Here is a 123,794-nt window from a genome sequence, read left to right on the forward strand (position 1 = left end):
AACGTGTTCACAGACAGTTCAGGTCTTGTTGGGAATTCTGCCTTACAGACTGGACACTGGCAGCGTGAACTGCTGTCCCAGTACTCTTTGAGACAGACCCTGCAGTAGTTGTGTCCACATGGAGTAGAGACTGGATCAGTGAACACATCCAGACAGATGGAGCACTGAAGCTGATCTTCAGACAGGAGACTGCTGGAGGAAGCCATGACTGACAGAGAAGAGACACATAGAGGTGATTAGAAACCACAAAAGATGTCCTGGACGTTGAAGGTCAACCCTTCTAACTTCACGTGTTGAGTGAAGAACAAAATATGAAAAGACGATGTGAAATGAAAATGTGATGAAAACCCTTTTTATGGTTTTGTATAACGGGAATGGGTTTGAGCAGGAAGACCGTGATGTTCTCATTAATCACCATCATTCATCTGGCTGATCAGCCTCACACTGTTCCTATTAACCGTGCTCTACATCCTCCTCTGTGTGGTGAGCGCTCTCTCTGTCTGCTCTGATTCTCTGTAGCTGAACAGTAACAGCTCCACATGTGAAAACACAGGTGACAGATTCCAGCTTTCTGAGCAGTTTAATAAAGTAAGCAGTAGTTAGAGGTAGAAATGTGCTGAAAAGCAGCTCTTAGAAATTACCAGTTTCTCTTTTTCTCTCTTGGCCTGATTTTCTGCTCCTTCAGTTCCTCAGCAGAGGCTTTAAGTCCTTTAAGGAGCTTTAAACTGAAGGTCGTGTCCTGCTGAAATGATCTGGATTCTATTTATAAAACAGTTTTGCTTAACTTTCGTTTCTCGCAGTGACGTCATGAGGCCAAGCCCATTTCGCCATGACGTTGGTTTGTTGCACTTCCAGGTTTTTGCCACCAGGCGGCGGAAATTCACCAACTGACTTACAGCATATTCACCTGTTTCTCAGTATTTTCCAAAGAAATAAATATTAAAACAAACGCTGTGAAAACCTTCATCAGTTCACACTGGAGCAGATTTATAAAAGGACGTTTTATCTTCAGTGTTGAAGGTCTTGGTGAAGATACACAGACTCATGTTCCAGTCTTTAAATCATGTAAATGAGGTCTTGATGAGAGACAGTCACAGTGACCAAGGCAGAGGACAGCAGGGAGACGTCCAGAACTACAGTAGAGCTCTTTATTGAGAAGATCAGCTTCTGTAAGTGTAAGAATCAATGTACCCAGACCTTCAAACACTGTGGTCAGAAACTGGATGAACACAAACAGTCAGAGTTTTTATTACCAATAAACAAAGAACAGGAAGATCTGCAGATTCAGGCAAACTAAACCCCAACGTGCAGTCAGTGAGTTACAGAAGGATGGAGTGCAGGTGGGCTAATCTGATCCAGAGGACAGAACAGAACCAAAGAAAAGAAAACAATATAACAAACTACTCTGGGCTGTGTTTTAAACATCGAGTCTAATGGGAATAAAAGAAAAGCCCACTTTTACACTGGATTAAACTACAACCCCGTTTCCAAAAGGGTTCATACGCAGTGCAATGATGTGCAGATCATTTAAACCCTATATTCAATTGTAAATAGTACAAAGACAACATATCACATATTAAACCCGATTTTTAATATATATATATATATATATATATATATATATATATATATATGTAACCTAGTCGAATTTCCCAATTATAGAATTCATTTATTTATTTTGTTCCATAGGACATTCTAGAAAAGCTCATTTTAATTTGTGCAGTAGTTGGTATGCGCTCACACACTTTTTCCCTTGAGATGTGTATATATACAGTATATATATATATATATATATGTGTGTGTGTGTGTGTGTGTGTGTGTGTGTGTGTGTGTGTGTGTGTTTGTGGTTGTGGTTGTGCTAGGTGATTGGTTCTGTCATCTGTCAATAAAAAAGTCTGATTTGTGGGCGGGACTAGGAGCTGCATGGAGAGCGGAAAGAGAGAGAGTGAGCTAAGCGAGTTCAACCACGCGGTAACGCAGTTAGTTCGGGTTTCAAAGGTGTCCCAAAATGTGGTGGACGGACAGTTCGACCACCTCGGAGACACTTTTAAGAACATTGGCTAAGGACCCGGAGAGCGTTACTGGAAAGCCCAATGAGCTGCACGGAACTGGAGCCGCTAAAGAGAGGGCTGTAAGCGGCTGCCTGGACGGTTCACCATTTGCACGACCCTCGCTCTCAGCCGGATCTGCTGTCGGCCTGTTCCTACGCCCACCTGCTCGCACCAGAGACCCCCAACTTTCGCTAGAGGTCGTGAATACTGTGCTTGTGTAACCCACTCAAAATATTAATCATCAAATAAGTTGTAATCCACTCTAAAAAAAAAAAATTAACCTCCTCAGAAAATGATAGTAAAGTACATTAATTAAAAAGAAAAGAAATAGATGAATAATAATAATAAATAAATAAGGGGAAAAGATTATTGGCGTAGTTTACGCTGCTGCGCATGCTCAGTGAGTCCGGGGTGAACCCAGCAGATTGGAGGGAGAGGAGAGAGCTCGTCAGCCAAAACACAGGTTTCATCCATATAACCTCACTAATACCCTGATTTTATGCTAGATGGGAGAGATCTTGCTCTGTGGGACTGCTCTGCTGTGCCCTATGATGCTGACCGACTGCTGATGCCATGCAAACGGACCCGTGAGGATTTGTTGCTGCTGTATTTTTTATAAGGATCCTAGTAAGAGCGCGCGCGTTTCACATTCTTACACATTTTTTTTCTTCAAGATTTTTTTTTACCTGCAGGTGAATTTTTTTTTTTTGAACAGAAAGGCCTAAAGACTATTTTTTTGTATTTCGGTACAAAAGGACTGCATTAAGGTGAACCCCACCCACATTGATGTTCAGTTCATTGCATTGGTACACTGACAGTAAAAACAAAAGTTCCTACCACGGTGTGCTTGGGCCTGATATTTCTTTATTCAGACTCTGTGGTAGTACATTGCTATCGGACCCACATAAAACAAGTTTCTCGTTAATCCCTTATTGTACATACAAGGTGGTTTAGACCTTGTGTACAAGGTTACACTTGCACCCCAGAAAGTTTTGTGTTGCTTACATTAAGTAAGTGAAGTGGTTATAAATGTTTTGAGCCTCAACGCGCTACGAGCTGCGATCCAGGCCTGCGGCGTTTTGTTTTCCTACATGTCTGAGTGAGTGTGAGTCCAATGATATCAGATAGGTAATATTGTCATTTATGGAGTAACTAGTTATGTGTATTGGATCAGAGCTGTGAATCTGATTTTGGGTTTCAGATAGTTGGTAATTAGTACCATGGATACATATATAACATTCTACCTTTTGAGGTTTGGACAATAATATTCATCTGAAGTATATTTCATTTTCTTTAAAACTGAAAATTCAGCTCTTCTAATTCATACTATTGTCACAGTACAAGTTGGCTACGACATAAAACTTATTGTTTTGGTTCTCTGTGTTCTCATCTGATCTAGCTTTTGTTTTAGATACAGCTATAGCACCACTAAATACAAAATCTCCCTTTAGTACTTTACTACTCCATTTTATATGTTGCGTTCATATAGGTCTTCAGACTAAGGAATATTATATGAAGCACTAAAAATTTATTGGGCTGGGAGAGAAAAGGGAGACATCCGGTGGCGTTTTGAGTTGAATTTCATTAGAGCCTACTAAGTCCATTTCATTTCGTTTACATCAAACAAATTGTAACATATCGTGTTCATCACCCCTAGTAAATGGGACCCAGGGCGCTGCCTTTATTTCACAGAGAGTTAGGCAGGGTGTTACATATATATGAACCGTATGGGTTAAGAATGGGATTCCACTCAAGTTCATATGTGTGTGATGGCAGACGAGGGAATACTTCTGGAAATATAGTGTACTTGTCAATGGTCTAAACTCTGAAAAGGTTGTCTTGATGTGTTATCAAAGTTATACACTATGAATTAAAAGAAGAAAAAGATAGGTTTTAGCTTATACACAACAATAAAATTAATAAACTAAGTAGTATTGCTTACAGATTATATAAATTTTGACAATGCATCAAGTTTCCCTGGGTTCTTCATAAGCACATGTCCTTACGGTGCTGCTGTGTTGTGCCTCATTCTCACCATTTGGGGTGATGTAGCTCCACATCTGAATTGTCAATAAAATCTAAGAAGGATAACTTTGTTATGGATTCTCATAACAACCTCGTTTTTGGTGTCTCCAGGTTTTTTGAAATGAACCCCTTTGAATGGTGGAAGTTCTGCATTGGTGCAAACTTTAGAAACCTGATTTCTTTTAATTCACAAGTTTAGTTAAAAGTTTGGTGAGGCCTGTAGCTGCATCCAGGCGAGGGTTTGTAGCTGCATCCAGGCGAGGGTTTGTAGCTGGATCCAGGCGAGGGTTTGTAGCTGCATCCAGGCGATGGTTTGTAGCTGCATCCAGGCGAGGGTTTGTAGCTGCATCCAGGCGAGGGTTTGTAGCTGCATCCAAACAAGGGTTTGTAGCTGCATCCAGGAAAGGGTTTGTAGCTGCATCCAGGCGAGGGTTTGTAGCTGCCTGGTATACCTTATGGAGCAAAGGGGATTTGCTAACTAATGCTCCCACAGTGTCTTTACTTTTGAAGAGCTTAATAACAATAAGTGATTGAATTTTAGAGCAGATGTTCCATATAAAGAACATGAAGAAATTAGGTGTGTGTTCTGTTTCTTTCTCTCTTAGGTCATTAATGAAGGCATGACACTATGATTTGAAAATGATTTATTATTATTATTATTATTATTACTATTATTATTATTATCATGGGCTCCATGTTCCCTGTGTTGTGTTGTTTTTTATAGGAGGTTTCCAATGAACTCTGTATTACTGTTTATTTGAATACAGACATTTCTAGCTTACAGCTCCACCAACCAGAATTATTACAGCCTTCCACCAACAGATGGCGCCAACGATTAACATCTACTGAGTCTTATATTTACTCTTAAAAAAGATGCTACTTCAAGGATTCTTTGACAATTTGTCAAACAATGACATGTGACATTCAGCGTTTGTCAAAAACGGCATGAATCCACAGATCCAGTCTGGCTTGTGGGAAGAGTTCAAGCTGGTGGAGGTGGGGTAATGGTTTATAGACACAATTGTATATAGCGTGTATATAGGTTGTGTATAGCGTAGTGGGTAGAACCTTCATGCTGTAGGCTGGGGGTCAATCCCCGCCTGTATATAGGTTGTGTAAAGCGTAGTGGGTAGAACCTTCATGCTGTAGGCTGGGGGTCAATCCCTGCCTAGGTAAACACCCTATACTATACTATAATATACTATACCAAGAGTCTTTGGGCAAGACTCCCAACACTGCCTTCACCTACCTAAGTCTGTTTATATTTAAAAAGAAAAACCAAAAGGATCAGAAATGAAGACGTCTTTACAGTCTGTTTTGCTCTGGTTTATTAAGGGGGCCAATATTTGAGGAGGGCACGGTACGGAGGAGCCTGCCGAGAAAGTTCTACTGTGCATAAATCCTCAGGAAAACTGCACTGACATCAAAACACTTGATGGAGCTTTGAGAAGTTCAGTAGATCTGTTTATTTCTTTTGTAGAGCTTAATTTGACATTTAATACAGCTTCATTGAAACTTGAGCGTTTCATGCTTTAAACAGACTGAAATAAAAACAGACAACATGAACACAGAGCTCATGCTAACACACACATTTCCTCGATTTGGTTATTGTAAGGACCGGCCGTTTTTGGTCCGTTTATGAAGAGGAACCAGAGAGTGGATCACCTGTCCAGTGGAGTCTCTCAGTAAAGCAAGGGCGCCCGGTGCAAGAAGACAGAACCACTCTTATAAGCAATCAAAGAGTTTATTGTCCTCTGCACACAAAAAAGAAGGGCACTCCTTCTTTTATACAAACACGTCCTGCCCTGTTGCGTACAAGCAAACAGGGTGGACCCAAATAAGTTGTCTAACAGTCATGAAATGCTAAGCTGACAGAAACACACTCACGGACCACCGGAACTGCCCAAGTGAGGGGGGCTTCTGCTCTGTGTACGATAATCTTACCTACAAAAGGGAACAAATGGTTCTGGACGGAATGTTGTCCCGATAAGAGGAGCAAGTTGTTTGTGCAAACTGCCAAGGACAGCAGCGATGCTTGCTGCAAAGTCTGCTTAGAGCAGAGTTGGAGCAGAGTTAACCCTTTCATTCCCCTCTTTTATGCCTCACCAACTGGTGGGGCATAACATGGCAAGTTACTGTGGTGCGTGAGAGCACACATACATATTGTTGGTGCTGGAGATGAGAGGCTGGTGTACGGGCCGTGGGGGTCGCATCGCAGAGGCCAGCGCGTAGACCCTTTCCATGAGGCATCTGAAAAAAACAAGGGCCCAAACACAACAAAAGCAAAACCATACAGATAAAGGGGACAGCCATGGCAAAATAAGGAGTAAGTAGTTAATAAGGAGTTAGTAAGGAGTTAGTAAGGACATATTTAAGAATGTACTGCAAACATGTAGCAAGATCTGTAGTGTCGTGAGTTTTAGAACAAAAATCCTGTGATAAAGAAAGAGAATAATTAATGTGAGGGTAATCATAATGAGTAACATTCAAGCAGTCAGGAGACAGACAGGTGTGTGCTACAGCCTGCAGAGTAGCAGAGAGATCCAGAGGGGCCGTGGCCATGGAGTGCTTGTTCACACAGGAAGGCATCAGGTGACACACATAGCAGGAGTCATTGGTGTACTGCTTGGCAGTCCAGTTAGCATACTGCCAGAAAACCTTATCCATGGGGGATCCGCCAGCACGTTCCACCAGGCACAGGATTAATATTAACAGCAATATACTTCTGTAACACAGGACAGGTTAGAGACAGGAAACAAAAATATTTAGACGTCTATCATGTACATCACTGCGGGGCTGACTGACATCTGGAGGCATGACTCCACTGTGGAAAACGATCGGTTAATACCCCCGTGCGTGTGACAGCGAGTACAGTAGTGGGTTCAGAGAAAGGGGAGTCTGAAAAACCCTTTCTCTCAAATTTCTTGACCAATACCTGATAGCCCGGCTTAAAAGCATGTGTTGGGACCTTGGGAGGGTCTGTGATAGTTTAGTTGACCCTTTCCCAGTATTCATTCAGAACAGTTAACAACCCTGCGGTGTACTCGCTGCGACGCACATCCAAGTCCGCCGTTCCCCCCAGAGCCGTTTTCTGACACCATGGGAGGGGGAATGGTCGTCCCATGACAATTTCCTATGGCGACAGACCACCCAGAGTGTCTGTGCGCGCCATCCGCAGTTTGGCCAAAACTACAGGTAAAACCTTCACCCAATTGTTAGTGTTCTGCGTCTGCATGGCTTTTCGTAACCGCCCTTTTATAGTCCGATTAACCCTTTCGACCATACCCGAGGATTGAGGGTGATAGGGGATGTGGAAAGCCCAGTCTATGCTCAGGTGCTTCGCGAGCATCTGTGTGACTTTGGAGGTGAACGGTGTGCCTTTGTCGGAGTCTATTCCTAAGGGGACAACGATGTAACGCGGTATGATTTCTTGGCATAGTTTTGTCACGACTGTATTTGCATTTTCTTTATTGCATGGGAAAGCCTCTGTCCAACGAAAAATGTATCTACTAAGACCAGTAAATATTTGTGAGGCCCTACAGTCGTCATGTGTGTGAAATCGATTTGCCATTCTTGGAAAGGTGTTTCCGGTTTAGGAAGAACTTGATGCTGTCCGGCTGGTTTTGGGTTATTCTGTGCACATGTAAGACAACGGTCTAATATGCGATCAACGGCAGAGTTCAAATTGTGAATGCAAAACAATTCGGACATGTCATGCTTTACCCCGCTTCGTTCCCGATGTGAAATACCATGAAAATCGGGAACGAGGAACGGAACACAATGTGTGGACAGGCACAGCCTGCCCCGGGCGTCGCGCAACGGTTTGACGGCTGGATCGTAGGCCATGACAGCCAATGCTTGATATCAGAGTCCGAGGCGGTGGCCTGAATACAGTCAAGATCAAGACCAGGAAGTAAGTCAACCGTGAGTGCAGCACAGGAGAAGGAAGCCGAGTTCATAAAAGGGCAAGTGGGGCCATGAAGAGCTCCGCGTTTCGCGGCAGAGTCGGCGGTATTGTTACCAACAGAGTCGGGGTCGCTACTATGCTGGTGAGCGCGAACTTTAAGAACGGCCAGTCGGGAGGGCAGGAAGCTAGCCCTGATCAGGTCCTCGATAAGCAACGCATGGGAAATGGGTTTGTTATCAGTAGTAACGAAACCGCGTTGATGCCAGATTCCCCCAAAATCATGAACTACAGCAAAAGCGTAACGGCTGTCCGTGTATATAGTGGATCCATCAACATAAAATGCAAGGCCAGAAGGCAACGGGGTGGAAGACACGTCAGGGCGAATAGAAGTTTCACCGGCCAGACGGGTCTCGCAGTCATGCACGTCTAGAGTGGGACTGGAGGCGTCGTGTGGTAACAGAAGTAAACGCATTAAAGCGGAAGAGACAGTATCTAGTGAGGAGTGCGGACGCACCGTGAGGTTTTCGGTGTTCAATCAATCAATCAATCAATCAACCTTTATTTTGACTCGGAAGTACATTGAGGGCAACCCTCATTTTCAGTGTAGCTGAGCATTTACAAAAACAGGGATTGACATGACACAGAAAATAATAACTACATTTAATCATTTTAAATTAAAAGAAAATTTAAAATAACAGTGAATAAAAGATAAAAGTAGATAAAAATAGAACTTGAGATTTTAAATGGTAAGAAATTAAGATCAAAAATAGATAAGAAATTACTAAAGTAATAATACAATATCACAAATAAAAAAAAAAAAGTAATCATAAAAACTTAAAATAAAATGAGAGGAAATAAATAAATAAATAAAAAGAGATAAAAAACTAAGGAGAACTAATACAAAAATAAAAGTTACGAATAAATATAATTAAGTAAAACAGGTACAGGCTGTCTGTAGGTGGTTTGATATTAAAAGTTTAAAATGACTGAGTGACACCAGTGACCTGAGTTTTAGTGTTTCCTGTAGTGAATTCCAGCTCACTGGTGCACTGTAACTAAAAGCAGATTTTCCCAGTTCCGTAAAAACTCTTGGTACCTGGCAGCTGATCCAATTACTAGAGCGAGTCTGATAATTACTGTTATTTGTAATCATCAATGAAGTGATGTATTCTGGCAAATGACCGGAAAGTGTCTTATAAATAAAAATCAACCAATGTCTTTCCCTTCGTACTGTTAAAGAGGGCCACCCAACTTTTCATACAGCTCACAGTGGTGAGTTCTGTACGCATCTCCAGTGATGAACCTCAGGGCAGAGTGATACACGGGGTCCAGTAATTTGAGAGAGCTGGAGGGAGCATATTTATAAATAACGTCACCATAGTCCAGCATTGATAGTAGAGTTGCTTCAACTAGTCTTTTTCTGGCGTGCATGCGGAAACAGGACTTGTGTCTATAAAAATAACCCAGCTTCTGTCTGCATTTACTGACTAGTTTATTAATGTGTGGTTTAAAACTGAGTTTATCATCCAGCCATATGCCAAGGTATTTATATTCCGTGACTCTCTCAATAGTGGATCCTGCCAGGGTAGTAATATTTACAGCACTTGTGGACGAAACCAGTCCTGCGTGTTCGTTGATGCAAAATAAATGAGACGAGTAGATCAGACTGAAGTGAAACAAACGGTTTTATTACAGAATTCTGGAGAGGTTACAAACAGAGAACATGCATCATGTATCTCCCAAGTAAGCTCTGACCCCTTCTCATCTGACTCCCTTTTTATAGTCGCATGACCGCTCTTTCCTTACCCCAGCCTCCAATGTGTGCGTTAGTCCATCTCACTAATCCACATCATAAAAGTTTAAGGATGCGCTCGAGACGTGAGCGCGTCTGCAAGGTCAGCTTAAGGTATTCCCTGTGTTTACCAACTCCCCCCGTTTTCCAGACAATGGCTCTGCTTATCTGACCAGATGAACCACATGTGTGGTGTGCTAATCCCAGTGTCTGCTACTATCAGCTTCGAGGTATTTCCTGTTATCTGATGTCCTTGTGTATTCCAACATTAGTCAGCACACAGCCTTATGTGCTGACTCTTAGCTCTTAGAATTGTACAATATAACCATTAAGCTTTCAATGCAAGACATAATACATCTTAAAAAGTAATATGAACAATACTAAGGCTAATAATTCCACACACTAAAATCAGTATTAAAACAGCATGAACTTAGTTTTCGTGGCATTTAAAACTAATTTGTGCTTATATAACACCACCTGCAGAGCATTAAATGAGCTCTGTAATTTTCTTGTTGCAGCATGAATAGAATCAGCTGAGCAATATAAAATTGTATCATCTGCATAAAGGTGAATTTTGCAGTCTGAGGTTGAAGCAGAGGTAGCAATATCATTTATGTAGATATTAAATAAGACTGGACCCAAAATTGAACCTTGTGGTACACCTTTAGATACAGATACCAACTCTGATTTATAATTATTCAATGCCATACATTGATTTCTGTCAGTGAGATAGTTTTGGGTCCAGTCCAGCGCAGTTGCATCAAAGCCAATCTTTTCTAAGTTCAGTAAAAGAAGAGTGTGATCAACTGTGTCGAATGCTTTTGTTAAGTCAATAAAAACAGCTGCACAATGTTTCCTCTTGTCTATGTCTGAATAAAGATTGTTTAAAACCAGTGTCGTAGCAGAGATAGTGCTGTGACCTTCTCTGAAACCAGACTGATATTTAGATAAAACAGAATTTTCATGAAGAAATTATTTCAATTGCTGGTTTACTAGATATTCTAACGTTTTTGCTAAACACGACAAGTTTTAAGATTGGCCTATAATTATTCAGATCTGTTGTCTCACCACCTTTATGCAGAGGAATTACATGAGCTGTTTTCCAGACCCTGGGAATTCTGCAAGATAAAACTGAAAGATTAAAAATGTATAAAATGTATTCTAAAATAATCGGGGCTGCGAGACGCAATAGAAAGGGGTCCAGCCCAACTTCTCCAGTGGCTTTTCGTGGATTAATTTTAGCCAGGGCATTAGCAACTAAATATGGAGAAAATGGCTAGAGTGAGAAAAGACCATGCGTTCTAGAAACAGTAGAGCTGAGATCAGTTTTATTCAATGGGTTTGTGCTATTCTTATCAAAGATGTGGCCGGCTGCAGCAAAATGTGAGTTAAAGGCTTGACATATTTCCTTCTGGGCAGAAATCAGCTGATCGTCAACTGAAATGTTTGTTGGAAAAGGAGGGGAATTATTTTTTAGGGAATTTACTATTTTCCAGAAGTTTTGAGGGTTTCTAGTGCTGGTGATTAAGCTAAAGTAATATTCTGATTTAGCTTTTCTAACAGCAGAAGTACATTTATTTCTCAGCTGTCTAAAGCTAAGCCAATGGTCTCTCTCCCCTGAGCGTCTAGCAGTTTACCAAGCTTTATTTCTGGCCATAAACAATGAGGAATCCTCACCCGTAAACCAGGGACTTGATCTGTCTCTGATTCTTGACTTTTTGAACGGGGCATGTTTGTTTACCACTGTTAGGAAAGTTTTACTGAAGTGGTTTAGTGCCCCATCAACATCGGAGATTTCTAGTGTAAGGTGGATTTCACTCATTGCTAAGTCAGAAAGGAAAGCTTGCTCATTAAAATGATTAAAATTTCTTCTAACCACCAACGAGAGCCTGTTTTGTTTGTGCAACTGTTTCTAATGCATCCGATGGGACAATGATCACTTATGCCAAGTTCAAAAACTCCTGAGGCAGTAATTTTGTCAGCTTTATTGGAAAGTATTAAATCTATGAGGGTTGACTTGGTGGGTTCTTTCAGATTTGGGCGAGTCGGTTCATTGATTAACTGTGTTAGGTTAAGATTGCCACATATTTCCTTTAAGTGATCGGATGCATTAGAAAGCCAGTTGAGGTTAAAATCACCAAGGACCAGCAATTCAGAAGCACTAAATTTGGATAAAAGATCCGCTAATTCCTCGACTGCAGAGTGTGGGGCAGAGGGAGGCCTGTATATCCCAATTAAAACAAAAGAGTTATTTTTTCAGAGTGAAACCTGGGGGGCTAAGAACTCATAACATTTTTCTTTAGATACTGCACATAAAACGTTAGCTTGTAAATTTACACGGGTATAAATAGCAACTCCCCCTGCCCTTGAAACTCTGTCTTTTCTATGGAGGATAAAATTATTTAAAGCTGTATCTTCATCAGTGGTACAGTGTCTAAGCCAGGTCTCTGTTAAAACGATTATATCAGGATCAGACTGTGCAGCCAGGATTTTAAGATGATCCATTCTATCTTTTTGTAGTAGGCTTCTAATATTCAGATGGATTATACCTACCTGCAGACTTTGCAGCAAGCATCGCTGCTGTCCTTGGCAGTTTGCACAAACAACTTTCTCCTCTTATCGGGACAACATTCCGTCCAGAACCATTTGTTCCCTTTTGTAGGTAAGATTATCGTACACAGAGCAGAAGCCCCCCTCACTTGGGCAGTTCCGGTGGTCCGTGAGTGTGTTTCTGTCAGCTTAGCATTTCATGACTGTTAGACAACTTATTTGGGTCCACCCTGTTTGCTTGTACGCAACAGGGCAGGACGTGTTTGTATAAAAGAAGGAGTGCCCTTCTTTTTTGTGTGCAGAGGACAATAAACTCTTTGATTGCTTATAAGAGTGGTTCTGTCTTCTTGCACCGGGCGCCCTTGCTTTACTGAGAGACTCCACTGGACAGGTGATCCACTCTCTGGTTCCTCTTCATAAACGGACCAAAAACGGCCGGTCCTTACAGTTATTGTTTCCAACTGAACTTAAAAGTCAGCTCAAGCTTATTTATTAAACACTTAGATTTGAGAGTTTAGATGTTTAAAATGTTATTTTATTGGGATTTGGAGTAAATTTATAATAACTTTAAGTATTTACACGAATCAAAAAGACGCAGAGCTTCATCTTCATATAAAAGACTGAGATTCCCACATCAAGTTCATCAAACTGAAGCTGATATTTTGAGCTTTATGATCATTTCAGTTCATTAACAGGAGATCTGTGATAAACAGTGTTATAACACTGTTCAACTGACTTACAGAGTTCTCCAAAATGAGTGAATCAAAAATCATCTATTAATTTATTAGCTTGTTAATTCATTAATTACATAATGTTATAAAGAGTTTAAAACTCTCTATTTATGCTCTCAAACATTTCAAATGACAGATTTGTTTCTGACAAAAATGTTTTCTTATAGAAATTCACCTGATTTCTGATGTTTAACAGGTGTGATGATCAGTGGTGCTGAGTTTTTACCTCTATTATCGAGAGAGGGACTAAAGTATGGATAGAGTTTCTCAGTGAAAGACTGACCAGTGAAAGAGTAGATATGAGACCTGGACTCAACATCATAGAAGGAGACCAGACCCTCCTCATAATCCACAAACACTCCCACCTTCTGGGGAGTCTGTTTCAGGGAGAGGCGAACAGAAGGAGAATCCACAGCTTCATATTCAGTCTCATTTCTTAGAAACACAGTCCAGTATCCTTTCTCAGGACAGGCCATAATCTGTCCTTTCCTGTCACTGGACTCTGTGGTCACTCCTAAATCCCAGTCAGTCTTCCCGCTGACCTGAACCTCATAGTAAAATCTCCCTGAGGAGAACCCCTCATTTCCCAGCACACAGACACAATAATCAAACCTCTCTAGTTTATCAGGGAGTTTCTGTCGTTTGTCTCCGTGTCTCACTTGTTTCCCGTCATCAGACAGGATGAGTTTAGGATGAGCTGAATCAGGATCCAGAGTCACGTCCACTGAGAGAGAAACACACAGTTTAACCCATTTTAACACTAACCATACTCACACTAATGCAGACTCATATATTTTACTCAATAATATTATGTATCAGTGAGAATCCACACACCTGCATATTGTTGAATTCTCTTCATTTCTGTGTTAGAAGAATAAAGGATGACATCATTTGTTATTAGAATCTATATTGAGCTAAATTAAATGCCTCATTAGTATCGACTACAAACCAGCATTTAATATTAACACTAAGTGACAGTGCAGTGATGTCATGGATGGGAATTTTAAAAGATTAAAACTTTAATAATTAAATATTTAAATGCTAGATTTACACAAACATTCATTTCTGGTATTTGTATTTTGATGAAATCCTGAATTTTTCTTCCTACCAATATTTTTTTTCTGCTGAACATCAAAATGTTTTAATAACCAGTAAATACTCACCATGCTCATCAACCTTCTTCATCTCCTTACTGAGGTCTTTCTGAAGCCGAGTCAGAGCTCTCCTCAGAGGCTCCACCCTCAGATGAGAGTTAATCCTGACCTCAGTCCAGTTCTTGGTGGGTGGAGGGCTGCAGAGGGACGGGTAAACCTACAGTCCAGCAGGAGTGAGGAGAAACCCCTCAGCATGGGCAGCGCTGTCCTGTGATGGACTGCATTACTATGGAGAAACAGAGGGACTCTGACCTGTAGGAGGTGGAGGTGGTCCTCAGTGTGGGAGAGCTGCTCCAGCTCAGTGTCTCTCCTCTTTAGCTCAGTGATTTCCTGCTCCAGCTCTTTAATGAACTCTTCAGCCTGCCTCTCTGCTGCTTTCTGCTTCTCCTCCATCACCTCAAGCAGCTCCGTCTGGCTTCTCTCAATGCAGTGCAGCAGAGCTCTGAAGACCTCCACACCGTCTGCTTTCTCCTTCTCTGAGCTTTTCTAACAGGGGACAATAGTAGTAACATTACTTTTGCAACTTTCATCCATTGAAATACAGCGTAAAGCGCTTAATGGAAACCAGATGACAGAACAGCAGAATAATGAAGGAAGTAAAACTCTGAACAAGTAAAAGAAAAAATATATTAAATTTTAACCAAACAAAACAATAAAACAAACAAATATATAAAGAAAAGGAAAAATAAACAAAACCATGTGCAATGATACTTTTGTGCAGTAGACCCAATGAGATGATTTTCAGTTTCATACCTGTTCATTTTCAGAACTGCTGCTTGTCTCATTTCTGATACCAGACAAACAGTAAACCAGCCCTGTCATATGCTGTCATATGAGGATGTAATTATCTTTTCATGATGACTTAACTAGACATGGATGACTTAACTGGGCAAATCACAATGTTATTATTACTATGTTTTCTTTTAACGACACAAACGGATGTATTTTGTTTGGTTTATATTCTGTTGGCTTTAGGTGGTGATTCTAAATGAGTTGTAAAGAAGGAGGGATGGAGAAGAACAAAGGTACAAAGTTTGATTATTTAGTGGTATGTTTTACAAAGGACAGTAGAAATGATAACATATTAATACTAATATTAAAAATGTGGATAATCAATGATAAGGACTGTAATTAAATATTATGAAATAGAAATTATTTTCATTTTTTCTTCTACTTTTTATTAATCTAATCTCAATTTTGACTCAGACTCAACTCTAGTGGTCTTGACTACAGCTCAGCCTGCACACTGTATATGTTAGATTTTTAGATTGAAATTTTTTTGATTTTTTTTTTGAAAAGATTTTTTGTTGAAAAACTCACTTTATTCACTTCTGCAGACTGTTTGATTTCCTCAATCTTCTTCAGTCGGTTTTGGATCATCTGCTGAACTTCTGCCTGTGTCTTCACCAGCTGAGTCTATGATGAAGAAATAAATTGTAAGCTCTCATTCAGTTAGACGATTTTTATGAAAAGGACTGAACAGGAGACAAAGTTACCAATTCTTTCTAAATGTCTCTCACCTTCTTCTCTCCACTCTCCTCCTCTATAGGAACAGTGCTGTGAGCCTTGTGGTCTGTCTCAGTGCAGAACTGACACACACTCATGTGGTCATCTCTACAGAACAACTCCAGGGGTCTCTCATGTTTCTGGCAGATGTAGTCTTCCAGGTTCTCCACAGGGTCCATCAGTTTGTGCTTCTTCAGTTTAGGTGTGGTTTTATGAAGCGCTAGATGAGTCTCACAGTAAGAGACTCCACAGTCCAGACAGGACTTTACAGCCTCCAGCTTCTCCTCACTGCAGGAGTCACACAGAACATTTGTAGGTTTGTAGGGTCGTTTCTCTGGAGCTCTGCTGGATTTGACCTGAACTGACGTCTTGAACTGAGCAGCCAGTCCAGAGATGAACGTGTTCACAGACAGTTCAGGTCTTGTTGGGAATTCTGCCTTACAGACTGGACACTGGCAGCATGAACTGCTGTCCCAGTACTCTTTGAGACAGACCCTGCAGTAGTTGTGTCCACATGGAGTAGAGACTGGATCAGTGAACACATCCAGACAGATGGAGCACTGGAGCTCATCTTCAGACAGGAGACTGCTGGAGGAAGCCATGACTGACAGAGAAGAGACACAGAGAGGTGATTAGAAACCACAAAAGTTGTCCTGGACGTTGAAGGTCCACCCTTCTATCTTCACGGGTTGAGTGAAGAACAAAATATGAAAAGACGATGTGAAATGAAAATGTGATGAAAACCCTTTTTATGGTTTTGTATAACTGGAATGTGTTTGAGCAGGAAGGCCGTTCTCATTAATCACCATCATTCATCTGGCTGATCAGCCTCACACTGTTCCTATTAACCGTGCTCTACATCCTCCTCTGTGTGGTGAGCGCTCTCTCTGTCTGCTCTGATTCTCTGTAGCTGAACAGTAACAGCTCCACATGTGAAAACACAGGTGACGGATTCCAGCTTTCTGAGCAGTTTAATAAAGTAAGCAGTAGTTAGAGGTAGAAATGTGCTGAAAAGCAGCTCTTAGAAATTACCAGGTTCTCTTTTTCTCTCTTGTCCTGGTTTTCTGCTCCTTCAGTTCCTCAGCAGAGGCTTTAAGTCCTTTAAGAAGCTTTAAACTGAAGGTCGTGTACTGCTGAAATGATCTTGATTCTATTTATAAAACAGTTTTGCTTAACTTTCATTTCTCGCAGTGACGTCATGAGGCCATGCCCACTTCACCATGACATTGGTCTGTTGCACTTCCAGTTTTGGCCACCAGGCGGCAGAAATTCACCAACTGACTTACAGCACATTCACCTGTTTCTCAGTATTTTCCAAAGAAATAAATATTAGAACAAAGAATATTTAATTCATCCATGTTCAGATTTATCTAGTTAACCAGGTACTAATGACTTTTAACAGGTTTACAGATTCATTAGGCTTTTGCAGCAGTGCTGGTTTTCCGAGTCTGAGATTTTGATCTGAAGACGTACAGAATGAGAGTCAATAACCAAAAACATCTTCAAAACGCTGTGAAACCCCTCATCAGTTCACACTGGAGCAGATTTATAAAAGGATGTTTTATCTTCAGTGTTGAAGGTCTTGGTGAAGATACACAGACTCATTTTCCAGTCTGTAAATCATGTAAATGAGGTCTTGATGAAAGACAGTCACAGTGACCAAGGCAGAGGACAGCAGGGAGATGTCCAGAACTACAGTAGAGCTCTTTATTAAGAAGATCAGCTTCTGTAATTGTAAGAATCAATGTAACACTGTGGTCAGCAAAACACCATCATCTCCCAGACTGCATTTATCTAGAACTACACAGCTGGAAGACTGGAAATATGGAGGACTTCTACATTCTTAGCGTCTTTCCCATAGAGTTCAATATAAAGTTGTCAGCATGTTAACATTTAACCTGTTTCTCTGCTCTTGTGAGAGGAGGAAGGCGGGTGAGAAGGCAGCGAGAGAGAAGGAAAGGCGGGAGTGTGGAGGTTAGAGTAGGGACTCTGAACATGGGGACAATGACTGGTAAAGGCAGAGAGCTTGCAGACATGATGGAGAGAAGGAAGGTGGATATTCTGTGTGTCCAGGAGACCAGATGGAAAGGAAGCTAGGCCAGAGTGTCAGACAGGATCATGAGCCTGAAAGAAAGAGGAATTTTGGAGTAAGATGGATGAAGTGGTAGATGGTGTCCCTAGAGAGGAGAGATTAGTGATTGGTGCAGACCTCAATGGACATGTTGGTGAAGGGAACAGAGGGGATGAAGAGGTGGTGGGTATGTATGGTGTGAAAGACAGAAATGCGGAAGGTCAGATGGTTGTAGATTTTGCAAAGAGAATGGAAATGGCTGTGGTGAACACGTATTTTCAGAAGAGGGAAGAACACAGGGTGACATACAAGAGTGGAGGGAGGTGCACACATGTGGATTATATCCTTAGCAGGAGATGCCACCTAAAGGAGATTGGAGATTGTAAAGTGCTGCCAGGGGAAAGTGTAGCAAGGCAGCATAGGGTGGTTGTCTGTAGAATGAGATTAGAAACAAAGAAGAAGAAGAGAGTGAAGACAGAGCCAAAGATTAGATGGTGGAAACTGAAGGAGGAGGATGGTTGCAGGCAGTTCAGGGAAAAATTGCAACAGGCCCTTGGGGGCAGTGAGGAGCTACCTGAGGACTGGGAAACTACAGCTAAGGTGGTGAGAGAAACTGGCAAGAATGTGTTGGGTGTTTCATCTGGTCAGAGGAAAGAAGATAAGGAAAGTTGGTGGTGGAATGAGGAAGTATAGGAGAGTATTCAAAAGAAGAAGGCAGCTAAGAAAAAGTGGGATAACCAGAGAGATGAAGGAAGTAGGCAGGAGTACTGTGAGGCTAGTCGCATAGCGACTATAGAGGCTAAACAGAGAGATAGAGCTGGAAAGGATGTACAGCAGGTTAGGCTGATAAAGGATAGAGAGGGAAATGTACTAGTGAGTGAACAGAGGGTGATGATTAGATGGAAGGAGTACTTTGAAGAACTAATGAATGAGGAAAACGAGAGAGAGAGGAGGACAACGGGGAGAGAGATAGTGGATCAGGAAGTGCAGAGAATTAGTAAGGTGGAAGTGAGGGCAGCTTTAAAAAGGATGAAGAATGGAAAGGCAGTTGGTCCAGATGACATACCTGTGGAGGTATGGAGATGTTTAGGAGAGAAGGCAGTGGACTTTTTAACCAAGTTGTTTAACAAAATCCTGGAGAGTGAGAGGATGCCTGATGAGTGGAGAAGCAGTGTACTGGTCCCCATTTTTAAGAACAAGGGTGATGTGCAGAGCTGCAGTAACTACAGAGGTATACAGTTGATGAGCCACACCATGAAGGTATGGGAAAGAGTTGTTGAAGCAAAGCTAAGGCGAGAGGTCCAGATCAGTGAGCATCAGTTTGGTTTCATGCCCAGAAAGAGTACCACAGATGCTATTTTTGCATTGAGAGTGTTGGTAGAGAAGTACAGAGAAGGTCAGAAGGAGCTACATTGTGGATCTAGAGAAGGCATATGATAGGGTGCCAAGAGAGGAACTGTGGTACTGTATGAGGAAGTCAGGTGTAGCTGAAAAGTATGTTAGGGTGGTGCAGGACATGTATGAGGATAGTGAGACAGTTGGTGTGCAGGTTGGAGTGACAAATGGTTTCAAGGTGAAGGTAGGGTTACATCAGGGATCAGCTTTGAGCCCCTTCTTGTTTGCAATGGTGATGGAAAGGTTGACAGATGAGGTTAGGCAGGAGGCTCCATGGACCATGATGTTTGCAGATGACATTGTAATCTGTGTTGAGAGTAGAGAGCAGGTGGAAGAATTCAGAAGGTTTCAGCTGGGGGAAGAGCTTTTTCTTATAAAGCCCCCAAACTCTGGAATGATCTTCCAGAACCTTTTCGGGACTCAGACACAGTCTCAATCTTTAAGACTAGGCTGAAAACTCACTTGTTCAGTTTAGCTTTTGGTAGCTAATGTTCCCCCTTAGATAAAGGCAGCAGATCTAGGGGTCCATGGACACAGGGAATTATAGTAAACTGAGACGCTGGTGCTGTCGTCCCACTGCTCGCACACGGTCACTCAGGATTGTGGACGGTGGAGCAGAGGGATGCCAAACTGTTTCAGAGTGCTGCCGTGTCTGTGTGTCCTTCTGGTTCTCTCCTTTTAGTTAAGCTGTCATAGTCAGATCTGCTGGAGTCGTTAGCCACACTCTGGAAATGTTTACATTCCCTGTTTTACATACAAATGGATAGAATAAAACTAATTCCATCTCCCTGCTTTTTTTCAGAGTATACAATCACCCATATGTCCGGCTGGACACTGAAGGACGACCGACTGCTAAGGACAGACTCCTAGTTATTCCTAATACCAATATTACTGCTATTAATATTAGTAATATAATCACTTGTAGGTAGTTTGACCAGAGGAGGATGGGTCCCCCCTGGTGAGCCTGGTTCCTCCCAAGGTTTCTTCCTCAGTTCTGAGGGAGTTTTTCCTTGCCACTGTTGCCCCTGGCTTGCCCACCAGGGGGTTTCTGTACATTCTTACAGTCCTGTTGAAACTTTGTCTGTTCCGAAATTCTGTAAAGCTGCTTTGTGACAACATCCGTTGTAAAAAGCTCTATACAAATAAATTTGATTTGATTTGATGAGAGAGAGAGATCTGGAGAGGTGGAGGTTTGCACTGGAGAGGAGAGGAATGAAAGTCAATAGAGACAAGATGGAATACATGTGTGTGAATGAGAGGGAGACAGGTGGAAAGGTGAAGATAAAGGAGATAAAGCCAGAGAGGCCAAGTTGAGATGGTTTGGACATGTGTTGAGGAGGAACAGTGGATATATTGGTCAAAGAATGTTGAAGATGGAGCTGCCGGGTAGAAGGAGATGAGGTAGACCTCAGAGAAGGTTTATGGATGTAGTGAAGGTGGACATGGAGATGGTTGGTGTAAAAGTAGAGGAGGCAGTGGATAGGGCAAGATGGAGGCAGATGATCTGCTGTGGCGACCCCTAAAGGGAGCAGCCGAAAGAAGAAGAAGAAGATCATTGATATGGATTTAGAACTGCAAGTAATATGGACAGAAAGCACACAGGACACTTTTCCACTTCGCCTCAGTCCATTTTAAACAAATTCAGGCCCAGAGAAGGTGGCACCGTTTCTGGATCCTGTTTATACGGTTTTTAGATGGTTTCTTCTTTGCATGGTAGAGTTTTAACTTGCATTTGTGGATGCTGCCACAACTGTATTCACAGACAGTGGTTTTTGAAAGTTTTCCTGATCTCTTGCAGTTCTCTAGAGAATTGTGTCTGTTTTTAATGCAGTGCTGCTTCAAGTCCTGAAGATCACAGCCAGCCAATATTAGTTTTCAGCCTTGTCCCTCGCATGCAGAGATTTCTCTGGATTCTCTGAATCTCTTAATGTTATTATGTACCACATATTATTAGGTCATGAAATCTTTTCAAGTTATTCTTGAATTGATGCACTATTTTCCAGCTCAGTCTTTCACAGAGCAGTTAATCCCTCCCCATCTTAACATCTGAAAGACTCAGCTTCTCTGAGATAACTATATGGATGGATTTACCTATTAAGTTCTCTGGCTGCAAATTGATGGAACCAGCTTACATTGGAGTTGGGGGCTGACTTCAGGAGGGGTTTGGACATGTGTTGAGGAGGAACAGTGGATATATTGGTCAAAGAATGTTGAAGATGGAGCTGCCAGGTAGAAGGAGATGAGGTAGACCTCAGAGAAGGTTTATGGATGTAGTGAAGGTGGACATGGAGATGGTTGGTGTAAAAGTAGAGGAGGCAGTGGATAGGGCAAGATGGAGGCAGATGATCTGCTGTGGCGACCCCTAAAGGGAGCAGCCGAAAGAAGAAGAAGAAGAAGAAGAAGATCATTGATATGGATTTAGAACTGCAAGTAATATGGACAGAAAGCACAAGACAGAGACTATAAAAAACTTTTATTGTTTAATAAAGAAGAGATTTGAGAAGCTGCTGCACAGACAAGCCACACCGCCTCATGTCTCATCTTTTCCACCCTGTTTACAGGTGTTTAATCTGTTTACACCGACCCTGGGCTCGGAGAGTGTAAGGAGCATATTTTACTCCAAAACCTGTATATATCATTCAGCACTATATGTTTATATATAGTGCCTTCACACGTGTGCAAGTCATGTATCCCTTGTGCACTAATGCATCACCATACCATCATGAATACTGGCTTTTGAACTGTGCACTGGTAACAATCTGGACGGACCCTCTCCTCTTCAGCCGAAGGACATGGCATCCATGATTTCCAAAAAGAATTTCAAGTTTTGATTCGTTGGACCACAGGACACTTTTCCACTTCGCCTCAGTCCATTTTAAACTAATTCAGGCCCAGAGAAGGTGGCAGCGTTTCTGGATCCTGTTTATACGGTTTTTAGATGGTTTCTTCTTTGCATGGTAGAGTTTTAACTTGCATTTGTGGATGCTGCCACAACTGTATTCACAGACAGTGGTTTTTGAAAGTTTTCCTGATCTCTTGCAGTTCTCTAGAGAATTGTGTCTGTTTTTAATGCAGTGCTGCTTCAAGTCCTGAAGATCACAGCCAGCCAATATTAGTTTTCAGCCTTGTCCCTTGCATGCAGAGATTTCTCTGGATTCTCTGAATCTCTTAATGTTATTATGTACCACATATTATTAGGTCATGAAATCTTTTCAAGTTATTCTTGAATTGATGCACTATTTTCCAGCTCAGTCTTTCACAGAGCAGTTAATCCCTCCCCATCTTAACATCTGAAAGACTCAGCTTCTCTGAGATAACTATATGGATGGATTTACCTATTAAGTACTCTGGCTGCAAATAGATGGAACCAGCTTACATTGGAGTTGGGGGGTGACTTCAGGAGGGGTCGTCTCAGAGCAGGCTTGATCGAAGGCATCTCGTCTAATACTTCTGACCTGTCTTTCTGACCAGAGTTTAACCCTTGTTACCTGATGCGTAACACATGTTAAAGAACACAGGCAGGAAAAGGAACAAAAGAAAGACATAGCCTGTAGCTGCGTCCAAGCAAAGATTTATAGCTGCCTGGTATTATGAAGCCTTATGGAGCTAACCTTGCTAACCTCCCACAGTGTCCAGACTCCCAAGGTAATGCCTGTTTTATGGCTTCTACCTCAGACTTTGTGGAACCAACGTTCTTACTTCGGGTCATGTGAAAGTTCTTCTAAATAGCAGTGCCTTTGGCTCAACCAGATAGTGGTGTTCACTACACTTTTCTGTACAAAATACATTCCTACTGTTTAACTTTGTGTACCTAGATTGTGGTGCTAGTACTTCAGCCAGTGATTGTGTTCAATAGTCAAAACCGCTCCAGAGCAGGTTAAACTCAGTGAAATCACTATTCACCCTGCAGTTAAATATAACAGTGAAACACAATAGTCTTTGACTACTTTGAAGAGCTTAATAAGAATAAGTGATTGCATTTGTAGAGCAGTGAACGGGTACATTTTGCTGAACAGGATGTTTTTCAGCACTAACACCTGGACACATTGCTACCTTCACTTTTTCTCCTTTGGCCTGGTTTTCTGGTCCTTCAGAGTTTATCTGTAGAGTTTACCTGACTGCAAAACCTTCACGAGGTCACTCCCATGATGGTTTGTTGCAATTTGCAAGTTTTCTGTTTGAATCACAGCATCCCAATAATTTTATTTTGTTCAATATACCAAACATAAAAACATGAATCCTTGTAAAAATACAGATAAGTATCTTTTACAGGAGATCAGGTCAAGTGTCTGGCCTAATCTCCTCTGTAAAGAGCCGGCATAGCAGCAGAAACACTCTTGATTCCACTTGTTTGAAGTCAGGTACAGTCCCAAGAGTTTCCTACTGCTCCAGACTGACCACTAGCTAGTACGCTGTAGAAGTGTTCATGTGGTCTCACCGACCATCGCGCTTATGTTCAGTGGCTGTTGTTCGACAAAGAGAAGTGAGCCAAGCATTTCTGGATGATTTATGGAAGGAAAAGCACTTCATTTAGGACGTTTAACAGGTGTGATGATTAGTGGTGCCGAGTTTGCACCTCCATGATTGAGGTAGGGACTGAAGTATGGATAGAGTTTCCCAGTGAAAGACTGACCAGTGAATGAGTAGATATGAGACTTGGCCTTAACATCATAGAAGGAGACCAGACCCTCCTCATAATCCACAAACACCCCCACCTTCTGGGGAGCCTTTTTCAAGGAGAGGTTGACCGAGGGAGAATCCTGAGCTTTATATTCAGTCCCGTTCCTCAGAAGCAGTCTCCAGAATCCATTCTTGGGCCGGGCTGTAATATTCCCCTTCCTGTTACTGGACTCTGTGGTCACCCCTAACGTCCAGTCAGTCTTCCCTCTGACCTGAACCTCATAGTAAAATCTCCCTGAGGGGAACCCCTCCTTTCCCAGCACACAGAAACAATAATCAAACCTCTCTGGGTTTTCGGGGAGATTCTGCTGTTTGTCTCCACATGTGACCTTTTTCCCGTCATCAGAGAGGATGAGTTGAGGATGAGCTGAATCAGGATCCAGAGTCACAGCCACTGAGAGAGAAACACAGTTTAACCTCATTTAATGTTAAATTTATACAGCAAGTAATACACAATACACATATTTAGACATGTGATCAGTAAGAGCCTTCACACCTGCATATTTCCGAATTCTCTTCATTTCTGTTTGGAAAAAACATCATAAACAATATCATTAGATTTTGCATTTAAATTCAGCTCAGTTAAGTTCTTAATGCACAACTAAGCAAACAAACATTGTTTATTGGGCTAGTTAACATGTGAATGCGAATGTATTCACCCCATTTGGCATTTTTCATGCTTTGCTATCTCACAACCTGGAATTAAAAGGGATTATTTGAGGGTTTGCATCATTTCATTTACAGGACATGCCTACAACTTGGACCATTTGATGTTGTTTTTGTTGTGAAGCAAACAACAAACAGGACAAAATAACAGAAAACTTCAGTGTGCATAATTATTCACTCCCCCTAAAGTCAGTACTTTGTAGTGCCGCCTTATACAATTACAGCTGCAAGTTGCTTTGGATAAGTCTTCATGAGCTTGCCACATCTTGCCACTGGGATTTTTGCCTATTCCTCAAGGCAAAACTGCTCCAGCTCCTTCAAGTTAGATGGTTTCCACTGGTGAACGGCAATCTTCAAGTCTGACCACAGATTCTGATTTGGATTATTTCACTTCAGACTATTTTGTGCAGTTGCATCACATACAATTCAGGTAAAAAAAAAAAACATTTAAGTACAGGTTGTAATGTAACAAAATAGGTTAAAAGCCAAGGGGGTGAATACTTTCGCAAGGCACTGTACATATCACACCTATAGGAGATTTTATGAATTCCATTCTAAATCCATAGGCTTTAATATTGAGTTGGTCTTCTTTCCAGCATTAACAGCTTCCACTCTTCTGGGAAGATTTCTACAATATTTTGGAGATTGTCTGTAGGAATTTCTGCCCATTCATCCAGAAGAGCATCTGTGACACTGATGTTGGACGAAAGGGTCTGGCTCGCAATCTCTATTCTAGTTAATCCCAAAATTGTTGGATGTGGTTGTGGTGATGGCCGGTCAAGCTTTTCCATACCAAACTCACCCAGACATGTACAAAGTTGGAGGTATACAATTGCCCAAATGTCTTGTTCTGCTGAAACATTAAGAGTTCCATTCACTGGAACTAAGGGTTCTAGGTCAACCCCTGAAACACAGCCATATCATTATCCCTCCTCCACCAAACTTTACAGCTGGCACAGTTCAGTCAGGCAGGTAACGTTCTCCTGGCATTCTTCAAACCCAGACTCATCCATCAGACTGACAAAGAAGTGTGATTCATCACTACACGTTTCCACTGCTCCAGAGTCCAGTGGTGTCGCTTTACACCCCTCCCTCCGATGCTTGGCATTGAGTATTTTGATCTTTTGCTTGTCTGCAGCTGCTCAGCCATGGAAACCATGATGCTCCTAATGTGCCGTTCTTTTGCTGACGTTGCTTCCAGAGGCAATTTGGAACTAAAGTGAATGATTTACACAGGATAGACACTGTGTGCTTCAGCTGTGAGTTTGTGTGGTACCACTTTGCAACGGAGGTGTTGTTGGTCTTAAACGCTTCTATTTCACAAAAACAGCAGTCACTGTTGACAGGGGCAGATCTAGTAGGGCAAAAATCTCACAAACTGACTTTTGGCAGAGGTAGCATCCTATGACAGAGCCGTGTTTAAAGTCACTGAGTTCTTCAGTACGACCCTCTATCAAATGTGTATTGAGACTACAAGGCTATGTGCTTAATTGTATTCAATTTTAGCAATAAGTGAAACACCTGAACACAGTAATTAGGAAGGGATGTACCACTATGTGTGTCTTCTTCTTCTTCTTTCGGCTGCTCCCTTTAGGGGTCGCCACAGCGGATCATCTGCCTCCATCTTGCCCTATCCATTGCCTCCTCTACTTTCACACCAACCATCTCCATGTCCACCTTTACTACATCCATAAACCTTCTCTGAGGTCTACCTCTTCTCCTTCTACCCGGCAGCTCCATCTCCAACATTCTTTGCCCAAACCATCCAACCTGGCCTCTCTGGCTTTATCTCTAAACTGCTCCACCTTCACTGTCCCTCTGATCTGCGCATTTCTAATCTTACCACTATGTCTGTCTAGAAAGGGTAAATTCTCTATGTCTACTAAATATCTAGATGACCTTCTGAAAAAAGATTTTCTGAAACATCACCTCTGCTTAACCTGGGAACTTCTTAATGATCAATAAATACTTACTGATCTCAGGAATCTTCTCCATCTCCTTACTGAGCTCTTCCTGAAGCCGAGTCAGAGCTCTCCTCAGAGGCTCTACCTTCAGATGAGTGTTAATCCTGGCCTCAGCCCAGTTCTTGGTGTGTGGAGGGCTGCAGAGGGACGGGTAAACCTAGAGTCCAGCAGGAGAGAGGAGAAACCCCTCAGCATGGGGAGTGCTGTCCTGTGATGGACTGCATTACCATGGAGAAACAGAAGGACTCTGACCTGTAGGAGGTGGAGGTGGTCCTCAGTGTGGGAGAGCTGCTCCAGTTCAATGTCTCTCCTCTTTAGCTCAGTGATTTCCTGCTCCAGCTCTTTAATGAACTCTTCAGCCTGCCTCTCTGCTGCTTTCTGCTTCTCCTCCATCACCTCAAGCAGCTCTGCCTGGCTTCTCTCAATGCAGCGCAGCAGAGCTCTGAAGACCTCTACACTGTCTGCTTTCTCCTTCTCTGTGCTTTTCTAACAGGGAATAAACCAGAAACCACTTAGTAAACATTTAGAACCTAAACATTAAGTGTAGGGTCTTTAAAACTTTAAAATGTTCTTCACACTCCAACATCTCTCATTCAGTCATGGTTCTTCACGGAAAGTAAAGCGGCTCTTCTATGGTTTCACCCTAAGAACCAAATGTTGCACCTTGTAGAGTTTGTCTTTATTGAGATTCAGTTAAGAGTTACTCACTCTACTGAGCTCTACAGAGTGTTTGATCTTCTCAATCTTCTTCAGTCGGTTCTGGACCTTCTGCTGAACTTCTCTCTGTGTCTTCACCAGCTGAGTCTATTACAAAGACACACATTATATCCACATTTCTCACATATGAGGAATTTTATTAAGCAAAAACAGGAGAAAGCAATAATAAATCTGTCTGATGTCTCTCACCTTCTTCTCTCCACTCTCCTCCTCTATAGGAACAGTGCTGTGAGTCTTGTGGTCTGTCTCAGTGCAGAACTGACACACACTTGTCTGGTCATCTCTACAAAACAGCTCCAGGGGTCTCTCATGTTTCTGGCAGATGTAGTCCTCCAGGTTCTCCACAGGGTCCATCAGTTTGTGTTTCTTCAGTTTAGGTGTGGTTTTATGAAGTGCTAGATGAGTCTCACAGTAAGAGACTCCACAGTCCAGACAGGATTTCAGAGCCTCCAGCTTTTTATCACTGCAGCAGTCACAGATCACCCTTTTACGTTTGGAGGTTCGTTTCTCTGGAGCTCTGCTGGATTTGACCTGAACTGACTTCTTGAACTGAGCAGCCAGTCCAGAGATGAAAGTGTTCACACGTAGATGAGGCCTTTTATGGAATCTCTCCATACAAATTGGACACTGGCAGCGTGAACTGCTGTCCCAGCACTCTTTGAGACAGACCCTGCAGAAGTTGTGTCCACATGGTGTAGAGACTGGATCAGTGAACACATCCAGACAGATGGAGCACTGGAGCTGATCTTCAGACAGGAGACTGCTGGAGGAAGCCATGACTGATGGAGGAGACGCAGAGACACAGTGACTGTGATGTTAGCCCCTAGAAACCATCACATATATAAATAAACCATCATGTAATATCATGTAGCGATAGGAGCATTTTAACCCAAATTTAAAAAGGGGCACCACCTCAGATTCGCAATAAAAGGACTATAATTAAATTCTTTACCTTTATTTTCAATCCTGGTCTGCATAACATAATAAATGAAGGACGCTGTGGACGTGCAATTTCTCAAAATCACACTAATGTTTGATTTATTTTCATATACTCTCGTGCAAGTGTGTTCTATTTCATTAAGGAAAACACTTTTCGTAACAATTAAGGTTACGAGAGATCAGTGAAAGGTAATCATGACTTAACACCCATAACATGGTACTAAGAAGGCAACTATTAAAACTGATAACTAGCCCTTAAGCTTCCGATACAATTTCTAATGGCTAACAAATGAATCACAGTGACCAGCACAGTGTCAAGCCTTTCAGCAGTTGATCCAGCAACAACGAGGTCATGAGAACCAGTTAGTTCATGAAATTTTCGGCATATGAAACTTCCCAATTTACTGGCTGGCTCTGCAGAATACTGAGCTAATGTTATTTCCGAAGAGCAGATTTGGTTTAAATTTTAGAGAATCCTGGTCGTGATGAGGCCCACTTAACAAAAGTGAAAACGTTTGGAGGTGTTTTACGACCCGGAAGTGTTTATTCAGGGTGAATAGGGGAGGAGGAATTTTAAAGGGGGCTGGCAGACAGCCCCTCTAAACAGCTTTGATGATTGATGTGGTGTCATCTTTAATCCTTTAATGGCTTTGGGGGGAGGGGGGGGTTATTCCACAAAGCACGGTAACTCAATAATCCTGACTAATTTTTATCAATTTCAGTTCCACCAAAGAATCAGAACCAGAATCAAGCTTTATTGGCCAGGTCTGCTACACATACAAGGAATGTGGTTCTGGTTACAGGAGCTCACGGAGCGCAGTATCAGACAGACATTCACCTGTAGGGAATAAGATCAAATAAATATAAAATAAAACCTGCATCCCTACCATCACACACACACACACACACACAACCCCCCACATACCCCCCCAACACACACACACACACACACACAACCCCCCACATACCCCCCCCCAACACACACACACACACACACACACACACAACCCCCCACATACCCCCCCCCAACACACACACACACACACACACACAGTCAGACCTGTAAACCTTACAATGTGCAAAGTATGGGTCTAAGGTTAAAGTGCTGCGTGGAGCAGCAGTTAAAGGGTGTATAGTGGCAGGGAAAGGGGTCAATGAGGTGACAGTCAGATATGTGGGGTAATATATAGAAGTTATGCTTAAGCAGCACTTAGTTACCATGACAACGTACAGCTGTTGCCGGAAGAAAGGAAGGAGAAGGACAAAACATACTTTACTTTCAATGTAAATTCAATGTAAGTCAATGGACCCAGACTTTGTTCCAAGTAATCTTGGGCCGTTTCTTTTGGTCCATTCATCGTGAAATTTACAAACAAGGTGAAGAGCAACAGGCATTTTTCAAATTATGTCAAAAACTGAAGAATGACAAAACTGGATACGAGGTTTTCTTCAGACAACAGCGAAATGCTTCCGAACAAACCTGCTCTGTACCAGACTAAAGCTGAGCCTTAGCAAGTCTTCTGGACGAGCCGTGTGACGTCACGGGATTAAAACAAAACTCTAGAACAACGTTCCTTCTCAATACTGTCCCATACACCGCTGCATACAGAGCGCATTATATTTAACACGTTATTATGAATATACTGTGAGGCCCTTTAACATTTACCATTAAACATGTATGTATTAATAAACTAATAAGGAGCATATATGAAAAGTCTTCAACTGCGTGAAGGTGGTATAAATCAGAGGTCTGTGCATATTAGAGCCTCAAAATATTAGTTACTATTACCTGTGTAAGTGTAATGTTTTCTCTCGTGTTTGTATTTCCTGGCCTACTGTGAGGAGTTAGCAGCACTTTTCTGCATACATCCATCCATTTTCTAAGCCGCTTCTCTTAATGACCCTTAATGGCCGTCTTCACTACAGGCATCACTGATCGTCCTCACATTTTACCAAACAAGGTGTGAAATACTGGGGGTCTTGGGGGTCTATACTTTCCTAATGAGCCTCTTGGACCCCTTGAATGTGTCTAAATCTAAATTCTGAGGGGTCCCTGAAAATAAATGGATGATGAAGTTATTCTGTCCCTCAGAGAAATCAAACACAAATTCAGGGAAAGTTCACTGTTTCGCTGCTTCACCCACAGCCAGCGAGCTTCCATCATTGGTCCTCTCAACTGACAAGAGCTGCAGCGCTGCTCTGCCTCAGGGTGGCGCTGTAGCAAACTGGTTCACTCAGTTGGTCCTTCATTACCTAGAAAGTGCAAATACGTCCGGAAACTTCTGGAAAACTTCACAATATGCCGTAACATATTTATGAATCTGAAAACTTTCCCAATTTCCCAAAAGACTGGAGGAAAGAGGGAACTTTGTGCTGGAAAAGAACTTTTAGAAAGCATTTAGATTGAAACTGTGGATGAAACCAGTCCTGCATGTTCGTTGATTGAGTAGATCAGACTGAAACAAACGGTTTTATTACAGAATTCTGGAGAGGTTACAAACAGAGAACATGCATCATGTATCTCCCAAGTAAGCTCTGACCCCTTCTCATCTGACTCCCTTTTTATAGTCGCATGACCGCTCCTCCCTTACCCAAGATGGCAGTAGATTCCATCAAGCCTCCAATGTGTGCATTAGCACATCTCACCAAACTATATCATGGAGGTATAAGTATGTGCTTGAGACGTCAGCGCTTCTGCAACGGTCAGCTCAAGGTGTTTCCTGTGTTTATCAACTCCTCCTGCTTTCAACCAAATGGCTCTGCTTATCTGATAGGATGAAACACATGTATGGTCCAGTGTCTGCTACTATCAGCCTCGAGCTGTTTCCTGTTATCTGACTTCCTTCTGCATTTCAGTTAGTCCCTTATGTGCTGACTCTTAGCTATTATCTATTCCAGCCTTATAGTTGGACAATATGACCATTAAGCTTTCAATGCTAAACATAAGCTTTCTTTAATACATCTCAAAAGAGTAATAAAAATAATAATAAGGCTAATAATTCCACAAAACCCAATGGTTTTGCTTTCTAATGGGAATCAACTCAATGATTTCCAAAACAGACGTCTAATTTCTTGCAGAACACGATAAGATCCCATTAGGAAACCATATAAATGCATTTAGAATCAGCCATTGGTCCCCTGTTAACCCATTAGGATGAAATCAATCCATCAAAAAAGCCAAAACCCTTTACAAAACCATCAGGAACCAACAGAACCACTTTATGGTTTCTGTTTTTTTCAGCAGGGCTGTAACTCATTTCGAGAAAACAAGAGATGTGCAAGACCTTCATACCTGTTTGAAAGACCTTCCACACTAAAATAGTTAATTTCCAAAATCAGATTTAATGAACCAAACGTTTTATTGCTAACGAAGCATCATTGAGTAGAGAGTGAGTGGGCAGCCAACATGGGACCCTCCAAGTACCAGGGGGCTTTTCACATAATGTTACAAACTAAGCGTGCCCTGAAACCTGCTGTTTGGCTTGAGGGCACCTTTAATCTTCTATAGGACTTACGAAGTGGTAAAAAGTTTAACACACAAACAGTTTCTCGATCATTTAGAACAGTTAAAAACAGCAGAAGGAGTTTTATCAGTAATTACCAGCATCAGTAGCTTCACTGTTCTCCTCACTCGGCCTGCTGTTCTGCTCCTTCACAGTTCAGATGCAGGAGATCAGCGCCTCCAAGAGAGACTTCAGACTGAAGACTGAGAGGAACGGGACTGGACTGTTTATGAAGAGGCTTTGCTCCTGCCTGATGTCATGAGGCCACTCCCACTGTTTCAGGACTGTTCTTTGTTGTATTTGCAGGTTTTATTTACCAGTAGATGGCTGACCTGAGTTACAGACCCCCAACATGCACCTTTTTCTCTGCAACACAAACGTGTGTGTGTGTGTGTATAAATATATATACAGTATATATAGACTGAAATGTAAAGTCTTAGGCACGCAAGACATATTTTCAAAATCTATTTATTTGTGTAGTTTGTGTTTGTTTGCTGAGAAAATGTAATATTTAAATAAACAAAATTTATAGAATATTAATTAATAATGATTATGATATATACAAAGATGTCAAGGAAAAATATGGACCCAAGAAATTCTTGTTACTTTTTATTGTTTGTATGTTGATTTGAATTATAAATATGACTTTATTCTAATGTATGTTGTGATAAACGCACTGCTGAGGTAGATTGATTAAAAATTTGCTTAGATGCCTAAAACGTTCATACAGTACTGTATATATGCATGTGTATATGGCTATTTATATGCAAAAATAAATACATTTACATTCACTGCATTTAGCAGACGCTCTTATCCAGAGTGACTTACCAGAAGTGCTTTGTCTGTCTAGAGTTACCAATAGATTAGAGAGAAAGATGGTCCTGAGCTCAGATACTGCTAGAAACAAAAAGTCACTGTTCATACCCAGAGAAAAAGGAACAATGGGCTGTCATGGGCTGGAGGTTAGGGAACCAGCCTCGTGACCGGAAGGTCGCCAGTTCGATCCCCAGAGCTGACAGCACATGACTGAGGTGTCCTTGCGCAAGACACCTAACCCCCAACTGCTCCCCGGGCGCTGTGGATTGGGCTGCCCACCGCTCCGGACAAGTGTGCTCACTGCCGCCTAGTGTGTCTGCACTAAATGTGTATGTGGTGTTTCACTTCACGGATGGGTTAAATGCGGAGGTGAAATTTCCCTGTTGTGGGACTAATAAGGGTCGTTAATTTAATAAACAATATATGGTGGGGGGTGGGGGTTGGGGAAGGGGGAGTACTGATTGTGGGTTGGTGGTCACAGTCACTGACCTATAGTCTAGCTACATGCTGAATTCAGCGCAGAGAAAACTCAGTTTTGCACTGCAGAAAAGTGACCCACGATTTTTGCCCCATCGCCATTCATGGGTTTAGTGCTCACCTGAAAACCAAAACAAAAGTATGCTGAGTAATAGTTGTAGTTTATGTTCCCTTAGTCATTATATAGTGTTCCCTTGAATATGAGTCATCAGATATGTCTGATTTGTTTAGGATGTTACATCATTCATGTGCGCACTCAGTTAGAGAAAGGATGTGGTTCTGTGACAAACACAGAAAAATAAGCCAGATTCTGATTCACCTTAAAGCAAACAGAGCTCAGTCACATCACAACAGCAGTTCCACACCAGACAAAACTAAGAACATGACAGCGTTAAGGTAGAACGCAACAACATTAAGACTAAACATGTAAAGAGAACATAAACACATTAAGGGAGAACCCAAAAACCAAAGGAAGAATGCAAACACATTAAGGGAGAACCCAAAAACCAAAGGAAGAATGCAGACACATTAAGGGAGAACCCAAAAACCAAAGGAAGAATGCAAACACATTAAGGGAGAACCCAAAAACCAAAGGAAGAATGCAAACACATTAAGGGAGAACCCAAAAACCAAAGGAAGAATGCAAACACATTAAGGGAGAACCCAAAAACAAAAGGAAGAATGCAAACACATTAAGGGAGAACCCAAAAACAAAAGGAAGAATGCAAACACAGTAAAGGGAGAACCCAAAAACAAAAGGAAGAATGCAAACACATTAAAGTAGAACCCAAAAAAAAAAGGAAGAATGCAAACACATTAAGGGAGAACCCAAAAACAAAAGGAAGAATGCAAACACATTAAGGGAGAACCCAAAAACAAAAGGAAGAATGCAAACACATTAAGGGAGAACCCAAGCGGGTGTTCGGTTGCGCAGTCTGTAGGGCTGTCACATAGGTGTGTTGGTGTCTCGGTTGCCCTGGCGACGATGGAGACGTGAGCGAAATATCGTACAATGTGATTTTTTAATCTCGAAATATCACAACTTTATTCTGAAAGTCTATTATGTTTACATTTTTAACAGTGGCTTTAAAACGGCGTCATGACAGAATAATATGAATATTTATTCGAAGAACAAATATCTATTTTACTAAAATGCTTTGATGACATTATTACATTAATGAGTTTCTTAATAAATTTGGAGCGTCAATCACAACCAAAGAATATGCTGTAGTTTTTAATGCTGCACCACAACAAACAGTACAGCTTCTTATGGGCTCAGTAAACGGTGATATGGATGTTGCAGGGGATGATCTTTTATTGGGGAAACTGATCTCCTTAAATATAAATCAAATCAAATCAAATCAAATTTATTTGAATAGCACTTTTTACAACGGATGTTGTCACAAAGCAGCTTTACAGGATTTCAGAAAAGACAAAGTTTCCACAGGACTGAAAGAATGTACAGAATGTACAGAAACCCCCCAGTGGGCAAGCCAGGGGCAACAGTGGCAAGGAAAACCTCCCTCAGAACTGAGGAAGAAACCTGGGGAGGAACCAGGCTCACCAGGGGGGACCCATCCTCCTCTGGTCAAACTACCTACAAATGATTATACTACTAATATTATCAGCAGTAATATTGATATTAGGAATATCTAGGAGTCTATGAGAACATCAGGGTCGGGTGGGCAGCTCATCCAAGGTGGTTGGTGGTAGCTGAGGCGTGGGCAGCTGGTCTGAAGTGGGTAGCAGGGGGGCTCGGCAGTCAGTCGTCCTTCAGTGTCCAGCCAGACATGTGGGCGGTTGTATACTCGGAAAAAAAGCAGGTAAATGGGATTAGATTTGTTCTATCCGTTTGTACATAAACAGGGAATGTAAACATTTACAGAGTGTGGCTAATGACCCCGGCAGATCTGACTATGACAGCTTAACTAAAAGGAGAGAACCAGAAGGACACACTGACACGGCAGCACTCTGAAACAGTTCGGCATCCCTCCACTCCACCGTCCACAAACTTGAGTGACCACGTGCGAGCAGCGGGACGACAGCACCAGCGTCTCAGTTTACTATAATTCCCTGTGTCCATGGACCCCTGGATCTGCTGCCTTTATCTAGGGGGGAACATTACCTACCAAAAGCTAAACTGAACAAGTGTGTTTTCAGCCTAGTCTTAAAGATTGAGACTGTGTCTGAGTCCCGAACAGTTTCTGGAAGATCATTCCAGAGTTTGGGGGCTTTATAAGAAAAAGCTCTTCCCCCAGATGAAACCTTCTGAATTCTAGGAACTATTAATAAGCCAGCGCTCTGGGATCTGAGTGGTCGTGATGGCTCATAATGAGAAATAAGGTCTTGCAGGTATTCAGGGGCAAGACCATGTAGGGCTTTATAAGTCAGTAAAATGATTTTATAATCAATACGGAATTTAATAGGTAGCCAATGAAGTGATGATAGCACTGGACTAATATGCTCAAATTTCTAGTTTTAGTGAGGACCCTAGCTAATCAGGCTTGGCTGATATGTACAGTTGAGTATCGTCTGCATAACAATGAAAGTTTACGCCATGATTACTTATAACTGTGCCTAACGGTAACATCCATCCATCCATCCATCCATCCATCCATTTTCTAAGCCGCTTCTCCGTCAGGGTCGCGGGGGGATGCTGGAGCCTATCCCAGCAGTCTTCGGGCGAAAGGCAGGATACACCCTGGACAGGTCGCCAGTCCATCGCAGGGCAGACAGACAGACACAGACAGTCACTCACACACTCACACTTAGGGGCAATTTAGCATGTCCAATTGGCCTGACTGCATGTCTTTGGACTGTGGGAGGAAACCGGAGAACCCGGAGGAAACCCACGCAGACACGGGGAGAACATGCAAACTCCACACAGAGAGGACCCTGGCCGCCCGGCCGGGGAATCGAACCCAGGCCCTCCTCGCTGTGAGGCGACAGCGCTACCCACCACGCCACCGTGCCGCCCTAACGGTAACATGTATAGTGTAAATAGTAATGGTCCTAATATAGACCCCTGCGGAATTCCAAATCTCACTTTTGAATAAGTGGAAGATAAATTGTTTACCCTAACGAATTGATAACGTTCTGATAGGTAAGATCTGAACCATGATAGGGCCGTCCCTGTGACTCCAACCATGTTTTCTAACCTTTCTAGGAGAATATTGTGGTCTATTGTATCAAAAGCCGCGCTAAGGTCAAGTAGCACTAAGAGAGATATGTAACCTTGATCAGAGGCAAGAAGAAGATCATTAGTTACCTTAACTAGAGCCGTCTCAGTGCTATGGTGTGGCCTGAATCCAGACTGAAATTTTTCATATATATGGTTCTTGTGTAGATATGAACTAAGTTGTTGGGCCACAGCTTTTTCTAAGATCTTAGATATAAACGGTAAGTTAGAAACAGGCCTGTAATTGGACAAAACGGTGACATCAAGATTTGGTTTCTTGATCAGAGGTTTGATAACAGCAAATTTAAAAGCTTTGGGTACATGGCCCAGACTAAGGGATGAGTTTACAATAGTTGAGATAGGGTTTATAATAACTGGCAGTACTTCTTTGAGTAATTTTGATGGAATTGCATCGAGTGTGCAGGTTGTGCAATTTGCAGAGGAGATAATCTTCTCTAGCTCCAGCTGTGGGAGGGGGTAAAAGGTTTCCAGACTCTTTTCTACAGCTGTGTTTTGTTCTATATCAGCCAAGTCAGATGGCAGCAAAGCTGGATTTGAATTTGATACTGTGGGTTGAATTTGTTGTCTAATATTATCAATTTTATTATTAAAGAAGTCCATAAAAACTTCACTGGTGAGAGTTGCTGGGATTTCTGGTTCATTACCTGCCTGATTTTGTGTGATTTGGGAAATCACATTAAACAGAACTTTAGGATTATACTTATTATTCTCGATCGGCGAGGCCAGATATGCTGAGCGAGCTTCAGTGAGAGCATTTCTATACTCTATAAGGCTGTCCTTCCAGGCAGTGTGGAACACTTCCAGTTTGGTATGACGCCATTTCCGCTCTAATTTCCGAGCTGTTTGTTTTAAGGTCCGGGTTTTATCGTTGTACCACGGGGCGAACTTTTTCTGCCTTATTCTTTTTATTTTAAGTGGGGCCACATTTTCTAAGGTGGATCGTAAGGTATTTTCTAAATAATCGGTTAGTAAATCTAGTTCAATTGGATCTGATGGAGTGGAGACTGGGGTTGATAACTTTGGGAGATTTTCTATAAATTGTAGGGCGGTAGATGGTTTTATTGTGCGCTTTGTTGAATAACGAGGGGACGTATATATGTTATGGCTAAATCGTAGCTCATATGAAATTAAGTAATGGTCGGAGATCGCTGTGGTTTGCGGTAAGATATTAAGCTTGTCTATGTTAAGACCTAGTGTCAAAACTAAATCTAATGTATGACTACAGTAGTGTGTCGGCCCTGTTACATTTTGGGTAAAACCAACAGAGTCTAGGATTGAGGTAAATGCCCTTTTTAATGGGTCGTCTACCTTCTCAAAGTGAATATTAAAATCTCCTACAATTATTACTTTATCATTACACACAGCCAGGTTTGCAGCGAAGTCACTAAATTCTTTTATAAATTCAGAGTATGACCCTGGTGGTCTGTAAATGTTAAATAATGAGAACGCCTTCTTTTTTGTGACCGGATTTGTGACGTGAATAGAGAGGACCTCAAAGGAAGTAAAAGTGTCGCATTGTTTCTGACTAATATCGAGAGTATTTTGGTATATTACACAGACTCCACCTCCCTTGACTGTTAGTCTTGGCCTATGTGCATAATTATAGCCTACAGGCGTGGCTTCATTTAAAGCTAAATATTCATCTGGTCTAACCCACGTTTCAGTAAGACAAAAAAAGTCAAATTTATGATCGCTTATAATTTCATTTATGACGACTGCTTTAGAATTTAATGATCTTATATTAAGTAGTCCAAGTTTTAGATTGAAAGTGTTAGTGCCATCATCAGAACATGGATATATGTTGATAAGGTTATTTAAGCGGACTGATTGAGTTTTTCTGTGATTAAATTTAGTTTTAATTCGGGGCAAAGACACAGTCTCAATAAGGTTAATCTTAGGTGACGCCTCAAGGCGGATCGCAGACGGTCGGTTTAGCCTGTCTGTCTGCGGCCTGGTCCCGGCTCTGGATTGTCAGCAGCGGTTTACACTACTCTGCCGACTAACTAAAAGACTATGTGCTATGCTGCACGAAAGTAAGGCAGCAACCTCCCGCGTGGGCTGGACACCATCCCTACCTATAAGACCAGGCTTGCCCTCAAATCGTAACCAATTATCTATAAAGCCCACTTGATTTTCGGAACACCACTTGGACATCCAGCGGTTTAACGCTGTAAGCCTGCTGTAGGCCTCAGCGCCGCGCCGTATCGGGATGGGGCCAGAGCAGATTACGGCATCAGACATCGTCTGGGCCTGTTTAACCACCTCTCTAATATTAGCCTTAGTTACCTCTGACTGCCGCAGACGGATATCATTGGCCCCTACATGAATGACTATCCTCGAATATCTCCTATCAGCTAATCTAAGGTTGCCACTAATGTCCGGCGCTCTGGCTCCCGATAAGCATCTAACTGTAACTGCTGGCGCCCCTAACGGAGTAGCTAACTTCACGTGTCGAACAATCGAGTCTCCTATGACCAGAGTGCTTTTAACAGGCTTCACAGTGGGTGCTTCACTGAGCGGGGCAAACCTGTTTGACACGTGAATGGGAGGAGCGTGGTGTTCCGGTGGGCTAGCTTTGGCCTCAGCGTTAGCATTAGCCTTAGCTTTCCGGCTAGACCGCCGAGTCGTCACCCATTCGCCCCGCTGTGAGGGCTCTGACGCCGGAGTCGAAGGGGTGCTAACTCTCCCTAGGGTACCGGGGGCTGCTAACGCTGCCTCTGGCTGCCTATCCCTTAATAATCCCCGGATACGCACTTCTAACTGGTCGACCTTCTCCACCAAACAGCTAACTAGCTGGCACTTAGTACAAACGCTATCGCTATCACTAGAGGCGGAAAAGGGCGTTAAGCTAAACATGCCACACTCTGCGCAGACGAAACAACCAGCAGAAGCCATGATATTTAGCCACTTACCGCTTCTTGTTGATTTAAATGCTGATAGCACAACAAACTTTACCGCAGTGACGCGCTCTCTGTCGCTCTCAGTCGCTCGCAGTGATGCGCTCTCTGTCTATAAATGTACAAATACAGATATTAAAATCACATCTAATGGCAGAATTTACAAACAACTGTATTGGTCTTTTGTATTTGGGAACATAAATTGGAATAAAGCATTAACAACTTGTCCATCCATCCATCCATCCATCCATCCATTATCTTCTGCTTCTCCGGGGTTCGGGTCGCAGGGGCAGCATCCTAAGCAATGAGGCCCAGACCTCCCTTTCCCCAGCCACTTCCACTAGCTCTCCAAGGGGGATTCCAAGGAGCTCCCAGGCCAGCTGGGCGATATAGTCCGCCTGAGAACCATGGTCTCGGATTTGGAGGTACTGATTCTCATCCCGGCCGCTTCACACTCGGCTGCAAACCGATCCAGCGAAAGCTGAAGTTCGCGGCCTGATGTCCCCAATAGGACCACATCATCTGCAAACAGCAGCGATGTGACCCTGAGGTCACCAAACCGGACACCCTCCATCCCCTGACTGCGCCTAGAAATTCTATCCATAAAAATTATGAATAGAATCGGTGACAAAGGGCAGCCCTGACGGAGTCCAACTCTCACTGGGAACGGGTCTGACTTACTGCCAGCCATGCGAACCAAACTCCTGCTTTGTTTGTACAGGGCCTGAATGGCTCGTAGCAAAGAGCCATGTACCCCGACTCCCGAAGCACCTCCCACAGAATACCCCGGGGAACACAGTCGAATGCCTTCTCCAGATCCACAAAGCACATGTGAACTGGTTGGGCAAACTCCCATGAACCCTCCTGAATCCTGGAGAGGGTGAAGAGTTGGTCCAGTGTTCCACGACCAGGACGGAACCCGCACTGCTCCTCCTGGATCCGAAGTTCAACTATAAGCCGGACTCTCTTCTCCAGTACCCCTGCATAGACCTTACCAGGGAGGCTGAGGAGTGTGATTCCCCTGTAGTTGGAACACACCCTCCGGTCCCCTTTTTTAAAAAGAGGCACCACCACCCCAGTCTGCCAATCCAGTGGCATAGCCCCCGATGTCCATGCAATGTTGAAAAGGCGTGTCAGCCAAGACAGCCCCACAACATCCAGAACCTTGAGGAACTCAGGACGGATCTCATCCACCCCTGGAGCCTTGCCACCAAGGAGCTTCTTAACTACCTTAGCGACTTCAGCCTCAGTAATGGACAAGCCTATTCGCATGTCCCCAGACTCAACTGAGAATGTGTTGGTGGGATTGAGAAGGTCCTCAATGTATTCCTTCCACCGCCCAATGAAGTCTTCAGTCGAAGTCAGCAGCACACCATCTCCACTATATACAGTGCTAGTGGCACACTGCTTTCCCCTTCTGAGTCTCTTGACGGTTTGCCAGAATCTTTTCGGAGCCGACTTAAAGTCACTTTCCAAGGCCTCACCAAATGCCTCCTATACACGGGTTTTTGCCTTGGCGATGACTGAAGCCGCAGATCGCTTGGCCTGTCGATACCTGCCAGCTGCCTCTGGTGTCCCACAGGCCAACCATGCCCGGTAGGACTCCTTCTTCAGCTTGACGGCATCTCTCACCTGGGGTGTCCACCACCGGGTTCGAGGATTGCCGCCCTGACAGGCACCGACTACCTTACGGCCACAGCTACAGTCAGCTGCTTCAACAATGGAGGAACGGAACATGGCCCATTCTGAGTCAATGTCCCCCACCTCCCCCGATATCTGGTCAAAGTTCTGACGGAGGTGTGAGTTGAAGATCAATCTGACAGGTTCTTCTGCCAGACATTCCCAGCAAACCCTCACTATACGTTTGGGCTTGCCTGGTCCGACCGGCATCTTCCCCCACCACCTCATCCAACTCACCACCAGGTGGTGATCAGTTGACAGCTCAGCTCCTCTCTTTACCCGAGTGTCCAAAACACATGGCCGCAAGTCCGATGACACGACTACAAAGTCAATCATTGAACATTGGTGCCATGTGCACTTATGGACATCCTTGTGTTCAAACATGGTGTTCGTGATGGACAAACTGTGGTTTGCACAGAAATCCAAAAACTGAACACCACTCGGGTTCAGATCAGAGAGGCCATTCCTCCCAATCACACCCCTCCAGGTCTCACTGTCATTGCCCACGTGAGCGTTGAAGTCCCCCAGTAGGACAATAGAGTCTCCAGGAGGAGCACTTTCAAGCACCCTTTCCAAGGACTCTAAGAAGGGAACTGCTGTTCGGTGCATAAGCACAGACAGCAGTCAAGACCCGTTCCCCAACCCGAAGGCGTAGGGAAGCTACCCTCTCGTCCACCGGGGAAAACCCCAACATACAGGCGCCGAGTCGAGGGGCTATGAGAAAGCCCACACCTGCCCGCCGCCTCTCACCATGGGCAACTCCAGAAAAGAATAAAGTCCAGCCCCTCTCAAGGAGATTGGACCCAGAGCCCTATATCTAGCCGGTATCTCTCAACCTCGCGCACCAACTCAGGCTCCTTCCCCGCCAGTGAGGTAACGTTCCAAGTTCCAAAAGCCAGTTTCAGCAACCGAGGATCAGAACGCCTGAACAACTTGTGATAAATATAAAAAACATTTAATGCAATATTTTATATTTGAACAACTTGTGATAAATATAAAATATTGCATTAAATAATTTTACACATTCACCCTGTTAAAGGTGTTTTTGAGATTTACAATGATTAGGTAATATTTCTGTATCTTTTATTGTTTAGAAAAGAAACAAGTATCCGTATGTTATTATACATATATCTATAAAATATCTTAAGATTGGTTGGAAATAAGGGTTTTCAAAAGACGTGTTAAACTAATACATAATGGGAAACAAAAGGTGATTCAGGGACATATAAAAAAGGGCGGGGTGAAGAGCTCACCCCGAAATGGGATATAAAGAAGGATGCTTTGTGATGATCTTTGAATTGTGGCTGTCCGGAAACCACCTTGCCACCTGAAGCTCAATAAATGAAGAGAGGACCCTTTGAAAAAAGAACTCGTCGACTGACGTTGGGGGCAGTCGTGGGCTGGAGGTTAGGGATCCCCTTGGCTGACAGTCCATGACTGAGATGTCCTTGAGCAAGACACCTGACCCCCAAGTGCTCCCCGGGTGCCGTGGATAGGGCTGCCCACCGCTCCGGGCAAGTGTGCTCACTGCCCCTAGGGTGCATGCATGAATGTACTTGGGTGTTTCACTGCACGGAGGTCTGATTTCACAGAGACAAACGGTTGTTAATTCAATTCTAAACTTCGTTTGTCTTTTGCTGAATGCTTTTTTAAATTGTATACCCTTTTTGCATAAGAGAGCAGAATAATAGAACAAAAACTTAGAATAATTAGTGGTAATATAACATATGTCTGTACTTGGGGCGGAGGCCCATCACGTTATATCAGCGAGCCGCTCAATGCAGCCACTGATACAACAGGACTGACTGAAATGTGTAACAAATCTTTGATTGATTTCAGTATTTCAGCCACATTCAGTAACACAGTTCAGTTTTATGTATATATATATTTTTTTTAATCTACCAAAATAACGACAGAGCACCTCAAATATTTTCCACCTGCCGAAGTACCTCTTCCCCTGCCGAGTCCAACCAAAATCTGCCCAATCTGCCTGGTCAAAATACTGCAATTTCCCTCTGGGATCAATAAAGTATTACAATTCTGGTTCTGATTCTGAGTACAAGCTCTGTACAGGTGCTCTAAATTAGTCACATGACTTTGGATGACTTAGTGATTCACAAATGTCACAATACAAAACAACATGTCACAAGAAATCAACCACATATACACCAATAAAAAACAATCTGATGATACCAGCGTCAAATTTCTAAGATTACAAGGTTAACATCTACAAAGTAAACACTAGAGGGCGCCAATCTCAACATGTGGGTCTATAGAAATGGGCTAAAATCAAGACCTTTATTTAATCCAAGAGAAAAGAACCTTTTAATTTATAGATGTAAAAAGTTTGGTTAGGTGTCTGTTCTCTGCTCTCGTTCCTACGTTTATATCTGGAATATAAGAAAATAAAGCAAAAGCTTTCATGCTTTAAACATAGAGAAATTGGAAAACATGAACTTTCTTTTTGAAAATGATGCCCTGTTTCATTTACCGTCTTAATCAGTTTCAGTTTACCTACAACTGACTTAATATCATTGATCCATTTGACTGTATAATTACATTTATTTAAATTTGATTGACGTCTGCAGTAAAATCGCAGACGTGCATCACAAACAAAAAAAAAAACTATTTTATACAATAAAATATTTACATGCAAGGAAGGCAAATAAAAAAGAGCTGCACTTCAACTTCATTCCTTTTTCATGTCTTTAAGGTGTAAGTTGTATAACTGACACAGCGAGCTCAGTGCCTCATGTGTTCATTTGAATATAGGCAGGATCTAACCTCATTTATCATGTTTAATAGATGTGATGATCATGTGAATGAAATGAACTTCATGGTTTTTTACAGATTTTTAATGTATATATAAAAGGCCGGGATTCCTACATGGTTTATCTACTGAATGAAAGCAGATACTCCGCACTTTAACTTCAACACTGCTGACCTGCTCAGCTTCAGGGAATCAAGCATTTATTTATTCATTTATCACTTTTTTTGTGCCATTATTAGAGTAAATAATGGCATGAAAAAAGTGATAAATGAATAAATAAATGCTTGATAGATGGTATTTCAAATTAAAGAGTGCAAGTTTTTCCCCCACCATAAAAGTTTGATGAGGGAGAAATGAACTAAATGTCTGAAGTGGAGTCGGTCAGTGGAGTCGGTCAGTTTCTTGATCTGTTGATGATCAACTTTTTGTGCAGCAGCGACCACAGCCTCCCAGACCCTGTTCAGAGAGGTGTACTGTTTTACTTCACTGTAAATCTCCCGTTTAAGAACTGCCCACAGGTTCTCAATTGGGTTCATGTCAGGTGAGGACGGGGGCCACGTCATAAGTTTTTCATCTTTAATGCCTTTACTGGCGAGCCATGCAGAGGAGTACTTGGATGCATGTGATGGAGCATGTCCTGCATAAAAATCATCGTCTTTTTGAAAGATGCAGATTCTTCCTGTACCACTGCTTAAAGAAAGTGTCTTCTAAACACTGGCAGTAGGCTTGGGAGATGATTTTGAGCTCATCTTCAACCCGAAAAGGTCCAACCAGCTCATCTTTAATAATACCAGCCCATACCAGTACCCCACCTCCACCTTGCTGGCGTCTGAGTCGAAGTGGAGCTCTGTCCCGTTACTGATCCAGCCACGGGCTCATCCATCTGGTGGATTTTTCATTTCATCAGTCCATAAAACCGTTGAAAAATATGTCTTCAGATTCTTCTTGGACCAGTCTAGACACTTCAGCTTATGTGTCTTGTTCAGTGGTGGTCGGGTTTCAACCTTCCTTACCTTGGCCACGTCTCTGAGCACTGAGTACATCTTGTACTTCTTGATACTCCAGCTAGGTTGCAGTTCTGGAATATGACAGAACTGGAAAGTAATGGGTTCCTGGTAGCTTCACGCTTGATTCTTCTCAAATCCTTGGCAGTTATTTTGCGTCTTTTTCTCTCAGCACGTTTCTTGCGACCCTGTTGACTATTTCCAACAAAACGTTTGATGGCTCTGTGATCACGCCCCAATATCTTAGCAATTTCAAGAGTGCTGCATCCCTCTGAGAGACTTTTGGTCATTTTTAACTTTTCAGAGTCAGTTCAATCTCTTTTTTGGCCCATTTTGCCTAAAGAAAAAAGCTGCCTAATAATTATGCACACCTTGATATAGGGTGTTGACCTCCTTAGGCCACACCCTCCCTCATTACACAGATACACATCACCTGCTAGGCTTAAATCCATTAAGCATTCAAGTTTATCCAGCTTGGAGTTAGAAAATAGGCCTAAAAATGAAAATATGGTCAAAATGCTCACTTGCCTAATAATTGTGCACACAGTGTATTTCCGTATTTTCGTGATATAATTAGAGAAAGTTTTGTGACATCCACTGAGAAATATCTGACACCCAGCTGGTCAGTCTGTCTACAGAGTCTTGATCATCTGAAGGAATATAAATGTATAACTGGGTGTCGCCAGCACAGCAATGGAAATGTATATTATGTTTCCTAATGACGTCACCTAGAGATAATATACATTACTGCCTGTTGAAACCACAGAACCACTAAAGAAGTGGTTCTCAGCCATGGTCCTAGAGAACCCCCTGACCTTCACATTATAGTGCTCCCTCTGCTCCAACATGTTAAGCAGTCCTTCCTGAGTAAGAAAGGGTGTTTTAGAGCTCTAAAATGAGCAGGGGGTATTCCAGAACCAGGGATGGGAACCAGAACGATTAAAGGAACCACAGAAAAACCTAAAGGAACCACAAAACCACTAAATGAACCTCAGAACCAAGCTGGTTTTCATGGCTGAATATCTCGTATGGGTTTTAAATTCCAGAATAATTCAGGATGACTGTGTTTTAGTCAGTGCCTCATGACGTATCTGCAATAAGTGAATCATCTCTACGTTTTTTTCTTGTATAAATTGTTGTAGAACTTACTATTAAAACACTTATGATATTTTCATGTGTGCTTTAAGCGACAATGCTTTAATGAGATGATAGAGATCGATCAGAGAATTTCTTTGTTTATTTGAAACAATTTTACCACATAATTACATTAAAATTTTTTTACATTTTACAGGCGTATTACAAACTAATATAAAAAGCTCTTTGAGTGTGAAGTGAGGTTTAGGAATCAATCCGTTAGTTTTCTTTGCTGTACTGTTTTTATGAGAGTTTTGCACTGAATTCTGTGTTACTGTTTATCTGAATAGAGACGTTTCTTGTTTACAGCTCCAAACGAATATTTACATTCAGCATATTGTCGCTGTCCAAAGAAAACCATGCATGTCCATTTTTGTCGATTTTCAGTTTTCTACATCATTTCAATACACCAGCTGTCCTTTATGTTGTGCGAAAATTTCATGATGAACGGACCAATCAAAAAGCTCCAAATCACTCAGAACTAAACATATTTTACATTAAATTGTGTGTTTTTGCCCTCTGCTGTAAAGCTGCTATTTTGGAGACTATTCTGTTTTACGTTGAACAGTGAAGATATACAAAAAAAAATCATTAAAATGATTTTTTTATAAGACCCTAAATTCCTTTTTCATTTCATTAAAAGGAGATCTGTGATAAAAAGGCTATTCTCAGTACCACAGCACACATTTTTCTGTCATAATAAAATGAGTTTATAGGTCAAATCAAACTAATTTCTAATGCATAACAGGGCAGATGATCAGTGGTGCTGAGCTTTAATCTCTATTATTGTCAGAGGGACTGATGTATGGATAGGGTTACCAGTGAAAGACTGACCAGTGAAAGATTAGATACAAGAACAGGCCTAAGCATCACAGAAGGAGATCAGACCCTTAATGATGCTTCACAATTACCTCTAATAATGGCTGTGTATATATGACTTAGTACTTTACTAACATGTATGCTTCATTATATCCTGACTTGTTAAGAATTAGTCTATCCACTAATTCATTTTGATTAAGGCATTAGTTAAATATTCATGTTTGCTTATTTGTTGACCAGTATTGTAAAGTGTTACCAACAATTACATTTAAAAAAAACATCTTTACACTCATTTACTTGTTTGTACAAAGATTCCAGACACATTTCCCAGGTTATGTTGATTTTTAACACAATAAGGTGAAGGTCTGCACTGAATAGAAAACCCATAAAATTGGGGTTTTGGGAATTGGGAAGCTGGGGTACAGTGTGAGGTAGTGATGTGGTGGGTTTTAGCTCTGAGCTGAGGAGTCAGAGAAGTCAAAGCACAAACCACATCTGAACACCTGTAACTTCACACAGACACGATTAAAGATGCAGAACTGAGTGAAACACTTTTCTAAACACTGTAAATGTCCTCATGTTTATCTGTCCGACTCTCAGCAGCTTCACTGCACTGATAAGAAGTGCATTAGTGTATTTGATTTCCCGTTCCAAACCACAGAACTGTTCAAAGAACCAAAGAACCGCTAAAAGAAACCCAAAGGAACTTCAAACCCACTAAAGGAACCACAGAACCAGGCTGAAACTCAGAGTTCAAGATATGGGTTTTAATATTCAAAAAATGTGTGTACAGGTTTTTATCCACAGTCCAAAACTAGACACTGTGTCCAACAGCTGGAGGAAACACCATCATCTCCCAGTCTCAGAAGCTTTAAGTAGAACTGCACAGCTGAAGACTGGAAACATGGAGGAGACTCCAGAGAAAGTTCTAGTCTAACAGAATCAGCAGAACTTCTCAGGATGACTGTGTTTAACTCAGAGCTTCGTGATGTAACTGTGAGCAGTAAATAATTCAACATTTTCAAACTTAATTAGTCATATCTGATGATTTATTGATCTTGATGCTTTAATCTGTTACAAATTAGGTTTTGACAAGGAAATGATTTCCTTGTTCTTTGAAGATCAAGGCAGTGTGAAAAGCAGTTCAAGACATTTAATTAAATGTAAAAAAAATATTTCAGCAATTTTAGTGAGTTTTTGCCATTTAGGGTACATTTCTGAAATGTTTGCTGGAAAAGAATTTCCTTTACTTCGTCTTTACTCAGGCTTTGGTATATGATACTTCAAATGTCAGAGTGCAAGTTTTTCTCAAATAAAAAGGTTTTAATGAAGAAAAAGAACCTCATTTATGATGTTCAACAGGTGTGATGATCAGCGGTGCTGAGTTTTTACCTCTTTCGTTGAGGCAAGGACAGAATAACGGATAGAGTTTCTCAGTAAAAGACTGACCAGTGAAAGAGTAGATATGAGACCTGGACTCAACATCATAGAAGGAGACCAGACCCTCCTCATAATCCACAAACACCCCCACCTTCTGGGGAGCCTGTTTCAAGGAGAAGGAGACAGGGAGAGACTCTGCTGCTGTATATTCAGTCTGATTTCTCAGCCACACAGCCCAGTATCCATTTTCAGGTCTCAGTAAAATCTGTCCCTTCCTGTAACAGGACTCTGTGACCACTCCTAAATCCCACTTAGTCTTCTCTCTAACCTGAACCTCATAGCAAAACCTCCCTGAGGAGAACCCCTCCTTTCCCAGCACACAGGGACAACGATCAAACCTCTCTGGTTTATTAGGGAGGTTCTGTCGTTTGTCTCCAACTCTCACTTGTTTTCTATCATCAGACAGGATGAGGAAGGGATGAGCTGAATCAGGATCCAGAGTCACGTCCACTGAGAGAGAAATAACAACATTTAAGGCAACAGAATCCTACATGTTTACTCTTATACACAGTCATGTGCAAAAGTTTGGCTGTAAATAAGTTAACATATTCTCTATAGGGAACACACTTCTGCACATTTTAATACACAATTACAGAACTGTGCAACTCAACACACTGAAAAAAATAAAACACGGCACATTTTGTCTTTTATTTTTTCCCCCGAAATATTAAGCTCAACAAAAAATAGAAAATGTACACTAATATTAGCAGAAAATGCCATATCAATCTGTTCTCTGTAGAAGACGTGTTCACTTATTTTCACTTAGAAAATCAACAAAACACAATCATTCTATATTAATTTTACTAAAACTGTTTGTACTGGACTGTATCATGTGATCAGTGAGCACTCACCTGCATACTGTTCAATTCTGTTCAGTTCTGTTTGGAAGAGAACAATCGACAATAACGTTTAGCGTTATGATTCAAACCTTACTTAATTAAATACCCAATAAGTATGACCAGCATTTCAATATGATGACCAAGTCACAAAGTGTAGGAATATATATGGATGGGTGTATTAATAGATAAAACATTATAATTCAGTGTCTAAAGACTTCATTTACTAAACATTCCTTTTCAGATCAGGACCTTAATGACATCCTAAACTCTCTTTTTCATTGAACATCAAAATGACTTACTGATCAGTAAAATACTCACCACTCTCATGAATCTTCTCCATCTCCTTACTGAGGTCTTCCTGAAGCTGAGACAGAGCTCTCCTCAGAGGCTCCACCTTCAGATGAGAGTTAATCCTGACCTCAGTCCAGTTCTTGGTGGGTGGAGGGCTGCAGAGGGACGGGTAAACCTACAGTCCAGCAGGAGAGAGGAGAAACCCCTCAGCATGGGCAGCGCTGTCCTGTGATGGACTGCATTACTATGGAGAAACAGAGGGACTCTGACCTGTAGGAGGTGGAGGTGGTCCTCAGTGTGGGAGAGCTGCTCCAGCTCAGTGTCTCTCCTCTTTAGCTCAGTGATCTCCTGCTCCAGCTCTTTAATGAACTCTTCAGCCTGCCTCTCTGCTGCTTTCTGCTTCTCCTCCATCACCTCAAGCAGCTCCGCCTGGCTTCTCTCAATGCAGCACAGCAGAGCTCTGAAGACCTCCACACTGTCTGCTTTCTCCTTCTCTGTGCTTTTCTAACAGGAGACAATAATAGTAATAACACTATTAATAAAGAAGTGCTCAAAAAGTTTTACAGAGAAAGAATATACATTTCATCCTAAAAGAACAACAGAGAATAATAAAGGAAGCAAAACTTAAAGTAATAAAATTAAAACCAGGAATTTTAATCCACAAGTACCTAAATAAAACATGACAGTGAAAAAATATTAAATGGTAGTGCAAATTTAAAAAGTTTTAAGCTTCAGTGGTGCTTGAAAGTTTGTGAAACCTTTAGAATTTTCTATATTTCTGCCTAAATTTGACCTAAACCTTAATTTTCACGCAAGTCCTAAAAACAGACAAAGAGAACCAAACTAAGCAAATGAGACAAAAATATTAGACTTGGTCATTTATTTATTATCCAATATTATGTGTCTGTGAGTGGAAAAGGTATGTGAACCTTTGCGTTCAGTATCTGGTTGGACCCTCTTGTGTAGCAATAACAGCAACTAAACATTTCCGGCAACTGTTGATTAGTTCTGCACATCAGCTTCCTATTTTATAATTTGCTACTATAATTCAGAGTTCATTGTTCTTTCAATGATGGTAAGCTGTCCTGGCCCAGATGCAGCAAAACAGGCCTAAACCATGATACTACCACCACCATGTTTCACAGATGGGATAAGGTTTTTGCTGGAATTCAGTGCTTTTACACAAGTTTTTTCCCTTCTCCATACTTTACGCTTCTCATTTAAACCAAAAAGATCTAATTGGACATTCTGAATTGCCCCTGTGTGTGTGTTTGAATGTGTCTGTCTGTATTCAGTGCAATGGACTGGTGACCTGTCAAAGATTTTGCCTGCCTTCTTCCTAATGACTGCTGGGAATGGCTCCTGCTCCCCATGTAACCATGACAAATACATGTCTTATATAGTGTGTGTTTAATTTGGCTCTCTTTATCTACTGTTAGGACTTGTGTAAAAATCTGATGAAGCTTTAGGTCAAATTTATGCAGAAATACAGAAAATACCAAAGGATTCACAAACTTTCACACACCTTTGTACACTTTTTTATAGTAACAATGGATACTTGACGAATGTCTTGTGGGAGGGAATTCCACAGTTTTGAAGTAGACAGTTAAACATTTTGACATATTACAAAGTCATTCATTCAACTTATTATACTAGATAACCAGTAACCAGCTGATCAACAGGTGCAATAGAAATATCATCAACAAAGCCATGGAGTTGACTCCATATTCACTCATAATATAGTTGAATAGAAGCATGTAAAAGGAAAATAAAAGTGGCACCAGAATAAAGCCCTGAGGCACTCCACAAAAAATTGTCACACATTCCATTTGTTAAATTTGTCAAGAGAACCAAAACACTGTCAGGTTTATCTGTGTAAAAGCACTTCAGAACATTTTTAAAAAATCCAGTCTAGCATGGAGCAATATGAACTATATGGATTTACACTGTCATTTGCAGCACGTTTAAGAGAACAAGCACTGATACTGTGTTCTCATCAATATTCATACATCACTGGCAACTTTCACCAAAACTGTTTCTGTGTTACGACCAGACTAAAAAAAAAAACCTGTCTGAGTCTGAGAAAGACGTTGTTAAAACTCAGGTAAGACTCACTTTATTGAGCTCTACAAACTGTTTGATTTCCTCAATCTTCTTCAGTCGGTCCTGGATCATCTGCTGAACTTCAGCCTGTGTCTTTCCCAGCTGAGTCTATAAAAAAGGACAAAATATAACAAAATCACTCATTCATTTAAACCCAAACACAACAGAACAGAGGGAACTTTTCTCTAAATGTTCCTCACCTTCTTCTCTCCACTCTCCTCCTCTATGGGAACAGTGCTGTGAGTCTTGTGGTCTCCTTCAGTGCAGAACTGACACACACACGTGTGGTCGTCTCTACAGAACAGCTCCAGGGGTCTCTCATGTTTCTGGCAGATGTAGTTCTCCAGGTTCTCCACAGGGTCTATCAGTTTGTGCTTCCTGAATGAAGCGATTCTCTCATGAGGATCCAGATGAGTCTTGCAGTAGGAGGCCATGCAGATCAGGCAGGACTTCATAGCTGCACTTTTCCTTTCAAAGCAGACATCGCAGAGCAACTGAGATTTGTCAGGTTTCTCTAGAGCTCTGCTGGATTTGAGCTGAACTGACTTCTTGAACTGAGCAGCCAGTCCAGAGATGAAGGTGTTCACGCGCAGCTCAGGCCTTTTGGAGAATTCCTCTTTACAGACTGGACACTGGCAGCGTGAACTGCTGTCCTAGTACTCTTTGAGACAGACCCTGCAGAAGTTGTGTCCACATGAAGTGGTGACCGGATCAGTGAACACATCCAGACAGATGGAGCACTGGAGCTCATCTTCAGACAGGAGACTACTGGAGGAAGCCATGACTGACAGAGGAGACACAGAGACACCATGAGGGAGATTTGAGTCCAAAGAAAAAATGCATATAAACTGTTTTTTTAATGTTTCTCTATGTAAACATAAAGGACGTTTTAGGAAATGTACTCATCTTAAATCAGTCACATTCATCTGACTGATGAGCTTCACATCCTACCTGTCAATCATGAATCTGTAGCTGAACAAACGATCACAGCTTCTGCTGTAAAACACGGACCAAACTGACAAACCCTGACCGACAGTGACGGACAGAAATGATCTGAACAGCTGGATGTGTTTTCAGTAACAGACCGTAAGAAACTTAGACTCATTACCACTTTCACTTTCTCTCCTTTGGTCTGCTTTTCTGCTTCTTCTGAGTTTATCTGTAGAGTTTCACTGAGTTCCTGCCTGGAGAACTTTCAAGCTGGAACCTGTGTCCTGCTGGAAGAACTGACTTCTGTTTATGAAGCTCCCCTTACTTTCGTTTCTCCTGAGTGACATCATGAAGCCACTCCCATGTATGCATGGCGATGGTTTGTTGTACTTGCAGGTTTTGGCCAGTAGGTGGCGGATATTCACCAATTGAATTACAGCATCTCAATATGCAGCTTTTGCTCAACACATCAAACAGTTGTGTAGTAAGTTGTGCAGCTGGTCAGCTGGAATAAAAGAATAACTGATGACCCCATTAAAGGCTATTAAAGTTCACTTCTTTACAGACACAGACAAGAAACGTCTATCAGTGTTTAATCATTTAAACACAGAGCCGAGTTCAGTTAAACCTGCTCTACAAACTTTCCTTCACTCATAATCACAAACTGTCATTAGTCATATATAACAACACAGCTGTACAGATGTTCCACATAAAGACCATCAAGATGAATCAGACTGGTGTTTTTGTAAAGATCAGTGACATTTCAGCTTGTCAAACACCTCACACAAATACATTATTATTATTATTATTATTATTATTATTATTATTATTGTGTGCAGTCATGCTGATTCTGACTCCTGATGATCATTTGGGTCTTCATGCATTCCTGATTCCTCTGCTTGTATCCATCCATACTGTTGCTCACAGTTCTCTTCCCTCCATCATCTTCATCTTTTCCCAGCATATCCATCCTTTCCAATGACCTGTTTCTTCTCCAAAATAAATATTATATCCAAAATAGGAGATCATCAGTGTGGCATCTGGGCTTTGAGTGAGAAGTGAAGCTGTATTTGGTTGAGAATCACTGGTTTGTTTTCTTCGCTGGACAGTTTTTCCAGTGGACTTGAGGTATTTCGCCATCGTGTCCATTGCCTCCTGTTGTGTGATTGTGTGTGTGCTGAGAACAGTGTCTAAAGAGGAAAAGCAAACAGCAGGTTAGTTTATAGTCAAATACTGTACATCCTGTGTACAGTGCCAACAATTTTTTTAAAAACTGTACACTGTTATTCCATTAGGATCTTTTTTTAGATCATAAGTTGCACGTCACAAGTTTCTCAAACCAGAAAATGACTTTAGTTCTCTGCTCATCTTTTAATATCACGCTGGAGTCATATTCTGGCACCGGGTGCAACCTGTGCCTTTTACGTGAATTAAGAAGGGCTGGAAGATTAAAAGGAAGCCGGCAGCTATGAGGCTAACTTCATACCCCTGGCGCGCTGTCCATGGGGCCGAACGTATACATACATACATAAATGCACTCACAATTTCAGTGTTTAAAAATATCTGTTTAATAAATAAACACATTCCTCACGATACAAATTATAATTTAAGTGACTTGAAAGATAAAAATATAATTGTTCTGTGGTGCTTTAAGCTGCACGCTCCTCTCTGTTATGTGCGCAGTAAATAATAAATTATCTTCACAACACCTTGCCAGGATAGCTAACCAGCTAACATTACTGGGCTAACATGTGTAATTAATAAAATTATGCCCCTCAGGTAACTGACTTGCCTTCAAATTAACTCTCCCGACATGCTCCATTCACTCTGTACAGTCTGACGAGATTCTCACCGCCGGGTCTGGTGAAATAGAAAAAATGCCTTGATATTAATAGATGATATACTGCACATATATGCACGAAGAAAAATTCAAAAGGACATACATATACATTTATATTTCACGCCCAAACTATGAAGCAAAAGCACAATAACTTCACACACAAAACAGCAGCACTTACCAGTTTAACTCATTTCAGTCAACTGAACAAATGTAATCGGCAAATAACCACTCGTTTTCAATTCATGTACCATCTAGTTGTCCAGCCTCAGTGCCATCCATCCCATAGACATATACAAATAGACGCCTCATGGACCGACACTGCCTATTGGCCATAAAATATTTGCATACACCTCAGAAAGTATGTAGCTGCACTCCTGTACATACATACATACATACATACATACACACACACACACACACATACATATATATATATATATATATATATATATATATATATATATATATATATATATACACACACACACACTCCAGGGTAGTTAATTCGGCGATGTGGTGCTGCCTATTATAAATGGTAAAATAACCGACATTACTGTTCAGTATTCTTGTGAAAGGTAATCCCACGCGATCTGCTTTCCACACTGCGCAGATTATAGTAACCGTAAACATTATTGCTCTCTGAGTTGGTCTGGTGGAGCCTTCAGTGAGGAGACCCATCCAATAACGCAGCGACGCTGCGCTCCAGCCCGGAATGAGGCGTCTATGTCTACATGTCTCTGATCTGTCCCCTCTCTGCACACGCAGGGCCACGGATTTAAAACACGCCGCCTCGGCTATAATACCACCATTACATGCTCTGTAATTCTACACACATGAACTACAAAAGAACATGAAAAAAACAGTTTAGTGGTCCACTTTGGCTTCCTATGAGAAACTACATTAGCAGCCAAACCTAAAACACAACGTTACTGACGTCAGCGCTACAGGTCAGTGTCCAGGGACGCATTAGCAGCTAAAGCTAGCTTAAACTAAATCTCACATAAACTGGCCTCATAACACACTAGTAGCGTTAAATGAGAAGCACACACTCAGGAAACCGCAGTAGCGACCGCAAAAAGGCAAACGAACATCTAAACCTGTAAAAATATCGAATTTTCATCCACGCGTTTCTCATTTTTGCTCATGCTAGCTAGTCAGGCGTCCTCACAACACCTAGCCAGGATAGCTAACCAGCTAGCGTGACTGGGGCCGCCTGTTTAATAACTCTGTGTGTTATTAATAATATTATCTCCTCGGGTTTTGACTAAACTCTGACTCTGCTCACCTTAGCTAAACTTTAAAAGATGCCAAGTGAGCGAAACAGCCGAACTCTCCCAGCGACGTCACACCAACGGTTATAAAACGGCGCCAAGCAGCGGGGCGTCACTGTATAAAGTCTCGCGAGATTATCTCTCCGCCGGGTCTGGTGGAACAGAAAAACGCCTTGATATTAATATATGATGCGCTATAATACCGCGAAAATTATGTAGGAAGAAAAATAAAAAGGGACAAACATAAACCTTTACATTTCACGCCCTCCGCCGGCATCACTGACGACTCCCAGAATCCCTCGAGTGATCACATGACGCTATGCCTGATTTCACTCCTGCTCTATTTAAACTTCTTCATTTGTCATTGCGACGTTTTGTTTCTGCCTTAAAACCTTCCGAGCGGTTTCATTGCCTGATGTTATCTCCCTGGTTAGTACCTGCCTGTTTTTGACGACGTTTTGGACGAATGAATGAATTATTAATAATCCATCCATCCATCCATTTTCTAAGCCGCTTCTCCGTCAGGGCCGCGGGGGGATGCTGGAGCCTATCCCAGCAGTCTTCGGGCGGAAGGCAGGATACACCCTGGTCGCCAGTCCATCGCAGGGCATTATTAATAATAATAATAATAATAATAATAATAATAATAATAATAATAATAATAAATACCTCTTTCAAAATCCAACGCCAAAGAGTTGTTTGTACATTTTTCATCCTTGCATCCAGCCGTTTTTTAAACTTGAAATGGCAATACATAGGCAGGTTGAAGACATTATGTTGATTCAACATTAATAGTTCAACGTTTGCACAATCGTTTAACATTAAATGTTGTTTTAACATTGTTTCAGCGTTGAAACAATAACAGACATTATTTCAACCACATTGAAAAGGTCGGTCGTGTGCCAGCTGGATATGAGACCTGGACTCAACATCATAGAAGGAGACCAGACCCTCATAATCCACAAACACCCCCACCTTCTGGGGAGCCTGTTTCAGGGAGGACTCTGTGGTCACTCCTAATGTCCACTCAGTCTTCCCTCTGACCTGAACCTCATAGTAAAATCTCCCCTTCTTTGACAGAACACAGACACAGCGATCAAACCTCTCTGGGTTTTTAGGGCGATTCTGTTGTTTGTCTCCACATGTGACCTGTTTCCCGTCATCAGACAGGACGAGTTTAGGATGAGCTGAATCAGGATCCAGAGTCACATCCACTGAGAGAGAAACACACAATTTAAAGCCATTTAGCCAAAAAGGGTTCTTTTATTGTTACAAGCTTTACATTATAACAATAGCAGAACCCTTTTCGGTGCTGTATAGAACCCTTTTCAAAAAAGAACCATCTACAGCACTTTCTCCATCAATCTTAAGAACCCTTTTATGATGCACAGAACCATTTAATCATGCAAAGGTTTCTTTCAGTGTTCAAGGTTTTTTATGGAATCATTTTCTTTACTGAAGAACCTCAAATAACAATCTTTTCTTTAAGAACATAGTTCCTTTACTTAATTACAAGTTCTCTCATTTTGATTCATGCACTTTAAACATTTGATGATGAGCTGTGATGAAATTAGCCACGACCAAGTGAGAGCCCCTCTAAAACCCGTCGTAGATTTTTCTAGTCTCTTTTATCATCCTGAGCGCAATCCATGACACAAGCTAGACAGCAAAATGTGACTGTTAGCTCACATTCGTTCCTCAAAATGAAACATCCGAAACATCCTTGCGTGTAGTTTAGTCAGAGATGCGCTCGATGCACAAAATCTATTCAGTGAAACGTCGTCAAGTCCTTGAACCTCAAGACATTAACTCCGGAGCAGTCAGATGATCTGGAGGGCTTTCCAGCAGGCCATTCCAACCTTGTATTTGGAGGACCAGAAATGAGACGTATAAGATGAGAAGTCGTCATGCATAATTAACATTACTGTTGTTTGCTTCAGGTAATGAGGTCCTTTTTAAACACGTTTAGGGGCTTTTAGGGGCTTTTCATCCATGCTACCTTACACTACATCCATGGGTTAACTACAGGCTTATTGTCGGTCAGGCAGTGTTGATGAGAGCTCCTCAACTCTGCCTTCAACTATGAGCTTCAATCTTCATGGACTGGTTTAGGAATTTCACTCTCAGCTTGTTCCCACCCTAATAAATCTACATTCTCACTCTCACTCAGCCTGAAAAAAGGCTCAGTGTCAGTCTCATGGTACCGGATCTGTGATTCCTCTGTTGGAATGTGTTTTATTTTCTTCTGTTTTGTTCTTTGATCGACACGAAGATTCCCGACACCACAATAAACATATTAGCAGAGCTGACTAGCCTGTGGATGCCCATATCTACCAGATCAGGCAAAATAAAGGAAAGCAGGTTGGAAAAAAGGACTTTATTCCACTATTCACACACAGTCAGACTCTGACCAGACCTGCTGAAGTGATGCTCTGTCTCCAGTGTGACACCATCACATAGACGAAGGAAGGCTTTGATTGGCTTTGCTGCACTGTCTGGGTCCGTGTAGCTTCTGTTCATTTGGTTTTTATTTCAAAATCCAGTTTTGGGACAAAAATAAAATCTCGTTTTTCATTCTGTTATTGTTATCCAAAAAACAAGAAACAGCTTCATTATACAGTTTCACAGACTGATGGTAAAATCAATCAAACAGCAATGGAATAAAGGGTTGATTTTAACTGGGTGCAGAGTGCACCCACTGCAGGAGCTCAGAAATCAGGCTGTCGCGGTTAAAATGATCGAGCGTGAGCGTTGAGAAGGTCAGTCTAGATCTGGCATTATGGAGGCTATATAACGTTTTCTATGTGTTTGTTGATGTTCTATTAGTGGAGAGAGTGGAGATGACTTTCGTCGCTAACTGGCTGCCCTGTATGAGCCTTTTCTGCAGGTGTCAGTAAAGAGCGCTTCTCTAGCAGAACGACAGGCTCTCCTGAGTCTCCCTCACCACCAGAATACAGTGCTGGTCATTATGACTGAAAGACAATGTAATCTAGTGTCCATCTGCCTGTGTGATGCGCGCACACATAGGGGAGTCCGGCACAACACCGACAGAAAACTCCGTGAACTTGGGCACGTCAGCCGCTGATCTTAGGAGCACGAAGTCCCCGTCAAATGGGGGCAGTTCAGTTTCGTCCCTATATTGTTTCTCTCACATATAGGTTGTACGGGCTTATGGAGCCCTGATGTCGGCATCCTGTATAAATCAAAATAACGTGTGGCACCTTATTAACGCGTGGGAATGAGATCTTAATGCATGGCCACGACTTAGTCAAGCTCTTCAGATTATGCTTCTTTATGATTTATTCTGTATGAAGATTCCAGACACATTTCCAAGGTATTAATAATTTCTTAAGGTCTGCACTGAATAGAAAATTATAAAAAATAACATGGCATTATTTCATTTGATATACAGAAGAACTATTTGTTGTACATTAAGATCTGAATGAATGTGATTTAGAGCAGCTGGGGTACAGTGTGAGGTAGTGATGTCATGGGTTTTAGCTCTGAGCTGAGGAGTCAGAGAAGTCAAAGCACAAACCACATCTGAACACCTGTAACTTCACACAGACACGATTAAAGCTGCAGAACTGAGCGAAACACTTTTCTAAACACTGTAAACGTCCTCATTTTTATCTGTCCGACTCTCAGGAGCTTCACTGCACTGATAAAAAGGGCATTAGTGTCTTTGATTTCCCGTTCCAAACCATAGAACTGTACAGAGAACCACAAAGGAACTTCAAACCAACAAAAGGAACCACAGAACCAGGCTGAAACTCAGAGTTCAAGATATGGGTTTTAATATTCAAAAAATGTGTGTACAGGTTTTTATCCACAGTGCAAAACAAGACACTGTGTCCAACAGCTGGAGGAAACACCATCATCTCCCAGTCTCAGAAGCTTTAAGTAGAACTGCACAGCTGAAGACTGGAAACATGGAGGAGACTCCAGAGAAAGTTCTAGTCTGACAGAATCAGCAGAACTTCTCAGGATGACTGTGTTTAACTCAGAGCTTCATGATGTAACTGTGAGCAGGAAATGATTCAAAATTTTCAAACTTAATTAGTCATATCTGATGATTTATTGATCTTGATGCTTTAATCTGTTACAAATTAGGTTTTGACAAGGAAATGATTTCCTTGTTCTTTGAAGATCAAGGCAGTGTGAAAAGCAGTTCAAGACATTTAATTAAATGTAAAAAAATATGTCAGCAATTCTTAGTGAATTTTTGCCATTTAGGGTACATTTCTGAAATGTTTGCTGGAAAAGAATTTCCTTTACTTCGTCTTTACTCAGGCTTTGGTATATGATACTTCAAATGTCAGAGTGCAAGTTTTTCTCAAATAAAAAGGTTTTAATGAAGAAAAAGAACCTGTTTAACTCAGAGCCTCATGATGGACCTGAAAGTAATGAATAATTTCATATTTTCAAACTTCTTAAGACGTGTTTTCTGATGATTTAATGGAAACTTCACACACTTATGCTTCAAACAGTTCGAAATGAATATGAACTACATGTACAGACTGCTTGTGCTGAGGAAAACGTCTTCTTCTGTCTCAAAACCAGTTTAAGTTTGCTAATTAATTATTTACATGATTAATTTTATTATTTTTTCTTGTATTTAGAGCACATTTCTGAAATATATTGCTTTGAAATATGACATCTCAAAGGTCAGAGTGCGAACTTCATTTCTAGTGTTCAACAGGTGTGATGATCAGCGGTGCTGAGTTTTTACCTTCATCATTAATACAGGGGTTAAAGTACGGATAGAGTTTCTCAGTGAAAGACTGACCAGTGAAAGAGTAGATATGAGACCTGGACTCAACATCATAGAAGGAGACTAGACCCTCCTCATAATCCACAAACACCCCCACCTTCTGGGGGGCCTGTTTCAGGGAGAGGGAGACAGGGAGAGTCTCTGCTGCTGTATATTCAGTCTGATTTCTCAGCTTCACAGTCCAGTATCCATTTTCAGGACTGGCTGTAATCTCCCCCTTCCTTTTACAGGACTCTCTGGCCACTCCTAACGTCCACTTAGTCTTCTCTCTGACCTGAACCTCATAGTAAAATCTCCCTGAGGAGAACCCCTCCTTTCCCAGCACACTGACACCATAATCAAACCTCTCTAGTTTATCAGGGAGATTCTGTCGTTTGTCTCCGTGTCTCACTTGTTTCCCGTCATCAGACAGGATGAGTTTAGGATGAGCTGAATCAGGATCCAGAGTCACGTCCACTGAGAGAGAAATAGCAACATTTAAGGCAACAGAATCCTACATGTTTACTCTTATACACAGTCATGTGCAAAAGTTTGGCTGTAAATAAGTTAACATATTCTCTATAGGGAACACACTTCTGCACATTTTAATACACAATTACAGAACTGTGCAACTCAACACACTGAAAAAAATAAAACACGGCACATTTTGTCCTTTATTTTTTTTTCCGAAATATTAAGCTCAACAAAAAATAGAAAATGTACACTAATATTAGCAGAAAATGCCATATCAATCTGTTCTCTGTAGAAGACGTGTTCACTTATTTTCACTTAAAAAATCAACAAAACACAATCATTCTAGATTAATTTTACTAAAACTGTTTGTAATGGACTGTATCATGTGATCAGTTAGCACTCACCTGCATACTGTTCAATTCTGTTCAGTTCTGTTTGGAAGAGAACAATCGACAATAACGTTTAGCGTTATGATTCAAACCTTACTTAATTAAATACCCAGTAAGTATGACCAGCATTTCAATATGATGACCAAGTCACAAAGTGTAGTAATATATATGGATGGGTGTATTAATAGATAAAACATTATAATTCAGTGTCTAAAGACTTCATTTACTAAACATTCCTTTTCAGATCAGGACCTTAATGACATCCTAAACTCTCTTTTTCATTGAACATCAAAATGACTTACTGATCAGTAAAATACTCACCACTCTCATGAATCTTCTCCATCTCCTTACTGAGGTCTTCCTGAAGCTGAGACAGAGCTCTCCTCAGAGGCTCCACCTTCAGAGGAGTGTTAATCCTGACCTCAGCCGAGTTCTTGGTGGGTGGAGGGCTGCAGAGGGACAGGTAAACCTACAGTCCAGCAGGAGAGAGGAGAAACCCCTCAGCATGGGCAGCACTGTCCTGTGATGGACTGCATTACTATGGAGAAACAGAGGGACTCTGACCTGTAGGAGGTGGAGGTGGTCCTCAGTGTGGGAGAGCTGCTCCAGCTCAGTGTCTCTCCTCTTTAGCTCAGTGATTTCCTGCTCCAGCTCTTTAATGAACTCTTCAGCCTGCCTCTCTGCTGCTTTCTGCTTCTCCTCCATCACCTCAAGCAGCTCTGCCTGGCTTCTCTCAATGCAGCACAGCAGAGCTCTGAAGACCTCCACACTGTCTGCTTTCTCCTTCTCTGTGCTTTTCTAACAGGAGACAACAATAGTAATAACACTATTAATAAAGAAGTGCTCAAAATGCTTTACAGAGAAAGAATATACATTTTATCATAAAAGAACAACAGAGAATAATAAAGGAAGCAAAACTTTTATAACAGTAATAAAATTAATGAGTAAAACCAGGAATTTTAATCCACAAGTACCTAAATAAAACATGACAGTGAAAAAATATTAAATGGTAGTGCAAATTTAAAAAGTACAGCAGTAGTTTTAAGCTTCAGTGGTGCTTGAAAGTTTGTGAACCCTTTAGAATTTTCTATATTTCTGCCTAAATTTGACCTAAACCTTAATTTTCACGCAAGTCCTAAAAACAGACAAAGAGAACCAAACTAAGCAAATGAGACAAAAATATTAGACTTGGTCATTTATTTATTATCCAATATTATGTGCCTGTGAGTGGAAAAGGTATGTGAACCTTTGCGTTCAGTATCTGGTTGGACCCTCTTGTGTAGCAATAGCAGCAACTAAACGTTTCCGGTAACTGTTGATTAGTTCTGCACATCAGCTTCCTATTTTATAATTTGCGATTATAATTCAGAGTTCATTGTTCTATCAATGATGGTAAGCTGTCCTGGCCCAGATGCAGCAAAACAGGCCTAAACCATGACACTACCACCACCATGTTTCACAGATGGGATAAGGTTTTTGCTGGAATTCAGTGCTTTTACACAAGTTTTTTCCCTTCTCCATACTTTACGCTTCTCATTTAAACCAAAAAGATGTAATTGGACATTCTGAATTGCCCCTGTGTGTGTGTTTTAATGTGTCTGTCTGTCTGCAGTGGAATGGACTGGTGACCTGTCAAAGGTTTTGCCTGCCTTCTTCCAAATGACTGCTGGGAATGGCTCCTGCTTCCCATGTAACAATGACAAATACATGTCTTATATAGTGTGTGTTTAATTTGGCTCTCTTTATCTACTGTTAGGACTTGTGTAAGAATCTGATGCAGCTTTAGGTCAAATTTATGCAGAAATACAGAAAATACCAAAGGATTCACAAACTTTCACACACCATTGTACACTTTTATATAGTAACAATGGATACTTGACAAATGTCTTGTGGGAGGGAATTCCACAGTTTTGAAGTAGACAGTTAAACATTTTGACATATTAGAAAGTCATTCATTCAACTTATTATACTAGCTAACCAGAAACCAGTTGATCAACAGGTGCAATTGAAATATCATCAACAAAGCCATGGAGTTGACTCCATATTCACTCATAATATAGTTGAATAGAAGCATGTAAAAGGAAAATAAAAGTGGCACCAGAATAAAACCCTGAGGCACTCCACAAAAAAATGTCACACATTCCATTTGTTAAATTTGTCAAGAGAACCAAAACACTGTCTGTCAGGTTTATCTGTGTAAAAGCACTTCAGAACATTTTTAAAAAATCCAGTCTAGCATGGAGCAATATGAACTATATGGATTTACACTGTCATTTGCAGCACGTTTAAGAGAACAAGCACTGATACTGTGTTCTCATCAATATTCATACATCACTGGCAACTTTCACCAAAACTGTTTCTGTGTTACGACCAGACTAAAAAAAAAAACCTGTCTGAGTCTGAGAAAGACGTTGTTAAAACTCAGGTAAGACTCACTTTATTGAGCTCTACAGACTGTTTGATTTCCTCAATCTTCTTCAGTCGGTCCTGGATCATCTGCTGAACTTCAGCCTGTGTCTTTCCCAGCTGAGTCTATAAAAAAGGACAAAATATAACAAAATCACTCATTCATTTAAACCCAAACACAACAGAACAGAGGGAACTTTTCTCTAAATGTTCCTCACCTTCTTCTCTCCACTCTCCTCCTCTATGGGAACAGTGCTGTGAGTCTTGTGGTCTCCTTCAGTGCAGAACTGACACACACACGTGTGGTCGTCTCTACAGAACAGCTCCAGGGGTCTCTCATGTTTCTGGCAGATGTAGTTCTCCAGGTTCTCCACAGGGTCCATCAGTTTGTGTTTCCTGAATGAAGCGATTCTCTCATGAGGATCCAGATGAGTCTTGCAGTAGGAGGCCATGCAGATCAGGCAGGACTTCAGAGCTGCACTTCTCTTTTCACAGCAGAAATCGCAAAGCACCTGAGGTTTGGCAGCTTTCTCTGGAGCTCTGCTCGATTTGACCTGAACTGACTTCTTGAACTGAGCAGCCAGTCCAGAGATGAAGGTGTTCACACGCAGCTCAGGCCTTTTGGAGAATTCCTCTTTACAGACTGGACACTGGCAGCGTGAACTGCTGTCCCAGCACTCTTTGAGACAGACCCTGCAGAAGTTGTGCCCACATGGAGTAGAGACTGGATCAGTGAACACATCCAGACAGATGGAGCACTGGAGCTGATCTTCAGACAGGAGACTGCTGGAGGAAGCCATGACTGACAGAGGAAACACAGAAACACCATGAGGGGGATCTGAGTCCAAAGAAAGAAAAAATGCATATAAACTATGTTTTTTGATGTTTCTGTATGTAAACATAAAGGACGTTTTAGGAAATGTACTCATCTTAAATCAGTCACATTCATCTGACTGATGAGCTTCACATTCTACCTGTCAATCATGAATCTGTAGCTGAACAAACGATCACAGCTTCTGCTGTAAAACACGGACCAAACTGACAAACCCTGACCGACAGTGACGGACAGAAATGATCTGAACAGCTGGATGTGTTTTCAGTAACAGACAGTAAGAAACTTAGACTCATTACCACTTTCACTTTCTCTCCTTTGGTCTGCTTTTCTGCTTCTTCTGAGTTTATCTGTAGAGTTTCACTGAGTTTCCTGGCTGGAGAACCTTCAAGCTGGAAACTGTGTCCTGCTGGAAGAACTGACTTCTGTTTATGAAGCTCCCTTTACTTTCGTTTCTCCTGAACTGACGTCATGAAGCCACTCCCATGTATGCATGGCGATGGTTTGTTGTACTTGCAGGTTTTGGCCAGTAGGCGGCGGATATTCACCAATTGAATTACAGCATCTCAATATGCAGCTTTTGCTCAACACATCAAACAGTTGTGTAGTAAGTTGTGCAGCTGGTCAGCTGGAATAAAAGCATAACTGATGACCCCATTAAAGGCTATTAAAGTTCACTTCTTTACAGACACAGACAAGAAACAACTATCAGTGTTTAATCATTTAAACACAGAGCTGAGTTCAGTTAAACCTGCTCTACAAACTTTCCTTCACTCATAATCACAAACTGTCATTAGTCATATATAACTCAACACAGCTGTACAGATGTTCCACATAAAGACCATCAAGATGAATCAGGCTGGTGTTTCTGTAAAGATCAGGGACATTTCAGCCCGTCAAACACCTCACACAAATACATTATTATTATTATTATTATTATCATTATTGTGTGCAGTCATGCTGATTCTGACTCCTGATGATCATTTGGGTCTTCATGCATTCCTGTTTCCTCTGCTTGTATCCATCCATACTGTTGCTCACAGTTCTCTTCCCTCCATCATCTTCATCTTTTCCCAGCATATACATCCTTTCCAATGACCTGTTTCTTCTCCAAAATAAATATTATATCCAAAATAGGAGATCATCAGTGTGGCATCTGGGCTTTGAGTGAGAAGTGAAGCTGTATTTGGTTGAGAATCACTGGTTTGTTTTCTTTGCTGGACAGTTTTTCCACTGGACTCTTCTTGCTTACAGCCCCACTAAACACTGAGTTATTGCAGCCTTATCCACCAGCAGAGGGCGCCATACACTAACATCTAATGATTCCAATGTGATCAAACTCCTTCTGACATTCTGCACTTTAATGTCATCAATGTTTAATTTTATTAAAATATGTGTAATAAACACTATTATAACAATGTATTGCCAACTTACAACACCCTTGTCCAAGTTTAGTGAAAGTTTCATTGTTTTTTTAAATAATGTTACTTTAGTTATTTATTTAATGAAAAACTTGTTTTTATGCACATTCTGAAATGATTTTGTGACATAAAAAGGTTTTATTAGAGAAAATCACCTCATTTCTGATGTTTAACAGGTGTGATGATCAGCGGCGCTGAGTTATTATCTCCAACATTGTCAGAGGGGCTGAAATATGGATAGAGTTTCTCAGTGAAAGACTGACCAGTGAAAGAGTAGATACCCAGCTGGCATTTTAACGTTGAATCGACGTTGAATCAACGTCAAATGTTATGGTAGAATCAACGTTGGATTTTGAAAAGTGAATCAACGTTGATATGCCAACGTTGTTTCAACGTCATACATTCAACCTTGAACAAAACCACAAAAGTCACGTTCATGATGCTCAAAATTGCATGGGAGAGAGGAAAAAAACAACTGTATGCCACAATGAAAAAAAGAACAATTTTATTTTTTTTATTCTCTCTGTAAATTTCTTCTCTGAGAACATGGAACAGCAGGACTACAAACAAAATGTCCAGCAATTACAGGGTATCGAAGAACTTGCATCAGGCTGAGTATAAAGAATGTCAAAGATAAATCTTACTTCTTGCGGCCACCACCACCCCAACCTCTCCGGTGCATACTTGAGGTATTTAGCCATCGTGTCCATTGCCTCCTGTTGTGTGATTGTGTGTGTGCTGAGAACAGTGTCTAAAGAGGAAAAGCAAACAGCAGGTTAGTTTATAGTCAAATACTGTACATCCTGTGTACAGTGCCAACAATTTTTTTAAAAACTGTACACTGTTATTCCATTAGGATCTTTTTTTAGATCATAAGTTGCACGTCACAAGTTTCTCAAACCAGAAAATGACTTTAGTTCTCTGCTCATCTTTTAATATCACGCTGGAGTCATATTCTGGCACCGGGTGCAACCTGTGCCTTTTACGTGAATTAAGAAGGGCTGGAAGATTAAAAGGAAGCCGGCAGCTATGAGGCTAACTTCATACCCCTGGCGCGCTGTCCATGGTGCGGAACCTATACATACATAAATGCACTCACAGCTTCAGTGTTTAAAAATATCTGTTTAATAAATAAACACATTCCTCACGATACAAATTATAATTTAAGTGACTTGAAAGATAAAAATATAATTGTTCTGTGGTGCTTTAAGCTGCACGCTCCTCTCTGTTATGTGCGCAGTAAATAATAAATTATCTTCACAACACCTTGCCAGGATAGCTAACCAGCTAACATTACTGGGCTAACATGTGTAATTAATAAAATTATGCCCCTCAGGTAACTGACTTACCTTCAAATTAACTCTCCCGACATGCTCCATTCACTCTGTACAGTCTGGCGAGATTCTCACCGCCGGGTCTGGTGAAATAGAAAAAATGCCTTGATATTAATAGATGATATACTGCACATATATGCACGAAGAAAAATTCAAAAGGACATACATATACATTTATATTTCACGCCCAAACTATGAAGCAAAAGCACAATAACTTCACACACAAAACAGCAGCACTTACCAGTTTAACTCATTTCAGTCAACTGAACAAATGTAATCAGCAAATAACCACTCGTTTTCAATTCATGTACCATCTAGTTGTCCAGCCTCAGTGCCATCCATCCCATAGACATATACAAATAGACGCCTCATGGACCGACACCGCCTATTGGCCATAAAATATTTGCATACACCTCAGAAAGTATGTAGCTGCACTCCTGTACATACATACATACACACACACACACACACACACACACACACACATATATATATATACACACACTCCAGGGTAGTTAATTCTGCGATGTGGTGCTGCCTATTATAAATGGTAAAATAACCGACATTACTGTTCAGTATTCTTGTGAAAGGTAATCCCACGCGATCTGCTTTCGACACTGCGCAGATTATAGTAACCGTAAACATTATTGCTCTCTGAGTTGGTCTGGTGGAGCCTTCAGTGAGGAGACCCATCCAATAACGCAGCGACGCTGCGCTCCAGCCCGGAATGAGGCGTCTATGTCTACATGTCTCTGATCTGTCCCCTCTCTGCACACGCAGGGCCACGGATTTAAAACACGGCGCCTCGGCTATAATACCACCATTATGCTCTGTAATTCTACACACATGAACTACAAAAGAACATGAAAAAAACAGTTTAGTGGTCCACTTTGGCTTCCTATGAGAAACTACATTAGCAGCCAAACCTAAAACACAACGTTACTGACGTCAGCGCTACAGGTCAGTGTCCAGGGACGCATTAGCAGCTAAAGCTAGCTTAAACTAAATCTCACATAAACTGGCCTCATAACACACTAGTAGCGTTAAATGAGAAGCACACACTCAGGAAACCGCAGTAGCGACCGCAAAAAGGCAAACGAACATCTAAACCTGTAAAAATATCGAATTTTCATCCACGCGTTTCTCATTTTTGCTCATGCTAGCTAGTCAGGCGTCCTCACAACACCTAGCCAGGATAGCTAACCAGCTAGCGTGACTGGGGCCGCCTGTTTAATAACTCTGTGTGTTATTAATAATATTATCTCCTCGGGTTTTGACTAAACTCTGACTCTGCTCACCTTAGCTAAACTTTAAAAGATGCCAAGTGAGCGAAAAAGCCGAACTCTCCCAGCGACGTCACACCAACGGTTATAAAACGGCGCCAAGCAGCGGGGCGTCACTGTATAAAGTCTCGCGAGATTATCTCTCCGCCGGGTCTGGTGGAACAGAAAAACGCCTTGATATTAATATATGATGCGCTATAATACCGCGAATATTATGTAGGAAGAAAAATAAAAAGGGACAAACATAAACCTTTACATTTCACGCCCTCCGCCGGCATCACTGACGACTCCCAGAATCCCTCGAGTGATCACATGACGTTATGCCTGATTTCACTCCTGCTCTATTTAAACTTCTTCATTTGTCATTGCGAAGTTTTGTTTCTGCCTTAAAACCTTCCGAGCGGTTTCATTGCCTGATGTTATCTCCCTGGTTAGTACCTGCCTGTTTTTGACGACGTTATGGACGAATGAATTAATAATAATAATAATAATAATAATAATAATAATAAAAAAATAATAATAATAATAAATACCTCTTTCAAAATCCAACACCAAGGAGTTGTTTGTACATTTTTCATCCTTGCATCCAGCCGTTTTTTTCATTGTTTTTTTTAACTTGAAATGGCAATACATAGGCAGGTTGAAGATATTATGTTGATTCAATGTTAATAGTTCAACGTTTGCACAATCATTTAACATTAAATGTTGTTTTAACATTGTTCCAGCGTTGAAGCAATAACAGACATTATTTCAACCATATTTCAACCACATTTCAACGTTGAAGGTCGGTCGTGTCCCAGCTGGGTATGAGACCTGGACTCAACATCATAGAAGGAGACCAGACCCTCATAATCCACAAACACCCCCACCTTCTGGGGAGCCTGTTTCAGGGAGAGGGGAACACAAGGAGAGTCCAGAGCCTCATATTCAGTCTCATTTCTCAGCCACACAGTCCAGTATCCGTCCTCAGGACTCAGTGTAATCTGTCCCTTCCTGTTACTGGACTCTGTTACTGGACTCACTCCTAATGTCCACTCAGTCTTCCCTCTGACCTGAACCTCATAGTAAAATCTCCCCTTCTTTGACAGAACACAGACACAGCGATCAAACCTCTCTGGGTTTTTAGGGCGATTCTGTTGTTTGTCTCCACATGTGACCTGTTTCCCGTCATCAGACAGGAGGAGTTTAGGATGAGCTGAATCAGGATCCAGAGTCACATCCACTGAGAGAGAAACACACAATTTAAAGCCATTTAGCCAAAAAGGGTTCTTTTATTGTTACAAGCTTTATATTATAACAATAGCAGAACCCTTTTCGGTGCTGTATAGAACCCTTTTCAAAAAAGAACCATCTACAGCACTTTCTCCATCAATCTGAAGAACCCTTTTATGATGCACAGAACCATTTAATCAGGCAAAGGTTTCTTTCAGTGTTCAAGGTTTTTTAGAGAATCATTTTCTTTACTGAAGAACCTCAAATAACAATATTTTCTTTAAGAACTTGGTTCCTTTACTTAATTACAAGTTCTCTCATTTTGATTCATGCACTTTAAACTTTTGATGATGAGCTGTGATGAAATTAGCCACGACCAAGTGAGAGCCCCTCTAAAACCCGTCGTAGATTTTTCTAGTCTCTTTTACCATCCTGAGCGCAATCCATGACACAAGCTAGACAGCAAAATGTGACTGTTAGCTCACATTCGTTCCTCAAAATGAAACATCCGAAACATCCTTGCGTGTAGTTTAGTCAGAGATGCGCTCGATGCACAAAATCTATTCAGTGGAACTTCGTCAAGTCCTTGAACCTCAAGACATTAACTCAGGAGCAGTCAGATGATCTGGAGGGCTTTCCAGTAGGCCAGTCCAACCTTGTATTTGGAGCACCGGAAACGAGACGTATGAGATGAGAAGACGTCATGCATAATTAACATTACTGTTGTTCGCTTCAGTTAATGAGGTCCTTTTTACACACGTTTAGGGGCTTTTAGGGGCTTTTCATTCATGCTACCTTACACTACATCCATGGGTTAACTACAGGCTTATTGTCGGTCAGGCAATTTTGATGAGAGTTCCTCAACTCTGCCTTCAACTATGAGCTTCAATCTTCATGGCCTGGTTTAGGAATTTCACTCTCGGCTTGTTCCCACCCTAATAAATCCTGAGCCTGAAAAAAGGCTCAGTGTCAGTCTCATGGTACCGGATCTGTAATTCCTCTGTTGGAATGAGTTTTATTTTCTTCTGTTTTGTTCTTTGATTGACACGAAGATTCCCGACAACACAATAAACATATTAGCAGAGCTGACTAGCCTGTGGATGCCCATATCTACCAGATCAGGCAAAATAAAGGAAAGCAGGTTGGAAAAAAGGACTTTACTGCACTATTCGGACACAGTCAGACTCTGACCAGACCTGCTGAAGTGATGCTCTTTCTCCAGTGTGATACCATCACATAGACGAAGGAAGGCTTTGATTGGCTTTGCTGCACTGTCTGGGTCCGTGTAGCTTCTGTTCATTTGGTTTTTATTTCAAAATCCAGTTTTGGGACAAAAATAAAATCTCGTTTTTCATTCTGTTATTGTTATCCGAAAAACAAGAAACCGCTTCATTATACAGTTTCACAGACTGATGGTAAAATCAATCAAACAGCAATGGAATCAAGGGTTGATTTTAACTGGGTGCAGAGTGCACCCCCTGCAGGAGCTCAGAAATCAGGCTGTCGCGGTTAAAATGAGAAGGTCAGTCTAGATCTGGCATTATGGAGGCTATATAACGTTTTCTATGTGTTTGTTGATGTTCTATTAGTGGAGAGAGTGGAGATGACTTTCGTCGCTAACTGGCTGCCCTGTATGAGCCTTTTCTGCAGGTGTCAGTAAAGAGCGCTTCTCTAGCAGAACGACAGGCTCTCCTGAGTCTCCCTCACCACCAGAATACAGTGCTGGTCATTATGACTGAAAGACAGAATGTAATCTAGTGTCCATCCGCCTGTGTGATGCGCGCACACATAGGGGAGTCCGGCACAACACCGACAGAAACTCTGTGAACTTGGGCACGTCAGCCGCTGATCTTAGGAGCACGGAGTCCCTGTCAAATGGGGGCAGTTCAGTTTCGTCCCTATATTGTTTCTGAAACTCAGAGTTCAAGATTTGGGTTTTAATATTCAAAAAATGTGTGTACAGGTTTTTATCCACAGTCCAAAACCAGAGACTGTGTCCAACAGCTGGAGGAAACACCATCATCTCCCAGTCTCAGAAGCTTTAAGTAGAACTGCACAGCTGAAGACTGGAAACATGGAGGAGACTCCAGAGAAAGTTCTAGTCTGACAGAATCAGCAGAACTTCTCAGGATGACTGTGTTTAACTCAGAGCTTCGTGATGTAACTGTGAGCAGTAAATAATTCAAAACTTTCAAACTTAATTAGTCACATCTGATGATTTATTGATCTTGAGGCTTTAATCTGTTACAAATTAGGTTTTGACAAGAAAATGATTTCCTTGTTCTTTGAAGATCAAGACAGTGTGAAAATCAGTTCAAGACATTTAATTAAATGTAAAAAAAATATTTCAGCAATTTTAGTGAATTTTTGCCATTTAGGGTACATTTCTGAAATGTTTGCTGGAAAAGAATTTCCTTTACTTCGTCTTTACTCAGGCTTTGGTATATGATACTTCAAATGTCAGAGTGCAAGTTTTTCTCAAATAAAAAGGTTTTAATGAAGAAAAAGAACCTCATTTATGATGTTCAACAGGTGTGATGATCAGCGGTGCTGAGTTTTTACCTCTTTCGTTGAGGCAAGGACAGAATAATGGATAGAGTTTCTCAGTGAAAGACTGACCAGTGAAAGAGTAGATATGAGATCTGGACTCAACATCATAGAAGGAGACCAGACCCTCCTCATAATCCACAAACACCCCCACCTTCTGGGGAGCCTGTTTCAAGGAGAGGGAGACAGGGAGAGACTCTGCTGCTGTATATTCAGTCTGATTTCTCAGCTTCACAGTCCAGTATCCATTTTCAGGACTGGCTGTAATCTTCCCCTTCCTTTTACAGGACTCCCTGGCCACTCCTAAATCCCACTTAGTCTTCCCTCTGACCTGAACCTCATAGTAAAAGCTCCCTGAGGAGAACCCCTCCTTTCCCAGCACAAAAACACAGAGATCAAACCTCTCTGGTTTATCAGGGAGTTTCTGTCGTTTGTCTCCATCTCTCACTTGTTTCCCATCATCAGACAGGATGAGGAAGGGATTTGCTGTATCAGGATCCAGAGTCACGTCCACTGAGAGAGAAACACACAGTTTAACCCATTTAACACTAAACATCACACAATCAAGCAGATTCATGTACTTTTAGTCAATAATATTATGTATCAGTGAGAATCCACACACCTGCATATTGTTGAAGTCTCGTCATTTCTGTATTAGAAGAATAAAAGATGACATCATTTGTTATTAGAATCTATAAAAAAATCTATAATCAAATTTATAAATGCTCCACGTCCCAAACTTCCAAAACTTCCACATCCCAAACTTTCATTTTGAGTATCAGAATCTTAATGACGTCTTGGGTTATTCTACCTACAAATTCATGTCTGCTGACCATTTCCGTAATTCTGTAAATACGTAACGCTAAAGTGCCGGCCCCTTTATGTACCGAAAGAGCTCTCTACTGTCTTTATCCTCAGAGTTCAGATCTATGGTACAGTCAGCACAGCTCATTCTCCCCAAATTTTCCCAACATATTTCCTTCCCAACAACACGAGAGAATACAAAGGGAGCATAAACCTCCACATCAGACTCTCAGATCACAACAATGTGATGCTGTTCCCTGTTTACTAACAAAGAGAAACCAGTCACAAAGCCGTAAAAGTGTGGACAGAGCAGTTTCTGCACTACAGGACTGATTCAGATGCACTGACTGGATGTCTAAGAATACTGCTACATGGAGGGATCTCACAGACTTTGATGAACAAGCATCGTCTGTCGCTGGCTATTTAACCAAGTGTGTGGACGATGTAGTGATCAGAAGAACTGCCACCAAAACTACCAAACCAGAAGCCCTGGCTGAACACTGAGGTCTGTTTCCTGCTCAAGTCCTGTGATGGGGCATTCATATGAGGTAACAGAGCAACACTCAGGGCAGCTACAAAGAGCCTCACTGCTGGCATCAAGAGAGCCAAGGCATGTGCTCTAAAAAAAATACAGGAGCACTTCATAACCACTGACCCATGATGTGATGTGACAGAGCATTTAAATTACGATTGACTACAAAGGGAAGAATCAACTCGCCTGCACTAATGACTCTGCCCTCCCGGGTGCTTTAAACAGCTTCTACGCTCATTTAGAAGTGTCCAACACTGAGGCAGCAGTGAGGATCTTGCCTACCCCAATGACCATGTGTTGTCTGTGAATGAGGAGATCCCTGCTGAGGGTGAACCGGCGGAAAAAAAAGTGGCACTACAGTTGTGGGGCTTATCTCCAACAATGGTGAGACAGCATACAGAGAGGAAGTGAGGCAGCTGGAGCGCTGGTGCTCTCTGAATTTGACCAAGACAAAAAAAGATGACTGTAGACCTCAGAAGGACATAGATGCCTCATAGGGTGGGCCTGCCAAGACCCATCCTCAACTGCTTCTACAAAAGCTTCAAAGAGAGCATCATGACCTGCAGCAACACTGCCTGGTATAGAAACAGACTGGAAAGCATTGCCCAGTCCATCACTGGGTCAAGCTTATCTCCCATTAAGGACATCTGCAATAAATGGCGTAAAAGGAAAGCATGCAGCATGAAGGAGGATCCCTCTCATCCACCACACAGTCTGTATATATCACTCCCATCTGGAAGAAGACTGCGGAGCATCAGGGCAACAGTGCTCAGCCCCCTGCTGTACTCCCTGTGTACACATGACTGTGTAAACAAACACACGTCTAGCATCATCTTCAAGTTTGCTGATGACACCACCATCCTGGGCCTCATCATTGATGGTGATGAAGCAGCCTATAGAGATGAGGTCAGCGTTCTGTCAGAGTGGTGCCATGACAACAATCTCTGTCTCAACATAAGTAAAACGAAGGAGATGATCGTGGACTACAGGAAACAGCAGAGGGGTGGTCACTCTCCCCTATTCATCAATGGAGCTGAAGTGGAGAGAGTCAGCAGTGTGAAGTTCCTCAGCGTACACCTCACTGATGACCTCACCTGGTCCCTCCACACCAACACTGTTGTGAGATCTGCCTGTCAGTGTCTCTTCTTCCTGGGTAGGCTCAGGAAGTTTGGTCTGCCTCCTCAGATCCTCACCAACTTCTACAGGTGCACCATAAAGAGCTTTCTCACAGGCTGCATCACTGTCTGGTACAGCAGCTGCACTGCCTGTGACCGCAATGCCCTTAGAGGAGCGGTGAGGACGGCAGAAGCCATCATAGGCAACAAACTACCAGCCTTACAGGACGTCTACCAGTCCTGCTGCCTCAGGAAGATCAAAAAGATCTGGTCAGACAGCTTCACCCAGCATTCTGCCTGTACCACCATCCTGTCATCAGGCAGGAGATTCCACAGCATCCAGGCTAGAAACACCCGGCTAATGAACAGGTTCTACCCACAGGCTGTCAGGCTTCTGAACAAGCTGTGAAGCTGTGGGTCCGTCCCCAATCACCATTTCACTCGGTCACTCTGTCAGTATTATTACTGTAGCATTTTGTGTCGCGGGTCCAAAGCTGTGGAATGGTCTTCCTGATGAACTGCGAGCTTGTTCATATGTTGATGTTTTTAAATCCCGACTCAAAACTTCATCTTTTTAAACTAGCATATGGTTTATTTTATGTGTTTATGTTTATGGTTATGTATGTGTCTATGTATGTATGTACATGATTATTTTTATAAATATAAAATTACTTTTTATCTACCTTTTTTCTTCTTTTATTATCTATTGTACAGTGTCCTTGGGTCTCTTGAAAGGTGCTTTTAAATAAATGTATTATTATTATTATTATCATCTCTGCTATGGACAATAACACCTTAACACTAAGCCACTTTAAGGAACAACAACACAGTCACTCAAGTCACTTTAAATGTATACTGTGTCTATGTCTTGTGTATATTATGTCTATATTTTGTGTATATTTCACTATATTCTGTGTATCATTTTATAACTTCTCTAGATTTTGTGTATATTTAATTTTTAATTTATATATATATATATATATATATATATATATATATATATATATATATATATATATATATATATATAATTTATATTACTAACTAACTTTTTCTGCTGCACTTTAACTTCCGCACTCAGCCACTCCACTGTGAAACTTTAACCTCACTGATTTTATAAGCACAGCCACTTTAATCTGTACCACGCCAGCAGTTTTATTAATCTTTGTGACTGCTAAATTACCAATAAACAAATAAAACACACAGCTCTGTCATTGCTGCTGTGGACCAACCTATGGTCTGCTTCATCTCTTGTCTTGAGCTCAACGATTGTACAGTTGCAGTTATTGAAAATTCAGGGGAATATTCATTTATAATCATTGTATAGTTTGTATTTACTGTTTTCTGCTGCTATTCTGTGTTAAATGTAGCACCATGTCCTGGAGAAACTACATTTTGTTTCTCTCTCAGCGCATCTACCATGAGAAGATATGATAATAAAGCTCACGTTGACTTTGACTTGAACATCAAAATGTCTTACTGATCATTAAAGACTTACCAATCTCATCTATCTTCTTCATCTCCTTACTGAACTCATCCTGAAGCTGAGTCAGAGCTCTCCTCAGAGTCTCCATCCTCAGAGGAGTGTTAATCCTGACCTCAGTCCAGTTCTTGGTGTGTGGAGGGCTGCAGAGGGACGGGTAAACCTACAGTCCAGCAGGAGAGAGGAGAAACCCCTCAGCATGGGCAGTGCTGTCCTGTGATGGACTGCATTACTATGGAGAAACAGAGGGACTCTGACCTGTAGGAGGTGGAGGTGGTCCTCAGTGTGGGAGAGCTGCTCCAGCTCAGTGTCTCTCCTCTTTAGCTCAGTGATTTCCTGCTCCAGCTCTTTAATGAACTCTTCAGCCTGCCTCTCTGCTGCTTTCTGCTTCTCCTCCATCACCTCAAGCAGCTCCGCCTGGCTTCTCTCAATGCATCGCAGCAGAGCTCTGAAGACCTCCACACTGTCTGCTTTCTCCTTCTCTGAGCTTTTCTAACAAGAGACAATAATGACATTGTTAATACAGATCTTCTTTAGTACAGAACAATAATTTGAACAAAATAAAAGAAAAGCAAAAGTCAGTGTTTTAGCATCCCGCAGGGTGAGAAATGTTTATATATTTTTACGAATGCTGTCAATATTCAATCTAGAATGGAGGTAGTGTGAAGAATAGAAACACTAACTTGTAAAACAAACTATCAATTACAAGATATCATTTGTTCATTAGTTTGCTGTGGAATTCAACACCCTGGACTTTTTTTTTTAACTGTGCTATTGAGTGTCCCATATTCATCAAACTACAGCATGTAGCAGCATGTCCAAAGACAATAAAAAAGTGGCCCCAGTACAGACACTTGATGAACTCTATAAAACTCTATATCACACTTTCCAGATACAACTTAAACAAGAGCAACAAAATACTGTTTAATATTCGTAAAACCACTTCAGTTATCAAGTACATTTAATGCACCATAATGTCCAAATGGAGAAAAAAATTATATTTTGTTATATTAATATTCTGGAATTTTTAATAGATTTCACAGTTCAAATTGATTGTAAAGATTGTGCAGTTTGATGATTTGATTTTCATTGTGTTTATTATGAGCATTCAGAAATGCCTGCAGAGTAAATAAGCAATAGGATTCAGCTCAGACTCACTTGATTGAGCTCTACAGACTGTTTGATTTCCTCAATCTTCTTCAGTCGATCCTGGATCATCTGCTGAACTTCTGCCTGTGTCTTTCCCATTTGAATCTGTGATAAATAAACAAATTTGAACAATATCGTTTGAGAATTTCTTTTAATGGAAAAGCAAATAAGGTTAATAATTCTTTCTAAATGTTCCTCACCTTCTTCTCTCCACTCTCCTCCTCTACGGGGACAGTGCTGTGAGTCTTGTGGTCTCCTTCAGTGCAGAACTGACACACACACATCTGGTCATCTCTACAGAACAGCTCCAGGGGTCTCTCATGTTTCTGGCAGATGTAGTCCTCCAGGTTCTCCACAGGGTCCATCAGTTTGTGTTTCTTCAGTTTAGCTGCAGTTTTATGAGGCATCAGATGAGTCTCACAGTAAGAGACTCCACAGTCCAGACAGGACTTTACAGCCTCCAGCTTCTCCTCACTGCAGGACTCACACAGAACCTTTGTAGGTTCAGAGGGACGTTTCTCTGGAGCTCTGCTGGATTTGACCTGAACTGACTTCTTGAACTGAGCAGCCAGTCCAGAGATGAACGTGTTCACAGACAGTTCAGGTCTTGTTGGGAATTCTGTCTTACAGACTGGACACTGGCAGCGTGAACTGCTGTCCCAGCACTCTTTGAGACAGACCCTGCAGAAGTTGTGTCCACATGAAGTGGTGACCGGATCAGTGAACACATCCAGACAGATGGAGCACTGGAGCTGATCTTCAGACAGGAGACTGCTGGAGGAAGCCATGACTGACAGAGGAGACACAGAGACACCGTGAGGGAGATTTGAGACGAAAGAAAACTTAAAACATCTTTCATGACGATTTTTATTCAAAATAACAATGTAAAGAAGAAAAAATAAAGAGATGTGCTCATGACATATGTATTCTAATCAATCACATTAGTCTGACTGATGAGCTTCACGTTCTACCTGTTAATCATGAATCAGTAGCTGAACAAACGATCACAGCTTCTGCTGTAAAACACGGACCAAACTGACAAACCCTGACCGACAGTGACGGACAGAAATGATCTGAACAGCTGGATGTGTTTTCAGTAACAGACAGTAAGAAACTTAGACTCATTACCACTTTCACTTTCTCTCCTTTGGTCTGCTTTTCTGCTTCTTCAGAGTTTATCTGTAGAGTTTCACTGAGTTCCTGGCTGGAGAACCTTCAGACTGGAAACTGTCCTGCTGGAAGAAATGGATTCTGTTTATGAAGTTCCCTTTACTTTCGTTTCTTCTGAGTGACATCACGAGGCCACTCCCGTGCACGCATGGTGATAGTTTGTTGTACTTGCAGGTTTTGGCCAGCAGGTGGCGGATATTCACCAACTCAGTTACAACATCTCAATATGCAGCTTTTGCTCAACACGTCAAACATTTGTGTAGTTAGTTGTTCTGCTGGTCAGCTGGAATAAAAGCATGACTGATGACCCCATTAAAGGCTATTAAAGTTATGTTGTTTGTCTGAGGGTCTTATTTTGATCTAAAATGGACTGAAAGTTAATAGTAAGAGGTTTCAGTAAAACACTGAGAAGCCTTTATCAGTGCGTCCTTGAGCTCTTTAATAAGAAGATATTTTATTTACAGTTTTGAAGAGTCTCATTGTAAAGAACGGCTCATCAGTTCAGCCTACAAATTTACTTCATGTGGAAACGAGCAATTGAACTGTTTTCACTGAAATAAACACTTTGAAGAAGATGCTGCAGTTTTGAAGCTGAATGTTCAGTTCATCTTTTCTTCAGTACTTTTTGAGAAAAAAAAAATCCCAAATCCAGGATTTGGTCCTGCCCCCTCATTCTGTTCTGAGTGAAGCTAAATATATAAAAGAAAAGTTTTCTAACTCTTCATTTTGCTGACGCTCTTATCCAGAGCAACTTACAATTTGATTATTTTACACACGTAGGCCTGTGGAGGTGGTGTTAGGAGTCTTACCCAAGGACTCTCATTGGTATGGTGTAGGGGGCTTACCCAGGTGGGGGATTGAACCTCAGTCTACAGCACAGAAGGCACACTATCCCCACCTTGTCTACAAGGTGTCTACAGTTCTCACTCAGTCAGGATGTGTTAATGAGCCTTTACAGCTCTGCTCAGCTCCACATGCTGAACTGGATCATTCCAGACTGCTTCATCCACCATCTGCTCAGCTCTAACAGCTCTGTTCAGTCCTGTGGGGGCTCTGATGTGTAGGAATAAAGGTACGCAGCTCTGTACAAACACTGGGAGCTTTTCTTTTAGCTCCCATTCAGAGAAAAACAACATTAAACAGAATCTATTCGAACATTACTGAGCTAAAAGCAGCAGCTCCTCGATTCAGCTGTTCACTTCTTTACAGACACAGACAAGAAACGTCTATCAGTGTTTAATCATTTAAACACAGAGCTGAGTTCAGTTAAACCTGCTCTACAAACTTTCCTTCACTCATAATCACAAACTGTCATTAGTCATGTATAACTAAGCACAGCTGTACAGATGTTCCACATAAAGACCATCAAGATGAATCAGGCTGGTGTTTCTGTAAAGATCACTGACATTTCAGCCTGTCAAACACCTCACACAAATACATTATTATTATTATTATTATTATTATTGAGTGCAGTCATGCTGATGATCATTTGGGTCCTCCTCTGGTCAAACTACCTACAAATGATTATATGACTAATATTAAGAGCAGTAGTATTATTAGTAGTAATAGCTAGGAGTCCAAGAGAAACTTCAATGTAGGGTGGGCAGCTAGTCCAAGGCAGGTGGCAGTAGCTGAGGCATGGGCAGATGGTCTGAAGTGCGTAGCAGGAGAGCTCAACCATCAGTGTCTGGCCAGACAGGTGGGTGGTCATTTACTTGGAAAAAGGCAGGGAGATGGAATTAGTTTTGTTCTGTTTGGGTGTGTATAAAACAGGGAATGTGAACATTTCCAGAGTGTGGCTAATGACTCTGGCAGATCTGACTATGACAGCCTAACTAAAAGCGAGAACCAGAAGGAGACACAGACGTGAGAGCACTCTGAAACAGTTTGGCATCCCTCCGCTCCACCGTCCACAAACCTGAGTGAGCGCGTGCGAGCAGCGGGACGACAGCACCAGCGTCTCAGTTTACTATAATTCCCTGTGTCCATGGACCCCTGGATCTGCTGCCTTTATCTAAGGTGGAACAATTAACTACCAAAAGCTAAACTGAACAAGAGAGTTTTCAGCCTAGTCTTAAAGATTGAGACTGTGTCTGAGTCCCGAACAGTTTCTGGAAAATCATTCCAGAGTTGAGGGGCTTTATAAGAAAAAGCTCTTCCCCCAGCTGCAGCTTTATGAATTCTAGGAACTATTAATAAGCCAGCACTCTGTGATCTGAGTAGTCATGATGGCTTGTAATAGGAAATAAGGTCTTGCAGGTACTCAGATGCGAGCCCATGTAGGGCTTTATACGTCAATAAAAGAATTTTATAATCAATACAGAGTTTAACAGGCAGCCAATGAAGTGATGATAGAACTGGTCTGATTTGATCAAATTTTCTAGTTTTAGTGAGGACCCTAGCTGCGGCATTTTGAACTTGTTGAAGTTTGCTTAAATTCCTGCTAGTGCATCCTGGCAGCACTGTGTTATTCTTATCATGGGCAACGTGAGATCGCTGGCTAATAAAATGGACAAGCTAACATCATTAGCCAGGAGTCAGAGGACGTACCAGGAGTGTAGTTTAATGTGCTTTTCAGAGACATGGCTACACCAGGACATTCCAGATGACAACGTTTCCACTGATGGCTTTCAGACTATTCTGGCCGACCGGGGCTGCACAGAGAGCAATAAGTGTAAAGGAGGAGGGCTTGTGGTGCTAGTTTATAACCGCTGGTGTAACCCTGGTCACATTACCATCAAGGAACAAGCCTGTTGCCTGGACATTGAGCTGTTGGCTGTTGGACTCAGGTCATATTATTTAGAGAGGAAGTTCTCACATGTTATTATCATGGCTGTTTATGTCCCCTCCCTCTCCCAACCTGACGCTGGTGTGTGATGTCATTGATTCAACTATAGCGTGTCTCTAAACTCAACACCCGAGTGCCTTTATCACCATATGGGGGGACTTTAACCATGTCGCTACAGCCAAGGCACTACCAAACTTCACTCAGTATGTGGACTGTCCCATCAGAGAGGAAAGAATACTTGACCTGCTGTCCAGTACAGCTGCACCACCCTCCCCCCTCTGGGTAGGTCAGTCCACAACTTGGTGAACCTCGGTCCCTGATGTGTGCAGCTGGTGCAGAGTTAGCCTGTGACCACAGTGGAAACTTACGAGGCACTGCAGGATTGCTTTGGGGCTACTGATTGGCAGGCACTCTGTGAGCCTCATGGAGCGGACATCGATGGGCTCACAGAGTGCATCACGGACTACATTAACTTCTGTGTGGACTCCACTGTCCCAACCAGGAATAATAATGTTACCCAAACAACAAGCCGTGGGTAACAAAGGACATTAAGGCTTTCCTTAACAACAAGAAGAGTTTCTGCACCAACAATCAGTACACTGTGTGCACAATTATTAGGCAAGTCTTACTTTTGAGGATTATTTTTATTAATGACCAGCTACAGTGCTCTCGGTTAATCCAAAATGTTAATAAACCTCAAACATGAATGTTTAAGAAAAATAAAGTGAAGTTTTGGCTTTCTTAGGAGAATATCTATATGTGCACATTTATTGGGCAACTATAATGGTGCAGAATTATTACGCAGCTAAATGAAAAACATTTTCCCATCTCACTTTTTATTTTCATCTGTTTAAGTGAGAATTATAAACAAACAACTCCAAGCTTTCCAATGAACATTTCTGAGAAATAAAAAAAAATTAGTGACCAGTATAGCCACCCTTCTCTTCAATAACAGTGATAAGCCTTCCATTCATGGAGTCGGTCAATTTCTTGATCTGTTGATGATCAACTTTTGGTGCAGCAGCAACCACAGCCTCCCAGACCCTGTTCAGAGAGGTGTCCTGTTTTCCTTCACTGTAAATCTCTCGTTTAAGAATTGCCCACAAGTTCTCAGTTGGGTTCAGGTCAGGTGAGGAAGGGGGCCACGTCATAAGTTTTTCATCTTTAATGCCTTTACTGGCGAGCCATGCAGAGGAGTACTTGGATGCATGTGATGGAGCATGTCCTGCATAAAAATCATTGTCTTTTTGAAAGATGCAGATTCTTCCTGGACCACTGCTTAAAGAAAGTGTCTTCTAAAAACTGGCAGTAGGCTTGGGAGTTGATTTTGAGCCCATATTCAACCCGAAAAGGTCCAACCAGCTCATCTTTAATAATACCAGCCCATACCAGTACCCCACCTCCACCTTGCTGGCGTCTGAGTCGAAGTGGAGCTCTGTCCCGTTACTGATCCAGCCACGGGCCCATCCATCTGGTCCGTCAAGAGTCACTCTCATTTCATCAGTCCATAAAACCTTTGAAAAATCTGTCTTCAGATTCTTCTTGGACCAGTCTAGTCACTTCAGCTTATGTCTTGTTCAGTGGTGGTCGGGTTTCAGCCTCTCTGAGCGCTGAACATCTTGTACTTCTTGATACTCCAGCTAGGTTGCAGTTCTGGAATATGACAGAACTGGAAGGTAATGGGTTCCTGGTAGCTTCACGCTTGATTCTTCTCAAATCCTTGGCAGTTATTTTGCGTCTTTTTTTCTCAGCACGTTTCTTGCGACCCTGTTGACTATTTCCAACAAAACGTTTGATGGCTCTGTGATCACGCCCCAATATCTTAGCAATTTCAAGAGTGCTGCATCCCTCTGAGAGACTTTTGGTCATTTTTAACTTTTCAGAGTCAGTTCAATCTCTTTTTTGGCCCATTTTGCCTAAAGAAAAAAGCTGCCTAATAATTATGCACACCTTGATATAGGGTGTTGACCTCCTTAGGCCACACCCTCCCTCATTACACAGATACACATCACCTGCTATGCTTAAATCCATTAAGCATTCAAGTTTATCCAGCTTGGAGTTAGAAAATAGGCCTAAAAATGATAATATGGTCAAAATGCTCACTTGCCTAATAATTGTGCACACAGTGTATTTCCGTATTTTCGTAATATAATTAGAGAAAGTTTTGCGACATCCACTGAGAAATATCTGACACCCAGCTGGTCAGTCTGTCTACAGAGTCTTGATCATCTGAAGGAATATAAATGTATAACTGGGTGTCGCCAGCACAGCAATGGAAATTTATATTATGTTTCCTAATGACGTCACCTAGAGATAATATACATTACTGCCTGTTCAAACCACAGAACTACTAAAGAAGTGGTTCTCAGCCATGGTCCTAGAGAACCCCCTGACCTTCACATTATAGTGTTCCCTCTGCTCCAACATGTTAAGCAGTCCTTCCTGAGTAAGAAAGGGTGTTTTAGAGCTCTAAAATGAGCAGGGGGTATTCCAGAACCAGGGATGGGAACCAGAACGATTAAAGGAACCACAGAAAAACCTAAAGGAACCACAAAACCACTAAATGAACCTCAGAACCAAGCTGGTTTTCATGGCTGAATATCTCGTATGGGTTTTAAATTCCAGAATAATTCAGGATGCCTGTGTTTTAGTCAGTGCCTCATGACGTATCTGCAATAAGTGAATCATCTCTACGTTTTTTTCTTGTATAAATTGTTGTAGAACTTACTATTAAAACACTTATGATATTTTCATGTGTGCTTTAAGCGACAATGCTTTAATGAGATGATAGAGATCGATCAGAGAATTTCTTTGTTTATTTGAAACAATTTTACCACATAATTACATAAACATTTTTTTACATTTTACAGGCGTATTACAAACTAATATAAAAAGCTCTTTGAGTGTGAAGTGAGGTTTAGGAATCAATCCGTTAGTTTTCTTTGCTGTACTGTTTTTATGAGAGTTTTGCACTGAATTCTGTGTTACTGTTTATCTGAATAGAGACGTTTCTTGTTTACAGCTCCAAACGAATATTTACATTCAGCATATTGTCGCTGTCCAAAGAAAACCATGCATGTCCATTTTTGTCGATTTTCAGTTTTCTACATCATTTCAATACACCAGCTGTCCTTTATGTTGTGCGAAAATTTCATGATGAACGGACCAATCAAAAAGCTCCAAATCACTCAGAACTAAACATATTTTACATTAAATTGTGTGTTTTTGCCCTCTGCTGTAAAGCTGCTATTTTGGAGACTATTCTGTTTTACGTTGAACAGTGAAGATATACAAAAAAAAATCATTAAAATGATTTTTTTATAAGACCCTAAATTCCTTTTTCATTTCATTAAAAGGAGATCTGTGATAAAAAGGCCAAGTCCTACTTTAGCTATTCTCAGTACCACAGCACACATTTTTCTGTCATAATAAAATGAGTTTATAGGTCAAATAAACTAATTTCTAATGCATAACAGGGCAGATGATCAGTGGTGCTGAGCTTTAATCTCTATTATTGTCAGAGGGACTGATGTATGGATAGGGTTACCAGTGAAAGACTGACCAGTGAAAGATTAGATACAAGAACAGGCCTAAGCATCACAGAAGGAGATCAGACCCTTAATGATGCTTCACAATTACCTCTAATAATGGCTGTGTATATATGACTTAGTCCTTTACTAACATGTATGCTTCATTATATCCTGACTTGTTAAGAATTTGTCTATCCACTAATTCATTTTGATTAAGGCATTAGTTAAATATTCATGTTTGCTTATTTGTTGACCAGTATTGTAAAGTGTTACCAACAATTACATTTAAAAAAAAACATCTTTACACTCATTTACTTGTTTGTACAAAGATTCCAGACACATTTCCCAGGTTATGTTGATTTTTAACACAATAAGGGGAAGGTCTGCACTGAATAGAAAACCCATATAATTGGGGTTTTGGGAATTGGGCAGCTGGGGTACAGTGTGAGGTAGTGATGTCATGGGTTTTAGCTCTGAGCTGAGGAGTCAGAGAAGTCAAAGCACAAACCACATCTGAACACCTGTAACTTCACACAGACACGATTAAAGCTGCAGAACTGAGTGAAACACTTTTCTAAACACTGTAAACGTCCTCATGTTTATCTGTCCGACTCTCAGCAGCTTCACTGCACTGATAAGAAGTGCATTAGTGTATTTGATTTCCCGTTCCAAACCACAGAACTGTTCAAAGAACCAAAGAACCGCTAAAAGAAACCCAAAGGAACTTCAAACCCACTAAAGGAACCACAGAACCAGGCTGAAACTCAGAGTTCAAGATATGGGTTTTAATATTCAAAAAATGTGTGTACAGGTTTTTATCCACAGTCCAAAACTAGACACTGTGTCCAACAGCTGGAGGAAACACCATCATCTCCCAGTCTCAGAACCTTTAAGTAGAACTGCACAGCTGAAGACTGGAAACATGGAGGAGACTCCAGAGAAAGTTCTAGTCTAACAGAATCAGCAGAACTTCTCAGGATGACTGTTTTTAACTCAGAGCTTCGTGATGTAACTGTGAGCAGTAAATAATTCAACATTTTCAAACTTAATTAGTCATATCTGATGATTTATTGATCTTGATGCTTTAATCTGTTACAAAGTAGGTTTTGACAAGAAAATGATTTCCTTGTTCTTTGAAGATCAAGACCGTGTGAAAATCAGTTCAAGACATTTAATTAAATGTAAAAAAAATATTTCAGCAATTTTAGTGAGTTTTTGCCATTTAGGGTACATTTCTGAAATGTTTGCTGGAAAAGAATTTCCTTTACTTCGTCTTTACTCAGGCTTTGGTATATGATACTTCAAATGTCAGAGTGCAAGTTTTTCTCAAATAAAAAGGTTTTAATGAAGAAAAAGAACCTCATTTATGATGTTCAACAGGTGTGATGATCAGCGGTGCTGAGTTTTTACCTCTTTCGTTGAGGCAAGGACAGAATAACGGATAGAGTTTCTCAGTAAAAGACTGACCAGTGAAAGAGTAGATATGAGACCTGGACTCAACATCATAGAAGGAGACCAGACCCTCCTCATAATCCACAAACACCCCCACCTTCTGGGGAGCCTGTTTCAAGGAGAGGGAGACAGGGAGAGACTCTGCTGCTGTATATTCAGTCTGATTTCTCAGCCACACAGCCCAGTATCCATTTTCAGGTCTCAGTAAAATCTGTCCCTTCCTGTAACAGGACTCTGTGACCACTCCTAAATCCCACTTAGTCTTCTCTCTAACCTGAACCTCATAGTAAAACCTCCCTGAGGAGAACCCCTCCTTTCCCAGCACACAGGGACAACGATCAAACCTCTCTGGTTTATTAGGGAGATTCTGTCGTTTGTCTCCAACTCTCACTTGTTTTCTATCATCAGACAGGATGAGGAAGGGATGAGCTGAATCAGGATCCAGAGTCACGTCCACTGAGAGAGAAATAACAACATTTAAGGCAACAGAATCCTACATGTTTACTCTTATACACAGTCATGTGCAAAAGTTTGGCTGTAAATAAGTTAACATATTCTCTATAGGGAACACACTTCTGCACATTTTAATACACAATTACAGAACTGTGCAACTCAACACACTGAAAAAAATAAAACACGGCACATTTTGTCTTTTATTTTTTTTCCCGAAATATTAAGCTCAAAAAAAAATAGAAAATGTACACTAATATTAGCAGAAAATGCCATATCAATCTGTTCTCTGTAGAAGACGTGTTCACTTATTTTCACTTAGAAAATCAACAAAACACAATCATTCTATATTAATTTTACTAGAACTGTTTGTACTGGACTGTATCATGTGATCAGTGAGCACTCACCTGCATACTGTTCAATTCTGTTCAGTTCTGTTTGGAAGAGAACAATCGACAATAACGTTTAGCGTTATGATTCAAACCTTACTTAATTAAATACCAGCATTTCAATATGATGACCAAGTAACAAAGTGTAGTAATATATATGGATGGGTGTATTAATAGATAAAACATTATAATTCAGTGTCTAAAGACTTCATTTACTAAACATTCCTTTTCAGATCAGGACCTTAATGACATCCTAAACTCTCTTTTTCATTGAACATCAAAATGATTTACTGATCAGTAAAATACTCACCACTCTCATGAATCTTCTCCATCTCCTTACTGAGCTCTTCCTGAAGCTGAGTCAGAGCTCTCCTCAGAGGCTCCACCTTCAGATGAGAGTTAATCCTGACCTCAGTCCAGTTCTTGGTGGGTGGAGGGCTGCAGAGGGACGGGTAAACCTACAGTCCAGCAGGAGAGAGGAGAAACCCCTCAGCATGGGCAGCGCTGTCCTGTGATGGACTGCATTACTATGGAGAAACAGAGGAACTCTGACCTGTAGGAGGTGGAGGTGGTCCTCAGTGTGGGAGAGCTGCTCCAGCTCAGTGTCTCTCCTCTTTAGGTCACTGACCTCCTGCTCCAGCTCTTTAATGAACTCTTCAGCCTGCATGTCTGCTGCTTTCTGCTTCTCCTCCATCACCTCAAGCAGCTCCGCCTGGCTTCTCTCAATGCAGCGCAGCAGAGCTCTGAAGACCTCCACACTGTCTGCTTTCTCCTTCTCTGTGCTTTTCTAACAGGAGACAATAATAGTAATAACACTATTAATAAAGAAGTGCTCAAAAAGTTTTACAGAGAAAGAATATACATTTTATCATAAAGGAACAACAGAGAATAATAAAGGAAGCAAAACTTTTATACAAGTAATAAAATTAAAACCAGGAATTTTAATCCACAAGTACCTAAATAAAACATGACAGTGAAAAAATATTAAATGGTAGTGCAAATTTAAAAACTTTTAAGCTTCAGTGGTGCTTGAAAGTTTGTGAAACCTTTAGAATTTTCTATATTTCTGCCTAAATTTGACCTAAACCTTAATTTTCACGCTCCTAAAAACAGACAAAGAGAACCAAACTAAGCAAATGAGACAAAAATATTAGACTTGGTCATTTATTTATTATCCAATATTATGTGTCTGTGAGTGAAAAAGGTATGTGAACCTTTGCGTTCTGTATCTGGTTGGACCCTCTTGTGTAGCAATAACAGCAACTAAACGTTTCAGGTAACTGTTGATTAGTTCTGCACATCAGCTTCCTATTTTATAATTTGCTACTATAATTCAGAGTTCATTGTTCTTTCAATGATGGTAAGCTGTCCTGGCCCAGATGCAGCAAAACAGGCCTAAACCATGATACTACCACCACCATGTTTCACAGATGGGATAAGGTTTTTGCTGGAATTCCGTGCTTTTACACAAGTTTTTTTCCGTTCTCCATACTTTATGCTTCTTATTTAAACCAAAAAGATCTAATTGGACATTCTGAATTGCCCCTGTGTGTGTGTTTGAATGTGTCTGTCTGTATTCAGTGCAATGGACTGGTGACCTGTCAAAGATTTTGCCTGCCTTCTTCCTAATGACTGCTGGGAATGGCTCCTGCTCCCCATGTAACCATGACAAATACATGTCTTATATAGTGTGTGTTTAATTTGGCTCTCTTTATCTACTGTTAGGACTTGTGTAACAATGGATACTTGACGAATGTCTTGTGGGAGGGAATTCCACTGTTTTGAAGTAGACAGTTAAACATTTTGACATATTACAAAGTCATTCATTCAACTTATTATACTAGCTAACCAGTAACCAGCTGATCAACAGGTGCAATAGAAATATCATCAACAAAGCCATGGAGTTGACTCCATATTCACTCATAATATAGTTGAATAGAAGCATGTAAAAGGAAAATAAAAGTGGCACCAGAATAAAGCCCTGAGGCACTCCACAAAAAATTGTCACACATTCCATTTGTTAAATTTGTCAAGAGAACCAAAACACTGTCAGTTTTATCTGTGTAAAAGCACTTCAGAACATTTTTAAAAAATCCAGTCTAGCATGGAGCAATATGAACTATATGGATTTACACTGTCATTTGCAGCATGTTTAAGAGAACAAGCACTGATACTGTGTTCTCATCAATATTCATACATCACTGGCAACTTTCACCAAAACTGTTTCTGTGTTACGACCAGACTAAAAAAAAAAACCTGTCTGAGTCTGAGAAAGACGTTGTTAAAACTCAGGTAAGACTCACTTTATTGAGCTCTACAGACTGTTTGATTTCCTCAATCTTCTTCAGTCGGTCCTGGATCATCTGCTGAACTTCAGCCTGTGTCTTTCCCAGCTGAGTCTATAAAAAAGGACAAAATATAACAAAACCACTCATTCATTTAAACCCAAACACAACAGAACAGAGGGAACATTTCTCTAAATGTTCCTCACCTTCTTCTCTCCACTCTCCTCCTCTATGGGAACAGTGCTGTGAGTCTTGTGGTCTCCTTCAGTGCAGAACTGACACACACACGTGTGGTCGTCTCTACAGAACAACTCCAGGGGTCTCTCATGTTTCTGGCAGATGTAGTTCTCCAGGTTCTCCACAGGGTCTATCAGTTTGTGCTTCCTGAATGAAGCGATTCTCTCATGAGGATCCAGATGAGTCTTGCAGTAGGAGGCCATGCAGATCAGGCAGGACTTCATAGCTGCACTTTTCCTTTCAAAGCAGACATCGCAGAGCAACTGAGATTTGTCAGGTTTCTCTAGAGCTCTGCTGGATTTGAGCTGAACTGACTTCTTGAACTGAGCAGCCAGTCCAGAGATGAAGGTGTTCACGCGCAGCTCAGGCCTTTTGGAGAATTCCTCTTTACAGACTGGACACTGGCAGCGTGAACTGCTGTCCCAGTACTCTTTGAGACAGACCCTGCAGAAGTTGTGTCCACATGAAGTGGTGACCGGATCAGTGAACACATCCAGACAGATGGAGCACTGGAGCTCATCTTCAGACAGGAGACTACTGGAGGAAGCCATGACTGACAGAGGAGACACAGAGACACCATGAGGGAGATTTGAGTCCAAAGAAAAAATGCATATAAACTGTTTTTTTAATGTTTCTCTATGTAAACATAAAGGACGTTTTAGGAAATGTACTCATCTTAAATCAGTCACATTCATCTGACTGATGAGCTTCACATCCTACCTGTCAATCATGAATCTGTAGCTGAACAAACGATCACAGCTTCTGCTGTAAAACACGGACCAAACTGACAAACCCTGACCGACAGTGACGGACAGAAATGATCTGAACAGCTGGATGTGTTTTCAGTAACAGACAGTAAGAAACTTAGACTCATTACCACTTTCACTTTCTCTCCTTTGGTCTGCTTTTCTGCTTCTTCAGAGTTTATCTGTAGAGGTTCACTGAGTTCCTGGCTGGAGAACTTTCAAGCTGGAACCTGTGTCCTGCTGGAAGAACTGACTTCTGTTTATGAAGCTCCCCTTACTTTCGTTTCTCCTGAGTGACATCATGAAGCCACTCCCATGTATGCATGGTGATGGTTTGTTGTACTTGCAGGTTTTGGCCAGTAGGTGGCGGATATTCACCAATTGAATTACAGCATCTCAATATGCAGCTTTTGCTCAACACATCAAACAGTTGTGTAGTAAGTTGTGCAGCTGGTCAGCTGGAATAAAAGCATAACTGATGACCCCATTAAAGGCTATTAAAGTTCACTTCTTTACAGACACAGACAAGAAACGTCTATCAGTGTTTAATCATTTAAACACAGAGCTGAGTTCAGTTAAACCTGCTCTACAAACTTTCCTTCACTCATAATCACAAACTGTCATTAGTCATATATAACAACACAGCTGTACAGATGTTCCACATAAAGACCATCAAGATGAATCAGGCTGGTGTTTCTGTAAAGATCAGGGACATTTCAGCCCGTCAAACACCTCACACAAATACATTATTATTATTATTATTATTATTATTGTGTGCAGTCATGCTGATTCTGACTCCTGATGATCATTTGGGTCTTCATGCATTCCTGTTTCCTCTGCTTGTATCCATCCATACTGTTGCTCACAGTTCTCTTCCCTCCATCATCTTCATCTTTTCCCAGCATATCCATCCTTTCCAATGACCTGTTTCTTCTCCAAAATAAATATTATATCCAAAATAGGAGATCATCAGTGTGGCATCTGGGCTTTGAGTGAGAAGTGAAGCTGTATTTGGTTGAGAATCACTGGTTTGTTTTCTTTGCTGGACAGTTTTTCCACTGGACTCTTCTTGCTTACAGCCCCACTAAACACTGAGTTATTGCAGCCTTATCCACCAGCAGAGGGCGCCATACACTAACATCTAATGATTCCAATGTGATCAAACTCCTTCTGACATTCTGCACTTTAATGTCATCAATGTTTAATTTTATTAAAATATGTGTAATAAACACTATTATAACAATGTATTGCCAACTTACAACACCCTTGTCCAAGTTTAGTGAAGCTGAGTTTCATTGTTTTTTTAAATAATGTTACTTTAGTTATTTATTTAATGAAAAACTTGTTTTTATGCACAGTTTGAAATGATTTTGTGACATAAAAAGGTTTTATTAGAGAAAATCACCTCATTTCTGATGTTTAACAGGTGTGATGATCAGCGGCGCTGAGTTATTATCTCCAACATTGTCAGAGGGGCTGAAATATTGATAGAGTTTCTCAGTGAAAGACTGACCAGTGAAAGAGTAGATACCCAGCTGGCATTTTAACGTTGAATCGACGTCGAATCAACATCAAATGTTATGGTTGAATCAACGTTGGATTTGGTGTTGATTTTGAAAAGTGAATCAACGTTGATATGCCAACGTTGTTTCAACGTCATACATTCAACCTTGAACAAAACCACAAAAGTCACGTTCATGATGCTCAAAATTGCATGGGAGAGAGGAAAAAACAACTGTATGCCACAATGAAAAAAGAACAATTTCATTATTTTTATTCTCTCTGTAAATTTCTTCTCTGAGAACATGGAACAGCAGGACTACAAACAAAATGTCCAGCAATTACAGGGTATCGAAGAACTTGCATCAGGCTGAGTATAAAGAATGTCAAAGATAAATCTTACTTCTTGCGGCCACCACCACCCCAACCTCTCCGGTGCATACTTGAGATATTTAGCCATCGTGTCCATTGCCTCCTGTTGTGTGATTGTGTGTGTGCTGAGAACAGTGTCTAAAGAGGAAAAGCAAACAGCAGGTTAGTTTATAGTCAAATACTGTACATCCTGTGTACAGTGCTAACATTTTTTTAAAAACTGTACATTGTTATTCCATTAGGATCTTTTTTTAGATCATAAGTTGCACGTCAAAAGTTTCTCAAACCAGAAAATGACTTTAGTTCTCTGCTCATCTTTTAATATCACGCTGGAGTCATATTCTGGCACCGGGTGCAACCTGTGCCTTTTACATGACTTAAGAAGGGCTGGAAGATTAAAAGGAAGCCGGCAGCTATGAGGCTAACTTCATACCCCTGGCGCGCTGTCCATGGTGCGGAACCTATACATACATAAATGCACTCACAGCTTCAGTGTTTAAAAATATCTGTTTAATAAATAAATACATTCCTCACGATACAAATGAAAATTTAAGTGACTTGAAAGATAAAAATATAATTGTTCTGTGGTGCTTTAAGCTGCACGCTCCTCTCTGTTATGTGTGCAGTAAATAATAAATTATCTTCACAACACCTGGCCAGGATAGCTAACCAGCTAACATTACTGGGCTAACATGTGTAATTAATAAAATTATGCCCCTCAGGTAACTGACTTACCTTAAAATTAACTCTCCCGACATGCTCCATTCACTCTGTACAGTCTGGCGAGATTCTCACCGCCGGGTCTGGTGAAATAGAAAAAATGCCTTGATATTAATAGATGATATACTGCACATATATGCACGAAGAAAAATTCAAAAGGACATACATATACATTTATATTTCACGCCCAAACTATGAAGCAAAAGCACAATAACTTCACACACAAAACAGCAGCACTTACCAGTTTAACTCATTTCAGTCAACTGAACAAATGTAATCAGCAAATAACCACTCGTTTTCAATTCATGTACCATCTTGTTGTCCAGCCTCAGTGCCATCCATCCCACAGACATATACAAATAGACGCCTCATGGACCGACACCGCCTATTGGCCATAAAATATTTGCATACACCTCAGAAAGTATGTAGCTGCACTCCTGTACACACACACACACACACACACACACACACACACACATATATATATATATATATATATATATATACTCCAGGGTAGTTGATTCTGCGATGTGGTGCAGCCTATTATAAATGGTAAAATAACCGATATTATTGTTCAGTCTTCTTGTGAAAGGTAATCCCACGCGATCTGCTTTCGACACTGCGCAGATTATAGTAACCGTAAACATTATTGCTCTCTGAGTTGGTCTGGTGGAGCCTTCAGTGAGGAGACCCATCCGATATGGGGCGACACTGCGCTCCAGCCCGGAATGAGGCGTCTATGTCTACATGTCTATGATCTGTCCCCTCTCTGCACACGCAGGGCCACGGATTTAAAACACGGCGCCTCGGCTATAATACCACCATTACATGCTCTGTAATTCTACACACATGGACTACAAAAAAACATGAAAAAACAGTTTAGTGGTCCACTTTGGCTTCCTATGAGAAACTACATTAGCAACCACACCTAAAACACAACGTTACTGAAGTCAGCGCTACATCTAAACCTGTAAAAATATCGAATTTTCATCCACGCGTTTCTCATTTTTGCTCATGCTAGCTAGTCAGGCGTCCTCACAACACCTAGCCAGGATAGCTAACCAGCTAGCGTGACTGGGGTCGCCTGTTTAATAACTCTGTGTGTTATTAATAATATTATGCTCCTCGGGTTTTGACTAAACTCTGACTCTGCTCACCTTAGCTAAACTTTAAAAGATGCCAAGTGAGCGAAACAGCCGAACTCTCCCAGCGACGTCACACCAACGGCTATAAAACGGCGCCAAGCAGCCCGGGCGTCACTGTATAAAGTCTCGCGAGATTATCTCTCCGCCGGGTCTGGTGGAACAGAAAAACGCCTTGATATTAATATATGATGCGCTATAATACCGCGAATATTATGTAGGAAGAAAAATAAAAAGGGACAAACATAAACCTTTACATTTCACGCCCTCCGCCGGCATCACTGACGACTCCCAGAATCCCTCGAGTGATCACATGACGCTATGCCTGATTTCACTCCTGCTCTATTTAAACTTCTTCATTTGTCATTGCGACGTTTTGTTTCTGCCTCAAAACCTTCCGAGCGGTTTCATTGCCTGATGTTATCTCCCTGGTTAGTACCTGCCTGTTTTTGACGACGTTTTGGACGAATGAATGAATTAATAATAATAATAGTAATAATAATAATAATAATAATACAAATAAATACCTCTTTCAAAATCCATTGCCAAAGAGTTGTTTGTACATTTTTCATCCTTGCATCCAGCCGTTTTTTTCAATGTGTTTTTTTTAACTTGAAATGGCAATACAAAGGCAGGTTGAAGATATTATGTTGATTCAACGTTAATAGTTCAACGTTTGCATAATCATTTAACATTAAATGTTGTTTTAATATTGTTTCAGCGTTGAAGCAATAACAGACATTATTTCAACCACATTTCAACGTTGAAGGTCGGTCGTGTGCCAGCTGGGTATGAGACCTGGACTCAACATCATAGAAGGAGACCAGACCCTCCTCATAATCCACAAACACCCCCACCTTCTGGGGAGCCTGTTTCAGGGACAGGGGAACACGAGGAGAGTCCAGAGCTTTATATTCAGTCTCATTTCTCAGCCACACAGTCCAGTATCCATCCTCAGGACTCAGTGTAATCTGTCCCTTCCTGTTACTGGACTCTGTGGTCAGTCCTAATGTCCACTCAGTCTTCCCTCTGACCTGAGCCTCATAGTAAAATCTCCCCTTCTTTGACAGAACACAGACACAGCGATGAAACCTCTCTGGGTTTTTAGGGCGATTCTGTTGTTTGTCTCCACATGTGACCTGTTTCCCGTCATCAGACAGGACGAGTTTAGGATGAGCTGAATCAGGATCCAGAGTCACATCCACTGAGAGAGAAACACACAATTTAAAGCCATTTAGCCAAAAAGGGTTCTTTTATTGTTACAAGCTTTACATTATAACAATAGCAGAACCCTTTTCGGTGCTGTATAGAACCCTTTTCAAAAAAGAACCATCTACAGCACTTTCTCCATCAATCTGAAGAACCCTTTTATGAGGCACAGAACCATTTAATCAGGCAAAGGTTTCTTTCAGTGTTCAAGGTTTTTTAGAGAATCATTTTCTTTACTGAAGAACCTCAAATAACAATCTTTTCTTTAAGAACGTAGTTCCTTTACTTAATTACAAGTTCTCTCATTTTGATTCATGCACTTTAAACTTTTGATGATTAGCTGTGATGAAATTAGCCACGACCAAGTGAGAGCCCCTCTAAAACCTGTCGTAGATTTTTCTAGTCTCTTTTATCATCCTGAGCGTAATCCATGACACAAGCTAGACAGCAAAATGTGACTGTTAGCTCACATTCGTTCCTCAAAATGAAACATCCGAAACATCCTTGCGTGTAGTTTAGTCAGAGATGCGCTCGATGCACAAAATCTATTCAGTGAAACCTCGTCAAGTCCTTGAACCTCAAGACATTAACTCAGGAGCAGTCAGATGATCTGGAGGGCTTTCCAGCAGGCCAGTCCAACCTTGTATTTGGAGCACCAGAAACGAGACGTATGAGACGAGAAGTCGTCATGCATAATTAACATTACTGTTGTTTGCTTCAGTTAATGAGGTCCTTTTTAAACACGTTTAGGGGCTTTTAGGGGCTTTTCATCCATGCTACCTTACACTACATCCATGGGTTAACTACAGACTTATTGTCGGTCAGGCAATGTTGATGAGAGCTCCTCAACTCTGCCTTCAACTATGAGCTTCAATCTTCATGGACGGGTTTAGGAATTTCACTCTCAGCTTGTTCCCACCCTAATAAATCTACATTCCCACTCTCACTCAGCCTGAAAAAAGGCTCAGTGTCAGTCTCATGGTACCGGATCTGTGATTCCTCTGTTGGAATGTGTTTTATTTTCTTCTGTTTTGTTCTTTGATCGACACGAAGATTCCCGACACCACAATAAACATATTAACAGAGCTGACTAGCCTGTGGATGCCCATATCTACCAGATCAGGCAAAATAAAGGAAAGCAGGTTGGAATAAAGAACTTTATTCCACTGTCCACTATCCAGAGTCAGACTCTGACCAGACCTGCTGAAGTGATGCTCTTTCTCCAGTGTGACACCATCACATAGACGAAGGAAGGCTTTGATTGGCTTTGCTGCACTGTCTGGGTCCGTGTAGCTTCTGTTCATTTGGTTTTTATTTCAAAATCCAGTTTTGGGACAAAAATGAAATCTCGTTTTTCATTCTGTTATTGTTATCCGAAAAACAAGAAACAGCTTCATTATACAGCTTCACAGACTGATGGTAAAATCAAACAAACAGCAATGGAATCAAGGGTTGATTTTAACTGGGTGCAGAGTGCAGAGTGCAGGAGCTCAGAAATCAGGCTGTCGCGGTTAAAATGATCGAGCGTGAGCGTTGAGAAGGTCAGTCTAGATCTGGCATTATGGAGGCTATATAACGTTTTCTATGTGTTTGTTGATGTTCTATTAGTGGAGAGAGTGGAGGTGACTTTCGTCGCTAACTGGCTGCCCTGTATGAGCCTTTTCTGCAGGTGTCAGTAAAGAGCGCTTCTCTAGCAGAACGACAGGCTCTCCTGAGTCTCCCTCACCACCAGAATACAGTGCTGGTCATTATGACTGAAAGACAGAATGTAATCTAGTGTCCATCTGCCTGTGTGATGCGCGCACACATAGGGGAGTCCGGCACAACACCGACAGAAAACTCTGTGAACTTGGGCACGTCAGCCGCTGATCTTAGGAGCACGAAGTCCCCGTCAAATGGGGGCAGTTCAGTTTCGTCCCTATATTGTTTCTGAAGCTCAGAGTTTAAGATTTGGTTTTTAATATTAAAAAAATGTGTGTACAGTGTTTTTATCCACAGTCCAAAACTAGACACTGTGTCCAACAGCTGGAGGAAACACCATCATCTCCCAGTCTCAGAAGCTTTAAGTAGAACTGCACAGCTGAAGACTGGAAACATGGAGGAGACTCCAGAGAAAGTTCTAGTCGGACAGAATCAGCAGAACTTCTCATGATGACTGTGTTTAACTCAGAGCTTCTGTGAGCAGTAAATAATTCAAAATTTTCAAACTTAATTAGTCACATGTGATGATTTATTGATCTTGATGCTTTAATCTGTTACAAATTAGGTTTTGACAAGAAAATGATTTCCTTGTTCTTTGAAGATCAAGACAGGGTGAAAATCAGTTCAAGACATTTAATTAAATGTAAAAAAAATATTTCAGCAATTTTTAGTGAATTTTTGCCATTTAGGGTACATTTCTGAAAAGTTTGCTGGAAAAGAATTTCCTTTACTTCGTCTTTACTCAGGCTTTGGTATATGATACTTCAAATGTCAGAGTTCAAGTTTTTCTCAAATAAAAAGGTTTTAATGAAGAAAAAGAACCTGTTTAACTCAGAGCCTCATGATGGACCTGAAAGTAATGAATAATTTCATATTTTCAAACTTCTTAAGACGTGTTTTCTGATGATTTAATGGAAACTTCACACACTTATGCTTCAAACAGTTCGAAATGAATATGAACTACATGTACAGTCTGCTTGTGCTGAGGAAAACGTCTTCTTCTGTCAGAAAACCAGTTTAAGTTTGCTAATTAATTATTTACATGATTCATTTTATTATTTTTTCTTGTATTTAGAGCACATTTCTGAAATATATTGCTTTGAAATATGACATCTCAAAGGTCAGAGTGCGAACTTCATTTCTGATGTTTAACAGGTGTGATGATCAGCGGTGCTGAGTTTTTACCTTCATCATTAATACAGGGGTTAAAGTACAGATAGAGTTTCTCAGTGAAAGACTGACCAGTGAAAGAGTAGATATGAGACCTGGACTCAACATCATAGAAGGAGACCAGACCCTCCTCATAATCCACAAACACTCCCACCTTCTGGGGAGCCTGTTTCAGGGAGAGGGGAACAGAAGGAGAGTCCAGAGCCTCATATTCAGTCTCATTTCTCAGCCACACAGTCCAGTATCCATCCTCAGGACTCAGTGTAATCTCCCCCTTCCTGTTACTGGACTCTGTGGCCACTCCTAATGTCCACTTAGTCTTCCCGCTGACCTGAACCTCATAGTAAAACCTCGCTGAGGAGAACCCCTCCTTTCCCAGCACACACAAACTGCAATCAAACCTCTCTGGTTTATCAGGGAGATTCTGTCGTTTGTCTCCGTGTCTCACTTGTTTTCTATCATCAGACAGGATGAGTTTAGGATGAGCTGAATCAGGATCCAGAGTCACGTCCACTGAGAGAGAAATAACAACATTTAAGGCAACAGAATCCTACATGTTTACTCTTATACACAGTCATGTGCAAAAGTTTGGCTGTAAATAAGTTAACATATTCTCTATAGGGAACACACTTCTGCACATTTTAATACACAATTACAGAACTGTGCAACTCAACACACTGAAAAAAATAAAACACGGCACATTTTGTCCTTTATTTTTTTTTCCGAAATATTAAGCTCAACAAAAAATAGAAAATGTACACTAATATTAGCAGAAAATGCCATATCAATCTGTTCTCTGTAGAAGACGTGTTCACTTATTTTCACTTAGAAAATCAACAAAACACAATCATTCTATATTAATTTTACTAAAACTGTTTGTACTGGACTGTATCATGTGATCAGTGAGCACTCACCTGCATACTGTTCAATTCTGTTCAGTTCTGTTTGGAAGAGAACAATCGACAATAACGTTTAGCGTTATGATTCAAACCTTACTTAATTAAATACCAGCATTTCAATATGATGACCAAGTAACAAAGTGTAGTAATATATATGGATGGGTGTATTAATAGATAAAACATTATAATTCAGTGTCTAAAGACTTCATTTACTAAACATTCCTTTTCAGATCAGGACCTTAATGACATCCTAAACTCTCTTTTTCATTGAACATCAAAATGACTTACTGATCAGTAAAATACTCACCACTCTCATCAAGCTTCTCCATCTCCTTACTGAGGTCTTCCTGAAGCTGAGTCAGAGCTCTCCTCAGAGGCTCCACCTTCAGAGGAGTGTTAATCCTGACCTCAGTCCAGTTCTTGGTGGGTGGAGGGCTGCAGAGGGACGGGTAAACCTACAGTCCAGCAGGAGAGAGGAGAAACCCCTCAGCATGGGCAGCGCTGTCCTGTGATGGACTGCATTACTATGAAGAAACAGAGGGACTCTGACCTGTAGGAGGTGGAGGTGGTCCTCAGTGTGGGAGAGCTGCTCCAGCTCAGTGTCTCTCCTCTTTAGCTCAGTGATTTCCTGCTCCAGCTCTTTAATGAACTCTACAGCCTGCCTCTCTGCTGCTTTCTGCTTCTCCTCCATCACCTCAAGCAGCTCCGCCTGGCTTCTCTCAATGCAGCGCAGCAGAGCTCTGAAGACCTCCACACTGTCTGCTTTCTCCTTCTCTGAGCTTTTCTAACAGGAGACAATATTAGTAATAACACTATTAATAAAGAAGTGCTCAAAATGCTTTACAGAGAAAGAATATACATTTCATCCTAAAAGAACAACAGAGAATAATAAAGGAAGCAAAACCTTTACACAAGTAATAAAATTAATGAGTAAAACCAGGAATTTTAATCCACAAGTACCTAAATAAAACATGACAGTGAAAAAATATTAAATGGTAGTGCAAATTTAAAAAGTACAGCAGTAGTTTTAAGCTTCAGTGGTGCTTGAAAGTTTGTGAACCCTTTAGAATTTTCTATATTTCTGCCTAAAGTTGACCTAAAACTTCATTTTCACGCAAGTCCTAAAAACAGACAAGGAGAACCAAACTAAGCAAATGAGACAAAAAAGACTTGGTCATTTATTTATTATCCAATATTATGTGTCTGTGAGTGGAAAAGGTATGTGAACCTTCGCGTTCAGTATCTGGTTGGACCCTCTTGTGTAGCAATAACAGCAACTAAATGTTTCCGGTAACTGTTGATTAGTTCTGCACATCAGCTTCCTATTTTATAATTTGCTACTATAATTCAGAGTTCATTGTTCTTTCAATGATGGTAAGCTGTCCTGGCCCAGATGCAGCAAAACATGCCTAAACCATGATACTACCACCACCATGTTTCACAGATGGGATAAGGTTTTTGCTGGAATTCAGTGCTTTTACACAAGTTTTTTCCCTTCTCCATACTTTACGCTTCTCATTTAAACCAAAAAGATGTAATTGGACATTCTGAATTGCCCCTGTGTCTGCAGTGCATTGGACTGGGGCCCTGTCAAAGATTTTGCCTGCCTTCTTCCTAATGACTGCTGGGAATGGTTCCTGCTTCCCATGTAACCATGACAAACACATGTCTTATATAGTGTGTGTTTAATTTGGCTCTCTTTATCTACTGTTAGGACTTGTGTAAAAATCTGATGAAGCTTTAGGTCAAATTTATGCAGAAATACAGAAAATACCAAAGGATTCACAAACTTTCACACACCTTTGTACACTTTTTTATAGTAACAATGGATACTTGACGAATGTCTTGTGGGAGGGAATTCCACAGTTTTGAAGTAGACAGTTAAACATTTTGACATATTACAAAGTCATTCATTCAACTTATTATACTAGCTAACCAGTAACCAGTTGATCAACAGGTGCAATAGAAATATCATCAACAAAGCCATGGAGTTGACATCATATTCACTCATAATATAGTTGAATAGAAGCATGTAAAAGGAAAATAAAAGTGGCACCAGAATAAAGCCCTGAGGCACTCCACAAAACATGTCACACATTCCATTTGTTAAATTTGTCAAGAGAACCAAAACACTGTCTGTCAGGTTTATCTGTGTAAAAGCACTTCAGAACATTTTTAAAAAATCCAGTCTAGCATGGAGCAGTATGAACTATATGGATTTACACTGTCATTTGCAGCATGTTTAAGAGAACAAGCACTGATACTGTGTTCTCATCAATATTCATACATCACTGGCAACTTTCACCAAAACTGTTTCTTTGTTACAACCAGACATAAATCCTGTCTGAGTCTGAGAAAGACGTTGTTAAAACTCAGGTAAGACTCACTTTATTGAGCTCTACAGACTGTTTGATTTCCTCAATCTTCTTCAGTCGGTCCTGGATCATCTGCTGAATTTCAGCCTGTGTGTTTCCCAGCTGAGTCTATAAAAAAGGACAAAATATAACAAAACCACTCATTCATTTAAACCCAAACACAACAGAACAGAGGGAACATTTCTCTAAATGTTCCTCACCTTCTTCTCTCCACTCTCCTCCTCTATAGGAACAGTGCTGTGAGTCTTGTGGTCTGTCTCAGTGCAGAACTGACACACACACGTCTGGTCGTCTCTACAGAAGAGCTCCACGGGTCTCTCATGTTTCTGGCAGATGTAGTTCTCCAGGTTCTCCACAGGGTCCATCAGTTTGTGTTTCCTGAATGAAACGATTCTCTCATGAGGATCCAGATGAGTCTTGCAGTAAGAGGCCATGCAGAACAGGCAGGACTTCAGAGCTGCACTTCTCTTTTCACAGCAGACATCGCAGAGCACCTGACATTTGTCAGGTTTCTCTGGAGCTCTGCTGGATTTGACCTGAACTGTCTTCTTGAACTGAGCAGCCAGTCCAGAGATGAACGTGTTCACAGACAGTTCAGGTCTTGTTGGAAATTCAGTCTTACAGACTGGACACTGGCAGTGTGAACTGCTGTCCCAGCACTCTTTGAGACAGACCCTGCAGAAGTTGTGTCCACATGAAGTGGTGACCGGATCAGTGAACACATCCAGACAGATGGAGCACTGGAGCTGATCTTCAGACAGGAGACTGCTGGAGGAAGCCATGACTGACAGAGGAGATGACAATTCATGACAATTCTTAGTGGTTTAATAAACACTACTGTGTATTTCTTTTAACTGGATGTCAACAGAAAAAGACTTGTTCTCATGAAATGTGGATCTTCAATCAGTCACATTAATCTGACTGATGAGCTTCACATTCTACCCGTCAATCATGAATCTGTAGCTGAACAAACGATCACAGCTTCTGCTGTAAAACACGGACCAAACTGACAAACCCTGACCGACAGTGACGGACAGAAATGATCTGAACAGCTGGATGTGTTTTCAGTAACAGACAGTAAGAAACTTAGACTCATTACCACTTTCACTTTCTCTCCTTTGGTCTGCTTTTCTGCTTCTTCAGAGTTCTGTAGAGTTTCACTGAGTTTCCTGGCTGGAGAACCTTCAAGCTGGAACCTGTGTCCTGCTGGAAGAACTGACTTCTTTTTATGAAGCTCCCTTTACTTTCATTTCTCCTGAGTGACGTCATGAAGCCACTCCCATGTATGCATGGCGATGGTTTGTTGTACTTGCAGGTTTTGGCCAGTAGGTGGCGGATATCCACCAACTGAATTACAGCATCTCAATATGCAGCTTTTGCTCAACACATCAAACAGTTGTGTAGTAAGTTGTGCAGCTGGTCAGCTGGAATAAAAGCATGACTGATGACCCCATTTAAGGCTATTAAAGTTCACTTCTTTACAGACACTGACAAGAAACGTCTATCAGTGTTTAATCATTTAAACACAGAGCTGAGTTCAGTTAAACCTGCTCTACAAACTTTCCTTCACTCATAATGACAAACTGTCATTAGTCATATATAACAACACAGCTGTACAGATGTTCCACATAAAGACCATCAAGATGAATCAGACTGGTGTTTTTGTAAAGATCAGTGACATTTTAGCCTGTCAAACACCTCACACAAATACATTATTATTATTATTATTATTATTATTGAGTGAGGTCATGCTGATGATCATTTGGGTCTTCATGCATTCCTGATTCCTCTGATCCCAGCCCGAAGGAGCTACATGAGTCCCCCCTCCCATCGACCCACCACCGATGGGAGGGGCAGTAGTAGGGGTGTGGTGCATTGTGGATCGGGCAGTGTCCGAAGGCGTGGGCCTTGGCGTTCTGATCCTCGGTTGCTGAAACTGGCTTTTGGAACTTGGAACGTTACCTCACTGGCGGGGAAGGAGCCTGAGTTGGTGCGCGAGATTGAGAGATACCGGCTAGATATAGTCGGGCTCACCTCAACACACAGCTTGGGCTCTGGGTCCAATCTCCTTGAGAGGGGCTGGACTTTATTCTTTTCTGGAGTTGCCCATGGTGAGAGGCGGCGGGCAGGTGTGGGCTTTCTCATAGCCCCTCGACTCGGCGCCTGTAGGTTGGGGTTTTCCCCGGTGGACGAGAGGGTAGCTTCCCTACGCCTTCGGGTTGGGGAACGGGTCCTGACTGTTGTCTGTGCTTATGCACCGAACAGCAGTTCAGAATACCCAGCCTTCATAGAGTCCTTGGGAGGGGTGCTTGAAAGTGCTCCTCCTGGAGATTCGATTGTCCTACTGGGGGACTTCAACGCTCACGTGGGCAACGACAGTAAGACCTGGAGGGGTGTGATTGGGAGGAATGGCCTCTCTGATCTGAACCCGAGCGGTGTTCAGTTTTTGGACTTCTGTGCAAACCACAGTTTGTCCATAATGAACACCATGTTTGAACACAAGGATGTCCATAAGTGCACATGGCACCAGGACACCCTAGGCCGCAGTTCAATGATTGACTTTGTAGTCATGTCATCTGACTTGCGGCCATGTGTATTGGACACTCGGGTAAAGAGAGGAGCTGAGCTGTCAACTGATCACCACCTGGTGGTGAGTTGGATCAGGTGGTGGGGGAAGATGCCGGTCAGACCAGGCAAACCCAAACGTATAGTGAGGGTTTGCTGGGAACGTCTGGCAGAAGAACCTGTCAGATTGATCTTCAACTCACACCTCCGTCAGAACTTTGACCAGATATCGGGGGAGGTGGGGGACATTGACTCAGAATGGGCCATGTTCCGCTCCTCCATTGTTGAAGCGGTTGACTGTAGCTGTGGTCGCAAGGTAGTTGGTGCCTGTCGGGGCGGTTATCCTCGAACCCGGTGGTGGACACCCCAGGTGAGAGATGCCATCAAGCTGAAGAAGGAGTCCTACCGGACATGGTTGGCCTGTAGGACACCAGAGGCAGCTGGCAGGTATTGACAGGCCATGCGATCTGCGGCTTCAGTCGTTGCCAAGGCAAAAACCCGGGTGTAGGAAGAGTTCGGTGACGCCTTGGAAAGTGACTTTAAGTCGGCTCCGAAAAGATTCTGGCAAACCGTCAGGCGACTCAGAAAGGGAAAGCAGTGTGCCACTAGCACTGTCTAGAGTGGAGATGGTGTGCTGCTGACTTCGACTGAAGACCTCATTGGGCGGTGGAAGGAATACTTTGAGAACCTTCTCAATCCCACCAACATGTTCTCCAGTGAGGAGGCAGAGTCTGGGGACACGGGAATAGGCTTGTCCATTACTGAGGCCGAAGTTGCTAAGGTAGTTAAAAAGCTCCTTGGCGGCAGGGCTCCAGGGGTGGATGAGATCCGTCCTGAGTTCCTCAAGGCTCTCGATGTTGTGGGGCTGTCTTGGCTGACACAACTTTTCAACATTGCTTGGACATCGGGGTGGTGCCACTGGATTGGCAGACTGGGGTGGTGGTGCCTCTTTTTAAAAAGGGGGACCGGAGGGTGTGTTCCAACTACAGGGGAATCACACTCCTCAGCCTCCCTGGCAAGGTCTATGCAGGGGTACTGGAGAAGAGAGTCCGGCTCAAAGTCGAACCTCGGATTCAGGAGGAGCAGTGCGGGTTCCGCCCTGGTCGTGGAATACTGGACCAACTCTTTACCCTCTCCAGGATTCTGGAGGGTTCATGGGAGTTTGCCCAACCAGTCCACATGTGCTTTGTGGATTTGGAGAAGGCATTCGACTGTGTTCCCTGGGGTATTCTGTGGGAGGTGCTTCAGGAGTACGGGGTACATGGCTCTTTGCTACGAGCCATTCAGGCCCTGTACAAACAAAGCAGGAGTTTGGTTCACATGGCCGGCAGAAAGTCAGACTTGTTCCCAGTGAGAGTTGGACTCCGTCAGGGCTGCCCTTTGTCACCGATTCTATTCAGAATTTTTATGGATAGAATTTCTAGGTGCAGTCAGGGGATGGAGAGTGTCCGGTTTGGTGACCTCAGGGTCACATCGCTGCTGTTTGCAGATGATGTGGTCCTATTGGGGACATCAGGCCGTGAACTTCAGCTTTCACTGGATTGGCTTGCAGCCGAGTGTGAAGCGGCCGGGATGAGGATCAGTACCTCCAAATCCGAGGCCATGGTTCTCACGCGGGAAAGGGTGGAGAGCCCTCTCTGGGTCGGGGATGAGCTCTTGCCTCAAGTGGAGGAGTTTAAGTATCTCGGGGTCTTGTTCACGAGTGATGGTACAAGGGAGCAAGAGATTGACAGGCGGATTGGTGCTGGGTCAGCAGTGATGCGGGCTCTTTACCGGTCTGTTGTGGTAAAGAAAGAGCTGAGCCATAAGGCAAGGCTCTCGATTTACTGGTTGATCTACGTTCCCACCCTCACCTATGGTCATGAGCTTTGGGTAATGACCGAAAGAACGAGATCGCGAATACAAGCGGCCGAAATGAGTTTCCTCCGCAGGGTGGCTGGACTCTCCCTTAGAGATAGGGTGAGAAGTTCAGTCATCCGGAAGGGACTCAAAGTAGAGCCGCTGCTTCTCCACGTCGAGAGGAGCCAGTTGAGGTGGTTCGGGCATCTGGTTAGCATGCCTCCTGGACGCCTCCCTTGGGAGGTGTCACAGGCAAGTCCACCGGGGAGGAGACCCCGGGGAAGACCCAGGACACGCTGGCGTGACTATATCGCCCAGCTGGCCTGGGAAGCGCCTCGGAATCCCTCCCAGGGAGCTAGTGGAAGTGGCTGGGGAAAGGGAGGTCTGGGCCTCATTGCTCAGGATGCTGCCCCCGCGACCCGAACCCCGGAGAAGCGGAAGATGATGGATGGATGGATGGATGGAACACCCTTGTCCAAGTTTAGTGAAGCTGAGTTTCATTGGTTTTTTAAATAATGATACTTTAGTTATTTATTTAATGAAAAACTTGTTTTTATGCACAGTTATTATTTTGTTATTCAGTTATTATTTTGTGACATAAAAAGGTTTTATTAGAGAAAATCACCTCATTTCTGATGTTTAACAGGGGTGATGATCAGCGGCGCTGAGTTATTATCTCCAACATTGTCAGAGGGGCTGAAGTATGGATAGAGTTTCTCTATCTCTATTCTCCCTTTTCAAAAAAGAACCATCTACAGCACTTTCTCCATCAATCTGAAGAACCCTTTTATGATGCACAGAACCATTTAATCAGGCAAAGGTTTCTTTCAGTGTTCAAGGTTTTTTAGAGAATCATTTTCTTTACTGAAGAACCTCAAATAACAATCTTTTCTTTAAGAACGTAGTTCCTTTACTTAATTACAAGTTCTCTCATTTTGATTCATGCACTTCAAACTTTTGATGACGAGCTGTGATGAAATTAGCCATGACCAAGTGAGAGCCCCTCTAAAACCGTCTAAGATTTTTCTAGTCTCTTTTACCATCCTGAGCGCAATCCATGACACAAGCTAGACAGCAAAATGTGACTGTTAGCTCACATTCGTTCCTCAAAATGAAACATCCGAAACATCCTTGCGTGTAGTTTAGTCAGAGATGCGCTCGATGCACAAAATCTATTCAGTGGAACCTCGTCAAGTCCTCGCCAAGCTAAACTATGAGCTTCAATCTTCATGGACTGGTTTAGGAATTTCACTCACAGCTTGTTCCCACCCTAATAAATCTACATTCCCACTCTCACTCAGCCTGAAAAAAGGCTCAGTGTCAGTCTCATGGTACCGGATCTGTGATTCCTCTGTTGGAATGTGTTTTATTTTCTTCTGTTTTGTTCTTTGATCGACACGAAGATTCCCGACACCACAATAAATATATTAGCAGAGCTGACTAGCCTGTGGATGCCCATATCTACCAGATCAGGCAAAATAAAGGAAAGCAGGTTGGAAAAAAGGACTTTATTCCACTATTCGGACACAGTCAGACTCTGACCAGACCTGCTGAAGTGATGCTCTGTCTCCAGTGTGACACCATCACATAGACGAAGGAAGGCTTTGATTGGCTTTGCTGCACTGTCTGGGTCCGTGTAGCTTCTGTTCATTTGGTTTTTAATTCAAAATCCAGTTTTGGGACAAAAATAAAATCTCGTTTTTCATTCTGTTATTGTTATCCGAAAAACAAGAAACCGCTTCATTATACAGCTTCACAGACTGATGGTAAAATCAATCAAACAGCAATGGAATAAAGGGTTGATTTTAACTGGGTGCAGAGTGCACCCACTGCAGGAGCTCAGAAATCAGGCTGTCGCGGTTAAAATGATCGAGCGTGAGCGTTGAGAAGGTCAGTCTAGATCTGGCATTATGGAGGCTATATAACGTTTTCTATGTGTGTGTTGATGTTCTATTAGTGGAGAGAGTGGAGGTGACTTTCGTCGCTAACTGGCTGCCCTGTATGAGCCTTTTCTGCAGGTGTCAGTAAAGAGCGCTTCTCTAGCAGAACGACAGGCTCTCCTGAGTGTCCCTCATCACCAGAATACAGTGCTGGTCATTATGACTGAAAGACAGAATGTAATCTAGTGTCCATCTGCCTGTGTGATGCGCGCACACATAGGGGAGTCCGGCACAACACCGACAGAAAACTCTGTGAACTTGGGCACGTCAGCCGCTGATCTTAGGAGCACGAAGTCCCCGTCAAATGGGGGCAGTTCAGTTTCGTCCCTATATTGTTTCTCTCACATATAGTTTGTACGGGCTTATGGAGCCCTGATGACGGCATCCTGTATAAATAAAAATAACGTGTGGCACCTTATTAACGTGTGGGAATGAGATCATAATGCATGGCCACGACTTAGTCAAGCTCTTCAGATTATGCTTCTTTATGATTTATTCTGTATGAAGATTCCAGACACATTTCCAAAGTATTAATAGTTTCTTAAGGTCTGTACTGAATAGAAAATTATAAAAAATAACATGGCATTATTTCATTTGATATACAGAAGAACTATTTGTTGTACATTAAGATCTGAATGAATGTGATTTAGAGCAGCTGGGGTACAGTGTGAGATAGTGATGTCGTGGGTTTTAGCTCTGAGCTGAGGAGTCAGAGAAGTCAAAGCACAAACCACATCTGAACACCTGTAACTTCACACAGACACGATTAAAGCTGCAGAACTGAGCGAAACACTTTTCTAAACACTGTAAACGTCCTCATGTTTATCTGTCCGACTCTCAGCAGCTTCACTGCACTGATAAGAAGTGCATTAGTGTCTTTGATTTCCCGTTCCAAACCATAGAACTGGTCAAAGAACCAAAGAACCGCTAAAAGAACCCCAAAGGAACTTCAAACCCACTAAAGGAACCACAGAACCAGGCTGAAACTCAGAGTTCAAGATTTGGGTTTTAATATTCAAAAAATGTGTGTACAGGTTTTTATCCACAGTCCAAAACTAGACACTGTGTCCAACAGCTGGAGGAAACACCATCATCTCCCAGTCTCAGAAGCTTTAAGTAGAACTGCACAGCTGAAGACTGGAAACATGGAGGAGACTCCAGAGAAAGTTCTAGTCTGACAGAATCAGCAGAACTTCTCAGGATGACTGTTTAACTCAGAGCTTCGTGATGTAACTGTGAGCAGTAAATAATTCAAAATTTTCAAACTTAATTAGTCATGTCTGATGATTTATTGATCTTGATGCTTTAATCTGTTAAAAATTAGGTTTTGACAAGAAAATGATTTCCTTGTTCTTTGAAGATCAAGACAGTGTGAAAATCAGTTCAAGACATTTAATTAAATGTAAAAAAAATATTTCAGCAATTTTTAGTGAGTTTTTGCCATTTAGGGTACATTTCTGAAAAGTTTGCTGGAAAAGAATTTCCTTTACTTTGTCTTTACTCAGGGTTTGGTATATGATACTTCAAATGTCAGAGTGCAAGTTTTTCTCAAATAAAAAGGTTTTAATGAAGAAAAAGAACCTCATTTCTGATGTTTAACAGGTGTGATGATCAGCGGTGCTGAGTTTTTACCTCTTTCGTTGAGGCAAGGACAGAAGAATGGATAGAGTTTCTCAGTGAAAGACTGACCAGTGAAAGAGTAGATATGAGACCTGGACTCAACATCATAGAAGGAGACCAGACCCTCCTCATAATCCACAAACACCCCCACCTTCTGGGGAGGCTGTTTCAGGGAGAGGGAGACAGGGAGAGACTCTGCTGCTGTATACTCAGCCTTATTTCTCAGCCTCACAGTCCAGTATCCATTTTCAGGACTGGCTGTAATCTTCCCCTTCCTTTTACAGGACTCCCTGGCCACTCCTAATGTCCACTCAGTCTTCCCGCTGACCTGAACCTCATAGTAAAATCTCCCTGAGGAGAACCCCTCCTTTCCCAGCACATTGACACAGCGATCAAACCTCTCTGGTTTATCAGGGAGATTCTGTCGTTTGTCTCCATCTCTCACTTGTTTCCCATCATCAGACAGGATGAGGAAGGGATGAGCTGAATCAGGATCCAGAGTCACGTCCACTGAGAGAGAAACACACAGTTTAACCCATTTTAACACTAACCATACTCACACTAATGCAGACTCATATATTTTACTCAATAATATTATGTATCAGTGAGAATCCACACACCTGCATATTGTTGAAGTCTCTTCATTTCTGTATTAGAAGAATAAAGGATGACATCATTTGTTATTTGAATCTATAAAAAAATCTATAATCAAATTTATAAATGCTCCACGTCCCAAACTTCCAAAACTTCCACATCCCAAACTTTCATTTTGAGTATCAGAATCTTAATGACGTCTTGGGTTATTCTACCTACAAATTCATGTCTGCTGACCATTTCCGTAATTCTGTAAATACGTAACGCTAAAGTGCCGGCCCCTTTATGTACCGAAAGAGCTCTCTACTGTCTTTATCCTCAGAGTTCAGATCTATGGTACAGTCAGCACAGCTCATTCTCCCCAAATTTTCCTAACATATTTCCTTCCCAACAACGCGAGAGAATACAAAGGGAGCATAAACCTCCACCTCAGACTCTCAGATCACAACAATGTGATGCTGTTCCCTGTTTACTAACAAAGAGAAACCAGTCACAAAGCCGTAAAAGTGTGGACAGAGCAGTTTCTGCACTACAGGACTGATTCAGATGCACTGACTGGATGTCTAAGAATAATGCTACATGGAGGGATCTCACAGACTTTGATGAACAAGCATCGTCTGTCTCTGGCTATTTAACCAAGTGTGTGGACGATGTAGTGATCAGAAGAACTGCCACCAAAACTACCAAACCAGAAGCCCTGGCTGAACACTGAGGTCTGTTTCCTGCTCAAGTCCTGTGATGGGGCATTCATATGAGGTAACAGAGCAACACTCAGGGCAGCTACAAAGAGCCTCACTGCTGGCATCAAGAGAGCCAAGGCATGTGCTCTAAAAAAATACAGGAGCACTTCATAACCACTGACCCATGATGTGATGTGACAGAGCATTTAAATTACGATTGACTACAAAGGGAAGAATCAACTCGCCTGCACTAATGACTCTGCCCTCCCGGGTGCTTTAAACAGCTTCTACGCTCATTTAGAAGTGTCCAACACTGAGGCAGCAGTGAGGATCTTGCCTACCCCAATGACCATGTGCTGTCTGTGAATGAGGAGATCCCTGCTGAGGGTAAAAAAGAAAAAGTGGCACTACAGTTGTGGGGCTTATCTCCAACCATGGTGAGACAGCATACAGAGAGGAAGTGAGGCAGCTGGAGCGCTGGTGCTCTCTGAATTTGACCAGGAAAGAAAGAGATGATTGTAGACCTCAGAAGGACATAGACGCCTCATAGGGTGGGCCTGCCAAGACCCATCCTCAACTGCTTCTACAAAAGCTTCAAAGAGAGCATCATGATCTGCAGCAACACTGCCTGGTATAGAAACAGACTGGAAAGCATTGCCCAGTCCATCACTGGGTCAAGCTTATCTCCCATTAAGGACATCTGCAATAAATGGCGTAAAAGGAAAGCATGCAGCATGAAGGAGGATCCCTCTCATCCACCACACAGTCTGTATATATCACTCCCATCTGGAAGAAGACTGCGGAGCATCAGGGCAACAGTGCTCAGCCCCCTCCTGTACTCCCTGTGTACACATGACTGTGCAAACAAACACACGTCTAGCATCATCTTCAAGTTTGCTGATGACACCACCATCCTGGGCCTCATCACTGATGGTGATGAAGCAGCCTATAGAGATGAGGTCAGTGTTCTGTCAGAGTGGTGCCATGACAACAATCTCTGTCTCAGCATAAGTAAAACGAAGGAGTTGATCGTGGACTACAGGAAACAGCAGAGGGGTGGTCACTCTCCCCTATTCATCAATGGAGCTGAAGTGGAGAGAGTCAGCAGTGTGAAGTTCCTCAGCGTACACCTCACTGATGACCTCACCTGGTCCCTCCACACCAACACTGTTGTGAGATCTGCCTGTCAGTGTCTCTTCTTCCTGGGTAGGCTCAGGAAGTTTGGTCTGCCTCCTCAGATCCTCACCAACTTCTACAGGTGCACCATAAAGAGCTTTCTCACAGGCTGCATCACTGTCTGGTACAGCAGCTGCACTGCCTGTGACCGCAAGGCCCTTAGAGGAGCGGTGAGGACGGCAGAAGCCATCATAGGCAACAAACTACCAGCCTTACAGGACGTCTACCAGTCCTGCTGCCTCAGGAAGATCAAAAAGATCTGGTCAGACAGCTTCACCCAGCATTCTGCCTGTACCACCATCCTGTCATCAGGCAGGAGATTCCACAGCATCCAGGCTAGAAACACCCGGCTAATGAACAGGTTCTACCCACAGGCTGTCAGGCTTCTGAACAAGCTGTGAAGCTGTGGGTCCGTCCCCAATCACCATTTCACTCGGTCACTCTGTCAGTATTATTACTGTAGCATTTTGTGTTGCGGGTCCAAAGCTGTGGAATGGTCTTCCTGATGAACTGCGAGCTTGTTCATCTGTTGATGTTTTTAAATCCCGACTCAAAACTCATCTTTTTAAACTAGCATATGGTTTATTTTATGTGTTTATGTTTATGGTTATGTATGTGTCTATGTATGTTTGTTCATGATTATTTTTATAAATATAAAATTACTTTTTATCTACCTTTTTTCTTCTTTTATTATCTATTGTACAGTGTCCTTGGGTCTCTTGAAAGGCGCTTTTAAATAAATGTATTATTATTATTATTATCATCTCTGCTATGGACAATAACACCTTAACACTAAGCCACTTTAATGAACAACAACACAGTCACTCAAGTCGCTTTTTATATGTATACTGTCTCTATGTCTTGTGTATATTATGTCTATATTTTGTGTATATTTCACTATATTCTGTGTATCATTTTATAACTTCTCTAGATTTTGTGTATATTTAATTTTTAATTTTTTATTATTTTATATATATATATATATATATATATATATATATATATATATATATATATATATATAATTTATATTACTAACTTATATTACTAACTAACTTTTTCTGCTGCACTTTAACTTCCGCACTCAGTCACTCCACTGTGAAACTTTAACCTCACTGACTTTATAAGCACAGCCACTTTAATCTGTACAACGCCAGCAGTTTTATTAATCTTTGTGACTGCTAAATTACCGATAAACAATACACACAGCTCTGTCATTGCTGCTGTCGACCAACCCATGGTCTGCTTCATCTCTTGTCTTGAGCTTAACGATTGTACAGTTGCAGTTATTGAAAATTCAGGGGAATATTCATTTATAATCCTTGTATAGTTTGTATTTACTGTTTTCTGCTGCTATTCTATGTTAAATGTAGCATCATGTCCTGGAGAAACTACATTTTGTTTCTCTCTCAGCGCATCTACCATGAGAAGATATGATAATAAAGCTCACTTTGACTTTGACTTGAACATCAAAATGTCTTACTGATCATTAAAGACTTACCAATCTCATCAACCTTCTTCATCTCCTTACTGAACTCTTCCTGAAGCTGAGTCAGAGCTCTCCTCAGAGTCTCCATCCTCAGATGAGAGTTAATCCTGACCTCAGTCCAGTTCTTGGTGGGTGGAGGGCTGCAGAGGGACGGGTAAACCTACAGTCCAGCAGGAGAGAGGAGAAACCCCTCAGCATGGGCAGCGCTGTCCTGTGATGGACTGCATTACTATGGAGAAACAGAGGGACTCTGACCTGTAGGAGGTGGAGGTGGTCCTCAGTGTGGGAGAGCTGCTCCAGCTCAGTGTCTCTCCTCTTTAGCTCAGTGATTTCCTGCTCCAGCTCTTTAATGAACTCTTCAGCCTGCCTCTCTGCTGCTTTCTGCTTCTCCTCCATCACCTCAAGCAGCTCCGCCTGGCTTCTCTCAATGCAGCGCAGCAGAGCTCTGAAGACCTCCACACTGTCTGCTTTGTCCTTCTCTGAGCTTTTCTAACAAGAGACAATAATGACATTGTTAATACAGAACCTCTTTAGTACAGAACAATAATTTGAACAAAATAAAAGAAAAGCAAAAGTCAGTGTTTTAGCATCCCGCAGGGTGAGAAATGTTTATATATTTTTACGAATGCTTTCAATATTCAAGTGTGAAGAATAGAACCACTAACTTGTAAAACAAACTATCAATTACAAGATATCATTTGCTCATTAGTTTGCTGTGGAATTCAACACCCTGGACTTTTTTTTTAAACTGTCCTATTGAGTGTCCCATATTCATCAAACTACAGCATGTAGCAGCATGTCCAAAGACAATAAAAGTAGCCCCAGTACAGACACTTGATGAACAAAGTGAAAAAAGTCACACTTTCCAGATACAAATTAAACAAGAGCAACAAAATACTGTTTAATATTTGTAAAACCACTTCAGTTATCAAGTACATTTAATGCACCATAATGCCCAAATGGAGAAGAAATAATATTTTGTTATATTAATATTCTGGAATTTTTAATAGATTTCACAGTTCAAATTGATTGTAAAGATTGTGCAGTTTGATGATTTGATTTTCATTGTGTTTATTATGAGCATTCAGAAATGCCTGCAGAGTAAATAAGCAATAGGATTCAGCTCAGACTCACTTGATTGAGCTCTACAGACTGTTTGATTTCCTCAATCTTCTTCAGTCGATCCTGGATCATCTGCTGAACTTCTGCCTGTGTCTTTCCCATTTGAATCTGTGATAAATAAACAAATTTGAACAATATCGTTTGAGAATTTCTTTTAATGGAAAAGCAAATAAGGTTAATAATTCTTTCTAAATGTTCCTCACCTTCTTCTCTCCACTCTCCTCCTCTATGGGGACAGTGCTGTGAGTCTTGTGGTCTCCTTCAGTGCAGAACTGACACACACACGTCTGGTCGTCTCTACAGAACAGCTCCAGGGGTCGCTCATGTTTCTGGCAGATGTAGTCCTCCAGGTTCTCCACAGGGTCCACCAGTTTGTGTTTCTTCAGTTTAGCTGTAGTTTTATGAGGCGTCAGATGAGTCTCACAGTAAGAGACTCCACAGTCCAGACAGGACTTTACAGCCTCCAGCTTTTCCTCACTGCAGTAGTTACACAGAACCTTTGTAGGTTCGGAGGGACGTTTCTCTGGAGCTCTGCTGGATTTGACCTGAACTGACTTCTTGAACTGAGCAGCCAGTCCAGAGATGAACGTGTTCACAGACAGTTCAGGCCTTGTTGGGAATTCTGTCTTACAGACTGGACACTGGCAGCGTGAACTGCTGTCCCAGTACTCTTTGAGACAGACCCAGCAGTAGTTGTGTCCACATGAAGTAGAAACTGGATCAGTGAACACATCCAGACAGATGGAGCACCGGAGCTGATCTTCAGACAGGAGACTGCTGGAGGAAGCCATGACTGACAGAGGAGACACAGAGATACCGTGAGGGAGATTTGAGACCAAAGAAAACTTAAAACATCTTTCATGAAGATTTTTATTCAAAATAACAATGTAAAGAAGAAAAAAATAAAGAGATGTGCTCATGACATATGTACTCTAATCACTCACATTAGTCTGACTGATGAGCTTCACGTTCTACCTGTTAATCATGAATCAGTAGCTGAACAAACGATCACAGCTTCTGTTGTAAAACACGGACCAAACTGACAAACCCTGACCGACAGTGACGGACAGAAATGATCTGAACAGCTGGATGTGTTTTCAGTAACAGACAGTAAGAAACTTAGACTCATTACCACTTTCACTTTCTCTCCTTTGGTCTGTTTTTCTGCTTCTTCAGAGTTTATCTGTAGAGTTTCACTGAGTTCCTGGCTGGAGAACCTTCAGACTGGAAACTGTGTCCTGCTGGAAGAACTGGATTCTGTTTATGAAGTTCCCTTTACTTTCGTTTCTTCTGAGTGACATCACGAGGCCACTCCCATGCACGCATGGTGATAGTTTGTTGTACTTGCAGGTTTTGGCCAGCAGGTGGCGGGTATTCACCAACTCAGTTACAACATCTCAATATGCAGCTTTTGCTCAACACATCAAACATTTGTGTAGTTAGTTGTTCTGCTGGTCAGCTGGAATAAAAGCATGACTGATGACCCCATTAAAGGCTATTAAAGTTATGTTGTTTGTCTGAGGGTCTTATTTTGATCTAAAATGGACTGAAAGTTATTAGTAAGAGGTTTCAGTAAAACACTGAGAAGCCTTTATCAGTGCGTCCTTGAGCTCTTTAATAAGAAGATATTTTATTTACAGTTTTGAAGAGTCTCACTGTAAAGAACGGCTCATCAGTTCAGCCTACAAATTTACTTCATGTGGAAACGAGCAATTGAACTGTTTTCACTGAAATAAACACTTTGAAGAAGATGCTGCAGTTTTGAAGCTGAATGTTCAGTTTATCTTCATCTTTTCTTCAGTACTTTTTGAGAAAAAAAAAATCCCAAATCCAGGATTTGGTCCTGCCCCCTCATTCTGTTCTGAGTGAAGCTAAATATATAAAAGAAAAGTTTTCTAACTCTTCATTTTGCTGACGCTCTTATCCAGAGCAACTTACAATTTTATTATTTTACACACGTAGGCCTGTGTAGGTAGTGTTAGGAGTCTTGCCCAAGGACTCATTGGTATGGTGTAGGGGGCTTACCCAGGTGGGGGATTGAACCTCAGTCTACAGCACAGAAGGCACACTATCCCCACCACATAGCACTTCATAGCACTATAATGTGCTTGTCTACAGTTCTCACTCAGTCAGGTTGAGTTAATGAGCCTGGAACGATTGTTTACAGCTCTGCTCAGCTCCACATGCTGAACTGGATTATTCCAGACTGCTTCATCCACCATCTGCTCAGCTCTAACAGCTCTGTTCAGTCCTGTGGGTGCTCTGATGTGTAGGAATAAAGGTACGCAGCTCTGTACAAACACTGGGAGCTTTTCTTTTAGCTCCCATTCAGAGAAAAACAACATTAAACAGAATCTATTCAAACATTACTGAGCTAAAAGCAGCAGCTCCTCTATTCAGCTGTTCACTTCTTTACAGACACAGACAAGAAACGTCTATCAGTGTTTAATCATTTAAACACAGAGCTGAGTTCAGTTAAACCTACTCTACAAACTTTCCTTCACTCATAATCACAAACTGTCATTAGTCATGTATAACTCAACACGGCTGTACAGATGTTCCATATAAAGAACATCAAGATGAATCAGGCTGGTGTTTCTGTAAAGATCAATGACATTTCAGCCTGTCAAACACCTCACACAAATACATTATTATTATTATTATTATTATTATTATTATTATTATTATTATTATCCATCCATCCATCCATCCATCCATCCATCCATCATCTTCCGCTTCTCCGGGGTTCGGGTCGCGGGGGCAGCATCCTAAGAAATGAAGCCCAGACCTCCCTTTCTCCAGCCACTTCCACCAGCTCTCCAAGGCGCTCCCAGGCCAGCTGAACGATATAGTCACATCATCGTGTCCTGGGTCTTCCCCGGGGTCTCCTCCCAGGTGGACTTGCCTGTGACACCTCCCGGGAGGCGTCCAGGAGGCATCCTAACCAGATGCCCGAACCACCTCAGTTGGCTCCTCTCGACGTGAAGAAGCAGCGGCTCTACTCTGAGTCCCTCCCGGATGACTGAACTTCTCACCCTATCTCTAAGGGAGAGTCCAAACACCCTGCGGAGGAAACTCATTTCGGCCGCTTGTATTCGCGATCTTATTCTTTCGGTCATTATCCAAAGCTCATGACCATAGGTGAGGGTGGGAATGTAGATCGACCGGTAAATCGAGAGCCTTGCCTTATGGCTCAGCTCTTTCTTTACCACAACAGACCGTTAAAGAGCCTGCATCACTGCTGACCCAGCACCAATCTTCCTGTCAATCTCCCGCTCCCTTGTACCATCACTCGTGAACAAGACCCCGAGATACTTGAACTCCTCCAATTGAGGCAAGAGCCTATCCCTGACCCAGAGAGGGCTCTCCACCCTTTTCCGCCTGAGAACCATGGTCTCGGATTTGGAGGTACTGATTCTCATCCCAGCCGCTTCACACTCGGCTGCAAACTGATCCAGCGAAAGCTGAAGTTTGCGGCCTGATGTCCCCAATAGGACCACATCATCTGCAAACAGCAGCGATGTGACCCTGAGGTCACCAAACCGGACACCCTCCATCCCCTAACTGCGCCTAGAAATTCTATCCATAAAAATTATGAATAGAATCGGTGACAAAGGGCAGCCCTGACGGAGTCCAACTCTCACTGGGAACGAGTCTGACTTACTGCCGGCTATGCAAACCAAACTCCAGCTTTGTTTGTACAGGGCCTGAATGGCTCGTAGCAAAGAGCCATGTACCCCGTACTCCCGAAGCACCTCCCACAGAATACCCCAGGGAACACAGTCGAATGCCTTCTCCAGATCCACAAAGCACATGTGGACTGGTTGGGCAAACTCCCATGAACCCTCCAGAATCCTGGAGAGGGTGAAGAGTTGCTCCAGTGTTCCACGACCAGGGCGGAAGCCGCACTGCTTCTCCTGGATCTGAGGTTCAACTATAAGCCGGACTCTCTTCTCCAGTACCCCTGCATAGACCTTACCAGGGAGGCTGAGGAGTGTGATTCCCCTGTAGTTGGAACACACCCTCTGGTCCCCTTTTTTTAAAAGAGGCACCACCACCCCAGTCTGCCAATCCAGTGGCACCGCCCCCGATGTCCACGCAATGTTGAAAAGGCATGTCAGCAAAGACAGCCCCACAACATCCAGAGCCTTGAGGAACTCAGGGCGAATCTCATCCACCCCTGGAGCCTTGCCACCTAGGAGCTTCTTAACTACCTTAGCGACTTCGGCCTCAGTAATGGACAAGCCTATTCCCATGTCCCCAGACTCAGCCTCTTCACTGGAGAACATGTCGGTGGGATTGAGAAGGTCCTCAAAGTATTCCTTCCACCGCCCAATGACGTCTTCAGTCGAAGTCAGCAGCACACCATCTCCACTATATACAGTGCTAGTGGCACACTGCTTTCCCCTTCTGAGTCGGTTTGCCAGAATCTTTTTGGAGCCGACTTAGTCACTTTCCAAGGCCTCACCAAACTCCTCCCATTCACGGGTTTTTGCCTTGGCGACAACTGAAGCCGCAGATTGCTTGGCCTGTCGATACCTGCCAGCTGCCTCTGGTGTCCCACAGGCCAACCATGCCTGGTAGGACTCCTTCTTCAGCTTGACAGCATCTCTCACCTGGGGTGTCCACCACTGGGTTCGAGGATTACCGCCCCGACAGGCACCAACTACCTTACGGCCACAGCTACAGTCAGCCGCTTCAACAATGGAGGAACGGAACATGGCCCATTCTGAGTCAATGTCCCCCACCTCCCCCGATATCTGGTCAAAGTTCTGACGGAGGTGTGAGTTGAAGATCAATCTGACAGGTTCTTCTGCTAGACATTCCCAGCAAACCCTCACTATATGTTTGGGCTTGCCTGGTCTGACCGGCATCTTCCCCCACCACCTGATCCAACTCACCACCAGGTGGTGATCAGTTGACAGCTCAGCTCCTCTCTTTACCCGAGTGTCCAGAAGACATGGCCGCAAGTCTGATGACACGACTACAAAGTCGATCATTGAACTGCGGCCTAGGGTGTCCTGGTGCCATGTGCACTTATGGACATCCTTGTGTTCAAACATGGTGTTCGTGATGGACAAACTGTGGTTTGCACAGAAGGCCAAAAACTGAACACCACTCAGGTTCAGATCAGAGAGGCCATTCCTCCCAATCACACCCCTCCAGGTCTCACTGTCATTGCCCATGTGAGCGTTGAGGTCCCCCAGTAGGACAATAGAGTCTCCAGGAGGAGCACTTTCAAGCACCCTTCCCATGGATTCTAAGAAGGCTGGGTACTCTGAACTGCTGTTCGGTGCATAAGCACAGACAGCAGTCAGGACCCTTTCCCCAACCCGAAGGCGTAGGGAAGCTACCCTCTCGTCCACCGGAGAAAACCCCAACATACAGGCACCGAGTCGAGGGGCTATGAGAAAGCCCACACCTGCCCGCCGCCTCTCACCATGGGCAACTCCAGAAAAGAATAAAGTCCAGCCCCTCTCAAGGAGATTGGACCCAGAGCCCAAGCTGTGTGTTGAGGTGAGCCCGACTATATCTAGCCGGTATCTCTCAACCTCGCGCACCAACTCAGGCTCCTTCCCCGCCAGTGAGGTAACGTTCCAAGTTCCAAAAGCCAGTTTCAGCAACCGAGGATCAGAACGCCAAGGCCCACGCCTTTGGACACAGCCCGATACACAACGCACCGAACCCCTACTACTGCCCCTCCCATTGGTGGTGGGTCGATGGGAGGGGGGACTCATGTAACTCCTTCGGGCTGGGCCTGGCCAGGCACCATGAGTAAATGCCCGGCCACCAGACGCTCGCTGGCGAGCCCCTCCCCCAGGCCTGGCTCCAGGGTGGGGCCCCGGTAACCCTGTTCCGGGCAGGGTACACAAGTCCAGTTTTTGTGTTTTCATAGAGGTTATTATGGATCACACTTTGTCTGACCTGTCACCTAGGACCAGTTTGCCATGGGAGACCCTACCAGGAGCTTTTGCTCCAGACAACATAGCTCCTAGCATCATTCAAGCACGCAAACCCCTCCACCACGATAAGGTGGTGATTCATGGAGAGGTATTATTATTATTATTATTGAGTCCATCATCTTCATCTTTGCCCAGCACATTTATCCTTTCCAATGACCTGTTTCTTCTCCAATATAAATATCCATCCATCCATTTTCTAAGCTGCTTCTCTGTCAGGGTCGCAGGGGGGTGCTGGAGCCTATCCCAGCAGTCAGCAGGGCGGAAGGCAGGATAGACCCTGGACAGGTCGCCAGTCCATCGCAGGGCAGACAGACAGACACAGACCGTCACTCACACCCAGGGACAATTTAGCATGTCCCATTGGCCTCACTGCATGTCTTTGGACTGTGGGAGGAAACCGGAGAACCCGGAGGAAACCCACGCAGACACGGGGAGAACATGCAAACTCCACACAGAGAGGACCCCCAATATAAATATTATATCCAAAATAGGAGATCCTCAATGTGGCTTCTGGACTTTGAGTGAGAAGTGAAGCTGTATTTGGTTGAGAATCACTGATTTGTTTTCTTTACTGCACAGTTTTTCCACAGAACTCTTTTTAATTATACAACATTTTTAAGCTTTTATTTATTTTTCTAATATTTTATTTATTTGACAAGGCAACTTAATGAAGCTGTGCACTCGCAAAACCTGCTAGTAGAGAGAGTCTTGGTCTGTTTTTGTTCTTCTTTCACTCTCCTGGTCCACTGCTGTGCAGCAACATAACTGGTTTGTTTACACCCGGGACCAGCTGATTGCGCTGAAGCCGACCGACATTGTGGCCAGGACAACTAACATCCCCAAAGAGTTATGGAGTCGGATGCACAGGGGATGCAGAGGAATAACAAAACAGCGCACAGTGAAAGTGAAAGTGAGACAACAAAGACTTAGGGAGAAGAGGGGATATAGACCACGTCTTCCCTCCCTCCAATCAAATCAAATCAAATTTATTTGTAGCACTTTTTACAACTGATGTTGTCACAAAGCAGCTTCACAGAATTCCAGTAAAGACAGAGTTTTAACATGAATGTAAAAACCTCCAGGTGAGCAAGCCAGGGGTGACAGTGACAAGGAAAAACTCCCTCAGAACTGAGGAAGAAACCTTGGGAGGAATGTAGGGTGGGCAGCTAGTCCAAGGCAGGTGGCAGTAGCTGAGGCATGGGCAGATGGTCTGAAGTGCGTAGCAGGAGAGCTCAACCATCAGTGTCTGGCCAGACAGGTGGGTGGTCATTTACTTGGAAAAAGGCAGGGAGATGGAATTAGTTTTGTTCTGTTTGGGTGTGTATAAAACAGGGAATGTGAACATTTCCAGAGTGTGGCTAATGACTCTGGCAGATCCGACTATGACAGCCTAACTAAAAGCAGAGAACCAGAAGGAGACACAGACGTGAGAGCACTCTGAAACAGTTTGGCATCCCTCCGCTCCACCGTCCACAAAGCTGAGTGACCGCGTGCGAGCGGCGGGACGACAGCACCAGCGTCTCAGTTTACTATAATTCCCTGTGTCCATGGACCCCTGGATCTGCTGCCTTTATCTAAGGTGGAACAATTAACTACCAAAAGCTAAACTGAACAAGTGGGTTTTCAGCCTAGTCTTAAAGATTGAGACTGTGTCTGAGTCCCAAACAGTTTCTGGAAGATCATTCCAGAGTTGGGGGGCTTTATAAGAAAAGGCTCTTCCCCCAGCTGCAGCTTCATGAATTCTAGGAACTGTTAATAAGCCAGCACTCTGTGATCTGAGTAGTCATGATGGCTCGTAATAGGAAATAAGGTCTTGCAGGTACTCAGGAGCGAGCCCATGTAGGGCTTTATTTGTCAATTTATATGTCCCCTCTGGGTAGGTCAGACCACAACTTGGTGAACCTCGGTCCCTGATGTGTGCAGCTGGTGCAGAGTTAGCCTGTGACCACAGTAGACAGTGGTCTGAGGAAACTTACGAGGCACTGCAGGATTGCTTTGGGGCTACTGACTGGCAGGCACTCTGTGAGCCTCATGGAGAGGACATCGATGAGCTCACAGAGTGCATCACGGACTACATTAACTTCTGTGTGGACTCCACTGTCCCAACCAGGACTAATAATGTTACCCAAACAACAAGCCATGGGTAACAAAGGACAATAAAGCTCTCCTTAACAACAAGAAGAGGGCCTTCAGAGCTGTAGACAGGGAGGGGGTAAGAATGATCCAGAAGACAACTGAAGACAACCATCAGGGAAGCTAAGAACAAATATAGGAGGAAGCTGGAGTGGAAACTCCAGCAGAACAACATGAGGGAGGTTTGGAGTAGAATGAGGACCATCACCAGCTTCAGGTCCAGCAACAACCGAGGAGTAGATGGCAGCATGAATGTGGCCAACAAGCTAAATCTGTGCTTTAACAGATTTGACACTGCAGGCTCTGTCCTTCCCCGTCCTGACTCCTCTGCTGCCCAACCTCAGCAGTCCACTCCAGTCACTCTCCCTCCCCTCCTAATAGCATGCACCCCTCCTGTGACAGCCCACTTCACATCTCCATGCCCCCCCACCTGTCACCTCTATGTTGAGTCTCACTGCTGACCAGGTGAGAAGACAGCTGGAGAGACTCCACACAAACAAGGTTGCAGGCCCTGATGGGGTCCCCCCCAGGGTGCTTAAAGCCTGTGCCACCCAGCTTTGTGGAGTGCTGCACCATGAGCATGTCTTCAACATGAGCCTGAGTCTCCTGAGGGTCCCTATGATGTGGAAGACTGCATTGTTCCTGTTCTGAAGATGCCACAACCCAGTGATGTTAAGGACTACAGGCCAGTGGCACTGATGTCCCATGTCATGAAGACCATGGAGAGGCTCATCTTGGATCAGCTCTGGCCCATGTTCCAGCCACTTCTGGACCCCCTCCAGTTCACCTATCAGCCTCGCCTGGGAGTTGAAGACGCCATCATCTACTTGCTCAACAGAGTCTACACTTACTTGGACAAGCCAGCCAGCACTGTGAGGGTCATGTTTTCTGAAGATGAGGAAGAATAAAGGGCGATGGTGAAGCACTTTGTCACATGGTGCGAGCTGAACCATCTGTAGCTCAAAATGACAAAGACAATGGAACTGGTGGTGGACTTGTGGAGGGATAAGGCACCGGTGACCCCTGTGTCCATCAGCAGGGTCAGTGTGGACACTGTGGAGGTCTACAGATATCTGGGAGTGTATACTGCCAATAAACTGGACTGAGCTAAGAACACTGACACCCTCTACAGGAAGGGCCAAAGTCATCTCTGTTTTCTGAAGCTCCTTCAACATCTACCAGACTATGCTCAGGTTCTTTTATGAGTCTGTGATGGCGAGTGCTATCCTCTATGCTGTTGCATGCTGGGGAAGCAAGCTGAGGGTAGCAGACACCAACAGACTCAACAAACTGATCCGCGAGGCCGGCGATGTTGTGGGTGTGGAGCTGGATTCGCTGATGGCCGTGTCCGAGAGGAGGATGCTGTCTAAGCTGCAGGCCATTATGGACAATGTCTCCCACTCTACGACACTGTGATGAGATACAGGAGCTCATTCAGTGCAAGACTCATTATACTGATATGACCACAGAGCTCCACAGGAGGTCATTCTTACCTGTGGCCATCAAACTCTGTAACTCCTCCCTCAGTGTGTGATACTGTGGCTCATCTGTGCAAAACTCAGTACCAAATTTCCTATGTTCACATGTGTAACAACAGTAATAATAATGTAATGCATTTTTTTTAAATTGTGTGCAATAACTCA

The 123,794-nt window shown here is 42.1% G+C and overlaps 8 protein-coding genes, 1 long non-coding RNA gene and 1 pseudogene across 15 annotated transcripts in view; all 10 read right to left on the minus strand.

The window, feature by feature from the left end:
* Positions 1-757, minus strand: part of LOC108415258 (E3 ubiquitin-protein ligase TRIM39-like) — a 4,089-nt gene extending 3,332 nt beyond the window's left edge. Inside the window, exons 1-2 of one of the 2 annotated variants that reach the window (XM_037533868.1) lie at positions 642-757; positions 1-208 (exon numbers count right to left, since the gene is read on the minus strand). The exon at positions 1-208 is cut by the window's left edge and continues 382 nt beyond it. In XM_037533868.1, the coding sequence (XP_037389765.1) occupies positions 1-206 (206 nt within the window). In that variant the 5' untranslated portion in view covers positions 207-208; positions 642-757. Of the gene's footprint in view, positions 209-415; positions 594-641 lie in introns of those variants that run through there. The other variant, XM_037533866.1, reaches the window with a different exon arrangement.
* An 11,983-nt stretch (positions 758-12,740) lies between these two features.
* LOC108415261 (E3 ubiquitin-protein ligase TRIM39-like) lies at positions 12,741-17,019 on the minus strand. The gene is made up of 8 exons (XM_037533849.1): positions 16,749-17,019; positions 16,523-16,626; positions 15,731-16,320; positions 15,531-15,626; positions 14,463-14,696; positions 14,220-14,367; positions 13,891-13,917; positions 12,741-13,780 (listed from the first exon to the last, which is right to left on the minus strand). Exons 2-8 carry the CDS (start codon positions 16,530-16,532, stop codon positions 13,218-13,220), a joined length of 1,668 nt encoding a protein of 555 aa, XP_037389746.1. The 5' UTR covers positions 16,533-16,626; positions 16,749-17,019; the 3' UTR covers positions 12,741-13,217.
* Positions 17,020-22,128: 5,109 nt separating this feature from the next.
* On the minus strand, positions 22,129-31,827 carry LOC108415259 (E3 ubiquitin-protein ligase TRIM39-like). Of its 2 annotated transcripts, XM_017688275.2 has the most exons (7): positions 31,750-31,827; positions 27,399-27,988; positions 27,201-27,296; positions 26,745-26,978; positions 26,502-26,649; positions 24,359-24,385; positions 22,129-24,256 (listed from the first exon to the last, which is right to left on the minus strand). In XM_017688275.2, the coding sequence occupies exons 2-7, from the start codon at positions 27,984-27,986 to the stop codon at positions 23,709-23,711; spliced, it is 1,641 nt and encodes a 546-aa protein (XP_017543764.1). In that variant the 5' UTR covers positions 27,987-27,988; positions 31,750-31,827; the 3' UTR covers positions 22,129-23,708. The 2 variants fall into 2 exon arrangements, with proteins under 2 accessions (XP_017543764.1, XP_017543765.1); XM_017688276.2 differs by lacking the exon at positions 24,359-24,385.
* A 15,366-nt stretch (positions 31,828-47,193) lies between these two features.
* On the minus strand, positions 47,194-52,215 carry LOC119262368 (annotated as a pseudogene).
* A 6,720-nt stretch (positions 52,216-58,935) lies between these two features.
* Positions 58,936-78,156, minus strand: LOC119262360 (E3 ubiquitin-protein ligase TRIM39-like). 2 transcript variants are annotated; one of them, XM_037533884.1, is made up of 8 exons: positions 78,024-78,156; positions 77,096-77,685; positions 76,905-77,000; positions 76,005-76,238; positions 75,762-75,909; positions 72,435-72,461; positions 71,777-72,325; positions 58,936-59,530 (listed from the first exon to the last, which is right to left on the minus strand). In XM_037533884.1, exons 2-7 carry the CDS (start codon positions 77,681-77,683, stop codon positions 71,778-71,780), a joined length of 1,641 nt encoding a protein of 546 aa, XP_037389781.1. In that variant the 5' UTR covers positions 77,684-77,685; positions 78,024-78,156; the 3' UTR covers positions 58,936-59,530; position 71,777. The 2 variants fall into 2 exon arrangements, with proteins under 2 accessions (XP_037389781.1, XP_037389779.1); XM_037533882.1 differs by lacking the exon at positions 58,936-59,530 and having other exon boundaries at positions 71,466-72,325.
* On the minus strand, positions 59,537-64,487 carry LOC108415180 (E3 ubiquitin-protein ligase TRIM39-like). The gene is made up of 7 exons (XM_037533965.1): positions 64,315-64,487; positions 63,402-63,985; positions 63,214-63,309; positions 61,342-61,575; positions 61,099-61,246; positions 60,793-60,819; positions 59,537-60,391 (listed from the first exon to the last, which is right to left on the minus strand). Exons 2-7 carry the CDS (start codon positions 63,981-63,983, stop codon positions 59,850-59,852), a joined length of 1,629 nt encoding a protein of 542 aa, XP_037389862.1. The 5' UTR covers positions 63,984-63,985; positions 64,315-64,487; the 3' UTR covers positions 59,537-59,849.
* A 6,991-nt stretch (positions 78,157-85,147) lies between the features above and the next one.
* On the minus strand, positions 85,148-90,220 carry LOC108415930 (E3 ubiquitin-protein ligase TRIM39-like). Of its 3 annotated transcripts, XM_037533919.1 has the most exons (8): positions 90,074-90,220; positions 89,917-89,961; positions 89,166-89,749; positions 88,978-89,073; positions 87,228-87,461; positions 86,985-87,132; positions 86,693-86,719; positions 85,148-86,291 (listed from the first exon to the last, which is right to left on the minus strand). In XM_037533919.1, the coding sequence occupies exons 3-8, from the start codon at positions 89,745-89,747 to the stop codon at positions 85,744-85,746; spliced, it is 1,635 nt and encodes a 544-aa protein (XP_037389816.1). In that variant the 5' UTR covers positions 89,748-89,749; positions 89,917-89,961; positions 90,074-90,220; the 3' UTR covers positions 85,148-85,743. The 3 variants fall into 3 exon arrangements, with proteins under 3 accessions (XP_037389816.1, XP_037389813.1, XP_037389814.1); XM_037533916.1 differs by lacking the exon at positions 89,917-89,961; XM_037533917.1 differs by having other exon boundaries at positions 89,917-90,220.
* Positions 90,221-91,343: 1,123 nt separating this feature from the next.
* On the minus strand, positions 91,344-92,766 carry LOC119262386. The gene is made up of 3 exons (XR_005129597.1): positions 92,550-92,766; positions 91,846-91,952; positions 91,344-91,418 (listed from the first exon to the last, which is right to left on the minus strand). It is a non-coding gene; the product is annotated as an uncharacterized LOC119262386 (long non-coding RNA).
* A 4,331-nt stretch (positions 92,767-97,097) lies between these two features.
* On the minus strand, positions 97,098-115,294 carry LOC108415183 (nuclear factor 7, brain-like). Of its 2 annotated transcripts, none has more exons than XM_037533932.1 (7): positions 115,188-115,294; positions 101,231-101,814; positions 101,043-101,138; positions 99,206-99,439; positions 98,963-99,110; positions 98,671-98,697; positions 97,098-98,269 (listed from the first exon to the last, which is right to left on the minus strand). In XM_037533932.1, the coding sequence occupies exons 2-7, from the start codon at positions 101,810-101,812 to the stop codon at positions 97,722-97,724; spliced, it is 1,635 nt and encodes a 544-aa protein (XP_037389829.1). In that variant the 5' UTR covers positions 101,813-101,814; positions 115,188-115,294; the 3' UTR covers positions 97,098-97,721. The 2 variants fall into 2 exon arrangements, with proteins under 2 accessions (XP_037389829.1, XP_037389826.1); XM_037533929.1 differs by lacking the exon at positions 115,188-115,294 and adding an exon at positions 102,130-102,625.
* On the minus strand, positions 108,355-115,330 carry LOC108441969 (E3 ubiquitin-protein ligase TRIM39-like). Its single transcript, XM_037533885.1, has 7 exons — positions 115,188-115,330; positions 114,259-114,848; positions 114,068-114,163; positions 113,189-113,422; positions 112,946-113,093; positions 109,615-109,641; positions 108,355-109,504 (listed from the first exon to the last, which is right to left on the minus strand). The coding sequence occupies exons 2-7, from the start codon at positions 114,844-114,846 to the stop codon at positions 108,957-108,959; spliced, it is 1,641 nt and encodes a 546-aa protein (XP_037389782.1). The 5' UTR covers positions 114,847-114,848; positions 115,188-115,330; the 3' UTR covers positions 108,355-108,956.
* Between the last annotated feature and the right edge of the window lie 8,464 nt (positions 115,331-123,794).

Source organism: Pygocentrus nattereri, chromosome 2 (assembly GCF_015220715.1).
Source record: "Pygocentrus nattereri isolate fPygNat1 chromosome 2, fPygNat1.pri, whole genome shotgun sequence".
NCBI classification, from domain to species: domain Eukaryota; kingdom Metazoa; phylum Chordata; class Actinopteri; order Characiformes; family Serrasalmidae; genus Pygocentrus; species Pygocentrus nattereri.

Bases quoted from the DNA above. Each gene is read 5' to 3' on its own strand.
- LOC119262360 (XM_037533884.1), bottom strand. From the start codon at position 77,683: ATGGCTTCCTCCAGCAGTCTCCTGTCTGAAGATCAGCTCCAGTGCTCC. The intron at 77,001-77,095 runs GTGAGGAACATT...TATTTATCACAG, and splicing joins AGGAGAGTGGAGAGAAGAAG to ATTCAAATGGGAAAGACACA. The intron at 75,910-76,004 runs GTCAGAGTCCCT...GCTGGACTGTAG, and splicing joins ACCACCTCCACCTCCTACAG to GTTTACCCGTCCCTCTGCAG.
- LOC108415180 (XM_037533965.1), bottom strand. From the start codon at position 63,983: ATGGCTTCCTCCAGCAGTCTCCTGTCTGAAGATCAGCTCCAGTGCTCC. The intron at 61,576-63,213 runs GTGAGTCTTACC...GTCTCCTGTTAG, and splicing joins AGTCTGTAGAGCTCAATAAA to AAAAGCACAGAGAAGGAGAA. The intron at 60,392-60,792 runs GTGAGTGCTAAC...TTTCTCTCTCAG, and splicing joins CAGAATTGAACAGTATGCAG to TGGACGTGACTCTGGATCCT.
- LOC108415259 (XM_017688275.2), bottom strand. From the start codon at position 27,986: ATGGCTTCCTCCAGCAGTCTCCTGTCTGAAGATCAGCTCCAGTGCTCC. The intron at 24,386-26,501 runs GTAAGTATTTAT...TTTTCCAAACAG, and splicing joins GGAGAAGATTCCTGAGATCA to AAATGAAGAGAATTCGGAAA. The intron at 24,257-24,358 runs GTGTGAAGGCTC...TTTCTCTCTCAG, and splicing joins GAGAATTCGGAAATATGCAG to TGGCTGTGACTCTGGATCCT.
- LOC108415930 (XM_037533916.1), bottom strand. From the start codon at position 89,747: ATGGCTTCCTCCAGTAGTCTCCTGTCTGAAGATGAGCTCCAGTGCTCC. The intron at 87,133-87,227 runs GTCAGAGTTCCT...GCTGGACTGTAG, and splicing joins ACCACCTCCACCTCCTACAG to GTTTACCCGTCCCTCTGCAG. The intron at 86,720-86,984 runs GTGAGTATTTTA...TCTTCCAAACAG, and splicing joins GGAGAAGATTCATGAGAGTG to AACTGAACAGAATTGAACAG.
- LOC108415261 (XM_037533849.1), bottom strand. The intron at 14,697-15,530 runs GTGAGTTTTTCA...GTCCCCTGTTAG, and splicing joins AGTCTGCAGAAGTGAATAAA to AAAAGCTCAGAGAAGGAGAA. The intron at 13,918-14,219 runs GTGAGTATTTAC...CTTCTAACACAG, and splicing joins GAAGAAGGTTGATGAGCATG to AAATGAAGAGAATTCAACAA.
- LOC108415183 (XM_037533932.1), bottom strand. From the start codon at position 101,812: ATGGCTTCCTCCAGCAGTCTCCTGTCTGAAGATCAGCTCCAGTGCTCC. The intron at 98,698-98,962 runs GTGAGTATTTTA...TCTTCCAAACAG, and splicing joins GGAGAAGCTTGATGAGAGTG to AACTGAACAGAATTGAACAG. The intron at 98,270-98,670 runs GTGAGTGCTCAC...TTTCTCTCTCAG, and splicing joins CAGAATTGAACAGTATGCAG to TGGACGTGACTCTGGATCCT.
- LOC108441969 (XM_037533885.1), bottom strand. From the start codon at position 114,846: ATGGCTTCCTCCAGCAGTCTCCTGTCTGAAGATCAGCTCCGGTGCTCC. The intron at 113,423-114,067 runs GTGAGTCTGAGC...GTCTCTTGTTAG, and splicing joins AGTCTGTAGAGCTCAATCAA to AAAAGCTCAGAGAAGGACAA. The intron at 109,505-109,614 runs GTGTGTGGATTC...TTTCTCTCTCAG, and splicing joins GAGACTTCAACAATATGCAG to TGGACGTGACTCTGGATCCT.